General features: G+C 43.7%; 1 protein-coding gene across 1 annotated transcript; it reads left to right on the top strand.

Moving 5' to 3' along the window:
- Positions 1 to 34,608: 34,608 nt before the first annotated feature.
- Positions 34,609 to 122,266, top strand: ube3a (ubiquitin protein ligase E3A). The gene is made up of 11 exons (XM_072477213.1): positions 34,609 to 34,986; positions 60,318 to 60,362; positions 74,748 to 75,061; positions 90,553 to 91,799; positions 102,491 to 102,635; positions 105,005 to 105,210; positions 105,723 to 105,887; positions 108,028 to 108,183; positions 108,292 to 108,365; positions 117,916 to 118,059; positions 120,388 to 122,266. Exons 1-11 carry the CDS (start codon positions 34,934 to 34,936, stop codon positions 120,506 to 120,508), a joined length of 2,670 nt encoding a protein of 889 aa, XP_072333314.1. The 5' UTR covers positions 34,609 to 34,933; the 3' UTR covers positions 120,509 to 122,266.
- Positions 122,267 to 144,179: the final 21,913 nt, after the last annotated feature.

The raw sequence follows: 144,179 nt of genomic DNA, 5'->3' as shown, positions 1-144,179 counted from the left end.
ATTGGTCAGGATCAATGCGAATGATCAAGAAATGGCCCAATTGAGTGGGGCCAAGTTCAAAGCCAGCCCAAAAGCGTGCAAAGCCCTTTCAGGTATAAGAAGAAGGCCCCAGGAGAGAATCGCTCTCTTGGACTTGGCTCTCACAGCGGAGAGACCTGTCCACCAGCTACACCATAAGCAAGTAAGTCCAAGGTCAACGCTCGCTACCAGACGGACGACCTTAGCTGTTCCCCTCTACCACTTCGACCACAGCAGCCTCAGAACCAAACAACCGATAAAGTTCCTCATGGTAGGCTTATGCAGAAAGTAAGGAGGCATGGGATAGTGGGAAATTTGGCCAGTTGGATAACGAACTGGCTAACCGATAGAAGTCAGAGAGTGGTGGTGGATGACAAATATTCAGCCTGGATCCCAGTTACCAGTGGCATACCGCAGGGATCAGTTCTGGGTCCTCTGCTGTTTGTGATTTTCATTAATGACTTGGATGAGGGAGTTGAAGGGTGGGTCAGTAAATTTGCAGACGATACGAAGATTGGTGGAGTTGTGGATAGTAAGGAGGGCTGTTGTCGGCTGCAAAGAGACATAGATAGGATGCAGAGCTGGGCTGAGAAGTGGCAGATGGAGTTTAACCCTGAAAAGTGTGAGGTTGTCCATTTTGGAAGGACAAATATGAATGCGGAATACAGGGTTAACGGTAGAGTTCTTGGCAATGTGGAGGAGCAGAGAGATCTTGGGGTCTATGTTCATACATCTTTGAAAGTTGCCACTCAAGTGGATAGAGCTGTGAAGAAGGCCTATGGTGTGCTCGCGTTCATTAACAGAGGGATTGAACTTAAGAGCCGTGAGGTGATGATGCAGCTGTACAAAACTTTGGTAAGGCCACATTTGAAGTACTGTGTACAGTTCTGGTCGCCTCATTTTAGGAAGGATGTGGAAGCTTTGGAAAAGGTGCAAAGAAGATTTACCAGGATGTTGCCTGGAATGGAGAGTAGGTCTTACGAGGAAAGGTTGAGGGTGCTAGGCCTTTTCTCATTAGAACGGAGAAGGATGAGGGGCGACTTGATAGAGGTTTATAAGATGATCAGGGGAATAGATAGAGTAGACAGTCAGAGACTTTTTCCCCGGGTGGAACAAACCATTACAAGGGGACATAAATTTAAGGTGAAAGGTGGAAGATATAGGAGGGATATCAGAGGTAGGTTCTTTACCCAGAGAGTAGTGGGGGCATTGAATGCACTGCCTGTGGAAGTAGTTGAGTCGGAAACATTAGGGACCTTCAAGCAGCTATTGGATAGGTACATGGATTACAGTAAAATGATAGTGTAGATTTATTTGTTCTCAAGGGCAGCACGGTAGCATTGTGGATAGCACAATTGCTTCACAGTTCCAGGGTCCCAGGTTCGATTCCGGCTTGGGTCACTGTCTGTGCGGAGTCTGCACGTCCTCCCCGTGTCTGCGTGGGTTTCCTCCGGGTGCTCCGGTTTCCTCCCACAGTCCAAAGATGTGCGGGTTAGGTGAATTGGCCAATGATAAATTGCCCTTAATGTCCAAATTGCCCTTGGTGTTGGGTGGAAGTGTTGAGTTTGGGTAGGGTGCTCTTTCCAAGAGCCGGTGCAGACTCAAAGGGCTGAATGGCCTCCTTCTGCACTGTAAATTCAATGATAATCCATGATTAATCTAGGACAAAGGTTCGGCACAACATCGTGGGCCGAAGGGCCTGTTCTGTGCTGTATTTTCTATGTTCTATGTTCTATGTTCCTCTGACTGAGTGGGCGCCCAAAGCTAAGTATAGGCTTTAGCAGTAGTGATAGTTTAGTCTGTAGTATTTTGTGCATGAGTAGATATTGCTGTGTATGTAAATAAATAGTCTTGACTTTGAACTAACTAACTGGTATACCGACTCTTTGATCAGTATTCGGGTTTGAACCTTGTGGCGGTATCGAAAGATACTTGGCGACTCTAAAGCAAACGTCATTAGAATTAAGGAAGGCGGCCATATTGACCGCCATATTTAGAAACAACCAAAGAGAGCAACACTACCTAAATTTGGGACAGCGGGGAATAGGGCGCCGATGCAAACAGCGGGTATGGCCTAAGCTATTTTCCGGTTCACAAAACTCCCGATAGTTTTACGCAACAAAATCTAATGAGTTTACCTTATATCCCTGTTAGTACGCATGCAAATTACTACACACTTTCGAATCTTGGATCAATACGGGTCTTACGCTTGTGGTTTCTTTCACTTTTCCAATTGGGTTTCTAATTCAAATTTTTGTGGGTTCTCTCGGAGTGACAAAATCACTTCCAGGTTGAATCCCGTCAGAGGTCACCAATTACTGTTGCCGATTTTGATGAGTGGAATACTATCCCACTAGCGTCACTAATAACTGTTGCCAATTCTGCACCGGAGACGCCAATAATGTTGCCCTTCTTAATATTGAGTGGTATTGCTTTTCAGAGTTGCCAGGTATCAGATGATACCATCACAAGGTTCAACCGGATATTGATCAAAGACCCAACAACCAGTCAGTTAGTTCAAGTTCAATAATGGTTTATTTACACAAGATTAACTCACACATGCAACATAAAAACACTACAAGCTAAACTACACCCAACACTACAACAACCTGTACTTAACTTTCCGGCACCCGGCTTTGGCAGAGGAACAAGGCCTTTGTTCGGATCTGGAGTGGCTGGGTCTGGAGAAGTAACTTTGGTTCTGCTGGGCTCATCCGTCTGGTAGCGATCGTTGATCTTGAACTTGCTTCTGGTCGAGGTGCTGCAGTTGGCTTCAGGTATAGGCCTGGCCGAAGAGTGCTGGTGTGCCAGGGCCAAAAGAGATCGAGCACATGGCAGTGTTACTCTTTATCCTTTGGGGTTTCGCACTCTTTTGGGCGGTCCTTCGCTTTGGACCCAATAATTCGGCAGGCCTCGATTACTGCCTTCGAGTTGAGCCAATAAAGGGGTGGGTGTCTTGATGGCTGGGCGTGTCCTGAGCGGTCATTGACCTTGGCTGTTTGGGCTTCCTGGGTGAAGGGAGTGGCGCCGATGTGTCTGGAATTGTATCTGATACCTGAGTACCAGTCCTTTGTCCTGGGGAAATGGGCCATTAGAATGCAAATCAGCTAGGGGTTTCGATACTGTCTGGTTCTCTGTCAGCAAATATACATTCAGGCTCTGAGTTTGCCTGAATCCTGTATTGGCCATATTTCCCTTGAGTCTTTGCAAGTATCCATGTTTACTTTGTAAGTGGCCATCCCAGATGGCTACACCGGCGCTATCGGGAAGGTTGGGAACATCTTCCATGCGAAATCCTGAGCCTGCAGTTACCTAAACCGTTCCCCGCTGCGCCAATCGGTGCTTCTCTCCCAATTCTTCCAGCTCGCAAATCGCCCCCAAGAAACAAGTCCTTCATTTCCTTGATCCCCCCTAATTGGTATCCTCCCTGACCCGGCCCCCAGCTTAAAATGTTGCCTGAAGTGCCTCCAGATCTTCAAAGTGGCCACCACCACCAGACTCACCTGGAGTACTTTCCTGGAGCCATCAGGAGCGACGGCGTTGCCAGCACCCGCAACTCCGTCCCCACACAAGAGCTATCCTCCATCTTAACCCATCGGGCCTCCCACTCCTTCCTCCAGCCCCGCACTTTCTCCACATTGCCGCCCAATAGTAGTACAGTAAGTTTGAGAGGCCTAGCCCCCCCGCCTCTCGCCCTCTCTTCAAGACTGCCCTCCTAATACTGGCCACCTTCACCCCCCCCCCCCCCCCCCCCCCCCGTCCAGATAAATGAGGAGATCAATTTTTCCGCCTCCCCTGAAGAAGGATTTTGGTAAAAAGACCAGCAGGCACTGAAATAAGAACAAAAATCGCAGTAACACATTAATTTTAACTGTCTGCACCCGGCCCGCCAACGACAGAAGAAGGTTGTCCCACCTTAACAAGTCGACCTTCACCTTCCCCACCAGGCTAGTAAAATAATATTTCCAGAGCCCACCCCAATCCCGGGCCACCTGCACCCCCAAGTACATAAGGTGGGTTGCCGCCAAACAGGATGGCAGCCTCCCCCACCCCCGCCCCTACTCCCGGCTAGGAGACCATGAAATACTCGCTCTTGCGGCAGTTCAATTTATGCCCCGAGAAAGTCCCAAATCTTTGAAGCAGCTCCATTATACTCCCCTCCAACGTGCTCGATTCCGTGAAGTACAATTACAGATCATTGGCGTATAAGGATATCCTATGCTCTATCCACACCCCCCATTATCCCATTCCACAACCCTGAGCTCCTTAGCGCAATGGCCAAGGGGCTCTATAGCCAGTGCAAACAACAGGAGGCCTAGCGCACCTCTACCTCATACCCCAGTGCAGTGCAAATTACCCCAAATTTATACTGTGAATGCAAACGCTCGCCATTGGCTCCTTGTACACCAGCCACGCCCACGCCATGAGCCTCGGTCCAATTCAAAATCTTTCAAATACCGCCATCAAGTAACCCCACTCTAACCGATCAAATGCCTTCTCTGCATCCAGTGTCACCACCAACCCCATCTCCTTTCCCTCCGCCGGAGATAGGATCACATTCAGCAACCGCCTCAGCGACTAGAGAACAGCTGCCTACCCTTCATGAACCCCGTTTGGTCCTCCCCAATCACCTTCGGGAGTCATCCCTCCAGCCTTACCGCCAGAACCTTTGCCAATATCTTGGCATCTACATTCAGTAGGGATATGGGCCTATACGACCCACACTCCAATGGGTCCTTATCCTTCTTCAGCAGCAGTGTAATCGAAGCCTGCCCCATCGTATGTGGCAAGACACCCCAGCCTATCGCATCCTTGAACATTCCCACCATCAGCGACGCCAACCTATCCTTACATTTTTTATAGAATTCAAATGGGAACCACCACCGTCTTGAGGGTTCCTGCATCCTCCCAATCACCTCCTTCAAATCCTGCTCCCCCACCGGCCCCTCCATTGCTGCTCTATACTCCTCCCACAACCACAGATACTCCAAGCCGTCCAGGAACTCCATCACCCCTCACTCCTCCCCTGGTAGCTCCGACCGATGTAGCTTCTTATAAAACTACTAAGATAATTTATTGATCTGCTCCGGGGTCACCACCAGCTTCCCCATCTTATCCCTAACCTGAAACATCTCCCTCGTCGCTGCCTCCCTCCGGAGCTGGCCGGCCAACATGCATCCTGCCATCTCCCTGTGCTCATAGACCGCCCCTCTCACCTTTCTCAACTGGCACACCGCTTTCCCTGTGGACAACTGGTCGAACCTTGCCTGAAGCTCCTTCCTCTTGACCAAGAGGGCCGGGTCCGTGTCCCCAGCATACCCCCATCCACCTCCAGAATCTACTCTGTTAATTTTTCGAGTTCCTCTCTCTTCCTTGTCCACCTTAGCCTTGTACAAAATCACCTCCCCCCCCCCCCCCCCCCCCACCCTCAGTACTGCCTTCAGACCCTCCCAAACCACCGATCGCGAAACTTCCCCTGTGCAAGTAAACCTCACACATTCCTCCATTACCTTCCTGATCTTATCACAGTGGTTAGCACTGTTGCTTCACGGCTCCAGAGTCCCAGGTTCGATTCCCAGCCTGGGTTACTGTCTGTGCGCAATCTGCACTTTCTCCCCCATTGTCTCTGTGGGTTTCCTCCGGGTGCTCCAGTTTTCTCCCACAGTCCAAAGATGTGCAGGTTAGGTGGATTGTCCATGATAAATTGCCCCTTAGTGTCCAAAAAAGGTTAGATGGGGTTACTGGGTTATGGGGATAGGGTGGAGGTGTGGGCTTAAGTGGGGTGCTCTTTCCAAGGGCCGGTGCAGACTCGATGGGCCGAATGCACTGTAAATTCTATGATTCTATGAAAACAACCCCCCCCCCAACACATACACACAAAATAACCCACTTATTCAGAACACACAAGTAAACATCTCCTGGGCAATACACCCTTATTGATATTTTTTAAATTCATTCATGGGATGTGAACATCGTTGGTTGGGCCAACATTTATTGCCCATCCCTAATTGCCCTTGACCTGAGTGTCTTTCTAGGCCGTTTCAGAATCAACATATAGGCCAGAGGACATGAGTGAACCAGATCAGTTTTTACAACAATCGGCAATGGTCTTTTCAATAATCTTTATTAGTGTCACAAGTAGGCTTACATTAACACTGCAATGAAGTTACTGTGAAAATCCTCCAGTCGCCACACTTTCGGGTACATTGAGAGAGAATTCAGAATGACAATTCACCTAACAGGCACGTCTTTTGAGACTTGTGGGAGGAAACCGGAGCACCCGGAGGAAACCCACACAGGCACTGGGAGAGCGTGCAGACACCACACAGACAGTGACCCAAGCCGGGAATTGAACCTGGGACCCTGGTGCTGTGAAGCAACTGTGCTAACCACTGTGCTACCATGCCACTCTTGTGGACTCTATTAAATTTTTAATTGCATATTTTCATTGAATTCAAATTTCACCATCAGCCATGGTGGGATTTGAATCCAGATCCCCAGAGCATTACCCTGGGTCTCTGGATTACTAGTCCAGTGACGGAATACTGTAAGGATCCTACTGTTTAAACCTGGTTTCCCCCGTTTATTCCCTTTATTTTCTGTTATTTTTGGGTTCCATGACTTTTGTATCTGGACGATGACTGAAACCACCCCCACCCCCCTGGCACGATGTGCTACTTTGTCTGACTGCAGGAAACCTCCCTGGGGAGATGTGCTACTTGGGTTGGTCCAATGATGGCTCATCATGATGGACTTGGCTGGCAACCAACCAGTTACTTATAATTCCCGGGCCTTACCTAAACCTCGATGCTGATTGGTGTTGGCTGTTCCAAAATGTTCTGCTAAAAGAGGCAGCCTCCATTTTGGGTTAGGTTTCGATTTGAACTCAGAGCTGAACAGAACAATTTTAAATGTCTCTCCCAGAAAGGATGGAACTCCCTCTCTCATATTTCGGCTGGGGCTCACTCCAGCAGCCAATGTTTTTCTCTCTATCCAGCTGATGAGTGTTTAAAGCCTGAAGAAAGAGCGGGAGGTAACTTTCAGGATTCTTCTCCAGAGGTTACCAGATCACTCTAAAGCGTCGTGGAAGCTGCTTCTCTGAGACTGTATGTTGATCAGTATGCTGGAGTGGAAAACAAATAAGAAATTGAACAGACCTGAAGTGCATCTTCCATGTGAAGGCCCAGGTTGACACAAGTTAAAGTGACTCCCTAGAGGGGATCCCACAGCCTGAGAGTCTGGCCTGAATGTACCAGCCAGAAGATCCAAACCAACTGGTGGTTTCAACACTCCACGCCCTGGCCCAGCTACAACAATCTCAATATCAGCAACAAGGACACTCATCTCTCTTCCCTCCACTTTAATCCCTATCATTTTTATTCTTTCCCCTTCCCCTGTGTGTGTGCCTGTCTTGTAAGTGATTGGGTAGAGGGTGGGACGGTAAATGCTGGGGAACGTAATAGATTAGCTGGCCAATATTTTGATATTCTATTATTATTGCATATCGTATCACTCTTGCTGTTATAAATAAACCATTTTTTAGTGTTGCATTTACAAATCTGGTGCATGTAAGTCATTGGAGCAGTCAAGGGTCAATATCTAACAAGCTATATACAAATTATTGGTTAATTCACTTGCGTTGAGACGCCAGGGCCTGTGGGGCTGGAGCTAAAGGTGCACGAACCCATAGTATCATAACAATACCACTACGCTATCAATACCACTACTCCACCACCATCTCCAGTAATATTATCCAAGGCCAAACTACTTCCCATTTCGTAACAGTATACAATATGACTTTGCACACTTTCACTCTGTTATGGAAATCCAAGAAAATTCACGAACATGACAGCTTTCTGAAATAAACTTCTGGTTTTGAATGGTTCCTTCAGATTTTGCACTGTCTCTCAACGCAGAGCTTTCCCCAGGATGTCTTCCCCAAACAGCCAATACAACTTTGATATGCCATCAATTAAGACGCAGAACACAGAGTGAATTAACTATGGCTTTAATTGACTTACAACAGAGCTGGCAGTGTGTCCCAGAATGAGGCACTGTGAGAGGTCGGCCAGGCCCTAGGGGGAGGAGCCACGGGCAGAGCCAAAACCGTACAACATGTAATATAGTGGCAATACTGGACAACACGTAATACTGTGGCAGCACAATACAACACAGTGGTCTCACCACAAACTTAAAACAACATTTCTCCTTAAATATCTTGTTCCTTTTCATTTTCGATTTTATCACCTTCAGCATCTATTTTACTCAGTTTTTCCAAAAATATAAAATCCTTCATGTCTTCCTATTGCCTCCTCTTTCGGGTGACAATAACATTCAATAACCTTTCCTTATTTACTTATGAAACCTTTTAAAAGTTCCCCACTCGCCTTTGAAATTTAAATGTTGAAAAACATCTATATCCTAATGCACAATTTTAAACCTAACCTATTTAATTAAAAATTCACTTCACTGTGGCCATTTATTATAAATTTATGCCTTTAGTACCTTCACCAATTGCATCTCACAACTCTCCCAGACAACTTGTCTCTATTGTCATGTGAGAGTACCTTTAAGACATGGATGTTTAAGCAATGTACCTTTAAGAAAACAGTGATGTCAGAGAGTGGGTGGGGCTGAGCTCAGGTCAGCCATTTTACAGTTTAGTTTTGCAGTTTGGAGGAAAAGAACTGTGTGTGTGTCTGTGTTTTGCAGAGAGCTGGATCTCTGCCATAAAAGACCATCTCTGGATCATTTGGGTGATTTAAACTTATAATAGTGAAGCCTTTAACCTGATGTGATTTTGTTTAAAGGTGTTAAGTCTCTTGCAAGTTTGAAGGAACATTTTAAGGAATTATTTACTGTCGCAATATTTTCTGAGTTATCTTTGAAGTAAGGGGTGTTAGGAGATCCAATGTTTATTTAAGATGTTCAATTGAGTTCGTGGAATAAACAGTGTTTTGTGTTTAAAAACCCATGTGTCCATAAATTGTAATCCCACACCTAGGGAAAAAGCCGTGCTAGGAAAAGCAACAAATATAACAATTGGGGGCTCGAGGGGGCTAAAAGTCTATCTATTGGATTGGCTTTTGTGAACTTTTAAATTAAAAAAAAAATTTTTAGGGTACCCAATTCATTTTTTTCAATTAAGGGGCAATTTACTGTGGCCAATCCACCTAGCCTGCACATCTTTGAGTTGTGGGGGTGAAACCCACGCAAACACGGGGAGAATGTGCAAACTCCACACGGACAGTGACCCAGAGCCGGGATCGAACCTGAGACCTTGGCGCCGTGAGGCAGCAGAGCTAACCCACTGCGCCACCGTGCTGCCCCCTTTTGTGAACTTAAAGACAGTGAATGATTGTTGCTTTTCCGGTGTGGTATTTTAGTTTAAGTGGGGAGAGTGTTATGTAAAATAGCTCTTTCAGAGGCTCAGAAGTTTTTGGGGGTGGAGAATGTCACACATAGTACTTTACGGACAGAAACAAAAAGCAGACTGTTAGATTTGGCAAGAACATTGCAGTTAACATTACCTGACAAAATGCAAAAAGATGAGGTAATTATGGTGGTGGTTAAGCATTTAAAGTTGCCTGAGATAGAGTTTGACTCATTGGCAATGGCAAATATTCGGTTGCAAATTAAACAAATGGAACATGAGAAAGAATTAAAGCGGCTGGCATACGAGAATGAGAGAGAGGAAAAAGAAAGAAAAAGAGAGAGAGGAAAAAGAGAAAGAGAGGAAAGAGAAAGAGAGAGAGAGGAAAAAGAAAGAGAAAAAAAGAGAGAGGAAAAAGAAAAGGAAAGAGAAGAAAGGAGAAAATAAAGAATAGCCCTAGAACCAAAAGGAAAAGAAAGGGAGATACAGATCAGGGAAAAAGATAAAGAGAGGGAGTTTGAACTTCAGAAAATGGCCATGAAACATAACAATCAGTTAAAATTGGCAGAAGTAAAGGGAAGCGTATAGTTGGATGATAGTGATGAGGATAGTGAGAAAGAGCGTCATAGTCGAAGGCTTGGTGGGAATCTATTTAAATATGTCCAAGCATTGCCAAGGTTTGATGAGAAGGAAGTGGAAGCCTTTTTCATTTCATTTGAGAAGGTAGCTAAACAAATGAAATGGCCACAGGACATGTGGGTGTTACTGATTCAAACAAAGCTGGTAGGTAGAGCTAGTGAAGTGTTTGCATCACTACCGGAGGAGGTATCTGGAACGTATGAGGAGGTGAAAAAAATCCATCTTGGGTGCATATGAACTAGTGCCTGAAGCCTACAGATAAAGGTTTCGAAATTTAAGGAAAGAATTTGGTCAAACATACATGAAGTTTGAAAGGATCAAACAGTAATTTTGATAGGTGGATAAGGACTTTGAAAATAGACCAAACGTAAGAAGCTCTCAGAGAAATTATACTTTTGGAGGAGTTTAAAAATTCAATTCCTGATGTAGTGAGAACTCATGTGGAAGAGCAGAGGGTTAAAACTGCAAGATTAGCAGCAGAAATGGCAGATGATTATGAATTAGTTCATAAATCAAAGCTTGGTTTCCGACATCAGTTTCAGCCTGTGAGGGATAGAAACTGGGGATATGAGAAATATTCAAGTGGTAAAGGTAAAGGTGATCTGATGGGAGACAATAAAGAGAGTGTACCTCAGATTAAAAAAGAAATCCAGGAGGGTGGAAAAGAAATGAAAAGTTTCAAATGTTTTTACTTTAATATACTAGGCCATGCAAAGTCACAGTGTTGGTGGTGGAAGAAAAGCACTGGGAAGGCTGATGTGGTGAAACAGGATAAGGCAGTGGGGTTTTTAGAGTGGTAAAGGAAAGCCCAAGGGAAGCGAAGGAGGTGCAAACGATTGTACAGCCTGTTCAAGAAGTAATTGTTAATAAGGTGCCAGATGTCTTTAAAGAATTTACTTGTGTGGGTAAAGTTTACTCATGTGTATCAGGAGGAGCTGGTAAAGAAGTCACAATTTTAAGAGATACAGGGGCTAGTCAATCTTTAATGGTAAGAGATGAGGAATTATGTAGTTTGGGAAGAATGTTACCAGAAAAGGTGGTGATATGTGGAATTCAGGGTGAGAGGAGTAGCGTTCCATTATATAAGGTAAGGTTGAAAAGTCCAGTGAAGAGTGGTGAAGTGGTAGTAGGAGTAATAGATAAACTATCTTGTCCAGGAATACAGTTTATCTTGGGTAATGATATAGCTGGATCGCAGGTGGGAGTGATGGCTACTGTGGTTGATAAGCTAATGGAAAATCAGACAACTGAAGGGTTGAAGGATGAATATCCTGGGATTTTTCCAGATTGTGTAGTAACAAAGTCGCAAAGTCACAGGTTAAGACAAGAGGAGAAATCAAGAGTGAAGATGAAGTTGAAGTGCAATTATGAGAAACGATTTTTGATCAGATGGTTGAAAAAGAACAAGAACAGGTGGAGGATGAGGCGGATATTTTTAGTGCAGGAAAATTGGCGAAGTTACAACAGAAAGATGTAGAAATAAAACGGATAAATCAGAAAGCATATACGGAAGAGGAATCTGAGAGTATACCAGAGTGTTATTACCGTAAAAATAATGTCTTGATGAGAAAATGGAGACCTGTACGCATGCAGGCAGATGAAAAGTGGTCAGAAGTTCATCAAGTAGTATTGCCGGTAGGGTATAGAAAGGAGGTGTTGCGAGTTCCATATGAGGTACCAGTGGGAGGTCATTTGGGAATAAGGAAAACTCAAGCTAAAATCTAGAAACATTTTTATTGGCCTGGACTACATAAAGATGTAGTTACATTTTGTCAATTATGTCACACATGTCAAGTGATAGAGAAACCTCAAGCAGTGATAAAACCAGCGCCCTTAGTACCCATTCCAGCATTTGAAGAACCTTTTACAAGGGTCCTAATCGATTGTGTAGGACCGCTTCCTAAAACAAAAAGTGGGAATCAATATCTTTTGACTGTAATGGATGTGTCTACTAGGTTTCCAGAGGCCATTCCAGTGTGTAATATTACAGCTAAAAGGATTGTGGAGGAGTTACTTAAATTCTTTACTAGATATAGACTACACACAGAAATTCAATCGGATCAAGGAACGAATTTTACTTCAAAGTTATTGAAAGAAGTTATGGATAGCTTCGGAATAAAACAATTTAAGTCAACTGCGTACCATCCAGAATCGCAGGGAGCGTTAGAAAGGTGGCATCAGACATTAAAGACAATGTTGAGGACGTATTGTCAAGATTATCCAGAGGATTGGGATAAAGGAATCCCATTCCTGTTTAGGGGCTGTTTAGCACAGGGCTAAATTGCTGGCTTTGAAAGCAGACTAAGGCAGGCCAGCAGCACGGTTCAATTCCCGTATCAGCCTCCCCGAACAGGCGCTGGAATGTGGTGATTAGGGGCTTTTCACAGTAACTTCATTTGAAGCCTACTTGTGACAATAAGCGATTTTCATTTTTTCATTTCATTTCATTCGTATTGTTTGCAATTAGGGATGCACCTAATGAGTCAACCAAATTTAGTCCTTTTGAACTAATTTTTGGTCATGTGGTAAGAGGACCACTTAAATTGATTAAGGAAAAATTGGTGGGTGAGAAATCGGAAATTACACAATTGGATTACGTGTCAAATTTTAGGGAACGATTAAATAGAGCAGATGAATTGGCGAGACAACATTTGAAAGTTGCACAAAATGTGATGAAACAGGTAGCGGACAAGAAATCCAAAGTTCGTCGTTTTGCCAGTGGGGATAAAGTTTTAGTGTTGTTACCAGTGGTAGGGGAGCCTTTAAAAGCTAGGTTTTGTGGACAGTATTAGATTGAAAGGAAATTAAGTGAGGTGATTTATGTGGTAAAAACACCAGATAGAAGGAAGACTCACTGAGTATGTCATGTGAATATGCTTAAAAGGTACTTTGAAAGGGAAGGAGAGAAAAAGGAGGTTTTAATGATTCTAACTAAAAGTGACGAACCAAATCCAGATGACTGTGAATTTGACATACCTCAAATTAAATTGGAAAATGAGGATGTTCTTAAAAATTTGGATGAATTGTTAAGTTACCTTCCAGAGGAAAAACGAACTGACCTGAAAGAGTTATTGATATCACACGGGCAAGTTTGTAGAGATAAATTGGGAGGTACTAAAATGGCTGTACATGATGTAGATGTGGGAAATGCTGTTCCTATCAAACAACATCCATATAGACTTAATCCTCTAAAATTGGCACAGGTTAACAGAGAGATTGAGAGTATGCTGAAGAATGGCATAATTGAAGTGGGTTGCAGCCAATGGAGCTCACCCATAGTGATGGTACCTAGGCCAGATGGTACCCAACGGTTGTGTGTGGACTATAGAAAGGTGAATGCAGTGACAAGAACGGACTCTTATCCTGTCCCACCATTGAAGGATTGCATGGAGAAAGTGGGACAATCTGCTTTTATTTCCAACTTCCAGACATGGAAAGAACATTTAAAACATCATATGGAGTTCTTCGATCGACTTCAGGTGGCGGGTTTGGTGATGAACCTAGCCGAAAGTGAATTTGGAGAAGCCCGAATCACTTTCCTTGCGGAGTTTTCGATACCCTCAAGACGAAGGGAAATAATGCGATTTCTTAGCATGAGTGGATTTGATCAAACAGTTGTGCAAAGGTTTTGTGGCGTGATTACTCCACTGATGGAATTGTTGAAGAAACGTAAAAAATTTCAATGGAATGCGGACTTTCAGCAGGCATTTGACTGCCTGAAAGCTGTGGTAACCAATGTTCCTGTATTGGAGAATAGCAAGGGACTCTGTGGTCAGATTGAACTAAAGTATCTGATTCTAAAGAGAAATGCCGAGGAGTAGAGGAATGGATGGATCGTGCAAAGACTTTGTTCAAAGAGACTGTTAATTGAGAAGGATTTCGGTTGGAGGAAGCAGAACAAAGAAAAATGGACTATATTATTATACCTGTTTGCGTGTGTTGTTTTTTTTTTAAATAAAAAGATATATTTACTGTGTACATTTCTTAGTGGATGGTGCAAAAGTGAAAAATGAAACCATCTTGAAATTGATGGATTATTGTTTTTTCTTGGGGGGAGGTGTCATGTGAGAGTACCTTTAAGACATGGGTGTTTAAGCAATGTACCTTTAAGAAAAGTGATGTCAGAGAGTGGGTGGGGCTGAGCTCAGGTCAGCCATTTTGCAGTTTAGTTTTGCAGTTTGGAGGAAAAGAACTGGGTGTGTGCCTGTGTTTTGCAGTGAGCTGGATCTCTGCTATAAAAGACCATCGCTGGATCATTTGGGTGATTTAAACTTATAATAGTGAAGCCTTTAACCTGATGTGATTTTGTTTAATAGTGTTAAGTCTCTTGGAAGTTTGAAGGAACATTTTAAGGAATTATTTACTGTTGCAATATTTTCTGAGTTATCTTTGAAGTAAGGGGTGTTAAGAAATCCAATGTTTATTTAAGATGTTAAGTTGAGTTCATGGAATAAACAGTGTTTTGTGTTTAAAAACCCACGTGTCCATAATTGTAATCCTACACCTAGGGAAAAAGCCGTGTGCGAGGAAAAGCAACAAATCCATTAAAGGGAGAGTTTGGTTGAACTCCATGATACATTTTGGGGTTCTGAAAATGCCTCGCCAATAACACAATTAACCTTTCGCCAACTGGACTTCCGATGGTGACCATGGAGGAGTAGGTCGCACATTCGATAGCTCCCGCCTGTAACGGACCTTCGGACCTTTTACCCATGACTTTTCTCGGTTTTTATGTGTTAAATCGGCGAACTGTGCTAGAGTAAGGAGGATTCCATCTCTGGTGTATGGAGAATTGGACCAGAAGTGGCCGTGTGAAACGACTCAGTCCTGGTAGTGAGAAGCAAGTGGAGCTGGTACCGCGGGACAGCATGGCGGAGGGCAAGGGCCAAGGAGAGACGGCACAGTGGTCGAAGGAGCAGCTGGTGAAGTTTTTTGAGGATTGCTTTGCCAAGCTGAAAAAGGATACGCTGGACCCGATCAAGGCTTCGATCGATCAAGTAGTCTTGAATCAGGAGACCCAGGGGAAAGCGATACGGGAGATCGAACAAAAGTTATCCAACCAGGAGGACTATATAACCTTGCTGGAGAACAAGGTGGAGGTGTTGGAAGACCGCCAGAAGAGGATGCAGGAGAAGCTGGAGGACCTGGAGAATAGGTCCAGGAGGCAGAATCTCAGAATCGTTGGCCCTCCTGAAGGCAGTGAGGGATCGGATGCGAGGGCATATGTGACGGACATGCTGGAGAAGCTGATGGGTGCTGGGGTGTTCCCTTGGCCCCTGAAGGTGGATAGAGTGCACAGAGCCCTCGCGAGGAAGCCCAGGGTGAATGACTCACCGAGAGCCATGGTGGTACGTTTTCACCGGTTTACGGATAAGGAACACGTCCTGCAGTTGGCCAAGAAAGAACGGAGCAGCAAGTGGGAGAACTGCGAGTTGCGTATTTATCAGGACCTGGGAGCGGAGTTGGCCAAGAGTCGGGCTGGGTTCAATCGGGCAAAGGCGACCCTCTTCAAGAAGGGGGTGAAGTTCAGGATGCTGTACCCAGCGCGGTTGTGGGTTATGCACGAGGAAGGGGACTTTTATTTTGAGACACCGGACGATGTATGGGCATTCATTAAAGTAAAGAAGCTGGAAACTATTTAAAGGACACTTAAGCTGTGGAGAAGTTTTGTAGCGGTGGCTTGTAATACTATACTGATTTTTCATAAGAAAAGAGATTTTATGTCGTTCTGGGTGAAATTATGGGCTGCGGTGGTGGTTGTAGGGTGCTTTGTCTTGCAGGGATTTGATGTGGGGGGAGGGGGTCTTGAAGTTAGAGCTACTCTTTGGGAGACTGGATTTTGCCTTAAGGGAATGTCTCTTCACTGGTTTCTGTTAATTGCATCTATTTTTTTTTTGCTGCTGTTTACTTACTAGGGAATGTGATGCTGTGAAAAGGTTTATTCATGTGGGGGGAGAGGTTCGAACAATAGGGAGACAGACTGTTTGGCGCCAGGTGCGGGGGTTATCGGGGTCAGCATGGTTCAGCAGACTCTCAGAAGCGCAGTGGGGGGTGAGCAAGTGTTAAACTGGTACCTGACCTGTGGGGTGAGGTTTCTGGTGCTGGTGGGTGGGGGGGGGGGGCTGCTTTGCTGACAGGGGAGGAACTGTTGTTGGGGAATAAATGGGAGGTTGGGAATGGCTGTTGCTCATGGGGGTACTAGGGAAACGGGGAGTGCGGGCCCGGGGCTGGCCTAAAAAGAGTGATAGCTAGTCGGCAGCGGGGAGGGAAGTGGAAGCCCCCTGTCCAGGCTGATTACGTGGAACGTGAGAGGACTGAATGGGCCAGTCAAGAGGGCTCCCGTGTTCGTGCATCTAAGGGAACTGAAGGCAGACGTGGCTATGCTACAAGAGACACATCTTAAGGTCATAGATCAGACGAGATTGAGGAAGGGTTGGGTTAGCCAGGTGTTCCACTGAGGGCTGGACTCAAAGACCAGGGCGGTAGCAATTTTGATTAGTAAGCGAGTGGCATTCGAGGCTGGGGGAATCGTGTCAGATAAGGGGGGTAGGTACATAATGGTGAGTGGAAGGTTGGAGGGTTTACGAGTGGTGCTCGTGAACATATATGCTCCGAATTGGGACGACGTGGAGTTTATGAGGCGGGTGTTAGGTAAGATCCCGGACTTAGAGTCACATAACCTGATCATGGGGGGGGGGGGGGGGGACTTTAACACGGACATTGATCCGGAATTGGATCGATCAATATCCAGGTCAGGGAGGAGGCCGGCTGTGGCACAGGAATTGAAAGGCTTTATGGCACAGGTGGGGGGTATAGTCCCATGGAGGTTTATACGGCCGAGGGCGAAGGAGTTTTCTTTTTTTCTCACGTCCATAAGGTTTACTCTCGTATTGACTTCTTTGTTCTGAGCAGGGCACTAATACCGAGGGTGGTGGGGACGTAATACTCGGCAATTGTAGTGTCGGCTCATGCCCCGCATTGGGTGGATTTGCGGGTGGGCGAGGAGAGAGGGTAACGTCCGTTATGGAGACTGGATCTGGGGTTGTTAGCGGATGAAGCAGTCTGCAGGCGGGTGAATATGTCTATCCAGAACTACTTGGAAACAAATGACACGGGAGAGGTATCTGCAGTGACGGTGTGGGAAGCTCTGAAGGCGGTTGTTAGAGGGGAGCTAATTTTGATTTGGTCCCACAGGGAAAAGGGGGAACGGGCGGACAGGGAGAGATTAGTGGAGGAGATACTCCGGGTGGACAGGAGATACGCTGAGGCCCCAGGCGCAGGGCTCCAGAGGGAGCGGCGGAAGTTGCAGGCGGAGTTTGAGTTGTTGACCACAAGGAAAGCAGCGGAACAGTTGAAGAAGGTAAAGGGGACGGTTTATGAGTACGGGGGAAAGGCGAGTAGGATGTTGGCGCAACAGGTGGAGGTGGGGGTATCGATGGACGCGGAGAAGGCTTTTGATCGGGTGGAGAGTGAGTACCTGTGGGAGGCGCTGGGAAGATTTGGATTTGGGGAGGGCTTTGCTGGGTGCAGTTGCTGTACCAGGCGCCTGTAGCGAGCGTGCATACGAACCAGCTGGGGTCGGGGTATTTTAAATTACATCGACGGACGAGGCAAGGGTGCCGCCTCTCGCCATTATTGTTTGCTCTAGCTATAGAGCCACTGGCCATGGCGTTAAGAGATTTGAGGAACTGGCAGGGGCTGGTTCGGGGGGTGGGGGTGGGGGGGTGGGGGGGGGGGGTGGAGCACCGGGTCTCGCTCTATGCGGACGATCCACTGGAGCGGATGGGAGAGGTTATGCGGATCTTGGGGGAATTTGGCAGCTTCTCGGGGTATAAATTGAACATGGGGAAGAGCAAAATGTTCGTGATTCAGGCTGGAGGGCAGGAGGAGAGACTGGGAGAGCTGCCGCTTAGAATGGTAGGGAAGAGCTTTCGTTTTCTGGGAATCCAGGTGGTTCAGAAATGGGAGGCATTGCATAAGCTTAATCTATCCCGGTTGGTGGAGCAAATGGAAGGGGACTTTAAGAGATGGGACATGCTCCCGTTGTCACTGGCGGGAAAGGTACAGACTGTGAAAATGACGGTCCTCCCCAGATTTCTGTTTGTCTTTCAGTGCCTCCCCATCTTCATCCCTAAGGCCTTTTTCAAGCAGGTGAACAAGATCATCTCCAGCTTTGTATGAGCGAACAAAACCCCACGGGTGAAGAAAATGTGGTTTGAGCGTATTCGGGGGGAGGGGGGGTTGGCGCTGCCGAACATCGGCAACTACTACTGGCCGGCTAACATCGCCATGATTTGGAAGTGGGTAATGGGGGAGGGATCGGAATGGGAGCGGTTGGAGGTGGCGTCTTGTAAAGGCACCAGTTTGGGCGCATTGGTAACGGCACCTCTGCCGTTCCTGCCGGCACGGTACTCCAGGGGCGTCATTCTCCGACCCCCCGCCGGGTCGGAGAATGGCCGTAGGCCGCCGTGAATCCCGCCCCCGCCCCCCGCCGAAGTCTCCGGTACCGGAGATTGGGCGGGGGCGGGAATTGGGCCGCGCCGGTTGGCGGGACCCCCCGCTGGATTCTCCGGCCCGGATGGGCCGAAGTCCCGCCCAGAAATTGCCTGTCCCGCTGGCGTAAATCAAACCTGGTATTTACCGGCGGGACCAGGCGGTGTGGGCGGGCTCCGGGGTCCTGGGGGGGGGGTGCGGGGCGATCTGACCCCGGGGGGTGCCCCCACGGTGGCCTGACCCGCGATCGGGGCCCACCGATCCGCGGGCGGGCCTGTGCCGTGGGGGCACTCTTTCCCTTCCGCCTCCGCTACGGCCTCCACCATGGCGGAGGCGGAAGAGACTCTCCCCACTGCGCATGCGCGGGAAACTGTCAGCGGCCGCTGACGCTCCCGCGCATGCGCCGCATTTCCGCGCCAGCTGGCGGGGCAACAAACGCCATTTCCGCCAGCTGGCGGGGCGGAAATCCCTCCGGCGTCGGCCTAGCCCCTCAATGTTGGGGCTAGGCCGCCAAAGATGCGGAGCATTCCGCACCTTTGGGCCGGCGCAATGCCCGTCTGATTGGCGCCGTCTTTGGCGCCAGCCGGCGGACATCCCGCCGTTGGGGGAGAATTCCGCCCCAGAAGTCCGGTGGTAGTCCGGCGGCTCTGAGGATCTGGGGGCAATGGAGGAGGCATAAGAAGGTGGAGGGTGCATCGGTCTGGACCCCGATTTGTAACAACCACAGGTTTGCACCGGGCAGGCTGGATGGTGGGTTCCAGAGCTGGCAGAGGGCAGGAATTAGAAGGATGGGGGATCTATTTATAGACGGGAGCTTTCCCAGCTTGAAGGCGCTGGAGGATAAATTTAAACTACCGCCAGGGAATGGTTTTAGATATTTGCAAGTGCGAGACTTCCTGAGAAAGCAGGTGCCGGCTTTTCCGCTGCTGCCGCCACGGGGGATACAGGATAGGGTAGTGTCCGGTACCTGGGTGGGGGAGGGGAAAGTGTTGGGTATCTACCAGGAGAGCTGTTGAAGGCGGAGGAAACCCCGGTGGAGGAGCTTAAGGGCACGTTGGAGGACGAGCTAGGTGGAGAGTTAGAGGCAGGTCTATAGGCGGATGCCCTAAGCAGGGTCAATTCCTCCTCTTCATGTGCCAGGCTTAGCCTAATACAATTTAAGGTTTTCCACCGGGCACATATGACGGCACGAGGATGAGCAATTTTTCGGGGTAGAAGATAGATGTGCGAGGTGTGCGGGGACCCCAGCAAACCATGTCCACATGTTCTGGACATGCCCGAAGCTCAGAGGGTTTTGGCAGGGGTTTGCGAAGGCAATGTCCATGGTGCTAGGAACTCGGGTGGTGCCGAGTCCAGAGGTATCCTTTTAATGCGGAGGGACTTGAAGCCCCCGAGTGTCGAGACCTGGGTTAGTGCCATAGCTGGGTTTCTCGGTCTTGAGAAAATAAAGTTTGTCTTAAGAGGGTCAATGTTGGGTTTCTCTCTGAGGCGGCAGCCGTTCGTCAACTTTCTTGGGGAAATTAAAATGTCGGCAGAAGCAGTATTCCAAAGGGGGGGTGGGGCGGGCGGATAGGTGTTAGATGGTTGTGGTGTGTGAAGATTGGGTCGGGAAATGTTTATTTTACCATGTCAATGTTACTGTTTTTGTTATTGTTATAAAAAATTTGCAAATACTTGAATAAAAATCTTCTTTTTTTTTTAAAAACCTTTCTCCAACTGAATTCAATTATTTACACACACACTATGCACAAACACGCACACACACACTCTTCTTTACAGAATAACACAATATTCTCCAAACGTATTTTTAAAAATAACATCCATTCTTTCAGATGCACACTTTTCAATAAAAACTGAAAAACATTTAAACCATTTTTTTTCTTCAGAGCATAGGAACACTGCTGGAAAAGTGTAATTGTCTTTCATAGGCCATATAAAATGTCTGGAAGATTCCTCCAGCTATCTTGGGACTTGCTGTCTTGAAGGAGAGTTTGAAATTTGGGTTGTAGCCATTTTCTGTTTCTTGAAAACATTTTTGCTTGCAATTGTGATGAATATTAGAATTTTTTAATATAGTTTGTATTATATATATCTGTTGCATTATATTTCTTTAAATCCTGGGTTAAATATAGCCAGACTTTGTGTCTGCAGAAGGTGCAATTAAGATGTTGGAAGAGTGAGATCATCATAGGGTTTGTTTAGCTCACTTGGCTAGACAACTGATGCGTGATGCAGGGCAAAGACCAGCAGCATGAGTTCAATTCTCATACCGGCTGAGGTTATTCATTATGGCCCACCTTCTCAACTTTGATCCTTGCCTGAGGTGTGATGATCCTCAGGTTAAATCACCCTCAGCTTTCCCTCTCAAATGGGAAAGCAGCCTATGATCATCTAGGGTATGGCGACTTTACCTTACCTATAGGACGAATGTTTACAGAAATAAAGTTCCCTGGGGTTTAGATAATTGAGGGGCTGTGGTTAACCTCAGTAAGATGATCATAACCCAGTTAGTGGGCTAGAGATAATTAATGGGAGGAGCCAGGTCTGTAACATGCAGTTTAGTTTTTACTTGGAGCTTGGAGCTGAGCAGTAGTGTTTGCAAAAGGCTCTCAGGTTAAGCAGTACTCTGAGACAGACAAGAATCTGCAGGCTGTTTCCTGACAAGATCTTGCTCTCACTCTCTCTTCAAGCAGTCTTTCCAAGAAATCTCTAGTCAAGTGTACAGCGGGTAACCCTGTGTTTATTAACTTTACTTATAAGTAGCTTTTAACCTGTGATGGGCTTTGCTTAATTGGGGATAGAGAAAGTATCAGTTAGTAGCTAAAGTGTTTCCTTTCATTGTTAAGAATTGCTTAACTTCTAATTGTAAGAACTATTCTGTGATGTCAATCTGTTTAATCCTGCATTAAGAATAACGTTTATTTTCATACAAAAGATACCCATTGGTCAGTGGAATCGCTACTCCAGAAAAGAATACTTGCCTCCTAGTTTTAAAAGTTAAAAAAATGTTTGGGGTTCTTGTCGGTTATCCAAACAAATATTGGAGTCTGGTCTGGAATCATAACACATTTTATTCATTTATTTGATCAGAATGGATTAAAATTTTCCATTTTCTCCTATCAGCCCATGTAACCTCTATTGATGTTTTCTGCACTTTAAGCAGATCAAGGAAGGCAATACATTATCTTCTGGAAAGACCTCAAGATCATCGTACATTTGTTGGCATTGCCAGGGAGCAGATGTTGTAAGATGTCCAGGCACAATCTCTGAAGCTATCAGACATCGACCAGCAGCTTGAGGGTAGACATGCACTACCTCAATTACAAGCACCAAAGAGTCTCGTTGATGACAACTTCACCTAAGTTTTTTGCCCAATGATGTGGAGCAGTAATACATCCATACCATTGCCCAGCATCATTGGATCATATGCTGTGGTTACACTCCGTTCCTGCATCACCATCACTTGTATTCTCATTCCAAATAGACTGTGACACGTAGGCCTCAGAGGTCTTCGAATATTCTTTGAGATTTTAGCCTTGATGAAAGTCGATCTCTCTGCATGTAAGGCAATCAAATGTGCAGTAAAGGTTGGAACTAATTGTAAAACCTCCCAGAGCAGGAGGACTATCACCCAGCGCAGAAGGAAATTTGGGATTTTCCCCATTCACTCCAAAGTGACTTCTTTGCATGAGCTGCTTCCCAGGGTGTTTGTCAACTTGCAGTCTTTTCGATCAGCAAAGATTTTACGCTGCATTTCAGCGATCACTGCATGATTTCTTTGACAGAATCCATTGCTGAAAGGACTTTCAGCTGTGGTGTTCACGGTCATGATGTTGAAAATTTTACGTATGTCTCTGAACTCGTCATTGGCAGCTTCCCCTCCAAGTATCAGTCAGAACATTAGCTGGTGTCCCAAGTCTGGTCTCTATCTGTTTCTTCATGATTTTGTCTGAAGGTTGACCAGGCTAATTCCAGGCATGCAGGACTGACATATGAAGAAAGACTGGATCGACTGGGCTTGCACCCACTGGAATTTAGAAGGAGAGAGGATTTCATAGAAACATATAAAATCCTGATGGGACTGGACAGGCTAGATGCGGGAAGAATGTTCCCGATGTTGGGGGCATCCAGAACTAAGGACACAGCCTAAGAATAAAGGGTAAGCTATTCAGGACTCACTGAGATGAGGAAGAACTTCTTCTCTCAGAGAGTTGTGAACTTGTGGAATACTCTACCACAGAAAGCTGTTGGGGCCAGATTGTTGGATATATTCGAGAGGGAGCTGGACGTGGTCCTTGCAGCTAAAGGGATCAAGGGGTATGGAGAGAAAGCGGGAGTGGGAAACTGAATTTGCATGAACAGCCATGATCATATTGATGGTGGTGCAGGCTTGACGGGCTGAATGGCCTATTCCTGCACCTATTTTCTAAGTTTCAAAGGAATTGCCCTTTGCTCCTTACTAAGTATTATTGTAGAAGGACTAAATCCAATGGTTGCCATTGAAACGGTATATGATTTGCAGAATGAACTACAAATTTTCCAGGCCTTCACTGACCTGGAAGCCATGACTGGATTTTACATTCTACAGGCAATTAATTGGCTGTAGTCATGATTTCTGCCCCTCCAGACAGTATATTCCTTCACCAGGAAATGCCAGCCAATCAGAGGGTCAACATCTCTTCAGTCTCAGCAGCACCACCATCGTGGTGGCCATTGCTGGGACTGAAGGTGCTTCCAGAACAGCCATCAAAGAGGCCTCGAGTAAATGGATGGGGCTTGCCTAGAGCAATTAAACAGGCCCTGATGAGGGAAAGGGGGTGTGGGAGGCCATGTTGCGATCACGTGGGCAGGGTGTGTCTTCCAGTAAGGGTGACATTTGCTGTAAGGAACACACCTCCGTTGGCCAAAGGATGCCCAATCAGGATGCAGCCTCCCCAACCCAGCTCCCCACCCGACCCCAAGGTTCACTCCCTGGAGGGATATAAAATATTGACCAATATTTCTGTCTTCTGAACAACATTTGCAACTCGTCCGTCCTCTGGCACTACTCCTTAACTAAGCTGAATTGCAAGATTATGGTTAGTGCCCTTGCAATTTCCGCCCTTATTTTCCTCCATATTCGTAGCTGCTTCTCATCTAGTCCCAGTGATTTATCAACTTTATATCCAGCCAGTCTTTCTACTACACCCTCTTTATCAATTTTTAACTCATCCAATGTCTCAACTATGGCCTTATTAACTATGACTTCAGCACATTTTCTTACTTGGTAAAGACAGACCCCATGTACTCATTTAATAACCTCAACTATGTTCTCTGCCTTCATGCGTAGATCCTGTTTTTTGATCCCTGATTGCCCCGCTTTTACTATTTGTATGCCTATAGAAGACTTTTAGGTCCTTTTCATGTTAGTTACCATTATCTTCTCATACACTCTCTTTGCCTCCCTTATTTTTTTTCACTTCCCCTCTGAACGTTTCTCTATTCATCCCAGTTCTCACTTCTATTATCCACCTGACGCCTGTCATACGCAATTTTGATTTTGCTTCATCTTACTCTCTATCTTTTCCATTATCCAGGGAACTCTAGTTTGGCTTGTTCTGCCTTTCCATCTCATGGGACTGTACCTTGACTATGCCTGAGTCATCTACACTTTAAGGTTAGCCCAGTACTATGCTACAGTGTTGTCTGTCAATCTTTCATTCCAATTTACCTGGGACAGGTCTGTTCTCAATAACTTTTCAAATACGCAAACAAAAAACACTGGGATCCATTTCTAAAGGGATGGAACTGATAAGTAGAAAAGTTATATTAAACTTGTATAAAACTTTGGCTGGACATCACTTGGAGTACTATGAGCAATTCATCATATTAAGACTCCATATCATAGAAAACGATATAGAGGTACTGGAGAAGGTGCGTAAAAGATTTACTTGAATGATATAATTTTATACCTATCAGGAAACATTGAACTGACTGGGGATCTTTTGTTAAGAAAATAGAAGAGTCGATAATGATCTTTAAGATTATGAAAGAGTTTGATATAAAACATAAAGATGTTCCCACTTGTGGTGAAAACCAGAACTGAGGGCCATAAATGTATGATTACCATGAATAAATCTAAAAGGGAATTCAGAAGAAACTCCCCTCGTTACAATAGTGACTACACATTGAAAAATACTACATAGACTGGACACCACTTTGAAAAGTCCAGTGATTGCGAAAAACTCTACATAAATGCAAGTCCTTCTCTTATTCATTTCATATTCTTTTTACCCAACGTCTGGTGAGAATGAGCTATAAACACTGACACGGAGCTTCTGTGTTCGCTAATTGCACTGAGGGAAAGGGGAGAGGAGATGAAGCAATATGGATGGTGCTACAATCGGCCTCAGCACCCCTGAACTAACGGAGAAGAAATTTAAAAATCATCCACGGTTTCTGATTACTATTCCACGATGATTTCTGGGAAGGACAGGATTGAACGTGATTCTGGTGTTTACCAAGGTTGAATAACCTGACCACTTTCATGATATGAATTCACAGATGAACAATATAGACTTTGAATTGAGATAACAAGGATTTCCAGCAATGGAAATAAGGAATAAGAAGTGGATGTAGACACTACAAAAGTCATCCCTTCAGGAAAGGGAGGAAGTAAATTGAAGGAAAGATGCAAAATTGCACATCTTGTAAAATCCTGTTCTCGCATTACCTCATGCCAAAAATATTGAGCAGATTTTTAAGAACGCGATTAATTGGTTAGCAAGTCATGGTCATTCTATTCTGGAAAGTAAGCTGATACTGGAGCTAAACTTTACTCAGTCTGACATTTATTCACATATTGAAACATCTTCCGAACACTAGAACAAACAAAGAACATAGAAAAGTACAGCACAGGAACAGGCCCTTCGGCTCTCCAAGCCTGCGCCGACCATGCTGCCCGTCTAAACTAAAACCTTCTACTCTTCCGGGGTCCGTATCCCTTAATTCCCATCCTATTCATGTATTTGTCAAGACAACCTTAAACGTCACTATCGTACCTGCTTCCACCACCCCCTCCGGCAGCGAGTTCCAGACTACCCTCTGTGCAAAACACTTGCCTCATACATCTTCTCTAAACCTTGCCCCTCGCACCTTAAACTTATGCCCCCCAGTAATTGACCTCTCTACCCTGGGAAAAAGCCTCTGACTATCCACTCTGTCTATGCCTCTCATAATTTTGTGGACATCTATCAAGTCGCCCCTGAACCTCCGACGTTCCAGTGAGAACAAGCCAAGTTTATTCAACCTCTCCTCATAGCTAGTGCCCTCCATACAAGGCAACATCCTGGTAAATCTCTTCTGAACCCTCTGATCCCGTGTGACTTCACCTTTTGTACCAGTCTGCCATGAGGGACCTTGCCAAAGGCCTTACTGAAGTCCATATAGACAACATCCACTGCCCTTCCTGCATCAATCACCTTTATGACCTCCTCGAAAAACTCTATCAAGTTAGCGAGACACGACCTCCCCTTCACAACACCGTGCTGCCTCTCGCTAATACGACCACTTGCTTCCAAATGGGAGTAGATCCTGTCTCGAAGAATTCTCTCCAGTAATTTCCCTACCACTGACGTAAGGCTCACCGGCCTGTAGTTCCCTGGATTATCCTTGCTACCTTTCTTAAACAAAGGAACAACATTGGCTATTCTCCAGTCCTCTGGGACATCCCCTGAAGACAGTGAGGATCCAAAGATTTTGGCTTCAGCAATTTCCTCTCTTGCCTCCTTCAGTATTCTGTGGTAGATCCCATCAGGCCCTGGGGACTTATCCACCTTAATATTTTTCAAGACGCCCAACACCTCATCTTTTTGGAGGTTTACCTACACCTGAGGCACTGGAGCGGTTCAAGAAGGCAGCACACCACCACCTTCTCAAGGGCAATGAGGGAAGGACAATGTATGTGGCCTAGCCAGCGGTGACCACAGCCCATAAAGATATATTTTTTTAAAATTACAGGCACATAAAATTTTCAATAAGTCTCTTTTTGTGTGTTCAGGTGAAACCCCAATTAATGTCCTCCACCTGCTTATAATTAAATGCAATTTTCATACAATTAATAGGGTGTGTGTTTGTGAGTGTGTGCATGCATGTGAGTATGTGTGTCTGTGTGAGTATGAGGCCGGGATTTTTGAGACCCATCATGGCCGGACCTGCCACGGTGATTCGTCAGTCCAGCCGAATGTCCATTAACTTTCACCGGGACGTGCAGGTTCGAGACTTTGCCAGAAAGGAGATACAGAGCTTCCCAGTAGAGCCAGCTTCCACATTGCTGGAGGAGGTGCTGACGACAGGGGGACTGGAGAAGGGGGTAGTATCGGCAGTTTACGGGGCTATTTTGGAGGAGGAGAAGGCGCCACTAGAAGGGATCAAGGCAAAGTGGGAGGAAGAGTTGGGAGAGTTATGGAGGAGGGGTTCTGGTGTGAGGTGCTCCAGAGGGTGAACGCCTCCACTTTGTGTGCGAGGTTGGGGCTGATATAGCTGAAGGTGGTGTATAGAGCGTACCTTACAAGGGTGAGAATGAGCCGGCTCTTTAAGAGGGTAGACAATGTATTTGAACATTGTGGGAAGGCCCCTCAAACCACGTTCATATGTTTTGGTCCTGTCCAAAGCTGGAGGATTACTGGAAGGAGGTGTCTAGGGTAATCTCTAAAGTGGTACACGTGAAACTGGACCCGGGCCCTCGGGAGGCCATATTCGGGGTGTTGGATCAGCCGGGGTTGGAAACGGGCGCAGAGGCAGAAATTGTAGCCTTCGCCTCGTTGATCGTCCGAAGGCGGATCCTGTTAGGGTGGAGATCAACCTCTCCACCCTGTGTCCTGGCGTGGCGGGGGGATCTGCTGGAATTCTTGACGCTTGAAAAGGTCAAATTTGAACTGAGTGGAAGGATGGAGGGGGTTCTACAATTCATGGGCGTTATTCATTATGCACTTTAGAGAATTGGATCACATCGAACATTAGGGGAATTGGGGGCTGGGAGGGTTGGGGGAGGGGGACTGTATATGTGTTAATAGTGACTGTTGGTGATTCCTGATTCCTCTTTGTCATTTGTTTATGTTAACATGCGGGCTAATGTTTGGGGGTTTGGTGGGAGGATGGGATCGTTGTTATTGATATGGGGATTGACATTACATTCGTTACTGATTATTGTTTATTGTTGGGTGTAAATTTGGAAGAAAATGTGAAAAAGGAGAATGCATTTTTAAAAAAAACTTTCACCAAGATGTGATAATCCCGGCGGTGGGTGGGGCCAGAAAATCCAATCCTGACTGTGTGAGTGTGTGTATGTCAATGAGCATGTGTGTATGATTGTGTGTAAGTATATGAGTGTGTGTGTGTGACTGTGTATGGGAGTGTGTGTGTGTGTGGTTATGATTGTGTGTGTGTAAGTGTGTGTGAGTGACTGTCTGAGTGTGTATGTGTGTGTGTGATTGTGTGTGTCAGTATATGTGTAAATATGTGAGTGTGTGACTGTGTCTGAGAGTGTCTGTGTGTATGATTGTGTGTAAGTATATGAGAGTGCGTGTGTGACTGTGTCTGGGAGTGTGTGTTTATGATTGTGTGTGTGTAAGTGTTTGTGAGTGACTGTCTGAGAGTGTGTATGATTATGTGTGTGAGTATATGTGTAAATATGTGAGTGTGTGATTGTGTCTGACAGTGTGTATGTGTGTGTGTGATTATGTGTGTGAGTATTTGTGTAAATATGTGAATGTGTGACTGTCGGAGAGTGTGTGTATGATTGTGTGTCTGAGTGACTGTGTGTGTGTGTATGATTGGGTGTGTGAGTATGTCTGTAAGTATGTGAGTGTGTATGTGGCTGTGCCTGAGAGAGTGTGTGTATGATTGTGTGTAAGTATATGAGTGTATGCGTGACTGTGTCTGAGAGTGTGTATATAATTGTGTATGTGAGCATATGAGTGTGTGTGTGATTGTGTTTGAGAGTGTGTGTGTGAGAGTGTGTGAGTGACTGAGTGTGAGTATGTGTGTAAGTATGTGAGTGTGTGTAACTATGCCTGAGAGTGTGTGTGTGTATGTATGATTGAGTGTGTGAGTGACTGAGTGTGTGTGTATGATTGGGTGTGTGAGTATGTGTGTAAGTATGTGTGTGGCTGTGCCTGAGAGTGAGTGTGTATGATTGTGTGTAAGTATATGAATGTATGCGTGACTGTGTCTGAGAGTGTATATATGATTGTGTATGTGAGCACATGAGTGTATGTGTGTGATTGTGTCTGAGAGTGTGTGTACGATTGTGTGTGTGTGTGTGTGTGTGAATGACTGAGTGTGAGTATGTGTCTAAGTATGTGAGTGTGTGTGTGTAACTATGTCTGAGAATGTGTGTGTGTATGTATGATTGCGTGTGTGAGTGACTGAGTGTGTGTGTGTATGATTGGGTGTGTATGTGGGTATGTATGTGAGTGTGACTGTGCCTGAGAGTGTGTGTGTATGTGCATGTGTAAGTATATGAGTGCGTGTGTGTGTGACTGTGCCTGAGAATGTGTATATGATTGTGTATGTGAGTATGTGTAAGGATGTGGGTGTGTGTGATTGCTCATGCAGACTTTGGATGTGCGCAAGATTGTGCCTAGCTGGAATACATGGAATTACCACTCATTCACAGAGATTTGCTCCGTCTTCCCATTCCTATTGCCTCTTAAGGAATATCTCCTGGCCAATGTCCAAAGACAACTTGTGAAGAGTGGTAGTGTACAGTCATTAGCTTGGTTGCTATATCATCAAAGTGAAAGTAGCCTGCCAGCCATCAACATACAGCCAATTTGCATTTATATTGCAAATTTCAAAATAGAAAACACTGCAGGCCGTTACAGAAATGGAAGAGAACAAAACAAAGCAAAAGATGCCAGCCAAGTCAAGGAGTGAAAATTGGGGGAGAGACGAAAAAACGCAGTTGAAGATAAGAATTTTGAGAAGGGCTTATCTGTAAACGTGGAGAGAGAAATGGAGAGGTAGAATGGTTTAGGGAAGGAGGTTGAAGTCTCCACCACTAATGGCGGGGTGGAGAATGGAAAGGTGCATAAAAAGACGGAGCTGGAAAGCCAGAGAAGAAACAAAATTGAAGAAGTTTGATAGGAAAGGTTGGCCAGTGTCATGGGGCATATTAGAATCATCGTGAAGAAGGAGGACATTTGGCCCATCAAGTCTGCATCAGCCCTTGGAAAGAGCCCACACCTCCACCCCATCCCCATAACCCAACCTTTTGGACACTAAGGGGCAATTTATCATGGCCAATCCACCTAACCTGCACATCTTTGGACTGTGGGAGGAAACCGGAGCACCCGGAGGAAACCCACGCAGACACGGGGAGAGAGTGCAAACTCCACACAGTCACCCGAGGCTGGAATTGATCTTGGGACCCTGGAGCTGTGAGGCAGCAGTGCTAACCACTGTGCTACCTTGTCGCCCCTAAATTAAATCTGATGTGTTGTGGGACAAGTAGCCAACGTCTCTCCCCCAACAAGTAGCCAATGTTGATCAGTGAGGATGAGAAATAGGGGTAAACAGGACAAAGAGCATGTTTTGAGGCAAGGTTACAGCTGACATCCAGGGAACAATAAGTTGTCCGAAGTCATTATCTTCAAGAAATAGAAGAGGAAAATGGAAACAAAAAGAACTCCTTCAGGAGTGGAAAAAAGAAGAAAGTATTGCATTTATATAACACTTTCATGACCACTGGATGCCCAAAGGCGCTGATTGAAGCACTTTTGAAATGGAGTCACTGTTGTAATGTCAGAAACATATGGCAGCCCAATTTGTGCACTGTGAAGTCCCAGACACAGCAATGTGAGACTGACCTGATAATCTGTTTATTTTTTTGACATTTTGATTGAGTGACAGATACTGGCCAGGGCACTGTGGACAAATCCTCTGCTCTTCTTCAAAATAATGCCGAAGGATCTTTTATAATAATAATAATCTTAATTAGTGCCACAAGTAGGCTTACATTAACATTTCAATGAAGTTACTGTGAAAATCCCCTAGTCGCCACACTCCGGCGCCTGTTCGGGTACACAGAGGGAGAATTCAGAACGTCCAATTCACCTAACAGCACATCTTTCGGGACTTGTGGGATGAAACCGGAGTAGCCAGAGGAAGCCCACATAGACAGTGACCCAAGCCGGGAATCGAATCTGGGACCCTGGCGCTGTGAAGCAACAGTGCTTACCACTGGGCTACGGGGCCGCTCCAATCCACCCAAGCAAGCAGTTGGGAGCTCAGTTCAATGACTCATCCAAAATGCAGCATTTCTGACAGTGCTGTACTCAAGCCCTGGAGTGAAACTTAAGCCCAGGATCCGATGATCTAGAAATAAGAGTGCTACCAACTGAACAACTGTGGGCTCAGCTGCAGTATATACTCCAACCTGCAGCCACGTGCAGGCTCCTTGAGTGACGTACTTTAATGCAGCCAGTACACATATCACTGCACCCATCAAGGGCTGAATATCTTGAAGAAAGAAGGGGAGAAAAAAAGTGCATAATGTGGATGAGGAGAAAAGAGCTTCTAAAACAGTACAAATAGAGGTCCACCCCCTTTGCTCCGCTTGCTACTAAAGATAACAATGGGGATGCTTAAGCATTCAAGCATTAATGGAAACAAATGAAGGATTAGGAAGGTTGAAGTAAGGAGGAGAAGCAGGGCAGAATTTTTTCCACACAGACTAAATCAGGAGAAAGAAAAATACAGAAACAACTGGTGCAAACTGTTTCAAAAGACAATTAGTATCATTTCTGGACATATTGGGCTGGATCTTCATCTTCGAGGTGGGTAGTAGGACGTGGGATTGGTCACACCACAGGTGAGGATTGAACAGGCAGAAAGGGCATGGGTGACCACCAGACAGTGTAGAGGAAGGCAGGTAGGTCCCCCTGTGACCGTCCCCCTTTCTAACAGATGTACCGTTTTGGACACGGTTGGGGAAGATGACTGTGTTGGGGAAAGCAGTGGCAGCCAATCTCATGGGTGCCTCATGGCACCATGGGTGAGTCTGCTGCACAAAAGGGGAGGAGGAATGCCAGGGATACAGTGGGAGGGAATTCAATTGCAAGGGGAACAGATAGGTGTTTCAGTGGCCACAAAAGAGACTCCAGCATGGTATGTTTCCTCCCTGGTGCCAGGGTCAGGGATGTCACTGAATGGCTGCAGGGCATTCTGAAAGAGGGAGGGCAAACAGACAGATATTGTGGCACACAGTGGTACCAGCAATCTAGGCAGAAAAAGGGATGAGGTCCTGAAAGTAGAATTTAGGGAGCTAGGAAGTAGCTTAAAAAATAGGACCCAAAAGGTTTCAATCTCTTGGTTACATCCAGTGCCATGTGCTAGTGAGTTTAGAAATACGAGGTTAGTCCAGATGAATGCATGGCCAGAGAAATGGTGTAGGAGGGAGGCATTTAGATTTCTGGAACATTGGGACCGTTTTGGGGGATGTTGGGACCTGTACAAGGCAGATGGTTTGCACCTGAACTGAAATGGGACCAGTGACCTTACAGGGAGGTTTGCTAGTGCTGTTGGAGGGGGGGGGGGGGGGGGGGGGGGAGGGGAGGGGGGGGTAAATTACCTTGACAGGGGCCTGGAATCCTGAGAGAGATTCAGCAGGGATATATGCACAGCCAAAATTAGAAGAGACATCAAGTGAGTCAGGAAGGCTTAGAACGTCTAGACCAGTTAAGTCACAAGGGAGTTTGGCAAGATTGGATGGTATTTATTTTAATGCAAGGGGTCTGATGAACGAGGCAGATGAATTGAGGGCACAAATTAAATTGATGTAATTTGATGTAATGAATTGATGTAATTAAATTGATGTATGATGTAATTGCTGCCACTGAGACATGGTGGAGAGGGGGGCAGGAGGGGCAGCTCATTATTCGAGGATACAGAATCCTCAGGCGAGATAGGGAAGCAGGTAAAATTGGAGGGGGTGTCACAATTCTTTAAAAGTAAATTTACAGTACCCAATTCTTTTTTTCCCCAATTATGGGCAGTTTAGCATGGCCAATTCACCTACCCTGCACATCTTTTGGGGTTCTGGGGGTGAGACCCACGCAAACATGCGGGAAATGTGCAAACTCCACATAGACAGTGACCTGGGGACGGAATCAAACCCGGGTCCTCAGCATCGTGAGGCAGCAGTGCTAACCACTGTGCCGCTTGCTGCCCGAGGTGTAGCAATTTTGATCAGGGAATCAACTACAGCAGTAAGGAGAGACACCATCTTAGAAGGCACTTCAATTGAAGCCATATGGGGAGAACTTAAAAACCAAAAAGGGGCAATCACAATGCTGGGAGTGTTCCATAGGCCCCCTAACAGTCCAAGATAAATAGAAAAGCAGAAATGTAGGCAAATTTCAGAGAAGTGTAAAAGTAATAGTGTGGTGATAGTGGGGGATTTCAACATTCCTAATATTAACTGGGGTAGCCATAGTGTGAAATGTTTAGAGGGAGTGGAATTCTTAAATTTGTCCAGGAGAACTTTTTAAACCTGTATTTGGAAGGACCTACAAGAGTGGGTCCTGGATGTAATTTTCGGTTACGTAGCTGGGCATGTGGTTGAAGTATCAGTGGGGGAACATTTTGCAGGCAGTGATCATAACTCCGTCAAATTCAATATTGTTATGGAAAAGGACAAGGATGGGCTTGAGATCATAGTTCCAACCTGGGGGAACTGGGGGAAGGCCGATTTTAATAAAATCAGATATGATTTGGACAGAGTGGACTGGGAGCAAACACTTTTAGGTGAGTGAGATAAAGTGGGACGCATTCAAGAAGGAAAGAGGGAGAGTACAGGGCCAACATGGTTCAATCAAGAAAAAGGATGGGACCAACAAATCCAGTGAACCTTGGATATCGAGGGATATTCAGCAGTGGATAAGGAGAAAAAGGGAGGCTTAGGTCTCAAAAGAGCAGGAGCCCTAGAGGCATATGGAATTTGCAAGAGGGAACTTAAAAAGGAAATTAGAAGAACAAAAGGGAACATGAAAGGACCCTGACAGGTATAATGAAGGAAAATGCTAAATTGTTTTGCAAGTACATTAAGGGTAAAATAATAACTAGGGAAAGAGTAGGGTCCATTAGGGACCACAGTGGTAATTTGTGTGTGGAACCATTGGATGTAAGTATGATGGGGGTATAGAAATTAGGGAGGAGGACTGTAATAAAATTAAAGAAATTAACATAGACAGAGAGAAGGTTCTGAGTGGTCTGGCAGTCTTAAATGTAGACAAATATCCAGGGCCAGATGACGTGTATCCCAGGCTGTTGAGTGAGGCAAGGGAGGGAATAGCAGGGGCGCGGGCAATAATTTGCAATTTTTCTCAGGCCACAGGAGAGGTGCCGGAGGACGGGAGGATAGCAAATGTGGTACCAAGAAGGGAGGAAGGAATAAACCAGGAAACTATAGGCCAGTCAATCTAACCTCAGTGGTGGGGAAACTATTGCAAACAATTCGGAGATACAGAATTAATCTGCATTTGGAGAGGCAGGGATTAATCAAGAACAGTCCGCATGGTTTTGTTAAGAGGAGGTCATGTCTGACCAACTTGACTGAATTTTTCGAAGAGGTGACCAGGTGTGTAGATGAAGGAAATGCATTTGACTAGTTTACTTGGGCTTCAGCAAGGCTGTTGATAATGTCCCACATGGGAGACTGATAGTGAAGGTAAGAGCCCATGAGATCCAAGGAAATTTGGCAAATTGGATCCAAAATTGGCTGAGTGGCAGGAAACAGAGGGTGATGGTCAAGCTGTGTTTTTCTGACTTGAAGTCTGTGCCAGTGGGGTCCTGCATGGGCCCTTGATGTTTGTGGTTTTTATAAATGATTTAGAATTGAATGAAGGAGAGCTTCCAGGGTGCAGCACACATGTGCGGTGCTGGCGGTTGCGCAACAAGGGACCTTTGGCCAGGTTCGGGGACACGGTGACCAGGGTGGGCGCTGTCTCTTTAAGAGCCCTGGGTGGTAAGTGGGAGGGGCCTGCCGGGGGGGGGGGGGGGGGGGGGGGAGGACTGACAGCTGTCATGCGCGGCGCTGTGCAGGCTGGGAAGCACCAGCGGGAGAGTCGCCCTCAAATCAAGATGGCGGAGCGGGGAGGCCCAGAGCATCGGCGGCGGTTGCAGCAGCGACGACAACAACAACAAGAGCGAGGCCCAGGCCAGCTGGAGTGCTAGGGACAAGGGCCGCAGAGGAAAAGAGCGTGTGCTACCTACCCTTCCCCAACTGCTTCGGAGCGACATTAAAATCTCCTCGTTCAGAGAGGGAGGGAGAGAGAGAAAGGCTGCTCGGTGCGGACACACACACACACCCCCCGTCCGGCCTGGAGAGGAGGGAAACCCAGGCTGAAAGGCGACATCCCGCACTTTCGTATGAATTCCGCCGAGGCCAGCTCGGAGTGTGCGCCACCGGAGGCGAACGCAAGGTCGGTGCTACTTAAATCCCAACTCCTTAGGTCGGCCCTGGTCTCCTTCCCCGGTGACCAGGACCCGGGGCCTAGTCTGGCTCTGCTTCTTTGAACCCCCTCCCCTTTTGGTGGCCTATTCGTCTTATTAGCTGACCCTGCTGCTTGCCACTTTTTAAGTGGTCACTCCTTAATTTCATTGATAGATTTTTTTTTTCTAAATGAGTCATTTATTGCTTTGACGTTAACTTTTTTTTATGGTCAGTAAAGTGTGTTTTCCTTTCCACCCTAACTTTTTTTCTAAAATCCTGTGCTGGATCAGAACTCGGGCAGCTGATGCTCAGTTTCCTTGCCGAAGGCTGGCAAGAGGCTCCCAGAAGAAGTCTGATTGCTTCTTGGAGGACTGACGAATGGGGGTTATTTTTTTGCTCCAATGGATTGGGAATTGTTGGAAATGCTCAGCACGCCTGGCTGCATCTGTACACACAGAGTAGAGGTCAGTGATCCTTCATCAGAATTAGTGCAGATTATGGACCTGCTGATTTTCAGCGTTTTCAGTTTATATTTCAGCATTGGCTATACTTTGCTCTCTCATATGTTCTATTCTTGGCATTTTGATGCCTCAATTTGAAATGAGGAAATATTTATCACTCCATACAAAGTGTATTTTTTTTTTTGTTAACAAATACCAATTGTGTGTATAGAAATTGTACATTATTGTAGGTAAATTGGTTGGGGCAAATTTACTGGAAGGTTTGTCATTTTTAAATTTGGAAGTTAAACTAGAAGTCACTATTAGTTCAAGATATTCTCTTGTGCACAGATTTGCTTGCGGTACATGTGAGGTTCAAGGCTTTTTGGATGTTGCTGTCTGGATATTGCATATGGCTAGGCTCAAAGAAGAGGGTTGGTAACATACTATGAACAACCAGATTCGGGCGGCACAGTGGCGCAGCGCTGAGGATCTGGGTTTGATCCTGGGTCGTTGTCCGTGTGGAGTTTGCACATTCTCCCTGTGTCTGCATGGGTCTCACCCACACAACTGAAAGATGTGTAGAGTAGGCTACATTGCCCCTTAATTGGAAAAAAATAATTGGGTACTATAAATTTATTTTAAAAAATGAACGACCAAGTTGTGTATCATTGTCTGATAAAGCTGTGGGGTATAAGTGTATCATACTGAAACCTTGCCTTTCGGTGAGTTTATAAGTGGAGGCAAAAAGTACGAAAGCCAAAGTTTTGCTATACATACAAGTTTTGACCACGCACTGACTATTCCCAATTCTGGGCACCATACTTTGAAGAAGTATGTGAAAACTTGGTATAGGGTACAGAAGCGATGAAGGATTACAGGGAATCTGAGGTTGTTCTCGAGCTACAAAACCTGACTGGATTGGATGGTGATTAAAATTATGAAGGGATTAGATAGAAGCTGTTTTCAATGTCTGAAGGATTGATAATCCGATAAGACATAACTTGATTGCCAAAAGAAACAGTGGCATGAGGAAACACTTTTCACAAGAGTGGTTAGGATTTGGAATGCACTCCCTGACAGTTTGTTGGCTTCGAGGCAACATAGGTAAATGGTTGAAGAAAAATATAGGGAGAAACCATGTGGGGGTGTGCGATAGTTAACTGGACTTTCTTTGAAATAACTGGTGCAGACTCTGGGCTGAATGGCCTCCTGTGTTGTACTATTCAATGATTTCAGCTGAAAAGTTGATGAAAAATTCCTGTTTTGAGCATGTTACATAGAATCACCACTTGTAATATGAACTGAAATTGTTTTCCTTTTTTGAAATCATGATTTAATTAAACAGTGACTGCAATAGTGTAAAATGCAAATGACGTGTTCAGTTCCACCTGTTTAAACCTGGCACTTCACACTGTACAATACCCTCTCCAAGAGCTCTCAATCATGTGAAGAAGTGTGATTGAGCTCTTGTAAAGGCCACAGGTGTCTTAATGCCATCCTATATATCGGATTGCCCCAGATAGCTACAGGATTTACTAAATCAATAATTTTAATAGAAGTTGATTGAGAGCAGTGGTATATTGGTTGGATTTTAATGATCAAACATGAGTATTGATTTGCATCACTGAAATTACCAAGACATGCTTGGTGGTGAGAAATTCTCTGTTTTGCAGGTGTATTCCAACAATGAAATTATTTCCACAAATTGCTTCTGGGGTTTGTCATTCAAATTTGGACCTGGTGCACTTTGTTGAAAAATCTAATCATCGTCGGGATCTCTCCCTGGAGATGGAGTAATTTCTTTATTTGGAAGCAGTAATGGGTGTTATTTATCTAATTTATTACAAGGAGTAAATCTACATCAGAATTAGCCATGATGGTTATTCTGGTTGCTTAGAAAATAACTTTGCTATGAATTATTCTATATTTAGGTCGTAAGTACAGTAGAGTTGCTACATTTAGTTGGACTAGTGCGTTTGCACAGTCAAGACCAGAATACCTCTGATCAGCTCTCCAGATGGTGAAGTTATGTAAGTTTATCTCCTCCTTGGCTTAGCACCCAGTAGACCAGGAATGCCCCAAATTCTCCCACCCCCAGAAAGTGTGCACATAGATACAAAATTGGATTCTAATAATTGTCCCTGTACACTCAAAGTCAATTCTGTGGCTCACACCTCGGCAATTTATATGAAGTACTAGAGATTGCTGAAGAGAAGAAAATGCAAGGGGTAGGGGGAAAAAAGCTCATTGGGATTTGCATTGTCTTGTCAATTTTATTAAACATCATTTCAAATAATATTGCAACATGTATTCAGGTGATGTGCTGGCCATAAACTGAAAACAGCATTCTGCTCATGGCTCTTAATTTGTTAACTACTGTAATACGGTAATTTTTTCTTTCACCCTTTTTGCACTGCAGAACATTTATTGCATTGAATGTTCTGCGGTAAAGTTTCAAAAGTAACCGCAGCTTTTAAAATTATTTATAGGTTAGTATACAGCAAGTATTATTTTTTTTTTTGATTCATTTTGTTAAATTTGAGTTAACTGTCAAGCGTGGATGCATAACATCCGTGAAGAAGGCTACATTGAAATAGATGTAACAATTTTTAGTGAATAAAAGCTCCAAATTTGAGAACCTCACAGTTAAAGCGATTGAATATTTGTTCATTGTTAACGTAGAATGAACTCTAATGTGCAGGTGGGTTCAATCTCACTAGAATCACATTCTAAGAACACTAAATATGCCAGCATTAGGCATGTTCTTAATCACGGATGCTGCTCAAGGAACTGAAACAGTCCACTTAACACCCTTAGTATGGGAACATGCAGTTTCTAAGTTGTCTAGTTTAGAGTACCCAATTCTTTTCCCAATTAAGGGACAATTTAGCGTGGCCAATCCACCTACCCTGCACACCTGCACATCTTTTGGGTTGTGGAGGTGTGAGACCCACGCAGACACTGGGAGAATGTGCAAACTCCTCACGGACAGTAACCCGGGGCTGGGATCGAACTCTGGTCCTCGGCACTGTGAGGCAGCAATGCTAACCACCGTGCTTCCCTATGCAGTTTCTAAGTTGGAGTATGCATCTTGAGGGTAGAATTTTTACCAGTTTGTGCTGGAATCTGGATGTAGAATTGGACGAACTAGCATAAAATATTGTGGAATTTAAAAAATTTGCCATATCTTAAAAACTATCGGTACTTGTGCTTTCTGCCATCCTTTTTGTTTATCCACGATTCAGTATTCTGAAATCAGGCTCTGCACATAAACTTGACCACCTCCCTAGGTCAAAATTGGCCAGATCTGCTGCTTGCACTGGTTGTGGAAGGTTCTTCAAATTACATTTGCGTTCTTAGGTACACAGGCACATTTAAAATACTAAGGTTGGCTCGTGGCCACCAATTAATCTATTACATGATTCCTATAATTTTAAGTCATTTTCAGTGATTGTTGGGTTACTCACAAGCAGAAGTCTGCACTCTCACTAAAATTTTGGTGATACATCCATTTTCTGCCAGATTAATAAAACTGCATCAAGATATCACTTTTAAAAATATCACGGAATACTTTTTAACAGGCCAAAAATAACAACAAAATAGGTTCTGTTATGCTGCCTGATCATGTGAGATTTGATAGATTTAGCATTTGTAAGTATTAGGATACACTTTGTTCGAAATCTGAATGGTAAACATGACCACTGCAGTTTCAAGTGTGTTTTCCAGATAGCATCCAAAGTGGAAACTATATCCCCTAGATTTTAAACTTCTTCCAGGGATGTTACCCAAAGGACTCTGGAATGAAATACCTCAAATGACTCCATACAGATCAACGTTTTGAGCATTGAATGTCTTGTTGGTATTTGCATATTTGTTTACTACTCAATGATTTATCTTCAGAATTATAGACAGGAAATTCCCTGCTTGCATTGTATAATTTTCACCGACCATGACTGTAGTATTGAAATGTCTTGTTTCTGAACCACGTTTGAATTTGATCTGCGCAGACTATGAAAATGATGGCCTTGGCATGAAGGTGAAAATATACACGATTGGAAAATCCAAAAGTAATCAATCTGGTTGGTCCTATTGTCTATCCCACAATATTGCTTTTATGCCTTGTATCAATTTTTCCTCCACATACCATTCAACTCTCCCAGATTTGCCATTCCACTCTCTCCCAGAATATTTGTCAAATGAGTTATTTCTATTGGGCTACTTGCATTGAACAAATGTAACTCATTTTCACTTCGGTAAATCAATTCTGAAAGTATTGTTATAACTCTATTTTCCATTGTCTTATTTGTTTTAAGATTTGAGATGTGTGCGTTACCTCGTAAAGCTAGCATTTGTTGCCTAAAGCTAATTCCTCTTGGAAAGGTGGCGGTGAACTATTCTCATGAGCAGCTAAAGTTCTTGTGTGGGTGCACCCAATGTGCTGTTAGGAAGGGAGATGGTTTCTTTTGATCCAGCTACAGTGAAGGCATGGTGATTATAGTTCCAAATCAGGATGGTGTGTGGCTTGGAGGTGAACTTGCAGATGGTGGTGGTCCCATGTATCTGCTACCCTTTTACTTCTAGGTGGTAGAGATTACGGGTTTGGAAGGTGCTCGTGAAGGAGATTTGGCAAGTTACTGCAGTGCATCCTATGAAATGTGCACACGTGAGGGAGAATGAATATTTATGGGTGGTGGGGTGGGGTGTTGACTAAGTGACCTGTTTTTTGTTGGATGGTATTGAACATTATTTGACAGCAGGAATAATGTTGCACAAAGCAACTTGAGAACTAGAAGTAAGCACATGCAAGGGAACGCTGCAAGGAAAAAACGATCTGAGGCTAACTAACTGTCTTCGAATGTGGACGGTGCATTTCCTCAGCTGTGGCTACAGAGTCTAATTTTGAGAGTTTTTCTCAGGCTAGCTAATGGTCACTAAGAAATGTTTGATGAGCGGAGCAGAAATATCCATGCAATGACGCCCAGGATTTCCTAAATCCCACTCGCATGAAAATTGTACTGTAATCGGTGCCTTTTTTTATGCCATGATGTGGAGATGCCAGTTTTTCTAAATCCAATATTGGCTGAATGAATCATTAAACAACTGAATTCAGCACAATCATACCAGAAGAAAGCGCCAACCCGGCATCTTGGGTTCTATTGGGTGGCACGGTAGCACAGTGGTTAGCACTGTTGCTTCACAGCGCCAGGGTCTCCGGTCCGATTCCCGGCTTGGGTCACTGTCTGTGCGGAGTCTGCACGTTCTCCGTGTCTGCCTGTGGGTTTCCTCCGGTTGCTCTGGTTTTCCCACAAGCCCCGAAAGAGGTGCTGTTAGGTAATTTGGACATTCTGAATCTTCCTCAGTGCAACTGAACAGGCGCCGGAGTGTGGCGACGAGGGGATTTTCACTTCATTGCAGTGTTAATGTAAACCTACTTGTGACAATAATAAAGATTATTATTATATAGTTCTTTATGGAAAATTATGGTTTGAGCATCAAACTATTTGTGATCATTAGGCATAGCAGGTTCTTAATGCTTTTTAAAATAAATTTAGAGTACCTAATTTTTCCAATTAAGGGGCAATTTAGCATAGCCAATTCACCTACCGTGCTCATCTTTTAGGATTGTGGGGGTGAGGCCCACGCAGACACTGGGAGAATGTGCAAACTCCACATGGACATTGACCCGGGGCCAGGAGTGAACCCGGGCCCTCGGTGCCGTGAGGCAGCAGTGCTAACCACAGAGGTTTTTCATGTTATTCAGTTTTTTTAAGTCACGAGTTCTGATGTCCTGAATTGCATTTGATACATAATGTGCTGAGCTTTCCCTGGCGAAGAAAAAAACAATCACAAGAAGTTTGATTTCTGGAATTCCTTGCCCAGTGAAGCAGTAGAGGCTCCTTCATTAAATGTTTTTAAGATAAAGATAGATAGTTTTTTGAAGAATAAAGGAATTAAGGGTTATGGTGTTCGGGCCGGAAAGTGGAGCTGAGTCCACAAAAGATCAGCCATGATCTCATTGAATGGTGGAGCAGGCTCGAGGGGCCAGATGGCCTTCTCCTGCTCCTAGTTCTTATGTTCTTATGGTGTACCTAAAATTTGGGGTGTAAATATAGGAAAGTCAAGGTGTGTAGATTTATATTTGCGGATAGAGCTATGTTAATGATGGACGGAAGGTATTTGCAGATGTTCACCTTAATTGGCACAATTCAAAAACTCGTAAAATAATAGCAAACAAAAATTTTCTCCATGTTTTTCACGGAACATCTGTATCATGCGAGTATTCTGACATAAAGTTTTGAAGTAATTCCTGGCTTGTATCTAGTTATGGGGGGGGGGTTGATTAATTGATTTGTGTGACCCAGCAGCTCTTCAATAAATTGGCCCTTGTAGCTGGGCAAAAGGGAAAAACTATAAATGCCTTGCACGTTCAGATCAAATATCACTTTAATGCCAGTTGCCTAGCTTTTTGAAGCTCTTTGCGCTTGTATGTGGCAGAGTTACTGGATTATACTTTCGTGAATTTCTCATGTTGTTGATTAAATTTTACAGGCAGTTACAAATGCCTCTGACATCACTAGTTTCAGCTCCTGTTATAGCAATGGCTTTACACAGGCTGGGTTACCAGATTAATTATCAGTGTTCAATACTGCACGGGAGCTTCGCCATAGGAGATTTGCGAGTAACTTTCAGAATTAGGGCACCGTTAGCATTCGTGCACCAGCTGAATTCTGACTGTGTTCTAAGTTAAATCTTTTGAATTGTAGCTCTGGAGCTTTGTCTCGCAACAAACTACAAAAATGGGCCCATCGCGTGTTACAGCATAATTTGGTTTATCTTGATGAAGATGGGTGTTGTGGGTGGGTAAGAGAAATACAATGGATGCAAAAGTGGGACGTGCACAAATGAAATAGTCACTAAGCAAACCACTACTAATCAGGTAGTATTAGTGAGCCAGGGAGTTGCCCAGCCGAATTTCCAATCCCTTATTGGGAATATTGAGGTAATCTAAAGGGGCAAAAGAAACGCTTTTTAGGATAAAAATAAACATTAGGGACAACTGACTTTTTATACAAACCTCCTCCTATTAACTACATCATCTGTACTCAAAGCATAAGGCATTCTTTTGTCTCTTCTGTCAAGATGTCCCTTGACTTGTTTAGCCAGGACCAAATACAATACCCCTCAAATTATCTACATCTCAGTGGTCCTTCAAACGCAAACAGTGAAACAGCAACGGTCCTCATGTCATGTCCTGAAACAGTATACTTCTGCTGGTTGAATTTAAATATACTTTAGCCATTAAACAAACTTTCCCAGTGCGATGAATGTAAGAAATTGTCATATTTTGCAGGAATGTTAGCAAAACCTGGGTTAAGATGCATACAGACAGTATGACTGCTATAGCTGTGATTAAGGTGTCATAAAAGTAAGGTAATTATTAACTTGCAGGTGAAGCGTTCTGCTTGAGAACTATTTTCTTGTTTACAGGTAGCCATCTAATGGAATATTATTTGTTTGAAGGACCCCTGGGGTGTGTTTGGCCCTGTCAAAATAAGTCAACGGGCATCTTGTAAGATGAGGCAAAAGAATGCCTTGGCTTTGGGTGCAGATGAAGTAGTTAATGGGAGAAGCCAGGTCTGTCTGAAAAACCAGTTGTCCTAGAACACTCATCTGAACAAGGGTATTTTAGTTTAGTCCTGAAAGGCGTTCTCTCCAAAGATTCTGCAGAGAAAAGCAAGTAAAACCCTGGTTGTTAACTTTATTCATGCGTAATATTTGAAATATATTTCAAATTGGAATATAGTGGGAGGTTTAGGAAACTAGTTACGGTTTTCTCTTTTGCAAAGCTTTTTTTTTGTTGCTCGTGTGGTTAATTCTGTGTTTAAGTTAAAGTTTGTTTTAACATAAGATACCTATGGGTCAGTATTATCATAGTGACACTGTAACATTTCCTCATTGTACAAATTGAAAATAGTTAGGTTCTAGTCGGGATCCTAACACAAGTGTAAATAATATGTGTTTATAAAAGTTGCAGCATTAACTGGTGTGTTCCCTCTACAGATGCATGGCTGACCTGAGCCTTTTCAGCATTTTCTCTTTTGTTTCAGTTGCAGTTGCTGCTTTTGAGCAACTCGTATTGCTGCTGGCACACTTGATAGCTGATGCACAGTTATTAGACAACGAACCTCAGTGCAAGATGCCCCAGCATATATTGCTTCAAGTATGGGCAGTTCTACGATATGAAGTGGAGCACGAGTTCGCATAAATAGCGAGTCATTAAACTTGGGTACTTCGTGCATCTTGCCTTAATTGCAAACTCGGCTCCCTTCATAGGACCAGGGTATCGAGTATAAAAGCCCGAAAATAATGTTACAGTTATATAGAACGTTGGTTAGGCCACATTTGGAATACTGTGTCCAATTCTGGTCACCGCACTACCAGAAGGATGTGGAGGCTTTGGAAAAAGTACAGAAAGGGTTTGTCAGGATGTTGCCTGGTATGGAGGGTATTAGCTATGAGGAGAGATTGAATAAACTGGAATTGTTCTCCCTAGAGAGACGGAGACTGAGGGGCGACCTGATAGAAGTTTTATAAAATCATTAGGGGTATAGATAGGGTGAACAGTTGGAGGCTTTTTTCAGGGCGGAAATGACAATTACAAGGGGGCACAAGTTCAAGGTGAGGAGGAAAGGTTCAGCGGAGATGTGCGGGTGAATTTTTTCTACACGGGGTGGTGGTGACCTGTAATGCACTGCCAAGTGAGGTGGTTAAGACAGATACGTTAGCGACCTTTAAGACTTATCTGGATGGGCGCATGAACAGACGAGGTATAGAAGGATCCAGGCGGTTGGTCTAGATAGGACACTTGTTCGGTGCAGGCTTGGAGGGCCGAAGGGCCTGTTCTTGTGCTGTATTGTTCTTTGTTCTATTAAGGCAAGCCTTCCGCTATCAAACGCTACTTGCTTTGAAACTGGGATGCAAGCTATTTGGACCATGCAACTTATCTACTCTAAGCACACCCAGCCTTTTCAATACAGCTTGCTTATTAATTTTCTCCCCATCCGTTAACTCCACCATCTCCACCTGTACCTATATTTGTCAGTATCCTCTTCCTTGGGAAACACCATTATAGAGTACTCATTATTATCCTAATAAATTGAGAAACCCAAGCTCTTTATACTGTTTCTAATGGAGGTGGCTACAAAGCAAAGCCGCATAGAATCTCCGGCAGCAGTGCACCCATCCCCGATGAACTCAATGCATTCTATGCTCATTTTGAGCAGGAAACCATCAAACCGTTCTCAACTGCCCCAACAGCCTCTGGGACACCCATACCGACGATCACAACTTACAAAATCAGATCGGCCTCCTTGATCTTGCAAGTGAAACCTCGGAAAGCGACAGGTCCTGTCGAGTCTCTGGTCGTACACTAAGATCCTGCGTGGACCAACTGGCGGGTGTGTTCACGGACATCTTCAACCTCTCCCTACTCCATTCTGAGGTTCCCACCTGCTTCAAGAAGACCATCTTCGTGAAAATGGAAATCACCTATTGTCAGAAATAGGCTTCAAATGAAGTTACTGTGAAAAGCCTCTAGTCGCCACATTCCGGCGCCTGTTCGGGGAGGCTGGTACGGGAATATAATACTGGTGCCAAAGAAGAACCAGGCAATGTGCCTCAATGACTACTGTCCAGTGGCCTTGGCATCTATCGTTATGAAGTGCTTCGAGAGATTGGTCATGAGACACACCAACTCCATACTCACAGAATGCTTTGATCCACTGCAATTTACATGCCACCACAGCCGACACCATCTCCCTAACCCTACACTCATCCCTGGAGCATTTCAACAACAAGGACTTCTACGTCAGACTCTTATTCATTGACTGCAGCTCTGCCTTCAATACCATAATCCTAGCCAAGCTCATTTCAAAACCTAGGACTTGGCTCCTTCCTCTGCAACTGGATCCTCGCGTTCTGAACCATAGACCACAATCAATAAGGATAAACAATAATAATCTTTATTATTGTCACAAGTAGGCTTACATTGACACTGCAATGAAGTTACTGTGAAAATCCCCATATCGCCACAGACACCTGTTTGGGTACACAGAAGTAGAATTCAGAATGTTCAATTCACCTAACAACACCTCCACGATGGTCCTCAATACCGGGGCAGCGCAAGGCTGCGTACTTAGCCTCCTACTATACTCCCTATACACGAGTGTGGCAAAATTTGGCTCCAATTCTTATCTACAGGTTTGCTGATGACAGAACCGTAGTGGGTCAGATCTCGAACAACGTTGAGTCAGTACAGGAGGGAGGTAGAGAACCTAGTGGCGTGGTGTAACCACAACAATATCTCAATAAATGTCAGCAAAACGAAGGAGCTGGCCATTGACTTTAAGGAGCGAAGTATCATACACACCCCTGTCTGCATCAATGGTGCCGAGGTGGAGATGGTTGACAGCTTCAAATTTCAGCAGTAGATTTCCCTGTATTGTTTTCTACTGGTTCCGCAGCTGGTCTCCAACCAAGATAGAGGCCATATTCTCAACTTGTGCTCAGGACGCAGCAGACAGCTGCGGAACACCGCCAAACAGATGAGACAACGATACTACGCCACCTATATGCACACCAAGAACAGGAAGTGTGAGACACCCGGCATCACCACCAGCAGCAACCCAGTCTACCACGGTAGAAAACAGTACAGGGAAATCTATTGTCAACTTGTTGGACTACACCCTTCAACCAGACAAACTCGAAGTCCTCAGCAGAGGGCTCAATTTCTGCACCACCACCAAAATGGACCCCATCAATCTCGCGGCAGACACGGAGGAATTCATCAGGCGAATGAGGCTCCGGGAGTTCTTCCACAGACCACAAGAGGCTGACCGAGAGATCTTCAGTGCGGCAACCGAAGAGGAAAGAGTCGAATTGGACCCGTCCGGAAGGCCGCTGCCCTAGACTCGACATGTATGCCCAAGCCCTCGAGTCGCGTCAATGCCAGATTCATCAGTCGCATTCACAAGACAGCCCGAACGTCACCCAAGCACAACGCAACACCATCTGCGCTCTCAAGAACAACCGCAATTTCATCATCAAACCAGCAGACAAAGGGGGGGGGCCACCGTCATACTGAACAGAACATACTACTGCAAAGAGGTGTCCCAACAACTCAACAACCAGGAACACTACAGACAGTTACCCGCAGATCCGACCGAGGAACACGCTCGCCAACTCTACAGACTGATCCAGACCTTCAGAGCACCCTACGTGCTCTCATCCCATGTACTCCCCGCGTTGGAGTTCTCTACTGCCTCCCGAAAATACACAAGACCAACGCACCTGGCCGCCTATCGTATCAGGCAATCGGACCCTGTGTGAGAACCTCTCTGGCTACATCGAGTGCATCTTGAAACCCATACAAGGAACGCCCAGCTTCTGTCGCGACACGACGGACTTCCTACAGAAACTCAACACCCGTGGACCAGTTGAACCAGGAACATTCCTCATCACAATGGACGTCACTCTACACCAGAATCCCAGTTGTCGACGGCATTGCTGCAACAGCCTCAGTGCTCAACACCGACAACTGCCAATCTCCAGACACAATTCTGCAAGTCATCCGCTTCATTCTGGATCACAACGTCTTCACCTTCGACAACAAGTTCTTCATCCAGACGCACGGAACAGCCATTGGGATCTCATTCTCACCTCAATATGCCAACATCTTCATGCACAAGTTTGAACAAGACCTCCTCACCGCACAGGACCTTCAACCGACGTTATACACCAGATACATCCTTGGATTCATGTCGTATTACATTCATCCCCCACCATCTGGCCTGGGCTTGTGAAATCCTACCAACTGTCCTGCCTTGAGACAATTCACACCTCTTTAACCTGGGGTTACCCCTATCCCTGGATCTGTGAGACTTAATTACTTGCAAATGCTCCCATTCAAAGCATTGTCTTGCATCTTTGACTTTGTCGATATATGTTTCTGGAACATACCTCTTCATTCACCTGAGGAAGGAGCAGTGCTCCGAAAGCTAGTGATTGAAACAAACCTGTTGGATTTTAACCTGGTGTTGTAAGACTTCTTACTGTGAAAAATCTATGCCATTGTATTTCAAGCTTATTACTCGGAAGTTTGGTGTGCAGTCTAATCCTGTTAATTGATTCAATTTTAATGATTGCATTCTCATTTTGTTAATTATATTCATTTAATGGGGAAATTTCAAAATACAATGCATTGAGGCACAGGCTGTATCTTCAATGCACTAATCAGCAACGGATGTCATCATTAGAATTTTGTCCATAAATTAATTCACCGGTTTGAATTCTAAAATCAAGGAAAAACCGTTGATGGAATTCTGGAGTTCGTTCACAGAAATATGTTGGATGTATTTAATTTTTGCAGTGGAAGATGTCTTGAACACAGGCCTGCACCTCTTGGGGACTGGGTTCAGATATAATCTAGAAGGGATGAAAGCCTTCTTGGGTTTATAGAGGTCCTGTATGGGCACTCTCAATTCCGTCATAAACGGGCATGGAACAAAATAGAAATGGGTACCTAAAATCCGCACTGCTACAATTGAGCACTCGCAAACTTGGGGAAAGGTACCCAAAATTTCTTTGAACCTGTAAATCTGTCCAATCTAACGGGTCACTTTCGTCTTTCATTTGATTGTCACATTTCACATACAAATTGTACATGGCAAGATATGTCATCCTGGCACCTAAAATGACCCAATAATTCAACAGCAAAAATCCAATCACCCCCAAGCCCACCTTTTTACTTTAAGTCAATGCCTAGGATCAAGCAGGCGAAATGGGCTACCTTGCACAGATGATGCGTGGGATTTTAAGGCGCCCACTCAAAACCGTGTGTAAGGCATGGGGGTATTGGGTCCTCCAGCAAAATAAATGAAATATGAAGCTGCTTTCAAACTAAAAGTCAGAACATTTGTTAACTTGTCAAATAACTGCTGCAGCAAGGGTGTTAGTGGAAAAACTGGTGCAAGATTGGAAGAAGGAACAATCTACCCTGAAGATTGCCAACTCAATGCTCCATCAGAACAGGGACGAGCCACTGGCCTGATCTTGAGAAGCATGTATCGGAATGAGTTTTCATAATTGTCAGAATGCTTACATCATTGACGGGAATGCAATGTGTATATACGCAAATCAAGTAGAGTCCATAAAATTTCAAATCAATAGCAAGATGGTGCAGCCACTTGGACAGAAACAGTCTAGTGTTGCAGCTGAAGTTAAAACCCCACCACTATTCTTAGAATTCCCCCTATACCAAAAAAGGGTCAAGATATTCTAAATGGTGGGAACAGGGATTCTCACTCCCTGACTCCTATGCAGACTTAGGTGGGTGCTATTCGGGTTAAACTAATGTTTCAAGTTATCCCCCGGCATAACCCATATCTTCATAGAAGAATTCTATTTACTTACCACTTAGTAGCTGACACACTGGTCCAGCTTGCTAAGTAAAGTAAAGTAAACTTTCTAAAGAAAATAATAACCACTCTTTCAGGTTATCAATTTGAACTTAACGTTATTTTCAAGTTTAAAAAGGTAAAAACTACTTTTACAGAATGCTAAAAAGGTCTTTTCTTGTTCGGACCAGTTGTAGACTTTCAAGTCTCTCTTGACAATCAGTTTTCTTTAACTTTTGGTCTTCTGTTCGGTTCTCTGGGCTGCTCGGTCTTCAGATGCTGCTTGTCCCATCACCGAGGTAGAAGTGGTTTCTCTGCTCACTTTTCAGAGTTTTTATAGCAATTTCTGCAGTCTGACTTTTACAAATGACACCCTTCTGGTATTTGTGCCTAACAGTTGAAGGTTAGTTTCTTATCGGTTAGAAGAGTAGCGCCTTTGCAACAGCGTGGCTTCATTCCACCAGCTCGCCGTTACTTTGAACTTGCTCGCTTTGCTTGACAGGTAATAAATTTGTCTGTGTCTCTGTCAGTATTCTTTCAGATTTATGTCTTTTAATGATTTTTCAGACTCTACGCGGGTCATCTTTGGGTTAGGCTAATGTCATGTTCAGGTTACCCCCTTCGACTCTATCCTTATCTGGCTCGGCAATTTTCTAAAAGCTTTTAACGTCAAAATGGTGTATGTCATGGTGTAACCTTGTCACCTTCTAGTTTTCTTTATTTGTAAATCAGTTGTCTCATCTTATTACTGGTGTCGGCAAGTTTTCACACTTAACAGTTAATCCTTATCTTAAACTTTAGATTCTGGCTCTTTTTCTTAATTGTTCAATAAAATTGTTTAAAGAATTGTGAAATACTTTCATATAACTTAAGAATTTAAGTTGATCAAATTACTTTTTTTAACTTGTAAATCAGAATGAATTGTTCCTACCTGTTTTCCTCCCCTGTCTGTGAAGTTGTCTGCTTTTCAAACAGGCTGCTGCTGTTAACCCCTTGTGGGACTTCTCCCTTTCATTTAAAGTCTCAGGCATTCTCCGTGTTACTTTCCTATTTCAAATGTCATATTCTTTCCAATTTTCCATTACAAGCAGAAGACCACACTTGTTCAGACTGCCAACTTCCAGCAGTTCGTTAGACCACCAATCAAGTTAATCGGCAACATGACTGACGCACCCTTGAGATAAGACCATAAGACATAGGAGCAGAATTAGGCCACTTGGCCCATCGAGTCTGCTCCGCCATTCAATCATGGCTGATATTTTTCTCATCCCCATTCTCCTGCCTTCTCCCCATAACCCCTGATCCCCTTATTAATCAAGAACCTATCTATCTCTGCCTTAAAGACACTCAGTGAATTGGCCTCCACAGCCTTCTGCGGCAAAGAGTTCCACAGATTCACCACCCTCTGGCTGAAATAATTCCTCCTCGTCTCTGTTTTAAAGGATCGTCCCTTTAATCTGAGATGGTGTCCTCCGGTTCTAGTTTTTCCTACAAGTGGAAACATCCTCTCCACGTCCACTCTATCCAGGCCTCACAGTATCTTGTACGTTTCGATAAGATCCCCTCTCATCCTTTTGAACTCCAATGAGTACAGACCCAGAGTCCTCAAACGTTCCTCATACGACAAGTTCTTCATTCCAGGGATCATTCTTGTGAACCTCCTCTGGACCCTTTCCAAGGCCAGCACATCCTTCCTTGGATATGGGGCCCAAAACTGCTCACAATACTCTAAATGGGGTCTGACCAGAGCCTTATACAGCCTCAGAAGTACATCCCTGCTCTTGTATTCTAGCCCTCTCAACATGAATGCTAGCATTGCATTTGCCTTCCTAACTGCCGACTGAACCTGCACATTAACCTTAAGAGAATCGTGAACAAGGACTCCAAAGTCCTTTTGTGCTTCTGCTTTCCAAAGCATTTCCACATTCAGAAAATAGTCTTTTGCCTAGATTTCTCCTTCCAAAGTATATAACCTCACACTTTTCCACATTGTATTTCATTTGCCACTTCATTGCCCACTCTCCTAGCTTGTCCAAGTCCTTCTGCAGCCCTCTTGCTTCCTCAATACTACCTGTCCCTCTACAGATCTTTGTACCATCTGCAAACTTAGCAACAGTGCCATCAGTACCTTCTTGCAGATCATTAATGTATATTGTAAAAAGTGGTAGTCCCAAGCACAGACCCCTGAGGCACACCACTAGTCACCGGCTGCCATCCTGAAAAGACCCCTTTATCCCCACTCTTTGCCTTCTGCCAGTCAGCCAATCCTCTATCCATGCCAGGATCTTACCCTTAACACCATGGGCTTTTAACTTATTTAACAGTCTCCTATGTGGCATCTTGTCAAAGGCCTTCTGGAAATCTAAATAAATCACGTCCACTGATTCTCCTTTGTCTAACTTGCTTGTTACCTCCTCAAAGAACTCTAACATATTTGTCAGACATGACCTCCCTTTGACAAAGCCGTGCTGACTCAGTCCCATTTTACCATGCACTTCCAAGTGCTTCGCGATCTCATCTTTAATAACAGGCTCTAAAATCTCACCAATGACCGGCTGATGAGATCTGCCATGCGGAATTAGTGAGGTCTTGTGACACTAAAACTCAGTAGAAATTTGAGTTAAACTTCTCGGATACAAACAAGAATCTTTATTGTCTCTATTTGATTACAATTAAGAGAAACTTAAATCGATTCTCAATAAAGTCCGTCTAGCAAAAGGACTTAAAGAGAAGTAACTTATACACAATTTAACTTTCAAATAATACAGAAATGGTTTCTTGCTTACAGCAAAACAGCTTGCATTTACTTCAAGAGTTAGAGTGGAAAAGTGAAAATATGAAAAATAGACATAGCGAATAGTTTAGATCAAAGTATAGAATGATCCTGGATCAAGATGGCCGTATGGACCGTCATGTTTATAGGAAATCTTATCTGTCTTGAGCCATCTATCTACATCTCTATGTCGTCCTAATTGGTTTGGGTTAGAATCAAATGTATTTGATTCGACGGTTAGCTGTCAATTCGTGTTTGAATATTTGTGCAGGTTATGGAATGCGATTCTGTGCTATTATCAAGACTAGTTTCTACTGGTTTTCTGCTGACTTCGCTTTATCCACATTATGCCTTCATGTTGCTATGGTGCCTGCTTCATCCTTGATCCAGATTACTGGTACAGCTCATGTCTCAATGTCAAACTGTCTTTGAAAATATGTTTGTTGGAACAATAGCTTTTTCATCTTTGCTTAGTAAAGATGTTGTTTTAATCTCCAATGAGTTTATGCATGTGTCAGGCTTATTGTGTCCCGGTTGAAGCTGTGTTTTATCATGACCTGAGGTAATGAGTGCTGAAATCCTCAATTTAAAATGTGTATTAAAACTGGGGCTTAATATTTACACTAAATAGCCTTCTTTTAACTATCAGATCTATCAGGAAATAGTCGATTCCTATCACCGGCCTATAATTTCTCGTCTTCTGCCTCCCTCCCATCTTAAACAGTGGTGTTACATTAGCCACCTTCCAGTCCTCTGGGACCCGTCCTGCCTCCAGTGATTCCTGAAAGATCATCGCTAATGCCTCCACAATTTCCTCAGCTATCTCTTTTAGGACCCTGGGGTGTAGTCCATCCGGTCCAAGTGACTTATCCACCTTCAGACCTTTCAGTTTCCCCAGAACCTTCTCCTTAGTAATGGTCACTGCACTCACCTCTGCCCCCTGGTTCTCCTGGAACTCTGGCATCCCACTGGTGTCTTCCACCGTGAAGACTGATGCAAAGTAACTATTCAGTTCATCTGCCATTTCTTTGTTTCCTATTATTACTTCTCCAGCCACATTTTCTAGTGGTCCAATGTCTATTTTTGCCCCTCTCCTTTTTTTAATTGAAAAAAATCTCTTCCTATCTTCCTTTATATTACCAGCTAGCTTGCAGTCGCACTTCATCTTCTCCCCCCTTATTGCTTTTTTAGTTGTCCTCTGCTTGATTTGAAAGGCTTCCCAATTCTCTGGTTTCCCACTAAATTTCACCACTTTGTATGCTTTTTCCTTAGCCTTTATGCCGTCCTTGACATCCCTCGTCATCCATGGATGTCTTGCCCTCCCCTTAGCATGTTTCCTCCTCCTTGGGATGAATTTCTGTTGTGCCTCCCTAATAACCCCCAAAAACTCCAGCCATTGCTGTTCCACTGTCTTCCCTGCTAGGCTCCCTCTCCAATCAACTCTGGCCAGCTCCTTCCTCATGTCTTTGTAGTTACCCTTATTTAATTGTAATACTGTTACATCTGATTTCAGCTTCTCCCTCTCAAACTGCAGGGTAAATTCTATCATATTGTGGTCACTGCTCCCTAAGGGTTCCTTCACCTTAAGTTCCCTAATCAAATCTGCCTCATTACACATCACCAAACCCAGAATTGCCTGTTCCCTAGTAGGCTCTATCACAAGCTGCTCCAAAAAACATTTCTTAGACATTCCACAAATTCCATTTCTTGGGATCCACTACCAACCTGATTTTCCCAGTCCACCTGCATATTGAAGTCCCCCATGATTATTGTAATATTGCCTTTTTTACATGTCTTCTGCCCCACAGCCTGTACATAACTCCCATCAGGGTCTTTTTACCTTTGCGATTCCTCAACTCTACCCACAAATTCTATGCCTTCTAATCCTATATCGCTCCTTGCTATCGATTTAACTTCATTCCGTACTAACAATGCAACCCCGCTCCCTTTGCCCATCTGCCTGTCCTTTCGATAGGACGTATATCCTTGGATATTTAGATCCCAGCCCTGATCCCCTTGCAGCCACATCTCTGTGATGCCCACAACATCATACCGGCCAATTTCAATTTACCTTGTTCCGTATCCTGCGCGCGTTTAGGTACAACACCCTCAATCCTACATTGGCCACCTCCCTTTTCACACTCTCCTCAGTCATTGTACCCTGTACTGTGGACCTTTTTGATTTTTGACTATAGCTTCTCTGCCTTACACTTTCCCCCTTACTGCTTTTTGTTTCTGGCCCTGTTTTACTTCCCTCTGACTTCCTACATTGGATCCCATCCCCCTGCCATATTAGTTTAAACCTTCCCCAACTGCTCTAGCAACCTCTCCCCCCCCCCCCCCCCCCCAGGACATTGGTTCCAGTCCTGCCCAGGTGCAGACCGTCCGGTTTGTACTGGCCCCACCTCCCCAGAACCGGTTCCAATGCCCCAGGAATTTGAATCCCTCCCTCTTGCACCATCTCTCGAGCCACGCATTCATCCTATCTATCCTGACATTCCTACTCTGACTAGCTCGTGGCACTGGTAGCAATCCTGAGATTACTACCTTTTGAGGTCCTACTTTTTAGTTTAACTCCTAACTCCCTGAATTCAGCTTGTAGGACCTCATCCCGAGATTCAGTATGCCCAGCAGCCAAACTGTAGCAATGGTTCAAAAGCAGTTCTTGTGGAAAAGATGGTACATTAGAAAATCAGATTCATGATGGTACTTGCCTAAATGGGTGACTGAACAAAGTTAAAACCTGTGGCAATTTTCAAATATAAATATGCTGAACATCAAGTTCCCTACTGAAGTTTTTGTGCATAGCTGTGACCAACATTGGATGTATGAGGGTGGAGTGCTATTGAATTCTCTACCTCGGGCAATGGCAGCTCAAATCATTGAACATATTCAAAATAGAAATTAATAGATCGCTGAATACTAATGAGATCAAGTGATACGAGGAAAGTGTGAGAAAGTAGCATTGAGGTAGATGATCAGCCCTGATCTAATTGAATAACGGAGCAGACCCGATGGGTCGAATGGCCTATATCGCCTGTATTTTGGATCAAAAGTTTATGGATTAAGTGTTCTGTTGTCCTACATTAAAAAAATGCCACTTTATTAATGTGGGCCGTAAGCCAATCACCTATAACCGATGAAATTAAGAAATGTCTGCAAAGAAATAGCACCCATACTGCAGTTAAAAGAAGGGGTCTACCATCCATAGTTCAACCTTTTGGATGCATGCCTCAGCAAGCCATTTTAAGAATCATGTTCGCGCCGAATGGTGTAAGTGATACTTGAGAGCGAAAAACCCTAAGAAGTGAAAATATGCATGCTCCCCTGCTAAATGTTTTTGTGTGGTCCCATTATCAAATTGTGGGATGCTGAGACCGACCAGGAAATCCAGAATATCCAAGATTTGTTGTTGAGAGGTCATTTTGAAAGTGAAAGGGCCACACCTGATCAACAGTGGGATTATGATGATGATGCCATAACCAAAGTGACTCAATGATTTACGTTATATGTTAAAGGCAATGAATTTGGTTTTAAAATACTTTGTATAAAAATGCCGTTAACCACAATTCATTCAATAAACTGCCACAATATGAATTACCATTTTAAAAAGCATTTCAAAATGGACGTCACTCTCACCCACACTGGCATTTACATGATTCTAGGAGGCTTCCACCTGTCAACTTGTGCAACCTGATCTATGATAAATAGAGATTCAAAGGATTTTTATAGTCCTTTTAATACTGAAGTTGACTGGACCAAACTAATCCTCTGTTGAACCTGATGCAGGAATTACAGGTGGCTGAGTAGGATGGGGTGTTTGAAGTCGGTCATTTCCTGATTTGCACTCTGGGCAAATTTCTGCTGGACTTTTTATATTTAAGTGAGATATCACAATATAATCTTGACAAAGTGCGATTGTACAGATATTCCGTTGAGATATTATGAAATTGTAGTGCAGCTCAGCTGTGCGCTGGACAAAACCTGTGTGGGGCAGAAATTACTGAAAGAAAATCCATGGTTAACTTCTGTTTCGGTGTCTGCTTTGGCTCAGTGAATAGCATGTGCATCTGAGGAGCATGTGCATCTGAGTCAAAACGTTGTGCAGTTTAGCTCCATCCCAGAAACTTGCGCACAATCCGAGCTGACACGTTAGCACAGTGCTGCTCTGTTGGAGGTGCTGTCGCTCTGATGAGACATTAAAACATACAGAAAAGGCCCTATGGCACTATTTGAAATCGAGCAGAGTGTTTTCCAAGTGTCCCAAGCTAACATTTATCTCTCGACCAACACCAGTTCAAAGCAGTTTGTGGCAACCTTGTGCACGATGACTGCTATATTTCTCTACAATACAACAGTGACTACACTTCAAAAGTACTTAACTAGTTCTGAAGCACTTTGGAACATGTTGAAATCGCAAAAGAAGTAGCTTACAGTGTTGCAAAATCCCTACTAATTCTGCAACTAATCAAGATTGAATAGTTGTGTCAGCCTAATGCAGATTTTTAAAAAATTTGTTCATGGAATGTGGATATTGCTGGTGAGATCAGCATTTATTGACTGTTCTTAATTCTCCTTAAACTGTTTTCCTTGATCGTTAGCAATTGCTGCAATCCAACTTCTAAGAAATAAATTCAACATTAATTTAAGATCCATGGATAAACAGCAAAGCTTCTATCAAGAAGAACAAAGGAACAGCATTTGTCTTTTTGTTCCCGCTTCATCTACTAGCATATAAATATGTTATGAATGTAAATATAGTGGATGAAGGGAAACATCCTTAGTTAAAACCGATTTAAGTCCTAAATGTTTTTGTAGTTGCCAGAATGGAAAGACAAAATCAGCATTTTTTTTGCAACTAAAGATTTTAACATGAAAAATATTTGCCATAAGTTAAAGTAGTGAAACTACAAAATGATATCCGCTTACGCAAACTTTTTTTTGAGTTTCGTTTTATCCAAAATGGTTTTGTTTTCCTCAGGGAAATGTGTTTTCCCCCAATTCCTCAAATATGGTCTCACATTTTTATTAGCTTTGAGCCTTACAACCCATCCCTTTCTGTGCACCCCACCACCAAACGTTGTCTTCCTGCGATGTGTTTCTTGTCCCTTTGCCCCGTCCCCCATCATTGATGGCCAAGCAGTCTCACTCCATTATGGAATTCATCCATGCATTCTTCTATACCTTAACTTATGCCTTCACTTCTGTCTTAAGACCCCGTTTCAATCCCACTTCTGACCAGGCTTTTAAGCATTTTCTGTTCTATTTTTCCAATGCCTCAGAAATACCCTGGGATTTTTTTCTTGCATTAAAAGCATTATAAATGCAGGCCTATTGTAAACTACAGATGAACTATTTTGTCATGTTTTACTTTTCCAACTTGTTTCATCTCTCCACTGTTAACTTCTTAGAAAGATGCATAATTTTTTTGCAATTTTTCCGTCTTGCATTTCAACTTTTATTATCTAAACAAACCTGTAATGCTACCACGATGCACACTCCCAGTCAGCAGTAGATGTCTTTTGGCTGTTAACATTGATTGAAGTGGGAAGGAGATCAGAGACTGTGGTAACACTTGGCAAAGGCAGAGAATTGGGACATGATATGCAGTCGATCAGGGACAACATGATATACAGTCGTGACAGACTACAAAGTTAGAACATAACAGGACAGCTGGACTTGGGACAAATTGGAGAGCTAGGATAAAGTGAAATATCGCAAGGTCGGACAGTAGAGGAGTCAAATATGTATTTGAGTTTTGTAAATGTTCTATAAATAGCACTTCCAATACCCATTTCAAATTGTCATTGTTAAAACAGTGTAAAGTTACAAACTTCTAAATGAAAATAATTAGAAATTGAATTCGCTCACTGCACAATGTGATGTGTCACTGGACATCCACAATTAAACTAGTTACCATTTTGACAACTCTTGTACTGCCAGGACCACTGATGAGACATCTGTGATGTGTGCATGTTCAGAAGTTGTCTTATGGTGCCTTCTGGGCAAACTTTATTCTGCAACTTTATTCTGGAGGATTAATTGCTGGTTTACCAGCTACAGAAGATTTGGGTGGTTAAATTTAGTGATGGACAAATTGTACAGGCAGGTGGAGGGAATAAATTGGAATTTTCTGATCCCTTCCATTAGTCGAAGACAACTCGAGGAAAGTTGACAAAGTGAAGCAACAATGACTTCAAAAGCTAGCAATGCATTTTGTGCCAGTACCTTGTGAGCATAAGTCCAGTCAGCACAAATATACTTGGGTAGATGAAACTAAGCTATGATTTCTCTCCATCCCCATTTCGGTATTAAAAGAAAGAAGCCTCTTCTAATTTTGCCTTACTTCAGCTAAAATGCTTTGTATCATGCCCAGCCTACTCTCAGGGCTCAGCCTGGACTCATTACTTTGAGCTACGTAAAAGTCCTGATTTTTCATTTGTCTTTTTTGATTGGAAAAAAATGCTTTGCAACTGTATTCTCCCGGTGACTTGATCAAGAATTTGTGGTATGAAAAGAATTGGTACACAGCATACTTTTTGGTTATAGCATGTTGGCATATCATTGTGCTTGTCACTCCAGAAAAATCCTTCTATATGCTTAAGAGGTCTGGAGGCATTTTTCTTGAAAGCTATAAAATAGGATGCATGATGAGGAATGCAAATTGTGATCTACGTTTGTATCTTTAATCTGATGTCCAGTTTACTTTTCAGTAAATTGCCTCTTCTAAGCCCTCGTATTCATGCTGCACATCTTCAGATTAATTACTTGGAAGTAATGATCACCATTTTTTATTTATCACAAGTTCGCCGTCATACATTTGGAATAGTCGATGACATTTTGCTATTAAATGATTGCCATAAAATTTGGAGTCACTTGCCTATGCAAGGTCTGAATCTTGCAATGGAAACAATATCCTCATCTTGCTGTGGTCAGGATAAAACTGTATTTACTGGGTTTTGTCTCTTGCCAACGTTTAGTCAAACATTCTTGGTGCAATTGCCAGTAAAACCGTTCCGTTCTTTCTGCCAGAATGAAACATAGTTCCATCACCTTCTAAAGAAGGGAAGCATGCTACATGGTTTCCAATAAATCACATACATATGACTTGGCAAAGATCCACTTTCCCAGTCAACAATTCAAAATCTTTACAGTTGGCCAATTTAATTGATGTGATTTAGATTTTTCAGATTATATTTATGCATTTCTGAAATTTAGGATGAGGAGGATGGACCGTTCAGTCCGGCGACAGTGCAATTCTGTAGTTGGGTGTTCCAAAGGTAGTGCTTTCACTAGAATTTAGAATGATCTGGGTTTCACTTCTCATTGCAATCTAGTTGTGCAGGTATACAGAAATACTTACAGCATTAGCAAGTCCTAGGCACTGGATTTATATTTGAGACTGAATTTCTACTGAGTTCATTTTCCTATGAGAGTCTACTCCCATATGAATTCATGATCAGGGAATAAAATATATATTCAAATTTTCAACTTGTCTATTGCATTTATTCATTTTCAAGAGCTCCCCCTCCCCCAGTACTATAGGTTTTGTTCTATTTAACTGTTGAGACTGAATTCCTGATACGTGAACAGTATCAGAAGTAGTCTGCGCTTAATCAGACTGAACTATTGTCTCTGACAACAGCCTAATTTTGGCGCCAGTGAAGTAACAAGTGCAATAGCACTGCCAAATGCTGGAGAAGTCCAGGACCACCTTTGTTATTATTTCCTTAGCTATTTAGCTGAATTCATCAAATTTATGGACTGCAAATTTTTAATCAGTAAGGGACTCCAGTATTTATGGGGATACGGCGAGAAAGTGGAGTTGAAGATCATCAGCTCAGTTATGATCTCATTTAATGGCGGAGCAGAATGGCCTTCTCCTACGTCTTATGGCTCCTTGATGCTATACTTGGTCAAATGCTGCATTGATGCCAAGGGCAGTCAATGTCACCTCACCTCTCAAGTTCAGTTCTTTTGTCGATGTTTGGATCAATACTTCAATTTAATGAGGTCAGGAGCTGAGTGACCCTAGTGGAGCCCCCACTGAACCGCAGTGAGCAGCTTATTGCTGAGTTAAGTGCCGCTTCATAGCACCACTGATGACTCTTTCCTCCCACAGTCCAAAGATGTGTGTGTTGGGTGGATTGGCCATGCTAAATTGCCCTGTCGTGTCCAAAAGGTTAGGCGGGGTTGCTGGGTTATGGAGATAGGCTGGAGGTGCAGGCTTATGTAGGGTGCTCATTCAAGGACTGGTGTAGACTCGATGGGCCGAATGGCCTCCTTCTGCACTGTAAATTCTATGAAATCTATGAAAACCGCCACAAACGAAGTGGAAAGATGATAAACAATGGGCTGTACTTCCAAGCTGGGGCTTTCTTTGAATGATGTAGCCAGAATGAATCAATTTTTGTATCCAAGAAATTTGTTTCAGCAGCATATTTGGGTGTCTACGTTTTAAACGGTTTCCAGTGATCATGGGTATTAAATATTCTGAAGCCTGCCTGAGCATTGATTTAAATTGATGTACTGCCATATCGGTGTTCTTCTTAAAAACTGATCTATTCTGTAACAAAACAGCTCACCTGTGGATGACGGTCGTTCTCAGCATGTACTCGTCTAGTAATTACATTGTTTCTTTTAATTGCAGTGAACAGGGAGAACCTTTAGCAAATAACCACACAGCAAGCCGAATGTGAGTAATTTTCATTTTTATTATTATATTGTAGGCTAAATCCATTATCAAGTTTCCATGCTTTCAGTTAGGAACACAATGACAAACAATCACTTGTCAGTAGATAACTTGAATATTGCTGAAAAGAGCAGCATGATGCCAGAGCTTTTCATCTTGGACTCAGGACAAATACAGGAATACCAAATTTCAAACAGTTACAACAGTTGGAATGCTGAATCGGGCCAAGACTTTGCCATAAAGAAAGCAACACAAAACTAGGTTCCCTGGTAATTCAAAAAGGGTGCGAGGTTTGGTTTCCTTGGTTTGTAGAGCATGGTCCCTGTATGTCGCTTCTAGCAAGTGTAAATGAACCATGTTACGAGCTTGATTGATTATTTTAAATTGGCGCTTAGTGTAGCTGTTAGCACACTTGGGTTTATTATGCTGCCAAATTTGTGGAATCACATTGAATGGTAAATGTTCTGTTTTGGTTTTTGCAAGTGCAGGCTGGTTGAGTATGTTCGGTACTCTACATGTTGCAATCTTCCAAAGGAACACGGTGTTTGATTGATCAGTCAACTGCTGGGGCGTACAACCTAGGTAGTATCTCAGTAGGTTGGTTGGTTCCTTCTGATGCAGCCCTGGGATTAGTCGTGTTATTATTTAACTTGTGTTGCAATAGCTTTTTAAAATGCTCTAAATCATTCACATAGTTTGTCACATTTTTAATGATGCATAACCAGGATAGCCCATGCCAATATGTCTTATTTAGGGGCCAACAAGGCAGCCAAATACTGGAAAGACTTTATTTGATTAACCAGAGAACTGTAATTTTCCCCTTAGGCTTGTGATTAAATGATTATTATTTGCATGTTACGTAATAAAACAGCGCAATTTAAAAAAAAAAAAAAAAAAAAAAATCCTTTCACTGGTATTGCCCAATGCTAAGTGCCCTTGAGAAGGCGATGGTGAGTCGCCTACATGGACCCCTGCAATCCATGATGCTATTAAGGAGGGAGTTACAGGATTTTGATTTAGCCACAGTGAAGGAATGGCGATCCAGTTCCAAGTCCAAGTGGAGCAGTGGTGGTGTTCCCATGCATCAGCTGTCCTTCTCATTCTGGGTGGTAGAGGTCGCAGATTTGGAAGGTGCTAGTGAAAGAGACTTTGGTGAGTTGTTGCAGTACATCTTGTGAATGGTATACACTGCTGCCAACGTGCATCAGTAGTGGAGGGAGTAGATGTTAAAGGTGTTGCATGGGGTGTCAGTAAAGTGGCATGCTTTTTCCTGGATGGTGTGAAGCTTGAGTGTTATTGTAGCTGCACCCATCCAGACAGGTAGAGAGTATTTCATCACACTCTTGACTTGTGACTTGTAGATGTCAGGCTTTGGGGAACCAGGAGGTTAGTTACTCTCTGCAGAATTCCCAGCTCTTATGGCCCCAGCAATAATTTCCATTTCAGTTTCTGGTCAAGTGTATCCCCAGCATGTTGATAATGGGGGATTCAGTAATAGTCATTCCATTGACTATCATGAGGAAATGATTGCATTCTCTCTTATTGGAGATGGTCATTGCCTGACACTTGCTTGGCACAACTCCACCCAAGCCTGAACATTGCCCAGGCCTTGGTGCACATGAACCCGGACTGCTCCAGTATTTGAGGAGTCCTGAATGGTGCTCGACATGGTGCAATCATCATCAAATGTCCCCACTTCTGACCTTCTGGTGTAATAAAGCAGCTGAAGATATTTGGGCATAGGCACTACCCTGAGGAACTGCTGCAGTGAAGCCCTGAGACTGAGATGATTGACCTCCAACAACTACAACCATCTTCCTTTGTGCTAGGTATGTCTCCAACCTGTGGAGCGGTTTCCTCCCAATTCATACAAATTGGATGCAGGAGTAGGCCACTCACCCCTCCGAGCCTGCTCCGCCATTCAATAAGATTATGGCTGATCTGGTTGTAACTTCAACCCCACATTTCCTGCCTACTCCCAATAACCTTCCACCCCTTTGTTAGTCAAGAATCTACCGAGCTCTGTCTTAAAAATATTTAAAGGCTCTGCTTCTACAACCTTTTGAGGAAGAGAATTACAAACACTCACGACCCTTTGAAAGAAAATAATTCTCCTCATCTCTGTCTTAAATGAATGCCCCTTTATTTTTAAACAGTGAGCCCTGGTTCTAGATTCACCCACAGGAGGAAATATCCTGTCCACATCCACCCTGTCAAGATCCCTCAGAAGTTTGTGTGTTTCGATCAAGTCTATTCTTACTCCAGCAGATACAAGCCTAACCTGTCCAACCTTTCCTCATAAGATAACCCGCACATTCCAGGTATTAGTCTAGTAGACGTCCTCTGAATTGTTCCCAACGCATTTGCATTCTTCCTTCAATAAAGATACCAGTACTGTACACAGTACTCCAGGCGTGGTCTACTAATTCCTTATATAGTTGAAAGCAACCTCCCTACTTTCTAATCCATTTCCCTCACAATAAACAATAACATTCTATTGGCTTTCCTAATTACTTGCTGCACATGCATACTAGCCTCTTATGATTCATGTACCAGGGCATCCAGCTCCCTCTGAATCAGAATTCTGCAATCTCTCGCTATTTGGATAGCCTTGGGAAGGCTGGAATTTTCCTGTCACAAAACCACGTTGACTCTGCCTGATTGCCGTATATTTTTCAAGGTGCCCTGCTTTAGTAAATTTAATAATAGCTTCTAACAATTTTCCTATGATAGATTCCCAATTACCCCCAATTTTGCCAGGGCTACTTGATGCCATACTCTCAAATGCTGCCTTGATGTCAAGGGAAATCTCTCTGACCTGTGGGGTTTAGCTGGTTTGCCTAGTTTTGCTCGATTGGACCAAGGCTATAATGAATTCGGGAGCTGAGTGGCCCGGGCAGCATCCAAACCAAGCGTCAATGAGCAGGTTATAGGGAGTAAATTTATGTGGTTGATGATCCCTTCCACCACTTTGCTGACGATCAAGAGTAGACTGATGGCTGAATTAGATTTTCATGGACTGGACATAGCTGGGCAATTTTCCACAATGCGGGTAAATGCCTGTGTTGTAGCTGTACTGGAATAACTTGGCAAGGGACACAGCTAGTTCTGGAGCACAAATCTTCAGTACTATTGTCAAAATGTCAGGGCCCATAGTCTTGGCAGAATCCACTCGTTGCAACAGTTTCTTGATATCACGTGGAATTAATCAAATTAGATGAAGATTGACATCTGACACAATGGACCAAATGGCTTCCTTTATTCCGTAATCACTGATTCTAAAAATAAAGTGCGGCAATGAGGAGGAGGTAAATTTGAAGCATAGAAAGAGAGATGCAGTGGAAAGGGAGGAGGAGTGAGCTGGTGCAAGATTGGGGGGGGTGGAGAAAGAGACGACCAGTTATGGTCGGGGAATAGTAAGAGACTGTGTAAACCAGCCAACCAAACGGAGGGAATAAAGCGTAAATGAGCTGCCAGATTAGAGTTGATGCCTGAGGGGATTGAGGGAGTTTGTAGGGAGCAAGACGGGACATTTGAAAATAGGGGAGGAGGCAATGACAACTGGATGAAAAGGTGGGAAGCGCAAGAGTCTAAGTGAAGTTGTGGGAAGGAAGCCAAGATGTAAAATGGGTGAGAATGAATAGAAAAGGAACGAACAAAGCATAGGAGGAAGATTAGTACACAAATGTGATAAGTGGAGTGCGATACAGCTGGAGGAAAGGATTTTGAGTCAGCAAGTTGGAAGCATAGTAGGAGGAAAAGAATGACTGAGCCAGGGAAAAGGAGAATGAGAGTGAGCAGTACAGTGGGTGGGAGGCAGAGAAGGGGAGAAATGGGGCTCTAATGAGAGAGACTGACCAAAGTAAAGGACAACCTTGTTGGATAAAAGCAAATTTCTGCAGATGCTGGAATCTGAAACCAAAAAGAAAACGCTGGAAAATCTCAGCATCTGTAGGGAGGGAAAAGAGCTAATGTTTCGAGTCCAGATGACCCTTTGTCAAAGCTAAAGACCGAGATAGTGGGAAATATTTAAGCAATGTTCGTGCTGGCCACCGGCTAATTGTTGCATCTCAATCTGTCTCACTGATCCAAAAGCTATATTAGAAACTATTGATGTCTATTTTGACATCATCTATACAACCTTCATTACATGCTGGATAGGTGCTTGAGCCGATTGTGTAACTGATTGCCCAATGTTGCTTGATATTGATGTTCATTAATTCTTGATCAATAAGAATCACTTTTATCAATGTCCTGGTTTGAAAGACAGCTGGTTTTTGGATATAGAGGTGCAATAAAGCATCATAAAAATTCGGCTAATGGAATTTTGTTTATGTAAGTGAGGTTCCCTCGGGAGTAGATAATTAGAGACATTGTGTTTAGCATAGTAAGATGATGTAGTTAATAGGAAGAGCCAGGGGCTGAAGCCGTCAGATGTTGAGATTGCAGTTTTGAAGTTCAGTTAAGATTTATCTGTGGACAGACCAGCACTACTCTCAAAACAGTGAATTAAAGATTTACCTGTCAGCAGGACAGGAGCAGGTTCTCAAAGGTTGGCCGGTACATAGAATCCCGACAGTGCAGAAGGAGATCATTTGGCCCATCAGGTTGGCACTAACCCTTCGAATGAGCACTCGGCCCATTTACATTTCCCCATCCTATCCCCATAACCTAACCTGCACACCGCTGGACATTAAGGGGAATAGTACTCTGAGGCGGGAAAGAACTGCAGGTTGTTTCCTGGCTGGATTTCTCTCTCCAATCGGTCTTTTAAAAGGATCTCTAAGCAAGTATTCCTGGGTCTGCTTACTGTGTTTAGAAATGGATTTTGACCCGTGGTGTGTTTTGCTTGAGGGGAGATAAAAGAAAGCAGTTACGATTTATTGTTTCGTTGTATTAGGCATTGTCCAATGAGTAATTGTAAGTTTTCTTGTATGAGGTTAAAAGTTATTTTAATCCCGTATTAATAATAAAGATTATTTTAATATACCATATCCCTATTTGTGCATGCAATCCCTCCTAGAGCAAGGTATCCTTTCCTCAGTCTTACAAATTAAATTAAATATTAGATTTCTGTCCAGTGCCCAAGCAACTGTTGGGGTCTGGTCCGTGATGGTAATAACTGTCTCTCTAAAGGGCTTTGTCCATGTCTCCACTGGGTTCTTGCTGTTTGTGCTGGTCAAGAAATGCTGCAGCTCACAACTCAAAGCATTTGCATTCAGTTTTTAGCTCTAAATTCCCCCTTTAATATTATTTTAACTCCACATGCAAGGAAAGCATCTAAAAGGATTCCTTGGTGTTTTTCCTGTCTGAATGGATTTCTTGGTTGTTTTAACCGCTAAGGTAATGGCTGCATCTAATTTGCATGGGTGATTTAACTGCATTCATAGCTTGGTTAAGGACAAGATCACTGAAGGTTATCAAACATTTGAAATTGCAGGGTATTTCGGATTACGTTGAGGAAAGCCTAAATGAAGTGAGAATTATCTCTGGAGAATTACTTTTGCTCAGTGACTTGCAAGTTTTCATTTAATAGATTTGTTTAGAACAGCTTGGACTGTAGAACTGTGCGCTGAATTTGCTGGCCCAAATGGAAATGATAATGTTTGAATATTAAGTAATCTTTATTCTAGGATATGAAAATTTGGTGACCCGTCTACTTTGTTCCTTGTTAATTTTAGAAATGGTTGAAAAGTTCATGAGTGCTAACATGAATACATTTTGGCATATGAAGAATTGAAATGCTGTTTATTGAATAGGAATCCAGATGTTTTGGAGAGTTCTGCATGACATCTGTTCCATTAGAATTGTTTAGTTTTGAGAGTTGTAAATGGTACACACCAGCCAAGGGGATAAAAGGGAAAGACGCAAAATGTGAACGATGTGACTGCGTTGGAAATGCTTGATATTTAATTGAAAGTTTTAATGGTAAGCAAAAAGGATGCATAAGTGATTTTGAGGATTTGAAATTGCTTCTTTCGTGGCATGACCAGTTTAATTCTTGTTTTGCAGAAAGCATGTTGTTGTGAAAGAATTATTAAAAGAATTATTAAAATCTCACTGCCCAGTTTAAAAGAAACCAACTCGAAAAGAGACAAAACTATCCAAAGTGCTCATAAAAATTTGGTTATAAATCCCTTACTAGGCTTAATAATTAATTTCAAGTATGAACAAATTCTAGGTTTTGAATTCAGTTGGCCCAGAGTAAAGGTTGTAGGTTGTCCTTTTATTTGTTTCTGAAAGGCTAAATGTGAGTTGGTGTCATGTGAGAGTACCTTTAAGAAATGGGTGTTTACTACTGCAGTGATGTCAGAGTGGGTGGAGCTGGGCTGTCTGTCCGCTTTCTACTTTCATTTTTGAGCAGGTTGCAGGGTGGGTTTTAGTTTAGTTTTCAGTGTTGGAGCTGAAGTCAGACCAAGCAGTTGTTCTCTCTGCAGTCAAAAGACTATCACGTGATAATTTGGTGAATTCAGAATTATAAATGTTTTCAGTAGTGACTTTAACTGATGTGCTTCTGATAAAGGTTTTGTTTTTAAGTCGTATGGATGTTAAAAAGGACAGTTTAAAGGTTTACTTAGTGTTGTAGTCTTTGGGGGTTGTATTTGAAGTAATGGTTGCTAAGATGTTCACTATGTTTTAAAAAGGTTAACTTGAGTTCATAGAATAAACATTGTTTTGCTTTTAAAAAATACTTTTCCATTTCTGCTGTACCAAACCTGTAGAGTGGGCCGTGTGCTCCCCATACCACAACTAGTAGAAGTTGTGGGTCAGGTGAACTCCATGATACACTTTGGGATTCTCTAAACCCTGGCCCATAACAATTTGGGGGCTCGAGAGGGATAAAAGTCTTATCTATTGGATTGGCTTAGTGAACTTAAAGACAGTGAGGGGTGAGCATATTGTGGGTGTTTTTCAGGTGTGGTATTTTAGTTTAAGTGGGGAGTGTGTTGTGGACAATGGCTCTTTTAGAGGCTCAGAAGTTTTTGGGGGTGGAGACGGTCACACGCAGTACCTTACGGACAGAGACTAAAAGCAGACTGTTAGATTTGGCAAAAACATTGCAGTTAACATTATCTGACAAAATGCGAAAAGATGAGGTAATTATGGTGGTGGCTAAGCATTTAAAGTTGCCTGAGATACAGTTTGACTCATTGGAAATAGAATAAATTCAGTTGCAAATTAAACAAATGGAACATGAGAAAGAATTCAAGCAGCTTGAATACGAAAGAGAGAGAGAGAGAGGAAAATGAAAGAGAGAGAGAAATGACGAATGTGATATAAAATAGTTAGTTCAAATATTAGTTACAGTAATGTAGATGTAGGCCAGTTTAATTCTAGTGAGTTCACGAAGGACAAAGCACAAAGGATTTCAGAAAGCATGGCAAGGAAGGGGGGAGGGGTGTCTGGTGGAGGATGGGAAAAAGATGCTGGGTAACAAGAGGCCCAGGGTTAAGGAATGCGAAGTGAGCCAATCAGGATGTATGGCCAGGTCAGGAGGGGTATAGGATGACCTATGGGAATCTTGTATGTGAAACTTGATGCCATTTGAATGTATTTGCAGAGATCTCTTTGTCTCCGACCTCATTCGTTTTCCGAGGGGTCCAGGAGACCGTTTCTGTGTTCTGTGTCTCTATGAAGCGAGTCAGACTTGCAAGTTGGTTAAAAATAAATAATACTATACCTACAAATCCATCTCGAGTTTTATTGAGGCCAGACTGACGGGTAAAGAAATTAATATTGTCATTTGGTGCCGAAAACCCGGGATTTCTTCAGACGGTCACCGACCAACTGCGAAATCAGAATTAGACTGATGTTGGACAAGGAAAGTGGAAACGGGCCCACAATGTGTGCAGCTGGAAAATGATCACACATTGGTTTTCCCCTCTTCTCATGGTCTGATTGATCTGGTCACTCGCAGGTGGTACGGAAAGATCGTCTCGACGAAATCAAAGGTCAGTCTGGGGATTAGAAAATTAAGCTGATGGGACATCGGAAAGATGGTTAAGTTTTACAGGTGTTTTTGATGAACTGATGGGACATCGGAAGGATGGTTCAGTTCCACGAGAGTGCTTTTAAAACTATAGTTGGTTAAAAATAAATAAGACTATACCTACAAATCCATCTCTAATTTTATTGAGGCCAGACTGACGGGTAAAGAAATTAATATTGTCAGAAAGAGAGAGAGAGGAAAAAGAGAGAGAAGAAAGGAAAACAGAAAGAATAGCCCAAGCAGAACAAAAAGAAAGAGAAAGGGAGATACAGATCAGGGTAAAAGATAGAGGGAGAGTTTGAACTTCAGAAAATGGCCATGAAACATGACAGTCAGTTAAAATTGGCAGACGTAAAGGGAAACGTACAGTTGGAGAATAAGTGATGAGGATATTGAGAAAGAGCTTGGTGGGAATCTATTGAAATATGTCCAAGCATTGCTAAGGTTTGGTGGGAAGGAGTTAGAAGCCTTTTTCATTTCATTTAAGAAGGTAGCTGCTGGGTATTACTGATTCAAACAAAGATAGAGCTAGTGAAGTGTTTGCATCACTACCAGAGGAGGTATCTGAGACGTATGAGGAGGTGAAAAAATCCATCTTGGGTGCATATGAACTAGTGCCTGAAGCCTACAGATAAAGGTTTCGAAATTTAAGGAAAGAATTTGGTCAAACATACATGAAGTTTGAAAGGATCAAACAGTTTTGATAGGTGGATAAGGGCTTTGAAAATAGACCAAACGTAAGAAGCTCTCGGAGAAATTATACCTTTGGAGGAGTTTAAAAATTCAATTCCTGATGTAGTGAGAACTCCTGTGGAAGAGCAGAGGGTTAAAACTGCAAGATTAGCAGCAGAAATGGCAGATGATTATGAATTAGTTCATAAATCAAAGCTTGGTTTCCGACATCAGTTTCAGCCTGTGAGGGATAGAAACTGGGGATATGAGAAATATTCAAGTGGTAAAGGTAAAGGTGATCTGATGGGAGGTAATAAGGAGAGTGTACCTCAGACTAAAAAAGAAATCCAGGAGGGTGGAAGAGGCATGAAAAGTTTCAAATGTTTTCACTAATAAACTAGGCCATGTAAAGTCCCAGTGTTGGTGGTTGAAGAAAAGCACTGGGAAGGCTGATGTGGTAAAACAGGATAAGACAGTGTGGTTTGTTCGAGTGGTAAAGGAAAGCCCAAGTGAAGCAACGGAGGTGCAAACTATTGTACAGCCTGATCAAGAGGTAATTGATGAGAAGGTGCCAGATCTCGTTAAAGAATTTACTTTTGTGTGTAAAGTTTACTCGTGTATCAGGAGGAGCAGGTAAAGAAGTCACGATTTTAAGAGGTACGGGAGCTAGTCAATCTTTAATGGTAAGAGATGAGGAATTATGTAGTTTGGGAAGAATGTTGCCAGAAAAGGTGGTAATATGTGGAATTCAGGGTGAGAGGAGTAGCATTCCATTATATAAGGTAAGGTTGGAAAGTCCAGTGAAGAGTGGTGAAGTGGTAGTAGGAGTAATAGAGAAACTATCTTGTCCAGGAATACAGTTTATCTTGGGTAATGATATTGCTGGATCGCATGTGGGAGTGATGACTACTGTGGTTGATAAGCCAGTGGAAAAACAGACAACTGAAGTGTTGAAGGACGAATATCCTGGGATTTTTCCGGATTGTGTAGTAACAAGGTCGCAAAGTCACAGGTTAAGACGAGGAGAAATCAAAGAGTGAAGATGAAGTTGAAGTGCAATTATCAGAAACAATTTTCGATCAGATGGTTGAAAAGGAACAAGAACGGGTGGAGGATGAGGCGGATATTTTTAGTTCCGGAAAATTGGCGGAGTTACAACAAAAAGATGTAGAAATAAAATGGATGTATCAGAAAGCATACACTGAAGAGCAATCTGAGTGTATGCCAGAGTGTTATTACCGTAAAAGTAATGTCTTGATGAGAAAATGGAGACCTTTACATATGCAGGCGGATGAAAAAATGGGCAGAAGTTCATCAAGTAGTATTGCCGGTAGGGTATAGGAAGGAGGTGTTGAGTTGCGCATGAGGTACCAGTGGGAGGTCATTTGGGAATAAGGAAAACTCAAGCTAAAATACAAAAACATTTTTATTGACCTGGACTACATAAAGATGTAGTTAAATTTTGTCAATCATGTCACACATGTCAAGTGATAGGGAAACCTCAAGCAGTGATAAAATCAGCACCCATAATGCCCATTCCAGCATTTGAGGAACATTTTACAAGGGTCCTAATTGATTGTGTAGGACCGCTTCCTAAAACAAAAAGTGGGAATCAATATCTTTTGCCGATAATGGATGTGTCTACTAGGTTTTCAGAGGCCATTCCAGTAGGTAATATTACAGCTAAAAAGATTGTGGAGGAGTTGCTTGAATTCTTTACTAGATATGGACAACCCACAGAAATAGAATTGGACCAAGGATCAAATTTTACCTCCAGGGTATTCAAAGAAATTATGGGTAGCTTAGGAATAAAACAATTTAAACCAACTGCATACCATCCAGAATCGCAGGGAGTGTTAGAAAAGTGGCATCAGACATTAAAGACAATGTTGAGGGCTTATTGTCAAGATTATCCAGAGGATTGGGCTAAAGGAATTCCATTCGTACTGTTTGCAATTGGGGATGCACCTAATGAGTCAACCAAATTTAGTCCTTTTGAACTAATTTTGGTCATGAGGTAAGAGGCCACTTAAATTGATTAAGGAAAAATTGGTGTGAGAAATCAGAAATTACATTATTGGATTACGTGTCACATTTTAGGGAACGATTAAATAGAGCAGGTGAATTAGCTAGACAACATTTAAAAGTTGCAGAAAATATGATGAAACGGATCGCGGACAAATCCAAAGTTCGTCGTTTTGCTAGTGGAGATAAAGTTTTAGTATTGTTAACAGTGGTAGGTGAACCTTTAAAAGCTAGGTTTTGTGGACCTTATCAGATTGAAAGGAAATTAAGTGAGGTGAATTATGTGGTAACATCAGATAGAAGGACGACTCACCAAGTGTGTCATGTGAATATGCTTGAAAGGTACTTTTAAAGGGAAGGAGAGAAAAAGGAGGAGGTTTTAATGATTCTAACTAAAAGTGACGAACCAAACCCAGATTACTGTGAATTTGACATACCTCAAATTAAATTGGAAAACGAGGCTGTTCTTCAAAATTGGGATAAATTGTTGAGTTACCTTCCAGAGGAAAAACGAACTGACCTGAAAGAGTTATAGATATCACATGGGCAAGTTTGTGGAGATAAATTGGGAAGTACTAAAATGGCTATACATGATGTAGATGTGGGAAATGCTGTTCCAATCAAATTACATCCATACAGACTTAACCCTTTAAAATTGGCACAGGTGAACAAAGAGATTGAGAGTATGCTTAAAAATGGCATAATTGAAGTAGGTTGCAGCCAATGGAGCTCACCCATAGTGATGGTACCTAAACCAGACGGTACCCAACGGTTGTGTGTGCACTATAGAAAGGTTAATGCAGTTACAAGAACGGACTCTTATCCTATCCCAAGTTTGCAGGATTGCATTGAGACAGTGGGACAATCAGCTTTTATTTCCAAACTGGATTTACTTAAAGGTTACTGGCAGGTACCTTTATTCAAAAGTGCGAAGGAGATTTAAGCTTTTGTGACTCCAGATGGTATATACCAATTCAAAGTTATGCCATTTGGCATGAAAAACGTCCCAGTCACATTTCAACGGTTAACTAACAGTCGTTTCAGGATTACCCAATTGTGCGGTATACAACGACGATCTGGTAATTTTTAGCCAGATATGGACAGAACATTTGAAACATCTGATGGAGTTATTGATCGACTTCAGGAGGCGGATTTGGTGATAAACCTAGCCAAAAGTGAATTTGGAACGGCCTAAGTCACTTTCCTTGGCCATACAATCGGACAGGGTCGAATGGTCCCACGGGATGTGAAAACAAAAGTTATTGGGGAATTTCCGATACCCTCGACATGATGGAAAATAATGCGATTTCTTGGTATGAGTGGATTTTACTGGAAATTTGTACCCAATTTTAGCAGTGTGGTCGCTCCACTGACTGACTTGCTCACGAAGCGTAACAAATTCCAGTGGACAGCGGAGTCTCAACAGGCATTTGACGGCCTGAAGGTTGTGTTAACCACTGCTATTGTGTTAGCCATCCCAAATTATACGAAACCATTCATAGTGGCGGTTGATGCGAGTGATGTGCGTGTAGGTGCGGTGCTTCTACAAGACGACGACGAAGGGCTAGATCGGCCTTTTGGTTAGTTTTCAAAGAAATTGAATTCTCACCAGAAAAAGTATTCCACGATTGAGAAGGAGACTTTGAGTTTGGTGCTGGCTTTGCAACATTTTCACATTTATGTGAGCAGCAATCCATCTGACACAGTTATATATACTGATCATAATCCGTTGACGTTTTTGGAGCGATTCCGGAATAACAATGCACGGCTGTTTCGCTGGAGTTTACTGTTACAGCCATTTCATTTAAGAATAGTACATGTGGCAGGGCGAGAAATTGTGATAGCCGATGCTTTGTCACGAATGTGATGAACGGAAGCAGTTTCAGTTGGAGGAAGAAGAACAAAAAAAAAAAGGACTATATTATACCTGTTTGCGTGTGTTTTTTGAAACGAAAAAGTATATTTGCTGCGTGCGTTTCTTGAAGAATGGTGAAAAGGTGAAAAATGAAACCATCTTGAAATTGATGGGGTTTTTTTTCTTGGTGTCATGTGAGAGTACCTTTTAAGAAATGGGTGTGTATATAAATATCTGTAGTGAGTACCTTGAAGAAATGGATGTTTACGACAGTGATGTCAGAGAGTGGGTGGAGCTGGGCTGTCTGTCAGCTTTTTAGTTTTGTTTTTGAGCAGGCTGCAGGGTGGGTTTTAGTTTTGTTTTCGGTGTTGGAGCTGAAGCCAGACCAAGCAGCTGTACTGTTGTTCTCTCTGCCATCAAAAGACTATCTCTTGATCATTTGGTGAATTCAGAATTATAAATGGTTTCAGTAGTGACTTTAACCTGATGTGCTTCTGATAAAGGTTTTGTTTTTAAGTCGTATGGATGTTAAAGGAAAGCTTAAAGGTTTACTTAATGTTGTAGTATTTGGGGGTTGTATTTGAAGTAATGGTTGCTAAGATGTTCACTATGTTTTAAAAAGGTTAACTTGAGTTCATAGAATAAACATTGTTTTGCTTTTAAAAAATACTTTTCCATTTCTACTGTACCACACCTGTAGAGTGAGCCGTGAGCTCCCAAAACCACCGTCTAGTAAAAGTTGTGGGTCAGGTGAACTCCATGGTACACTTTGGGGTTCTCTAAACCCTGGCCCATAACAATAAGTACTTGCCAATAATTTTCTTCATACAGTAATTCCTCCTTTGAGCGGTGGAAAAACGTGGATGAAGGACGTTTGCGCTTTCTATGCACATTCGCGTAGTGGATCAGCTTTGTCCCTATAAGTGTAGACCGCCTTCTTCAAAGTTCCTTTTCAAATCAAGCTCTTCAAATTTTGAAGTAAAATGTTGCTTACCTAAAAGAAAAAGGATTTTGAGGTTTGTCATTATGTTCCAATTTAATGATCAGCATTCTGAAATCTGTGTCTCCTGCATTTGTAAATTCTTGTAGGTTTTGTAGATGTATGCTTGTGATATGTGCCATTGTAAACACTTGCAGTATATGGGATTTACATGTGTAGCTCTGAGGATCCGAGTTCACAATAATGCCACACTTAACCTGATTAAGAAATTGTTTTAACTGATCTGACCTTTGGAGATGCTTTAAAGGAATGTTCTGGCACTACCCAATACAAATTTATAATAACCAGTGCATGATTTGGGGAACATCGTCTTTGTATGCCGGTAACCCTTCTATGCCTATAATCCCCAAGAATGAAACCTGACCTTGTCTGTGCAATGTTTCATTTAAAAAATCTCATCCTCACATCGAGAGAGGAAAATGGAAACCAGGACAAATCTAGAGGCATCATCCTATTTGACTTAAATGTTACTTTCCATAAGTCTCTGCTGGTACACATTGTCATTGTGCACATGAATTAGATTCTACTAAAGTATAGTATTGTAAAGTAATTGTAATTCTACTGCAAAGGGGTGCAAAATCAATTTTTGTCCACTCTTGGGAACAGGGGCTTCCATCCTGTTCTTTGTTTCTCTTCAGTTTTTGTATCGTGTTAGAGTCTTTTTACTGTTAGAAAAGTTCTGCAGGTAACAGTGCTGTGGGGAAGAGCAGAATTGAACAACCGTCTCAACAATACATTATTGTGCAAGTCGTTTAAATGAAACATTGCTGAACTCCTGCTACACTGAGCTTGGTATTTGGAGGCTGTACTAATCCCTTTGCCTACTATTTTGAATGTTTGCCACAGGAAGCGAGCAGCTGCAAAGCATCTAATAGAACGCTACTACCACCAGTTAACTGAGGGCTGTGGAAATGAGGCCTGCACGAATGAGTTTTGTGCTTCCTGTCCAAGTTTCCTCCGTATGGATAACAATGCAGCGGCCATAAAAGCCCTTGAACTTTTTAAGATTAATGCAAAACTCTGTGATCCTCACCCTTCCAAGAAAGGAACCAGCACTGCCTATGTGGAAAACAGCACAAAGAGCTCCCATAGCATCATCTGTTGTTCGGAAACAAAAGTGAATAAGCGAGAGATGCAAGCCCAAAGAGAAGATTTTAAAGGTGAGCCTCCTATGTAGTCTATGACTGTTTGCATGATGTATGGTGACCCAATAAAGATCTTCAAAATTCTATATAGTTTCTATAATGTAGACCTAACATGGGTTTCCATTTGTGAGGAACAACAAAACTAGAGATCATCAATATAAGATGGTCACCGGAAAATCAAATAGTGAATTCAATGGCAATGTCTTTAGCCAGAGAATAATGAGAATATGGGACTTATGCACAGGGAGTTATTGGAGCAATTAGTATCGATGTACTATGAGGTGGCTAGATAAACATGAGGGAGATGAGACTAGAGCTTATGCTGATAAAGTTATATTAGGAAGGATGAAAGGAGGCTCGAGTGAAACATAAAATGCCAGCATGGCTTAGTTAGCCAAATCACCATTTTCTGGGCTGTATATTCCACTCCACCTGAATGACCAGGATGTTTAGGAACCTCAAGTTAATAAATTCAAATACCCATTTAGGAGTAAGTGTGGAGAGAAAGTAGTACTTTGGGGAGGGTAAGAATCTGATTTGTTTGCAGTACATTGATTGTAGTTCAGGTCAGAGTTTTAAACTTGAACCACAAATGGCAATGAAACAAATTATGGTAAAGTTTAAGAATCAAAATAACATTAAGACAATTCTTTGAGAATGTCCAAACCAATAAGTATGCAGATTGCAATTAATCTCGTAAAACTCTGAAAGGTTACAGATTTAGATGCTGCCGTAGACTGAGGATGGGAATTTAATCCTGCCACAGCATGAATTGGATAGGAATCCAGGATGGCCAGTTTAAGCCCTGCTATGTACCTTCAATAGAAAGCTCACCTGTATATGTTCAGCTATTTACAGAAAATGAGTGCATTGTGTCACTATTGGCAGTCGTTTCAGATGTAACACCCAAGTGAGTTTGGGAACACAGCTTGAATTGGATCCGATAGAAGTAACCAAAGCAGATATTATATTTTTAATTACGAATCCTCTAACCTGATATGTCATTATCTTGTAAGGGTACTTCCTGTTTATTCCCCTGTCTTTTATTTTGCTGTTCTTCTGATTTTGATCCATGGCTGATTAATGGACATGGATCTTTAAGGCAAGCAGTCTGTGTCTTTAATTAAAGGAGAAGAAACCAGAAGCAGGAGATGTCACCTTGCTAGCTTTTGCTGGTTTGAGCAGGAGACCACAGACCTTTGGGCACCAGTGCGAGAGATGGGCTGGGAATCGGTTAGATTGATTGGCTGGGTGCTGCTCATTCCCTGTACTCTGCCCGGTAACAGATGGTGATTGGATCTTATCCCACTGCAATGCTTTTTGAGACCTGGAGGTTTCAGTTTTGATTCTGGCAGCTCGGTGAAGAGATCCAGCTAACACTCTCCTGGAAGATCGAGCTAACTCTTTCCAGAAAGCCTGCTGTGAAGGCTCGCTGTCTCTCTCCAGAAAATCTGTGTGTGTTGTATTCCTGAAACTACAGAGGCCTGAAGACAAACCACGAACTGAAAGCAAAGTTTGATGAGAAATAAAGAGCCTCTCCAGGAAAGTTGTGAGTGCTGCATTTCTAAACTAGAGAAGACCGTTGCAGGCTGCAAGCCATAGACTTTAATCTGCAAGCCTACTGTGAAGAAATTCACCATCTGAAACACAGACCTTTTCCTTTCACTTACAATTGTTACCCCTTTCCACCCATGTGTGAGTGTGTGTCTGTTTTATTATAGTTATTATAACTAAACAGTACAAAGAACAAAGAAATGTACAGCACAGGAACAGGCCCTTCGGCCCTCCAAGCCCGTGCCGACCATACTGCCCGACTAAACTACAATCTTCTACACTTCCTGGGTCCATATCCTTCTATTCCCATCCTATTCATATATTTGTCAAGATGCCCCTTAAATGTCCCTATCGTCCCTGCCTCCACTACCTCCTCCGGTAGTGAGTTCCAGGCACCCACTACCCTCTGCGTAAAAAACTTGCCTCGTACATCTACTCTAAACTTTGCCCCTCTCACCTTAAACCTATGCCCCCTAGTAATTGACCCCTCTACCCCTCTACCCTGGGGAAAAGCCTCTGACTATCCACTCTGTCTATGCCCCTCATAATTTTGTATACCTCTATCAGGTCGCCCAGTAGTGCAGCACCGTGCTGCTGTCGATAGCATTGCTGCCTCAAGGCGCCGGGGTCCCAGGTTCGATCCCAGCTCTGGATCACTGTCCGTGTGGAGTTTGCACATTCTCCCCGTGTTTGCGTGGGTCTCACCCCCACAGCCCAAAGATGTGCATGGTAGGTGGATTGGCCACGCTAAATTGCCCCTTGGAAAAAATGAATTGGGTACCCTAAAAAATTTTTTTTAAATAACTAAGCCGTAATTGTGTTTACATAGGGTTACAGTGTAAATTAGAAAGGGACACCAGGTTTGTAGTGGTAAAACAGGATGGTTCTGGAAGCTGCAAAGCGTTTCCTTCAGGTGGACGAGTTATCTCTGGTTTATTCAAGAACTTTGCAAACACAACCTAGTCGAATTGGTAGGTGAATTAGAAATTTGAGGTGCCAGCTAAAGCTATGAATGTGGAGATAATTGATCCAATTGCTCAGCATTTAAATTTGAAAGAAATGGCATGGCAACAATCAGTAGAATTACCGAAAATCCAGCTAAAAATGAAACAAACAAAGAACAAGAACAAAGAAAATTACAGCACAGGAACAGGCCCTTCTGCCCTCCCAGCCTGTGCCGATCACACATCTCCCTTAAACTTTCCCACTCTCACCTTGAAATCGTGACCCCTTGTAATTGACACCCCACTCTTGGGGAAAAGCTTGTTGCTATCCACCCTGTCCATACCTTTCATAATTTTGTAGACCTCAATCAGGTCCCCCCTCAACCTCCGTCTTTCCAACGAAAACAATCCTAATCTACTCAACGTTTCTTCATAGCTAGCACCCTCCATACCAGGCAACATCCTGGTGAAACTCCTTTGCACCCTCTCTAAAGCATCCACATCCTTCTGGTAATGTGGCGACCAGAACTGCACGCAGTATTCCAAACGTGGCCTAACCAAAGTCCTATACAATTGTAACATGATCTGCCGACTCTTGTACTCAATACCCCGTCCGATGAAGGCAAGCATGCTGTATGCTGCCTTGACCACTCTATCGACCTGCATTGCCACCTTCAGGGTACAATGGACCTGAACTCCCAGATCTCAGTACATCAATTTTTCCCAGGACTCTTCCATTGACCGTATAGTCCGCTCTTGAATTAGATCTTCCAAAATGCATCACCTCGCATTTGCCTGGATTGAACTCCATCTGCCATTTCTCTGCCCAACTCTCCAATCTATCTATATTTTGCTGCATTCTCTGACAGTCCCCCTCGCTATCTCAACTCCACCAATCTTAGTATCATCTGCAAACTTGCTACTCAGACCACCTATACCGTTGTCCAGATCATTTATGTATATCACAAACAACAGTGGTCCAAGCACTGATCCCTGTGGAACACCACTAGTCACCCGTCTCCATTTTGAGACACTCCCTTCCACCACTACTCTCTGTCTCCTGTTGCCCAGCCAGTTCTTTATCCATCTAGCTAGTACACCATGAACCCTATGCGACTTCACTTTTTCCATCAACCTGCCATGGGAAACTTTATCAAGCGCTTTACTGAAGTCCATGTATATGACATCTACAGCCCTGGGATAGATCACATCCGGACCTGGGGACTTGTCCATCTTAATGCCTTTTAGAATACCCAAAACGTCCCCCTTCCTTATGCCGACTTGACCGAGAGTATTTAAACATCCATCCCTAACCTCAAGATCCGTCATGTCCCTCTCCTTGGTGAATACCGATGCAAAGTACTCATTAAGAATCTCACCCATTTCCTCTGACTCCACGCATAAATTCCCTCTTTTGTCTTTGAGTGGGCCAATCCTTTCTCTTGTTACTCTCTTGCTCCTTATATACGAATAAAAGGTTTTGGGATTTTCCTTAACCCTGTTAGCCAAAGATATTTCATGACCCCTTTTAGCCCCCTTTGTTGCGCGTTTGAGATTTGTCCTACTTTCGCGATATTCCTCCAAAGCTTCATCAGTTTTAAGTCGCCTAGATCGTATGTATGCTTCCTTTTTCATCGCAGCTAGTTTCACAATTCCACCCGTCATCCATGGTTCCCTTATCTTGCCATTTCTATCCCTCGTTTTCACAGGGGCATGTCTGTCCTGTACTCTAATCAACTTTTCCTTAAAAGACTCCCACATTTCAAATGTGGATTTACCCTTAAACAGTTGCTCCCAATCCACATTCCCTAGCACCTGTCGAATTTTGTTATACTTGGCCTTTCCGCAATTTAGCACTCTTCCTTTAGGACCACTCTCGTCTGTGTCCATGAGTATTCTAAAACTTATGGAATTGTGATCGTTATTCCCAAAGTAATCACCGACTGAAACTTGAACCACCTGGCTGGGATCATTCCCCAATACTAGGTCCAGTATGACCCCTTCCCGAGTTGGACCATTTACATACTGCTCTAAGAAAAACTCCTGGATGCTCCTTACAAATTCTGCTCCATCTACGCCTCCAACACCACATGAGTCTCATTCAATGTCTGGGAAGTTAAAATCTCCCATCACGACCACCCTATTGCTCCTACATTTTCTTTAATCTGTCTACATATTTGTACCTCTACTTCACGCTGGCTTTTTAGAGGCCTGTAGTCAAGTCCCAACAATGTTACTGCACCCTTCCTATTTCTTAGCTCTACCCTTTTTTCTGAGTGCTCGAATCCTCCATAGTGCCCTCCTTAATCACAGCTGTGATATCATCTCTGACCAGTAATGCAACTCCTCCAACCCTTTTACCTCCCTCTCTGTCCCTCTTGAAGCATCTGTTCCCTGAGATATTTAGTTGCCAATCTTGCCCTTCCCTCAACCAAGTCTCAGTAATACCAATAACATCATATTCCCAGGTACTAATCCAAGCCCTAAGTTCATCTGCCTTACCTGCTACACTTCTCGCATTAAAACAAATGAACCTCAGACCATCTGTCCCTTTGCGTTCATCATCTCTTCCCTGTCTACTCTTCGCCTGAGTCACAATGAGTTTATTATTTAGTACCTTACTGGCTTTAGTTGCTGCCTCTTTACTGACCTCTAACTTCCTAATCTGGTTCCCATCCCACTGCCACATTAGTTTAAAACCTCCCCAACAGTGTTAACAAAAGAACCCCATAGGACATTGGTTCCAGTCCGGCCCAGTAGTAGACACTCTGATTTGTAATGGTCCCACCGCCCCCAGAACCGGTTCCAATGTCCCAAAAATTTGAACCCCTCCCCTCCTGCACCATCTCTCAAGCCACGTATTCATTCTGACTATTCTTGAATTTCTACTCTGACTGTCTCATGGCGCTGGTAGCAATCCTGAGATTACTACCTTTTGAGGTCCTACTTTTAACTTATCTCCTAACTCCCTCATCCCATTTTTACCTATATCGTTGGTGCCTATGCACCACGACAACTGGCTGTTCACCCTCCCCCTTCAGTATGTCCTGCAGCCGATCTGAGACATCCCTGACCCGTGCACCCGGGAGGCAACATACCATTTGGGAGTCTCGTTTTCGACCACAGAACCGCCTGTCCACTCCCCTTACGATTGATTCCCCTATGACTATAGCCCTACCAATCTTTTTCCCGTCCTTCTGTGCAGTAGTGCCATGAGCCTGGCTACTACTGCCTTCCGCTGGTGAGTCATCTCACCCAACAGTATCCAAAACGGTATACCTGCTTTGGAGGGAGATGACCGCAGGGGTCACCTGCACTGCCTTCCTGCTCTTTCTCTGCCTTTTGGTCACCCATTCCCTTTCTCCCTCACCAATCCTAATCTGTGGTGTGACCAATTTACTGAACGTGCTATCCACAACCTCCTCAGCATCGCGGATGCTCCAAAGTGAGTCCATCTTCAGCTCCAGAGCCGTCATGCAGTCTAGCAGGAACGGCAGCTGGACACACTTCCTGCACATTAAGGAGTCGGGGGCATCAACCGCGTCCCTGAACTCCCACATTGAGCACGAGGAGCATAACACTGGTCTGGGATGTCCTGCCATTTTGACACTTTACCTCAACTGATTACAAATTTAATATCAAATAATGAATAAGTGAAAGGAATAAAGATTTTACTTACCAATCATACCAACACACGAAGAGTTAAATTTCTCCCAGCTACTGCTAATTGGAGCACTGTTCTTACCAGCCAATCAGGTCACTGCTTTGCCGTGATGTCACTCTTCCGATTTACCCCCAACGACCCTGTGGCCGCTGTTTAAGCAGCGAAGCAGCTAGTTTAAATACTCACCGCTCGACTCTGTAGCTCCACCCACTCCAACAGCTGAATTCCCGCCGAAAAGACTCTAATCCGTGAAGCAGCTAGTTTAAATACTCACCGCTCGACACTGTAGCTCCGCTCACTCCCAACAGCTGAATTCCCGCCGAATGCAGCAAAAAGAAATGAAGATGCAGCGAAAGGAATTGGAGCTGAGGGACGAAGAAAGCGACAAAGAAATGGAGATGAAGCATGAGGAAAAAGAAATGGAGATGGAATTGAGGAGGTTGGAATTAGAGAGAGATGAAAAAGAGACCGTATTCCGGATTGAGCCACTAGAAATTAGTGGGGAGCTGGTAAAAAGTGGAGGGAACCTTAATCTTGGAACGGAACACAGCGGCGATATGTTTAAATTTATACAGGCCCTCCCAAAATTTGATGAGAATGAGGTAAAAACTTTGGGCGTTTGAGAAAAAAGCAACACGAATGGAGTGGCCAATAGAAAAGTGGACATGCAGAGTAAATTGATAGGGCGGGCACAGGACGTTTATGCTTCCCTGTCAGCGGGTGTCTAAGAAGGAGGATGAGGTCAAAAAGGCTATCCGGAAGCGCATAGACAAAAGTTTGAGAATTTAAGGAGACAGCCAGGACAGACTTATGCAGAATTTGAAAGGGTTAAGCAGAACAATTTTGATAGGTAGTTGCAACTTCCAATGCTCGTTTCCAACTATTAGACTCTTGAGAGAGGTCATTCTCTTAGAAGAATTTAAGAATTCCCTACCTTCTGTAATAAGTATCCATGTTGAAGACCAGACGGTGAACAATGCAAGGCAGGCAGCAATTGGGTGCTGGTTTAGCACCGTGGGCTAAACAGCTGGCTTGTAATGCAGAACAGGTGCCGGAATGTGGCGACTAGGGGCTTTTCACAGTAACTCCATTGAAGCCTACTTGTGACAATAAGCGATTATTATTATTACAGCTGATAATGAGCTAATCCATAAATCTAAACCTTTGTTCCATCACCCCCATAATTTTGAAAAGGGTAGGAAGTGTGAGAGTGAAAAGAAGGCAGGTTGTCAAGGTAAAGAATGGATAACTGAGCATGCTCCAAGATCATCTCAGACCAGGAAAAAAATGTACTGGAGGTGAGACTCTAGCACAGGTGTTACCATGTAACAAGGTGGGCCATGTTCATTCAGCATGTTGGAAGTTGCAAGGAAAAACCCATGGACTTATGGGAGTTCAGAAGGAGAATACTACAGGGCAAGACTAGCTTTAACTGAATTTAGGAGACCCGAGGTAAACACTGCTGTAGGTGCAGATATGAGGAATAAGGTAGAGAGATGTGCTGGATTTTTGTCTAAGGGGAAGATCACTCCTTTTCCCTCAACTCATGTAGCCAAACCCATTGGAGAAATTTAGATTTCCCCTCCAGAGACCTCAATGAAAGCTGAGGTATTAGCGAACGGGATAGGTGGAGATTATATCCCAATTCCATTGTATAAAGTACAATTAATTACAGTGATTTTGTGTCAGATCCTGTAGTTGTCGGGCTGGTTAAGAAATTCCCAGTGGACAGGGTAGACTTGGGAAATGATTTGACAGGAGTGAAGGTTGTAACTTCATCCATTGACTGTAGGGAGTCCGAGGGAAGTGCTACAGTTAGCACATCCGACACCCGACAGTATGGCATATGGGAAATTGGGAAAACTCATTGGGCATTAAATGACTCGAAGAAAGAAATGTTGAAGACAATCAAATATCAAATGACACTGGTAGTGAATCTGATTGTGCTCGTACTGGTGAAATTATCTCAGTGGTTCCTCATATCAGAGTGATTCCTCACAGATGTGTCAACGATCAAATCTCGTAGAGAACCAGTTTCTGAACCTTTTTCAAAAAATATTTTTATTAAAGATTTTCCATTTGCAGTAAATTTTATTTCAAAGCCAACATCATAAACAGCAGATGTAACACAGAACAACGTAACAAATACAACCAACCATATGCACCTCACCCACAAAAGAAAGAAAAAATAACATTCCTGCCCCTGCCGTAGCAACTGAAGGTGACTGATTCTTTGAAGTACACAATGAATGGCTGTAATCTCAGGTAGAACCCCTCAACCAATGTCCTGACTGCGTACTTGACTTTCTCCAGATATAGAAATTCCATTAGGTCACAGAAGCATACCGAGACCCCAGGCGGAGTAGGAGACCACCATCCCAGCAGAACTCTCCTCCAGGCCATCAACGAGGCAAAGGCGAGGGCGCCTGCTGTCATCCCCATTTTAAGCCCCGGATAGTCCGACATCATGAAAATGACCACCAAAGGACAAGGCTCCGGATCAATATTCAGAATCGCTAATGGTGCTAAAGAAAAAGATCCAAAAGGTTACATGTTTGCTCACCACTCGTACCTGTCCCCTGCCCCCAGAAATAAGCCGCTCATTTTGGCCTTGGTCAGGCGAGCCCTATGCACTATCTTTAGCTGGATCAGGCTGAGCCATGCATATGAAAACTTTGGCTCGCCCTATGAAGGGCCTCATTCCACACTTCCATCATTCACTATGGGTCCCAACTCCACCTCCCACTTCATTTTCACCTCATCCACTGGAACTGATTCCTCCGACAGGGTCCACCGATAGATGTCAAGCATGCTACCATCCTCCGACCCCACTAGACAAAGGTGTTGTTGCTAACTTTAGCCTTAGTTTAATTGCTCTGTTCTATTACCTTTGCTCTTGAGTCGCCAGGTATCTTTCTGATACTGCCACGTGGTTCAAGTCCGAGTAATGATCAATAATCCAATACACCGCTTAGTAAGAATTAAATCAAAGCACATTTATTATATACAGTAATCAATACTCGTGCATAAATTCTACGTCTAAGCTACTTCCTACAACTAACAGGCCAATACTTAACTTGGAAATGGCCCACCAGGTCAGGGAAATGAATGGCCTTTCGTTCGGGTTCTGAGCCTGCGGGATTCTAAGCTGGTACAGATTGATAGCTAGGAGTGCCTATCTTATTGCGAGCGTTGAAGTAAGACTTACGGGATGTTTTGCGATGGCTGGACCGGTCACTGTCAAGGGTTGGTCTGCGTTGCTGAGTGACCCGGTCAGAAGAAGAAGCAGAAGGGTGCAGGAGGATGTAGCGGGGTGCAGAAGGGGGCGATTTGAACTTGGACTCTATTCTTATAGTCCCCAGGGGCTTCCCGCCTTTTGGGGCGGACCCTGTACCTGGTTCCAAGTGATTGGACTTTGTCCCAATCACTTGGTTCGATATTCTCCAATGCTGGAGCGATTCCTTGATCGATGGGCGGTCTTGAGGTGATCGTTCACCTCCCTTTGTGTAGGCTTCTGTTGGCGCCGATGAGTCTGGGTTGGCTTTATGTATCTAAATGTTGCTCATTGTTCCCGGGGATTGCTCATTAGTATGCAGATGACTGGTGTTTTGTTATGCTGATGGTTACTGGTATCGATCTTGTCTGGCCTTCCCAGAGGTGAATACACAGTTTACCTGTAGCTATTTGTTTTAGTCCTGTTGGCTGATTTTCCCATCAGCCTTTGCCGTTCGCCATTTTAAATCAGGGTTAGCCATTCTAAATTGGGAGTTAGCCATTTTAACTGGCTACACAGGATCCTTTCCATCAGAGATGGCGGCGCCACGGGAAAGGTCAGGAAGGCCTTTCACATAAAATTCCAGGTTTGTAGGTACCTGAATGAGTTCAACCCCGAAAGTCCAAACTTGACTGTCAGTTCCTCCAAGCCGGCAAACCGTCCCTCCACAAACAATTCCCCAAATCTCTCGACCCTTTCCTTCCCACACCCCAAACATGACATACAGTCTTGATGGTTCAAATGAATGATTAGCACAGATAGCGGCCAACCTCGATATGGATCCAAGCTTAAAGTGCTGCCTGAATTGTTTCCATATCCCAAGAGTGGACACAACCAGTGGGTTTGAAGTGTACTGTGTGGAGAAAATGGAAATGAGGCCGTCACCAGTGCCCCCTAAAACTAGATCCCTGACACGATCTCGTCTCCATCTGTCCTCATGGAACCCAGATCAATGCACCACCTCAGCACCTTCTCAAACTGTCCGATAATAAAAAAGCAAATTGGGCAATACTAGGTCCCCTGACCCTATCTCTTTGAAGAACTGTCCTGTGGATTCTCGGCGGCCCTGCCCGCCCATGTAAAGAATGATATCGTATTAGCATTGACAACAAAAAAATTTAGGGAGAAAAACAGGAAGACATTGAAAAAGAAACATACTTGGAAGAATATTCATTTTAATAGACTGGACTCTGTCAGCCAAAGACAGGTGAAGGTTGGCCCACTTTAGCAAATCGGACTTGACCGTAATCGCCTGACTCGCGTGGGCCACCCGGACACACACTGAAGCTAGATGTGGCAAGTCGCCCCCCCCCCCGCTGCTTTATCTCCTTTCCACTTAACGAAAGCTCTCAAAGCAATTTCTAAGGGTTTAGTTGCTAAAGCAAATAGAAGAGGGGACATCGGAGACCCATGTCTTGCCTCCTATTTAATAAGAAGTACCCAAGCTCAAGGTGTTGATAAGAACACTAGCCGTAGGGGCTCAATACAGTAACCTATACATGAAATAAACTTTGGCCCTAGACCGAACCTCTTCAGGACTTCAAAAAGGTAGCTTTACTCCATCCTATCAAATGCTTTCTCGGCATCCAAAGACATAATCACCTCCGGCTCAGGCCCAGTGGAAGGGGAGAGAACAATATTCAACAGCCGCTGAATGTTGGCATACAATTGCCGACCCTTAACAAAGCCTGCCTGATCCTCTGCAAGCACCCGAGGGAGACCGGGCTCCAGCATCAACACCAACACCTTGTCGGTATTTTGGTGTCAACATTCATCAGCAAGATAGGATGGTATGACCCACACTCTGTGAAATCCTTATCCTCCTTCAGCAGAAGAGAAATCGAAGCCTGCGGAAGTGTAGCAGGCAAAGACTCCCGGGGTAGGAAATCATTAAACTTGTCCACCAACAATGGGATCAACTGATCCACAAGCGCCTTGTAAAATTCGATAGGAAACCCATCAGGCTTGGGAGCTTTACCTGTCTGCATCCGGCCAAAATCTTATCAAAAGCTACACGGGGCCTAACGGAACCTCTGATTCTTCCCGTCTCACCAGGGACTCTGATCTATAAGAGACCCTTGTAGAAAAACTCAAATGAAGCATTGGCTTTATCGGGGTGGAAACCAAGCTCTACCGAATCCTTAAGCTGAATATTCTCCTGGGAAGCTGCCTCAGATGATGGGCTAAAAGATGGCTGGCCTTCTCCCCATATTTGTAAAAATAAAACCTTGAACGCCGCAGCTGGCTCACTCCCTTGTCCGTGGGCAACAAATTGCAAATTGAACTCTGTCTGCAGCTTCTTCCTGCTCACCAGGAGCTCCGTGGTAGGGTCACACGAATGCCTGCGGTCTACCTGTAGGGGAGAATCCACCAACCTCTGCTGTTCCACCCGTACCTCCCTATCCATATGCGCCTTAGATTATATCTCTCCTCTAATAACTACCTTCAAGGCTTCCCAGAGCATGGCGGGCAAGACAGACTCGTTCTTATTGAACTCAACATATTCCTCAATAGCCTTACATATAGGCCCATAAAACCTCCTCTCCGCCAGTAACTCTACATCCAAACTTCACGGCGGACGCTTGAGCGGTACTGGACTACAAAAGCAAGTCCCTAGATGCGGTGCGTGGTCTGAAATGACGATGGCCAAATACTCCGCCTTCCTCACCCAAGGGAAAAGAGACTGACCCACCAGAAAACACAGTCGATCCTCTGGAACGAAAGTGCCAGCCAAGGACCCAGTAACCATCACTAAACTGCCATAGGGGTCTTCCACAATCTTGTAAGCTGAAAAAGAACCCTTTTGTTAATCAAAATTGCTGTCTCCTGGGCCCAGCCATTGAAGCCCAAATGAAACACCCGGCTCACCGACCCCTTATGCAGTCTGGTCTGATCTTCACCGACAGATATAATAATAATCTTTATTGTCACAAGTAAGCTTACATTAACACTGCACTGAAGTTACTGGGAAAAGCCTCTAGTCGCCACATTCGGGCAGTACGGTAGCACAAGTGATTAGCACTGTGGCTTCACAGCGCCAGGGTCCCAGGTTTGATTCCCTGCTGGGTCACTCTGTGCGGAGTCTGCACGTTCTCCCCGTGTCGGCGTGCGTTTCCTCCCACAGTCCAAAGACGTACAGGTGAGGGGCTATAGCTTTAAATTCAGGGGATATAGATATGAGACAGATGTCAGAGGTAGGTTCTTTACTCAGAGAGTAGTAAGGGCGTGGAATGCCCTGCCTGCAACAGTAGTGGACTTGCCAACACTAAGGGCATTCAAATGGTCATTGGATAGACATATGGACGATAAGGGAATAGTGTAGATGGGCTTTAGAGTGGTTTCACAGGTCGGCGCAACATTGAGGGCCGAAGGGCCTGTACTGCGCTGTAATGTTCTACGTTCTACGTTAGGTGGATTGGCCATGATAAATTGCCCTTGGTGACCAAAAAAGGTTAGATGGGGTTATTGGGTTACGGGGATAGGGTGGAAGTGAGGGCTTAAGTGGGTCGTTACAGACTCGATGGGCCGAATGACCTCCTGCACTGTATGTTCTATTCCGGCGCCTGTTCGTGTACGCAGAGGCAGAATTCAGAATGTCCAAATCACCTAACATCACGTCTTTGGGACTTGTGGGAGGAAACCGGAGCACCCGGAGAAAACCCACCCAGACACTGGGAGAATGTGCTGACACCACACAGACAGTGGCCCAAGCTGGGAATCGAACCTTGGACACTGGCGCTGTGAAGCAACAATGCTAACCACTGCTACCATGCCGCCCCTATTCAGCTACCACTGTTCAATCATGGAGTGATTGAATGTTTGTAGAAGGGGTAACAATCAAGTGAGCTGCTTAATCCTTGATGGTGTTGAGCTTTTCAGAACCATATAATTCCTGCAGTGCAGGAAGAGGCCATTCAGCCTATTGAGTCTTTACTGACCCTCTGGAAGAACGCCCTACCTCGGCCCACTCCCCCGCCCTATCCCCATAACCCCACCTAACCTACACATCTTTGGAAACCAAAAGACAATTTAACATGGCCAATCCACCTAACCCGCAAATCTTTGGGACTGTGGGAGGAAACCGGAGCACCCGTAGGAAACCCCCACAGACATGGGGAGAACGTGCAAACTCTACACAATCGACAGCAGTAACCAATCCAATGCTGGAATTGAACCCACGTCTCTGGCACTGAGGCAACAGTGCTAACCACTGTGCCGCCATGCTGTTTCTTGGGTGTTGTTGGAGCTGCACTCAATTCGGGCAAGTGGAGTGTTCCATCACACTCCTAACTTTTGTCTTGTGGATGGCGGGCAGGCTTTTTGGAGTCAGGAGGTGTTACTCGCCGCAGGATTCCTAGCTTCTGACCTGCTTTTGTAGCAACAGTATTAAAATGGCTAGTCCAGTACAGTTTCTGTCAATGGTTCCCCCCAGGATGTGGATACTGGGGAATTCAGCTGTGGTAATGCCATTGAATGTCAAGGGGTAATGGTTAGGTCCTCTCTTGTTAGTGATGGTCATTGCCTGACTCTTGTATGGCACAAATGTTATTTGTCACTTGTCAGCCCAAGCCTGGATATTGTCTAGGTCTTTCTGCATGTGAAAATGGACTGCTGCAGAATCTGAGGAGTTGTGCATGGCCCTGAACATTGTGCAGTCATCTGCGAACTTCCCCAGTTCTGACATTATGATGGAAGGTAGGTCATTGATGAAGCAGCTGAAGATAGTTGGACCTAGGACACTACCCTGCTGAACTCCTGCAGTGATGTCCTGATACGGAGATGTTTAGTTTCCAACCACCAAAACTATCTTCCTTTGTGGCAGGCATGACTCAGTCCGGTGAAGGGGTTTCCTCCTGACTCCAGTTTAGCTGAGGCTCCTTGATGGCACACTGGGTCAAATGCTGTCTTGTTGTCGAGGGCTGTCCCTCTCACCTTAGAGTTCAGCTCTTTTGTCCTGTCATGGAATTGAATGTGCTATATAAAAACAGGATCTAAACGATTCAGTCCTAAATTGATGAAAAGGTTTGGTTGAGGATGGTTAAACCTACCATTCTTGCAGGCTGCTTATATCCAGCAGTGGACTTCATTTTAATCCATTGTTTTTCTTGACACTAGCATTGTTGGACTTTCGTCAGACATAAAAGTGAGTGAAGCTGTTACTGCTAATGAGAGAATCAATACTGTCTTGAGATTTTCTTTAAGAAATGAAAGCAGCAGCATAAAAATGCTGGAAATGCATAGTTGCTCATCGGCATTTGAAAAGGGTTCATATTTCCGGTATCACTTCTTTGTCAGAATACTGATCACGGTTTCTCAATATGAGACCTTAACCTACCTTGTTTTTTCAGATACTGATGGGCCTGGCATCATCTTCTATCATTTTCTGTTTTGGCTTTTTATGTTTATTTTTCTCTTTTTATTATCTGAACATTTCACTGGTTCTCTTTTTGAGCAAATATTCACTCTAAATTGAGGTGTTTAACTTAATTTTCTCCCAAGCTAATTTATCACTTAATGGACCATGCTAGGCAATTCAACGGATTGACAAATCTGACTAGACATCAGGGGAATATTTTGCAATGTGTATTTGCTGTAATTTTTACGTAGTACATCTTGATTTATGAAAATTATTTCCATTGAGAGGGATTCACTTATTGGAAAACTTTTTTCTCTCCCCTTGGACTCTTAATGTCCAAAGTGTGCAATTAAACTGCTTCTGGGTCACTGTTGCGTGCTGCTGCGTAATTTGTCTGTTGGAAAATGCACAAGAAATGATTCTCTTCTTTTTGTTTTTAATGTTTTTTCTCTCTTTGCGAAATCATCTGATAATTGATCAAGATTAGGAATTCATCATGTATCAAATATATTCCATGTATGCCAAATGTAAGAAATATATACCCTAATTATACCAACCGTGTTGGTTCCTTCTTTCCAACTATCTATAAAGCATGTTACTACAGCATTATAAAATTTGCTGATATAACACTGAAATTAAAGGTAAGGAATTAACCTGTTTCAGGTTACTCTAAGTACTGTAATAACCATCTTTCCCATTGTGTTTCAAATGTAGATGTGAATTACCTGACTGAGGAAAAGGTGTATGAAATCTTGGATCTGTGTGGAGAACGGGAAGACTATTCGCCATTGATACGTGTCATTGGTAGAGTTTTCTCTAGTGCGGATGCATTGGTGCTGAGCTTCCGAAAGGCCAAGCAGCACACTAAAGAAGAGTTAAAATCCCTTCAGGGAAAGGACGAGGACAAAGATGAAGATGAGGAAGAAAAAGCTGCGTCTGCAGGGTCCATGTATGATGCAGAGGCCTCTTCATCAAGAAGCTCCTTTGGGGGCACACAGACTAGAGACAACAATGTTCATAAATTAGGAACTGATGAAATATCTATTGATGTTGATGCAGTCAGACGGGTCTATAATAAATTGCTTTCCAATGAGAAGATAGAAACAGCTTTTCTTAATGCATTGGTGTACTTGTCACCAAACGTGGAATGTGATTTGACTTACCATAATGTATATTCAAGGGATCCTAACTATCTAAACTTATTCATTATAGTCATGGAGAACAGTAACCTTCATAGTCCTGAATATCTGGAAATGGCTCTTCCACTGTTTTGCAAAGCAATGAGCAAGCTACCCCTCCCAGCTCAAGCCAAATTGATTCGGCTGTGGTCAAAATATACTGCGGACCAGATCCGTCGGATGGTGGAAACCTTTCAGCAGCTCATTACGTACAGAGTCATAAGTAATGAATTCAGTAGTCGGAATCTGGTGAATGATGATGATGCTGTTGTTGCTGCTACAAAATGCTTAAAAATAGTGCACTATGCAAACATTATTGCAGGTGATGTGGACACAGGGCACAATGAGGAGGAGGAAGATGAACCAGTTGCTGAATCCAGTGAAATTACTTTGCAGGAACTACTAGGTGAAGAACGGAGGAATAAAAAAGGACCCCGGGTGGATCCCCTCGAAACCGAGCTGGGAGTGAAAACAATTGATTGCCGAAAGCCACTTGTCTCTTTTGAAGACTTTATTAATGAACCACTAAATGATGTACTAGAAATGGATAAAGACTATACTTTTTTCAAAGTAGAGACAGAAAATAAATTCTCCTTTATGACCTGCCCGTTCATTCTGAATGCTGTAACCAAGAACTTGGGACTTTACTATGACAACAGGATACGCATGTACAGTGAGCGCCGAATCACTGTCCTCTACAGCCTAGTACAGGGGCAACAACTGAACCCTTATCTTAGACTTAAAGTCCGTCGTGACCACATCATTGATGATGCACTTGTTCGGGTAAGTTTATTTTTTATGTGCTCTGTGAACCAATTCTGCTGAAATAAGTGATTTTTAAAATTCAACAAAATAATACAATGATGGTCTTTACTTCAATTAATGAGGACAACAAATAACTTTGTTTTCCAATTTAGAACAGCATTTTCTTTCCTGTGTTTTTGTCGGGTGCTTCATGTCAAAGCCCCACTTTTCCAGTAGAGTTGTATTGAAAGATGTACCATGGTTCTGCTCTATGCAAATGGTTAAGGAATTCATAACCTCAATTAAACTTGATTGGATTCTAGCTAAACTTCATAAGTGTTATTACCGTGTGAAATGAGGTGCACTACTAAACTAAATTTGGGTTTGTGGCTGGAAGAACTGTATCAGTTCTGTTTTATTTCTATTTTTGTCAAGGTGGGCAATAATTTTTAATGAATTATGCATTCAACCCTGTATCCAATCATTTGATATTCAAATGCTTGTCAAATTATCATAAAAGACCAGGAAGGTCCAGTTTCAGTTTTGTGTACACATTTATCTGAGAATCCTTTTCAGCTCTACGTCAACATGCAGACCTCTGACTTTTGACAAGATATCCTAGGATACTTAACCCCCTCTGGCGTGCGCGCACTATGACTTAATCCTTCTGGCATGCGTGCTCCCCCCACCACCCCGGTGCATGCTCGAAGATTCGCCCTCTCGGGTGCCGCAATCTATTCGAACAACCAGTGCAAAGGATGGGGGACGTTTTCCTAACACCCATATTGTTTGCTTCCCTCAACTCCTGTGTTGATTTATTTTTAAAGTTCTCTCAAAAATGGGTACAAGCACCACATCAGGTGATGCGGTTAAGTAGGCACCTCGCCACAAGGGAAATTGGGAACGGACAAAAAATGCTGTACTTTGCAGTGATGCCCACGCCCTATCAACAAATAAGGAAAATATCACAAACTGATCCTCGCAAAAATACTGGATTTATCCTGAATGACCAAGGATTACACTCAAGTGGGCTGTTGAATTCCACACAATTCATTTAACATGGTTTTCATTGCCATTGGATTGACGCCTCTTCATGGGACAGTCTGTGTAGCATTTCTAGCATTCTTTTCAAATCAGATTTGAAAATTGAGTTCTTTTTGGAGGGTGGGAAGGCAAGGGAGAAGGAAACAGTGTCAAATTGTGATACTGACCAAGGATTCTTATAATTTTAAAGTATACTATTCACTTCTAACAATCGGCCATAATTTGTTAGTTAAATTTTGTGATGATGCTTTGACTGTAATTAAATGACATTAGAAATATATATTTCTAACACTCGCCTCAAAGATTACAGTTAATGTGCTTTGCAGATTCAGTGCATTTTTTAAAAAGCCTGTTCCCAGCTAACTACCTTTAACTGGCTAGTTTTATTCATTCACAGGATGTAGGTGTCACTGACAAGCCAGTTGCTCTTGAGAAGTTATTGGTGAGCCATCTTGAGCTGCTGCAGTCAGCGAACTGCAGGGTCTATGTAGAACTGTTGTGTTAAAATCCTGGAATCCTCTACCCCAATAACAATGAAGTAATGACAGTTTAGTTCCAAGTCACAATGGTGTGAATTTTGGAGTAAAGCCTGCAAGGTGATTGTGTCCCCTTGCAGCAGCTGCCCTTGTCCTTCTAGGTGGTTGGGTTTGGAAGGTGCTGTGGAAGAAGCCTTGGTTAGTTGCTGCAGTACACTGTGAAGGCTGCATGCCACTTTGCACTGGTGGCGCAAGAATTAGGTGGAGGAGTTGACCCTTCAAATCTGCTCTGCCATTCAATAAGATCATGGTTGATCTGATTATGGCATCAACTCACATAGCCCTTAGCAGAGGAAGTAAACGTTTTAGGTTGTGAAAGTGGTGCCAATCGAGCAAACTACTTCCGCTGATATTGAGCCTTCCTTAGTTTTGAAGCTGCACTTATCCAGGCAAGTGGAGAGAATTGCGCTCATCTATCCAAGCGCGAACGTTGTCCAGATCTTGCATGTAAGTATAGACTGCTTCAGTGAGGAATTGCCAATAAAGTTGCGCTCTCTGGCATCAGTGCCATTTCAGAATTGTGGGTGTTCAGAGGGAAGGTAATTAATGAAATAGCTGAAGTTAGTTTGGGCTGAGAACACTGCTCTGAGAAACTCCTGCAGCGGGTCCTCGGGCTGAGATCATAGCTTCCAGTAGCCATAACCATCTTCTTTGGGTGCAGTATGCCTCCAGCTAGAGGAGAGCCTTCTCCCTGATCCCCATTGACTCAATTTTTGCTAGGGCTCCTTGGTGCCACACTTGATCAAATTATGTCAAGGGTAGCAATCTCACCTCGCCTCTGAAATTCAACTCTTCCTTCCACGCTTGGACCAATGCTCGAATGAGATCTGGAATCAGTGGCCCTGACTGGATACAATCTGAGCATCGGTGAGCAAGATGTTGTTGAGTAAGTACCTCTTGTTAGCACAGTCAGCAACATCTTGATGATCGCGGATCATTGGCAGGATTTGATCTTTCCTGCTTTTTCTGGACAGGGCCTACTTGGGAAATTTGCCACATTGGTGGATCGATGCCAGTGCTGTAGCTGTACTTTATTTTTTATTCATTTACGGGATACGGGCGTCGTTGGTTAGGCCAGCGTTTATTGCCCATCCCTAGTTGCCCTTCAGAAGGTGGTGGTGAGTTGCCTTCTTGAACCGCTGCAGTCCTTGAAGTGTAAGTATACCCACTGTGCTGTTAGAGAGGGAGTTCCAGGATTTTGACCCAGCAACAGTAAAGGCGATATATTTCAAAGTCAGTGAGTGACTTGGAGGGGAACCTCCAGGTGGTGGGGTTTCCAGGTATTTGCTGCGCTTTCCTTCGAGATGGCAGTGGCCGTGGGTTTGGAAGGTGCTGTCCACCATTCGCGGCTGGATGTGGCAGGACTACAGAGCTTAGATCTGATGAGTTCATTGTGCAATTGCTTAGCTCTGTCTGTTACTTGCTGTTTACGCTGTATGGCACACAAGTAGCTTCACCAGGGTGACACCTCATTTTTCTGTATGCCTGATGTTGCTCCTGGCATCCTCTCCTGCATTCTTCATTGAACCAGGGTTGATCTGGTTAAAGCTAAACAAGGACTGTGCGGTGATCACTTGTACTGATACTGTCATGGACAGATGCATCGGCAGCAGGCAGATTGGTGTGGATGAGGTCAAGTATGTTTTTCCCTCTTCCTGGTTCCCTCATCACCTGCTGCAGTCCCAGTCTAGCAGCTATGTCCTTTAGGACCCGGCCAGCTCGGTCTGTGGTGGCACTACCGAGTCACTCTTGGTGGAACAGTTTGGCTTGAAGTACAGCTAATTCAATTCTGCTGTTAACTGCCCACAGTCCATCATAGATGCCCAGTTTTAAATTGCTTGATCTTTTTGAGGTGGGGGGTGCATTATGGACAGATGCATCTGTGATTGTCGAGGACAAAGTCAAATAGATTTTTCCTCTTATTCCGCTTCTCTTGCCAATTGCTGCAAGCCCAGTCTCGTGGATATGTCCTTCAGGGCTTGTCAGTTGTAATGCCAGTGAGCCATTCAGTCCCCTACCCAGAGTAAAGTCTTTGCCCTTCCAAGTGGTGTTTAACATGAAGTACTGACTCATCAGCTGAACAAGAGCATTGTGTGGTATAGGAACCAGACCCCTTATTCGGCGTCCCAAAATCTGGAAGTACCTGAACATTGGCTACATTCGAAGCTGGCTCCCTAGATATCAATTTGAAATTGGCTCGAGTACATTTTGAGCTGCTGCTTTATTTTGGCGACCCAATTCCGGCATACATCAGTGTCTGGTCCCTGTAGCCAGCAGGAGATTTCTTCACCCCTATTTGACCTAATGGTGTGAGAAGTAAATGTTGAGAACTCCCAGAGCCACTCCCCGACTGATGCCACTGTGCTGCCGCCTGTGGCAGGTTGGTCCTGCCAGTGGGACAGGACACACCTAGGGATGGTGACTGAGGAGGCTGTTTCAAATATGGCCAAGTCACCAGATGTGATGTGGATTTTGCAGAATCAACTGGTTTAGGTGTGTCTTTGTCATGTCCGACTCGATCCCGGGGTTATCACCATGCATGTGTAACTTGCATTTGCATGATATTTTGGTAGCGATTGCCAAGCTATTTTCAAATGCCCCTCTTGCCATTCATTGTTTACTTCTGTTTCTGTGCTTTGAATCATTCTCATATTTTTGCCACTCCATGGCTGCCCGACTTTATTCACTGCTTGTGAAGAGCGGATAAAGTAAAATAGGCAAACCAACACTTGAGTGGACAGAAAAAAAGGGAGAAAAGAGCAGACAAGCCAAATGAATTGCAAATGAGCAGAACTCAAAACTGAAGGGCGAAAATACATTTTTAGAATGCATTTCTCAACTTCTCATGCACTCTGACTGCAAGTTACACAATTCTTTGCGTACTCTACCTGCAGCGATAGGGTATAGATTTCTTGTTCTGCTATCTTAATCAAATGGCAGTGTTCATATTTTTTTCCTGTGATCTGATTTGAGCAGCTGCATCACTAATGTAATAAACACCTTACTAGGTTGCTTCTTTGGAGTAAAATATTGATGATCATCTTGGGAATATTTTGATTATCGCCAAGTGGAAGATTAAAAGCAAAAAAAAGTGACCTTTTAGTCAGCATTGCACTAGTTCTGATGGCAGCCTTTTTGACTCTTATCTAAAACACACTGTAAATGAGTTGCTTAACATTTGTGTCGTACAAATGTGAAAGGGGAATTGTGGAAATGATGGAACAGCATAATTTGGTTTACACTAATTAATTAGGTGCAGTAAGCCAGTGTGTGCTACTGGACTGAGAACCAAGCTTGAGTTTAATCTCACCATAATAAGTGAAACTTAAGTAATTGAGAAAGAAATGCTTGAGTTTATATAATGGTGGACATCTCTAAAAGCGCATACAACCCAAGAGGTACCTTTGATGTGTAGTCACTGTTGTGATGCAGGAAACATGACAGCCAACTTGTATCCACATTCCTACAAACATAATCTGGTTTGTGATGTTGTGGGATAAATATTGGCTAAGGCACTAGGGATAGCTCCCCTGTTTATTTTTGAAATCATCTGATCTGTTGAGGTCCACTCGAGAGGGGCAGCAGGGCCTCAATTTAACATCTCAAATGAAAGATGACACTGTCAACAGTGCAACGCTCATTCAGTGCTGCACTGAAGTGTCAACCTTGTATCGTGCTCAAGACATGAGGTGGACTTGAACCCACAACCTTCTGATAGATGCAGGACTCTTACCAACTGAGCTGTGGTCCTGCCATTAGCATGCACTCTGATCCATGTTGCATTGTTGATGCTTGCTGTCCTCAAAACAGCTGAACCCCTGGATTTGTCCACAATGTGTAAACAAGTAGGGTGATGCATGAATCTATTTTTGTGCCTAGGTCTTCAATTCATTTTTTTTGGGCCTCCTGAGCTGGTAAGTTTTATTTTTTAAATATTATTAAGCTTTCATCATTTGATACAAAAAATCCAAACGACAATAAACTAAACAAAGAAAACAATCTCCCCCACCAAGCAGCTAATTCCGTGAAATGCAACATGAACGATTGCCATCTCCAGTAGAATACTTCCAATTTACCCGCTTACGATGTTTTTGACCTCATCAAGGTGCAAAACCTCCATTAATTCCCCTAGCCGAATCGAGGCATCGCCGATCTCCAACTCCACAGGATTCACCTCTGAGCAACCAACGAGGTGAAGACCAGGTCGCCTGCCTCTGCACCGTCCATAGCCACAGCAAGTCCAAAACCCCAAATATAGCCGCCAAAGGGAGGGCTCCAACTCAGTGTTCAGAATTGTTGACAAAAGAGACCCAGAACCCACAAACTTGGGACAGGACCAAAGGATGTGCGTGTGATTAGCAGGCTCCCTTGAACAGTGCTCGTATCTATTCTCAAAGAAAGGACTCATCTGGCTTCAGTGAGGTGCGCCCTAAATGCTCAGGCTCAGCCTTTCGCACAATGATGTGGCGTCCACACTGCGGAGGGCTTCACTCCATACCACCTATACCAATATAAGCCTCCGGCTCCTCCTCCCATTTGGCCTTCACGCCTTCCAATGAGACCTGATGCTCCCCAAAACATTTGTCATATAGGCCAGATGTACTGCCCTCTTCCAACCCCCGAACAGGAATGGATCCTCTCTAGCAAGGATGGCAGCAGCACCACCGGGAATGTCGGGACCGTCTGTCGAACAAAATATAGTACCTGGAGGTACCTAAACCAGTCCGGGCCTGTGAGTCCAAATTTCTCTTATCAATTCCTCCAGGCTGGTAAACTGCCTCTCCATAAATAAATCACTCACTCTCACCAGCCACTTCACCTTCCACACCCAAATGTAGTATCCAACTTTGCAGGTTCGAGCAAGTGGTTCATACAAATGAGGGCCCGCCTTGACACTGACCCCAGCTTGAAATGCATTCAGTGGAAACAACTACCAGATTGGACGAGTACTTTGCCGGAGCAACAGGCAGAGACACCGTCACCAGTGCTCCCAAACTGGATCCTCTACATGACCCAGACTCCATCCCCACACTTGCAGTCCCCAGGTTTCCACCCCACCCCAACATCTCTGCATTGGCAGCCCAGTAATAAAACCTCAAATTGGGTAATGTGAGACCCCCCCCCCAGCTGTGTATCCTTCTGCAGGACACCAGTCCGAATCCGCAGGGTTTTTCCCGCCCAGCTGAAACCTAATATAAGCGGCTCAACATCCTGGAAAAATAACTTGGGCAAGAATACTGGAAGACACTGAAATAAGAACAAGAATCTCGGCAAAATGTTTAACTTGATGGATTGAACCTGGCCCACCTAGGACAATGGAAGGCTGTACCACCTTTGTGGTCAGCCTTAATCCAAATCGCTAGGCTGGTATCATTCAATTTACGGAGCCGTACCCAATCCCAAGCCACCTGGACCCCCAAATACAGAAAGCTAGTCCCAGCCAGACGGCAAGTTGAAAATACCCTTCCCTACATTTAACTTGTATCCAGAGAAGGAGCTAAAGTTCTTCAATATACTCATTATGTCCCCCATAACTCGCCCCGGATCGCTTGCGTATAGCAGAAGGCCATCCGCATACAAGGACCCCCTCATGTTCCGCCCACCCCCCTCACTATCCCTCCATTTGCCTGAGGCCCCCTGGCAATAGCCAGTGGCTCAATCACCAATGCAAACAAGAGGAGACATGGGACACCCCTGCCCCATCACCCTGTGCAGCCAAAAAGACCCCAAACTCATGATGTTGGTGCGGATGCTGGCAGAAGGAGTCTCGTACAACAAACGCACCCATGATACAAATCTAGGCCCCAACCCAAACTTCTCCAACACCGCAAAGAGGTACCTCTGCTCGACCCTATCGAATGGTTTTGCTGCATCCAACGACACTATTATCTCCGCTTCCGGCCCAGCCACGAGGATGAGAACGACATTAAGCAGGTGCCTCACACTGGACGAAAACTTTCGGCCCTTTACAAATCCCATCTGGTCCTCCCCAACTACATCTGGGAAACAGAGTTCCTTCCAACTTCAACTCCAGGATCTTGGCCAAAAGCTCTGCGTCTACATTAAGCAATGAAATCGGACGATGCATTATGTGGGATCCTTGTAATTTTTCAGGAGAAGAGAAATAGATGCCTGCCCAAGTGACTCTGAGAGAACCCCACGCCAGAGAATCATTAAACATCCCCATCGATAATGGGACCAGCTGATCCGCAAGCTTCTTGTAAAGTTCCACCAAGAACCCATCCGGCCCCGGAGCCTTTCGTGTCTGCATAGAATCGTCATAGAATTTACAGTGCAGAAAGATGCCATTCGGCCCATTAAGTGTGCACTGGCTCTTGGAAAGAGCACCCCACTTAAGCCCATGCCTCTACCCTATCCCTGTAACACAGTAAACACACCTAACCTTTTTGGGCACAAAGGGCAATTTATCATGGTCAATCCACTTAACCTGCACATCATTGGACTGGGAGGAAACTACGGAGCACCCGGAGGAAACCCACGCACACACGGGGAGAACGTGCAGACTCCACACAGACAGTGACCCAAGCCGGGAATCGAACCGGGAGCTGTGAAGCGACTGTGCTAACCACTGTGCTACCGTGCATCTTTCCTAACGCTGTTCGAACGTCCTCCAAACCCGCCAGTGTCTCCAGCTCTTCCCACAATTCCTTCCCCACCCTGGGGAACTCCAAACCCTCAAAAAACTCTACCATTCCCAGCTTGTCCTCAGGCGGCTTCAACAAATAAGGCCTCTCGTAGAAGGCAAGAAATGTCCCATTCAACTTGTCTGGGACGGAAACCAACCTATCCTCTGAATCCCTAACCTAAATGATCTCCCTAGCAGCCTCCTGTCGCCTAAGCTGGTGAGCCAACAAACGGCTGGCCTTCTCCCATACCACCCCCTTCAAACGCCTTTGCTGACGCACACCCTGTCCGTAGACAGCAGGCCAAACTGCATTTGCAGCTTTTCCTGCGTGCCGATTGTTCCAGAGTCAGGTCACTCACATACCTATGATCCACTTCCAGGATCTCATTGACTAACTCCTGGCGCTCCTTCTTGGCCTTCCCGTCCATATGTGCCTCCCCCCACTCCACTCCCGTTCACGAGTTACTCTTTATTACTAGTGAGGTGGCTCCTGCTCAAGAAATCCAACAAAAAACAAGCACAGTCCCCCTGGCCCGTCCTCTCCGCCCAAGTGCCCAGACCCAGCACCCTTCCAATACTACTCTCCACCTCTTTAATACCTCAAGTACCTTTTAAGTCACCTTTTTGAACCCCAAACTCATTTGAAAACATGAAAAGAAGACACTTGACACACTATATTAAAACATCTTCAACAAACCTCTCCAGTCTTTCACATAAGTCCCCATTGGCCCTCCTCAGACTGGTCCCAGCCACTCCTCTTTAATGAAAGCCTCTGCCTTCTCCAGCGTTTCAAAGAAATGTCTTTAGAGTCCATCTGACTCTGTCTCACTGGGTGCACCACCCCAAATTGCTCTCCTTTGTATAGCACCGCCTTTGCCTTATTGAAGGCCGCACCGCACGCCTCTTTGCCAGTTTGGCCCCAATGTTTTGGTAGATCTGCACTGTCTCTCCATCCCACGTCAATAATGTAGTTCTTTTTGACCCACTCCAGGAACGCTCCTTTCTCTGGAAGCTATAAAAATGAATAATCCCTGCCCATGATGGCTCATTCAGCATGGCATTTGTTGGAGTGCCCGATGAGCCCTGTCCAACTCCGGTTGGGTGAACACCTCATCCTCGACACCACCAGGCAAGAAAACATCTCCGAGAAGTACCTTGGTTGTCTTCGTGCCCTCCAGTCCCTCCGGCAACCCCACCATTCTGAGGTTCGATCTCCTCGACCTGATGTCCAAGTCTCGACTTTTGCCGTTGATCCTTGTTGCTCGCTGACACGAGCAGTATCTCTGCTTCCAGCGAGGCAAGCTTTCCCTCGCGACAAGGCCTCCTCCACACCCTTCAATGACTCCCCTTGCTCTCTCACAGCCTTCAATGTCTTACCCAGCTGCTCTCTGATCGGGCCCAGTGCCTGCTAAATAGTGGCTTTAAAAGATTCCATCTCTTTGCCTTGCCACTCAAACTGCTTGTCCATCTGCTTCCCAAACCTTTCCAGCTCCTGCACCCTCACCACAGCTGGCGTGTCTGCCGTGATGGACGTGGCCGTCTGCCATCTTCTGTCCTTCAGGCTACCAGCTTGGGTTTTCTTCCATTGGCCTTTTTCAACAAGACTTTCGACATAGTTTCGCCGAGTAGCGGTTACCCAGTTCGGTCAGTTGAGTTTGAACCAAAAAACAAACTGGAAACTGGCAAAAGGGATCACAAAACAAAGACCCAGGCGGGAGCCACTTTCGTGAATCTTGCTCTTACATGACATCACCGGAAGTCTTCAGCTCAGATTAATTGTATAATTTATCTAATGAAATTGTTCCTAAACATATAAATTGTATATTTTCTACATCTGTCACCTTGGATGAGAGATTTTATGATATCTCCTTTCTCATGAGTTGTATGGTTGAGTACTAACTGAAACTTGTGACTGAACTGCAGCAGTAACCCGGTGTATGAACCCATGATGGAATCTGAGTTAAAGATTTTAAGGCACTAACTGATGAATGGGCTTCACAAACCAGGGAGGGATAAATGTGTCTATTATCTCTTTCACCTGGCTGTGAATATATTTCAAGACTTTCCTCTCTCCTGCCAACCCCTTCTCCAGTTTTAAATTGCTTTCTCCACTTTAAAAGGCAAGTGAGTGGCTCTCTATTCAACTCTACTAGAAAGTCAATTATTCCACCAAATACGGTGCCATATGAATACATCCACTGAAGGCATTTTCATTTACACCAGTTCTAAATTTACTAGGCTTGGAATTGTTAACAGAACCTGAATTGCTTTTCTTTTTGCCAATCTGGCTCCAATTTGCACCTATGCGTCAAACGTGAGGCTTGCTTCAGTGATGGACCTGGTGTACCTGATAAATGAGAATACATTTTATAACTGTAAGTGACCAGCTCAAACTCGTGTTTCCACAACGTGCATGAATTATCAAATCTGAAGTATTTTGAAGTGGGTATGGCCTGATGCCAGAGGTTAAATGCTAATCCATCAATTTTAAACTGTTTGTAAAGCTGGAGATGATTGCCATGGAAAATCCTGCAGACCTGAAGAAACAGCTGTATGTAGAATTCGAAGGCGAGCAAGGTGTGGATGAAGGAGGCGTTTCCAAAGAGTTTTTTCAACTTGTTGTGGAAGAAATCTTCAATCCTGACATTGGTATGGATTACAGTTTAGTAGTGCTACTATTTTGGCATGCTGACAACAGCTGCTTAAAAAGTTGCCCATATGGCTCTGGTAGATTAGGATGTGTAACACTGGTCATTTAGATCAAAAAGGCCCCAAATTCAACTCCTGTTGTACTCTCCATCTGATGGTAGTGGAAGCAACACACTTAGCCTCTGTACCCAAAGGAAAATCGTCATGGCCTTTGCTCCTGGTTCTTAGTTAGTGACTGCTGATGGAAGTATTTATTTTTGGACGTCAAGTGAGGAAATGATTGGGCTCGGCTGCAATGGCCTTCATGAACGAATATCACTTCAATACTTGTTAAGCATGGATAAAACGATTTACTTGAAGTGTTAAAAGTACTCATGGAGTTTTAACCTGACACTGTCAATAACTTCAGGAGAGAAAGACCGGCTTGGGGAGAGCAGTGATTCCTTCCACGGGGTTAGATTTTTACATGAATAGCAATCACAGCTTGCTACACATGGAAGCAAGATGCTAAAACATTTGTGTATTTCCCCCCCCCCCACTTCGTGCAAACACTTTATAGCTTGCAAGAATAAGTAATTCCTAGTGGAAAATAAACAATAATAATCTAATGCCAATCATTGAATACGATTGTGGTTTATTGGCAAACCAATTGAATCACTAAATTGCTTTTTAAGTGATTTCCTGTCCATCTGTTTTCCCTCCAGTAACTGAAAAGTAGCTGACTGGATATTTAAAGGAAGCTAAGACAAATGGGGTGAATAGCTGAGGCCTGAGAAATTATATTTCAAGGCTCGTTTTGGGAATAGGTGTGTCTGAGAATAGGGTCAATGTAGTATTGGTTTTCAAAATAAGTTCATCTGAATAATTACAGGCTAATTAGTTTCATGTGTGTGGGCGAGAATTCTAATCTTTAAATTTGAAATCTTTTGAGACAAAGAGCAAATTAAAAGTAGCCTATGTGGATTTAATAACTGGTGGAAGGGAAGCATCTGCATAAGATCTAAGGACAGGAAGAGTAGAAATGAGTAGTAATGCCCCAACAGTTTCTGTTCATTGGGTACAACAGTGATTTGGGCTAAAGGAATGCTCGGAACTTAGGAACTTTGGTACCCAATTCTGAGGACCAAAGGAAGCTGCAAGAGGATCTTGATGAGATATTGAAATAAGCAAAAAATAAAAAGTAACAAACCAAATTCACTGTCGATCAATTCAAATGTCAGTGATAATTGCACAATAAATGGGAGAAAAATAGGTGATGACAGAGAGCAGAGGAATTTGGGAGTTCAGGTTGACATGACCTAAAAGCAATACCTCCTGGTTGATGAATTAATGGAACGCTGGGTTTCATGTTAAAATACAGAAGTCTAAATTTAATGGTGAATCATAAAATAAGGTAGCGTAAGAGGTGGTTATTCACTTTCCCATGCCTGTGTTGCAACTTTTTGAGCTATTAATCCCACTCTCCTATTGTTTCAATAGCCCCATTTTTTTCGAACCTTCAAATAGGGAATTTAATAAATTCCTGAAAGTTACCGTTGTTGATTCCTCTTTCACTCTCCTTTCAGACTATGTACTCCACATTTATAAAAAAAAAAAAAAAAAAAATTTTTTTTTAATGTCCTCATGTCACGTCTGGTTCTTTGCCCATCATCTTTAATCTATGTTGTCTGGATACTGGCCCCTCTGCCACTGGAAACAGCTTTTCCTTACCCTAACAAAACCATTCATGATTGTCGAACACGGCGATCAGAAATCCTCTTAATCATCTCACTTTAGGGAAACAACCCCAGTATCTCCAGTCTTTGGATATTACTGCAGTTGTTCTACCCTGGTACCATTCTAGTAAATGTATTCTTTAAATTGATAAAAATATTCATCCTGTGTTTCAGAATTTGAGCTACGCCCCCCCCCCCCACCAAGACCTTGATCATCTTCCTAGTGTGTGTAATGTAACCGGTGCCTAACCAGCGTGAACCAGAAGGTTTTGCAAGACTTCCTTCCTTTTGTACTCTTTGCTTCTATTAATAAAACTAGGCATCCCAAATACATTTTAACAGCCTACTCAACTTGACCGTCAAAACCTTTCCCTGCATCCTCTTTAAAATTGCACTGCTCAGAATATATTATCTTCTCGTTCTTCCTACAAAATAATTCTATATAGAACTTTAGTAAGACCACAGTTGGTTCTTGGGCTAACCCTGCAGATTGGTTACCCATCTAACTTTTTCACCCTTGTAGTAAGAGGTTTCTCTGCATAGCATATTTTCTACTGGAATTGACCAAAGAATTTATAATCTCTCCATTCCATGGCTCATTGAACTTTTCAAAGTGTAAAAAGGTTTTTTTTTGTGCTCTTTACCTATCTGCAGGGATGTTCACATATGATGAATCTACAAAATTGTTCTGGTTCAACACTTCCTCATTTGAGACTGAGGGACAGTTTACTCTAATTGGCATAGTCCTTGGCCTAGCCATTTACAACAACTGTATACTGGATGTGCATTTTCCTATGGTCGTTTACAGAAAGTTGTTGGGCAAAAAGGGAACCTTCCGTGACTTAGAAGACTCTCACCCGGTAACGTACAAACATTAAATTTAATTTTTTTTAAAACAAGCAACACTATAACCAATACAGGTTATAGATCATTTTTCCTTCTGCAGCATGACTGCATTTCTCTTAGTTTTGGATCTGATTCCCTTAATCTGCAGAGGTGGGAGAAGTAATAAATAAGTGGGAAATGAAGGAAGTGGGGTAAAAGCAAAATGAATAGGGAAGCATGCTGTGCCCTCCTAATTCAAAGTGAATTTTTGCTCAGTTAGATATTTACTAATTTGGATTAAGTAATTTGAATAAAACCATGCAATTTTGCATGACGTTGATTAAAATTAACAGACCATTTAACAACTCCCAAGTTGAAAGTTGAGTGTACTTCACATGCTGGTTAGTGAGATTCAGCATTGAGCTTTACCAAAATCCTATTAACCCAGTCTCTATAAATGACACTGAATGCTTTAAATAATGAGTAGATATTTGAGTAGATATCAACTGTGTGAAAAGCCATATATAATGAATGATTTCTTTCTTAGGTCCTGCATCAGAGTTTAAAAGAACTTAGCGACTATGATGGCAGCGTAGAGGATGATATGATGATTACTTTCCAGATATCACAGACTGACTTGTTTGGAACTCCAATGATGTGTGATTTGAGGGAGAATGGAGATCAGATTCCAGTGACAAATGAAAACAGAAAGGTAATGTCAGGATGAATCCCAAAAGCTTGAAGTTAGAGGAAATAAGGCTGCAGGAAATCAAGGAGGCAGAAAAATTTGGAGTTCAGGTCCTGATGTGACTCCAATATTGGGTAAAATAAAGATGGTTTAATCTTCTTGGGATCTGTCTTGCACTGTTTAGACTTAGGACTGTGTGAAGTATAACCCCAGTGTATTATGAAGCACGGGTTCTTTCTTCCCCATTTATTCCTTCCAAGGCCATTTTTTTTCTTTCTAATATATTACAGCAGGTGTCGGATGGCCTTTCACATAACTCTGATCTGATGTATAATGGCTCCCACCTTGCTGTTCGGCTGGATTTGTAAAAAAGGAAAATAACAATCTGAATAAGCGAGGAAAGGAGATAACCAAGAGGGGATACAGAAGAGACTTGCAGAAAGAATGAGAAAAAGACCCGAGTGGGAATGCTACAGGGATATGGGAAAGTTAGAAGTAATGGCCCATAACTCCCAGGCTCGGGGCGCCTTATTGGGACTATTCTTGTGCTGTACCTTTTTGCAATCACGTCCTCAAATTCAAAAAATTGTATTTGGGAGGCTAGACAAAGTTAACCCACTTACCTTACAAACCTACCTTCTCCATGGCTTCTGAAAGTGGTTGAACCTTTAAACTTAGTTGCTTTATGGCAGTTAGTGACGTAAAAAAAATGGGCCGTGGCTTTCTCACCTCAAACTCTCCAACCCTTGACTTGAAGGTCTTAGGAACTGGCTGCCCTACACAGTTCATCCCCGGTCTGAATCAGAAGGTCGGACGAGAAAGGATCAGCTGGATCTGGAGGTGAGAAGCTCGCTTTGGAGTGGAAATCCAACTCTGGAAATCTGGAATTTTCATGCCCATAGAGAGAATAAAAGTTTTTTAAAAAAAAGATATTGCAAGAAAAGTAGCAAAACAGGAGAACAAAGAACAAGAGAGCGCGAAAGAAGTGAGACCCAGTTGCAGGAGGAGATTTGTTTTTCTCCCCTATATTTGACCAATGTCACGGGCGATCAGTGGGTAATGGTAATTTTGATTGCTGCCTTTCCCTCTGCATCAGTTTTACGTAGCTGCAATTTGCGACATTTCCAATAATCTTTATTAGTGTCACAACTAGGCTTACATTAACACTGCAATGAAGTTACTGTTAAAATCCCCTAGTCGCTACACTCCAGCGCCTGTTCGGATACACTTGAGGGAGAATTCAGAATGCCCAATTCACCTAACAAGCACGTCTTTCGGGACTTGTGGGAGGAAACCGGAGCGCCTGGAGGAAACCAACGCAAATATAGAGAGAACATGCAGACTCTGCACAGACAGTGACCCAAGCCAGGAATCAAACCTCGGTCCCATGCGCTGTGAAGCAAAATAACTACCTATTCTTGGACAACCCTAGCTTTCTGTTTACGAATTAATAAAACCCAGTGAATCACTCTGATTTTATGCTCCAGCATAGTTAACTTTGCCCAGCCTACAGAATACAACGTTTTGAATTTAAGGACATTATTGCAAAAAGGTGCAACGTGAGAACAGTCCAGTAAGTGGACATGGGGTGTGTCATAATATACACCAATATATCATGGTGCAGTCTCACACACACACACTGATGGACATGCAGTGGGACCAATCAGCATACACAACACCGCAGCCAATCGCCAGTGAGAGCACGCGTGCTATAAAGACCGGGGACAGGAGAGTTCCCGCTCATTCTAGTACCAGCCAGCTCGGAGCACAGAGCTCACAGCCTGCAACACAGACATTCACCATGTGCTGAGTGCATCACCTGGTTAGGATGAGGCACGGGTCAACAGTTAAAGCTGGTATTGCATTTACCCACAGTTCAAGTATGTTAATATAGTTAACCTTATAATACAATAGAGTTGCACCACTTACAGTGTTGGTGACCTGTTTGTGATCCAGAACACCCAACACATCAGGGTGCACAAAAATAAGTGCAGGAGATGAGATTAGAGATAACTAGCTCCTGAGTAGATAGAAAAAGTCAGAGGATAAGCCACCATTTACATTCGAACTAGAATTGGATCATGAATTTGTATTGTGGGTATATTGATTGTTTCCTGTTGGTGTTCGATGTAAATCTAATATTCAGTTGTTTTATACCAAACAGGAATTTGTTGACCTTTATACAGATCATATTCTCAACAAATCAGTAGAAAAGCAGTTTAGAGCCTTTAGAAGAGGTTTCCATATGGTTACCAACGAGTCACCACTAAAGTATTTATTCCGACCAGAAGAGATTGAGCTACTAGTCTGTGGAAGTCCGGTAAATCAGTACTAAAATCCTTCTCTCTCAACTTCAACTTTCTGGATTAGAGACAATGAACTTTTGTGTTGCTAAAGTTGATAATAAAGCGAGTTCTCTCGTATTTAGAACCTAGATTTTCAAGCACTTGAAGATACTACAGAATATGATGGTGGATATGCCAAGGACTCCCGTATTGTAAGGTATAGTTTTAAGTTTATTCTAATTTTTATGTTTGTAGTTTTTTTTTAAAGTTAACACGTAGCTATTTTCTTCGTCATTGAACTGTATCTCCATGATTTGGTTCTCCTGGCAGATTTCTTATGTCCGTTTTAGTACCACCGGCTCATTTTGCATTTGCCCTATAGGAAACTACTTTTAATATAGATCTCATGAAATCAAATCAACTTTCATTATATAACTGAAGTTATTCTGAGCCAGTGATTTTCGAACACTTCTACTTCGGGCCATTTTTCAAATATCAAAGTACGCACAGGGCCTGTTAACTTCCAAAAGACTGTTGAGTCAGACTTGCTAAAGAATAACAGCGTTTGAGTGGCACATGCCAATATTAATGTGCAAATTGACCAGTTAACTTTAGCAAGGAAAGGATAACCCAGGAAATCCCAAGTTGTTGGCTGATTCTGGCCATTTCCCCCTTCAGCTTCATTCTCTATGCATTTCATGAAGTTGTTACACTTGTTCATTAAACACGCTGTAATGTTCAGTTTACTCATTATCAACCGAAGTGGTACACCGATCTTCTCAGCCCCAGGAGATGACTGCAGAAAAGGTAGTATCCTAGATCTAACCACCTTTAGCTGCTCTATCAATGAACTTTCCTTCAAGTTGGGATGTTTGCTGCTAATTGTGTAGTATTCGGTACCATTCGTGACTCAGATAATGAAGCTGTCTGTGCCCACATTAAGACCTGGACAGTAGGCTTGGTCTCGTATATGGCAAGTAACATTTGTGCCACAGAAGTGCTGGGCAATGACTATCTAAAACAAGAGATCACACCACCCCAGAAGTTCAACAGCATCCCCCACCATCAACATCGTGGGGATTGCCATTGACTAGAACCTCAATTCAACCAGCCACACAAACACTCAGGTCTACAAGAGCAAGTCAAGTGCTGATAATTCTGTTGTGAATAACTTGCCTCCTAACTCCCCAAAGCCTTCCCACCATCTAAAAGCACAACTCCAAAGTGTGATGGAATGCTCCCCATTTGCCAGATGCCTACAGCTGCAACAATACTTACAAATTCAACGCCATCTAAATCAAAGCAATCCACTTGATCAACACCCCATCCACCACCTTAAAATTCAGTCTCTCCACCACTGACGGAGTGACAGCAATGTGTGCCATCTACAAGATGCACTGCAGCAACTTAACTAACGCTCTTTTGACAATGCTTTTCAAACCTGAGACCTCTACCACCAAGAGGAACAAAGGCTTAAGGCGCATGGAGCTACCCAACTGCAAGTTCCTCCCCACTGTTGCTAACTTGGAACTATAATCGACAGTCCTTCAATGTTGCTGAGTCAGAATCCTGAAACACGCGCTAACCACACAGTGGAGGTACTTGCACCACATAGACTGCAGCATTCAAGAACACAACTCACTATCACTTCTTGAAAAATTAGGGATTGGGAATAAATACTGGCCTTGACAACGACGCCCTCATCCCGTGGAATTTTTTTAAAATAATCCTTTTCAAAATGACAATTGGCAATTGCGAGCAATGTGCAGATGTTGCCCAGAAAATTAATTATTGTTAAGTCTGAACTCTTCAGGTTGTGAATGGTTTTAGGTGATTGTAAAATGTCATATTTCTTCCAGTCGTTTTTTCTCAATCTCCAGTGTTTCTTTATTTCTCTTGCCCTACCTGATTTGATAGTGAATTCACCCTTCACTATCCAATCATTTAATCTCATTGGTTAATAAGGTGTATTGTTAATTTCATTTTCCGTCAAAGTCCCAGATATCGTGTTACCCTTGCTGTGCCATTGTCAGCTTGCACTTCCAGCAACATTAAGGATAATTAATTTCAAAACATCAAAACATTCTGCGAGGTGCCTGCTCCAACAAAATCTGACTCGTGAACTGGTACTCTAGGAAAGATTATACTGTTACAAGAGCCATATTTTCATTCCTATACAGCAACAGAAGTAACTCCGAACAAATGCAGAAAACTCAGGAAGAAATCGGACCTTGTGATGAACTTCATGGCTTGGGTCCAAGTTTCAAAATCTGTGTTCTATATTAATGTTTTCAGCCAGAGTTCATTTTGTTTTGCTATATTCAGGGGGAAAAAACAGCCACCAATTTAATTCCTATTTGGATCTCCTTTTCCCTGCTTGGCCTCAAGCTAAATTGATTGTAATGTGTATTTAAACATCATAAACTGTTGTACAACTGAACAAGCTTTATTATTTGAGTATTTGCTTTGGTAATTGTCGATACAAATTTTAATTCAACAGTGTTTCCCATATGTTGAAATAAATGCTAAATAATTTAGATGGATCATATAATCAAATAAGAAAGCTAAAATGACCAAAGAACGCAATGTATATTGGGAACTGAAAGATAATGATTTTAATCTCATCAGTGTATCTGTCAGTTATGTGCTGGCTGTAGATTTGGTGTGTGCACTTTTAACTTGTGTTTTCATTTTGCATGCTGGGTGCAGCTAATTGCATAATAAGCAAAGGATCAACGATTATGACTTAATTGTGTATTTCATAGAATCATAGAATTTACAGTGCAGAAGGAGGCCATTATTTGGCCCTTGGAAAGAGCACACCTCCACTCCATCCCAGCAACCCCACCTAACCTTTTTTGTTTGGACACTAAGGGCAATTTAGCATGACCAATCCATCTAACCTGCACATCTTTGGACTTTGGGAGGAAACCGGAGCACCCAGAGGAAACCCACGCAGACACGGGGAGAACGTATTTAGCGAGTAATTTGCAGTGTTCTTTTAATTGAGGATCCATATTGAAGGGCCATAGCTCATGGTGCAGAAAGACACCAAGATCTAAAAAGTAAGTTGGGATGCTTGAATTTGAAGAGTGAAAGAAGTAAGCTGATGCTGGGGAATGATGTCTGCAGGTTCTAGGAGATTATTAACCCACAGCAGGTGGGACCACCAAGGTCATCGCCAAGTCACATGCCATCCTATTTGGAACTATATCGCCATTCCTTTGTTTTCACTGGAACTCTCTAACAACACAGTGGCTGTACCTACACCATATGAACTGCAGCAGTTCAGGAAGGTAGCACACCACCACTTGCCTGGGGGCAAGTAGGAAAGGTAGTAAGTGCTGGTGTCCTCAAATCCAAACTATGTATTTAAAGAAACAGATGGAGTTCTTAGTAGCAAGTGGGCAGTCATCCAGGAAATGGAAGAGGTAAACAGTGAAGGGAACCTTTGGGAGTGTAACCCACTCAAACCAATGTTGTGTTAACTGCATTGGTGATACCTTGAAGGAATGGGCCCTGAAACGTAATACTAGATTCAATGGATAGGGACAAACAGGCAGTACTGCTACCATCAGCATGATACCTATGGCATATTGCCTCCCTGGTGTCAGAGTAAAGGACATTTCAGAGCATGTACAGAAAATTCTGTGGGGAAAGAAAACCCGGAATGTTTGGCTGAAATCAAAATTGTTGACGGAGAGATTGCGGTTCTGCAGTCAGAGTTTAAGGAGCTTGGAAAACAGGGGCTTAATCTCTTTTCCTCCTAGTTTGATGAACTCGGAGTAGACGGATATGGCAAATTGTGAGGTTACATACATGATGCATGAGGGGAGAGTTTCAGATTCCAAGGACATTGGTATCCGCTCTATGGTGCATGACACCTGCTCAAGATGGGTGAATTGAGCTGGGACCAATAGCCTTGCAGACGGTTTGTAAATTAAGATCAAAGGTTGTATCCACCCTTTTCAATTGGCCAGGATTATCTCCCCTCTTGTTGCTCAACTGTCTAGATCCTTGAGTAATTGTTTGAACAAGACTGGCAACACATTAATTGGTCTTAATTTTTAACAGGTTTGTTAGGGGGTTGGGCACAAAGATGTAGTGTTAAAAGGTAGAAACAAGATTCACAGAAATGGGAGAGACAGTTAATTAGAGATAAAACAATTTGCTGGAATCATAGAAAATACTAAAAGGTCTAAGTTAGGTTTAGCGTGCATGTCTGCAAGTGCCATTAACAATGTTGGTGAGATGCAAGCGAAAATAGCCACATGGAAATATAATGTAGTAACTTTGAGACCGCACTGAAAGGAGAGGATTGGATGTTTAATATTCAGGAAAGGGGTGGGAGAGAAAGGACTTGCACTTTTGGTTCTTGAAAATATTACAGTGCTAGAAAGAGGGAATCGCCTAGTGGGCCAAAGACTGAATATATTTGGTTGACATAAAGAATCAATGAAGGAGCTATGACACCGCTTGATGCATTTTACAGGCTACCAAATAGCGAGAAAGAGATAGGGGGACAGATTTACAAATAAATTATTGAGAGGTGCAAAAGCCATAATGATAATGGGAAACTTAACTACTGCAATATTGAACAGAGAAGGGGAGGAATTTCTGAACTGTATACTGGAGAATTTTCTGAATCAGTATGTAAACAGTCCAACTAGGGAAGGGGCGGTACTGGACCTGGTATTGGGGAATGAGCCCGGCCAGGTGGTAGATGTTTCAGTAGGGGAGCATTTCGGTAACAGTGACCACAATTCAGTAAGTTTTAAAGTACTGGTGGACAAGGATAAGAGTGGTCCGAGGATGAATGTGCTAAATTGGGGGAAGGCTAATTATAACAATATTAGGCGGGAACTGAAGAACATAGATTGGGGGCGGATGTTTGAGGGCAAATCAACATCTGACATGTGGGAGGCTTTCAAGTGTCAGTTGAAAGGAATACAGGACAGGCATGTTCCTGTGAGGAAGAAAGATAAATACGGCAATTTTCGGGAACCTTGGATGACGAGTGATATTGTAGGCCTCGTCAAAAAGAAAAAGGAGGCATTTGTTAGGGCTAAAAGGCTGGGAACAGACGAAGCCTGTGTGGCATATAAGGAAAGTAGGAAGGAACTTAAGCAAGGAGTCAGGAGGGCTAGAAGGGGTCATGAAAAGTCATTGGCAAATAGGGTTAAGGAAAATCCCAAGGCTTTTTACACGTACATAAAAAGCAAGAGGGTAGCCAGGGAAAGGGTTGGCCCACTGAAGGATAGGCAAGGGAATCTATGTGTGGAGCCAGAGGAAATGGGCGAGGTACTAAATGAATACTTTGCATCAGTATTCACCAAAGAGAAGGAATTGGTAGATGTTGAGTCTGGAGAAGGGGGTGTAGATAGCCTGGGTCACATTGTGATCCAAAAAGACGAGGTGTTGGGTGTCTTAAAAAATATTAAGGTAGATAAGTCCCCAGGGCCGGATGGGATCTACCCCAGAATACTGAAGGAGGCTGGAGAGGAAATTGCTGAGGCCTTGACAGAAATCTTTGGATCCTCGCTGTCTTCAGGAGATGTCCCGGAGGACTGGAGAATAGCCAATGTTGTTCCTCTGTTTAAGAAGAGTAGCAAGGATAATCCCGGGAACTACAGGCCGGTGAGCCTTACTTCAGTGGTAGGGAAATTACTGGAGAGAATTCTTCGAGACAGGATCTACTCCCATTTGGAAGCAAATGGACGTATTAGTGAGAGGCAGCACGGTTTTGTGAAGGGGAGGTCGTGTCTCACTAACTTGATAGAGTTTTTCGAGGAGGTCACTAAGATGATTGATGCAGGTAGGGCAGTAGATGTTATCTATATGGACTTCAGTAAGGCCTTTGACAAGGTCCCTCATGGTAGACTAGTACAAAAGGTGAAGTCACACGGGATCAGGGGTGAACTGGCAAGGTGGATACAGAACTGGCTAGGCCATAGAAGGCAGAGGGTAGCAATGGAGGGATGCTTTTCTCATTGGAGGGCTGTGACCAGTGGTGTTCCACAGGGATCAGTGCTGGGACCTTTGCTCTTTGTAGTATATATAAATGATTTGGAGGAAAATGTAACTGGTCTGATTAGTAAGTTTGCAGACGACACAAAGGTTGGTGGAATTGCGGATAGCGATGAGGACTGTCTGAGGATACAGCAGGATTTAGATTGTCTGGAGACTTGGGCGGAGAGATGGCAGATGGAGTTTAATCCGGACAAATGTGAGGTAATGCATTTTGGAAGGGCTAATGCAGGTAGGGAATATACAGTGAATGGTAGAACCCTCAAGAGTATTGAAAGTCAAAGAGATCTAGGAGTACAGGTCCACAGGTCATTGAAAGGGGCAACACAGGTGGAGAAGATAGTCAAGAAGGCATACGGCATGCTTGCCTTCATTGGCCAGGGCATTGAGTATAAGAATTGGCAAGTCATGTTGCAGCTGTATAGAACCTTAGTTAGGCCACACTTGGAGTATAGTGTTCAATTCTGGTCGCCACACTACCAGAAGGATGTGGAGGCTTTAGAGAGGGTGCAGAAGCGATTTACCAGAATGTTGCCTGGTATGGAGGGCATAAGCTATGAGGAGCGATTGAATAAACTCGGTTTGTTCTCACTGGAACGAAGGAGGTTGAGGGGCGACCTGATAGAGGTATACAAAATTATGAGGGGCATAGACAGAGTGGATAGTCAGAGGCTTTTCCCCAGGGTAGAGGGGTCAATTACTAGGGGGCATAGGTTTAAGGTGAGAGGGGCAAAGTTTAGAGTAGATGTACGAGGCAAGTTTTTTACGCAGAGGGTAGTGGGTGCCTGGAACTCACTACCGGAGGAGGTAGTGGAAGCAGGGACGATAGGGACATTTAAGGGGCATCTTGACAAATATATGAATAGGATGGGAATAGAAGGATACGGACCCAGGAAGTGTAGAAGATTGTAGTTTAGTCGGGCAGTATGGTCGGCACGGGCTTGGAGGGCCAAAGGGCCTGTTCCTGTGCTGTACATTTCTTTGTTCTTTGTTGATTCATGGAGGGGGTATGCAAGAACAGGGAGACCTGAGGGTATTTGCATCCAGATCTTTGAAGTTGACAGAATACGTTAATAAAGTAGTTAAAGCATGTGGGATCCTGGACTCTTTAAATGTAGTCATAGCATACAAAAGCCAGGAAGTTGTCCTAAACCTATATAAACCACTAGTTTGGCCCCAACTGAAGTGTCTTCCAATTCAGCGTACCATTCCTGGCAAGGATGTGAAAGTTATGGATAGGGCACAGATGAAATTTACTAAAATGGTTCTAAAGATGAGGGATTACAGCATTGTGGATAAACTAAAAAAACTGGTTATTCTCTTTAGAGCAGAGAAGGTCAAGAGGAGATTTGATGAAGGTGTTTAAAATCACCAGTTTAGATAGTGTAAAGAAGGAGAAGCTATTTTCAGCAGCTGAAGGGTTGATAACCAGCAGATTTAAGGTAACTGGCAAGAGAACTGGATGCAGCATGATATTCTGCAAATGGTTCGGAGTTCAAATGTTTGGATGGATGGTTACAAATTCAATAGTAGCCTTCAGAAGGAAGTTGGATAAATGCTGGAGAAAAAAATCCAGAGATATGAGGAAAGTGGGGGAGTGATGCTAACTGCATTAGTCTTTGAATGGACTGGGGAAGACACGCATGACCTCCTTCTGTCTGTGAAAATAGAAAACTGACTTCCATGTTGTGATAATTTGAACAGGAAGTCAGTGATGAAGGGTGGTATATTTTATTAGAAAGAAAGGTTTCACTTAACTACTGAACCCAATAAGGCATCCATTTCTCATACAATTCAACAAGAGAATTAATATTGTCTAATGCCTGAACTTTGAGTGTTACTATCCCAGTTGGTATTGTAACTGGGCAAGGAGATTCCAGAATGGAACCCTGGCTCAAAAGACCACAAACTTTTACTTGTTTTTATAAAAGGTGAAGGAACAGAGTCACAGGACTGCTAATTAGTTTTAACAAGAAAAGAATTCTAAAACATGAATAAATTGGATTATGATGATACAATACTCTCATACCCCCTAGTTTAACAATTACAGGTTTTAGAATTAACACCGATTACAAAGTACATCTTAATCTACAGTGGTCTCATTAACACAATCTCTTTTAAGCACACAGGATAATGGGGCAAATATACTCTCCACTCTGAACCCCAAGTGAATATTCATGGATGTCTCCTCAGAATCCCCAGATGAGTGTCATGTGAGAGTTCCAAAGTCCACTCTCAAAAATAAGCTTTAAAATCTTCTCTCATATTGCTTTCCCTTACTGGTTTGCTTTCCAAAATCCAGACCAGGTTTTTCAAATGACACTTGAAGCTTGCGTTCCATTTTTAACAGCAATGCCAGTCCAGGATTTTTCACCAACCCCTTTAGGATTTCTCTGCCTTGACTGCTGTGCAACTTGTTCACAGTTGCTTTAACTCTTGATTCCAGGCTGTATTAAAATGGCATCAGACATTTGATTTACCTTTAAATGCTGCTGTCCCACTTTAAATCTGGTTTCTGCAATTGTTCCTTTAACTAAGAACACTTTATTTACTCTTCCTTGAATTTCTTGAATTCTGTTCTCCAGTTGTCTTGAACATTAACTCCAGTTGTCTTAAACATTCTTCCTCTCCCAATTCCCTGGTTATCTGGAGTGTAACTTGTACTTTGGGAAGCCTGTCTTTTTGCAGCTCCCGTCCTATCCAGTCCTTCTGGCAGAGTTCCCCAAGTTCCTGTCTCCAACTATCCTTAAATTACGTAAACTAAAACTTAAAAGCTTCCCTGCCTTACAAGGCCCCAGTTGCTAAGCAATAACTTATCCTTCTATAGGCTTTTATTTACTCTTCACTCTGCAGCCCTTCTACAAGTATAATAGAATCAAAATTGGAACTTAATCAACTCCCACACACACAAACACCTTTGCCCAGCATGAATCTAACTATAGGTTTTACCCTCCCGCCACAACATTAAATTTAACTCTCACCAGCACAAATATAAACCCCTTAAAACTACAGTTAAAAGCAAGCTATCATAATTGTCATCCTTAACCCTGCCCCCACTTTTTGCAGTTCCAAATGAGATAACCTTTACTTTAAGAGTTTGCGTTAGTACACTAAAATGGTGAACTTTGCGATATCTTCATACTTCATTGTAAAATAAGGCATGTTGTCATTCTGTTGTCGCAAATTTGTACGCATTTGTACACTGCATCAGACTGAAGGGATGGTCCATTGAAACCGAGATGATGGAGGAATTTCTTAAGCCAGAGGGTGGTGAATCTGTGGAACTCATTGCCACAGAAGGCTGTGGAGGCCAAGTCACTGAGTGTCTTTAACTGAGATAGATAAGTTCATGATTAATAAGGGGATCAGGGATTATGGGAATAAGGAAGGAGAATGGGGATGAGAAACATATCAGCCATGATTGAATGGCGGAGCAGACTCAATGGGCCAAATGGCCTAATTCTGCTCCCATGTCTTATGGTCTTATATCCCCTACACACCCCCCAACTAATTGTAATAATGCCTCGCATGAAGATTTTAAATAGAAAGGTTTATAGGTTTACCGGCCACATCGTTTCACAAAAGGTAATTTTCAAGATTCATTATTAAAAGACTTTGAAGAGAAAGTTGCTTGAATTCCTGAATGTTTGAGCACTTTGTATTGAATTGTTTGCTTGCATTTTGCTAAATATAGGGATACTAATTCATAAAGGAAGTAACAATAACAAATATTTTTTCAGGGAGTTTTGGGAAATCGTGCACGCATTTACAGAGGAGCAGAAACGATTCTTCCTGCAGTTTACAACAGGCACAGATCGAGCACCAGTTGGTGGCCTTGGAAAACTCAAGATGATTATTGCAAAGAACGGACCAGATTCTGACAGGTAATCTCCTAGGCAATTAGCCATTGTCCACAAATGACCATAGGCATTTCTCTCCATCAGAGAGAAACAATTAGTTATTTAGCTCAAGGGTCACTACTCCACCTCAAACATGGGGCAAATCAAAGAGACCGGCCTCCATGAATAGCACAGCCAGCCGCTACACAAATTGAACTGTGGTGATGGTGTCATTCGGCTCCACACTCCAACCCCACATTATTTTTTTTAAAATGTTCATGGGATGTGGACTCTGCCAGCATTTATTGCCGATCCCTAATTGCCCTTGAGGGGGCAGTTTAGAGTCAACCACATTGCTGTGGTCTGGAGTCACCAGGTAAGCTTGACAAATTTCCTTCCCTAAAGGACATTAGTGAACCAGATGGGTTTTACGACAATTGACAATGGTTTCACGGTCATCATTAGACTTTTAATTCCAGAGTTTTATTGAATTTAAATTTCACCATCTGCATTGGCGGGATTTGAACCTGGGTCCCCAGAGCATTACTCTGGGTCTCTGGTTTACTAGTCCAGTGACAATACCACTACGCCACCACCTCCCCATTATAAATGTCATCTATCTGCTTTAGCTCCACAATGCATTTGTATTCCAAAAAACATCCTTGCAGAACTTCTGCCTTCGTGGATCACATTTTTGAACAGCAATGGATTAAGCTTTCGTGTTGATAGCTATTGCGGAATTTAGCATCATTCTGACACCTTTGTTCATTTGAGGCAATTGAAAATATTTCTGATGGGGCACTGCAGGTGTCTGCATTTGACTCACCACTGCATACACATTATGTCTTGCTATGTAAAATGTATACAAAGAAGGTTTACTGTAAAGTTGACTGAATGTGTAAATTCAACCCTTGAGGTGGTATTGAACCATGAAGGTGACGAGATTCCTGAGTTGATTCTTAAATTGTAGAATTTTACAGCACAGGAGAAATCTATTCTGCTGCTCACATTTGTGCTGACACTCGAGAACCATTTACTCCATTCCTGTAATAAATCTTTAATTATTTTGCTCTCATTGTGATTTCTTATAGGGCATTCCATGTCCTGATAAACATATACATTAAATACAAATTCCTGTCTCTTTCATCATCCTGCCGTCAATGAACCTATATCCTCTCGTTGCCAAATCCCTGAGCAGTAAACGAGTTTTTTCCTGACTTGCCTTACCAAATCCCTTTATAGTTTTGAACACCTCCATCAGGTTTCTCTCATTTAAATAGAGCGCCAGTTGCTTCAGTCTTCAACTTCGCCGCCTCCTCTCTTTTATCACAGTGAATTGCTTCAGTACTCTGTATAATCTGAAGGGCAGCACGATGTACAGTGGTTAGCACTATTGCTTCACAGCTCCAGGGTCCCAGGTTTGATTTCCCGCTTGGATCGCTGTCTGTGTGGAGTATCCACGTTCTCCCCGTGTGCGTGAGTTTCCTCCGGGTGCTCCGGTTTCCTCCCACAGTCCAAAGGTGCACATTAGGTGGATTGGCCATGATAAATTGCCCTTGGTGTCCAAAAAGGTTAGGTGGGGTCACTGGGTTACAGGATAGGGTGGAGGTATGGGCTTAAGTGGGGTGCTCTTTCCAAGAGCCGGTGCAGACTCAATGGGCCGAATGGCCTCCTTCTGCACTGTAAATTCTATGATTCCATGATCCTTCCTAAACTGAAAGTCAACAGGGATTCTTAATGTGTAATTTTTAATTCAGTAGGTAAAATAAATCTGCCTTTTTTTTTTTGCTTCTGGTTAAAATTCCTGCTTGAAAGAATTGAGTTCCATTACATTGATTCATGACTCAATTACAATCGATGACAGCTATTGGCAAGTAAATCGTTTTTGTTAGCTATTGTTGTTTTTCTCCCTGGACCTAGTGGTGCACAGGCAGACTTTCAACTGTTTTCACATGTAGTTTTCCCCTGGAACAGTTCACCAACCTGTCGCCAGAGGGGCGCCACTCCACATCAATCTTGAGGGGCGCCACTCCACATCAAGCGTGGCTGATCAGGAGTATCTCCAGCTCTTACTGCCGGCCACTGGCCTGTTAGAAGGATTTTGCCGCGTCATAAATGCACCTTCCTTGGCCATCAAGTCCTGGGGTGGGACTTGAACCCGGAGCTTGTGGTTCGGAGGCAGGAACGCAGGGCCCTCTGTGCCACAAGAAGTTCTTGCTGGTGGCTACCTCCAATATTTCTCCAATTTATCTTTGTCTTCAAATTAACTCCAAAATTATAAGTAAACTGTTTACAATGCAGGTTGCAATGAACAAGCTGGCGTGTTCTGTATTTTCCTACTACCAAACCTAATGCATTTTTTTTTTCTTCCAGGTTGCCAACATCTCACACATGTTTTAATGTCCTCCTGCTTCCTGAGTATTGCAGCAAGGAAAAGCTCAGTGAGAGACTACTAAAGGCCATTACCTATGCCAAAGGATTTGGCATGCTGTAAAAGATATGAATGTAAAGCGTGTGATAAAAAAGTAAAATTATGGGTGTCAGTGCCCCTGTTTTTTTTTTTTAAAAGGCCATATGATAGTCAGCTACAATAGTCACCCATGTCTGTGCCTCCCCTCCTGGGGACACTGGGCTGGAACAGCAGATTTCAGCAACTTGTACGAACAAATTCTTTTGGTTAGTGTGACTTTCATATCATTTGCTTGTATGTATAGTAAACTTTTTCTGAATATTTATTTTAAAGTTCAAGAAAAAGTTACTCAATCATATGTTTGTTACATTACTGAATTGAGCCTTTTTCAATTTATAAAAGGAAATCAAATTCTCTTGGATAACGTTCCTCGGATTATCAATGTATTTTTAAAACATGTATCATTATTTCCTTGTATCCACTTTGTTCTGGGTGCCCTCTTTATTTTTTTAATATCCCCCCCCCCCCCCCCCCCCCCCACACACACAGCCCTAGCATTGCTTTGGAGCTTAGGTTTGGAGTGGTTTGGTGCAAGTGCTGCTGTTCTAGTCCCAGAGAGCAAATTTTTACTTAGATCTAATAAAAATGGAAGGGAGAACCTGGAATGTTAACGGCGTTCTTGAGATCTTGCTTTAGTTACAGCACAACAATTCTTGCAAGGTTTTAGAAAAAAAAATAAAAGAAAAACTTAACTGTTGCTAGTTCTCAAGTCTTGAAATATATTTTCTATCTAACCTTTCAACTCTCGCACTGGAACGCTGGCCCACTGGGTTCGACTGATGGCATTTTTTTTTTAATCCACCTCTTGTTTGATGTTTTCACGCAAACCCACACGCAATGGTAAAAAAGTTATCAACTTTATTGCAAGATTGCAAGTGGGACAAGAATGTGAAAGTGCACTTGCAAGAATAGGAATGATCTTTTGACTCTCTCCCAACAAACATTGGGAATTTTCTGAGCTCTTTCCCCCCCCCCCCCCCCCCCCCCCCCTCCCTCACCCACACGTTTTGTTCTTGTCCTTTTATCTGCTGTACCTAAACAATTTGTTCTTCAGGAAAAATATTGCATTTAATCCTATAGGCCTTACATTAGTTCTAATGGAGAAAAGGCTCATTGCATTTGAAATAGAATATGATATTGGAGAGTGTGGGCGCTGATGAAATAAGGTTGACAGCACTATTTAAACAATTTTTACTCATTGAAAAATGAACAAAGGATGTTAACATGAATGATATTAAATAAAACAGACTAAAACCATTTCTTTACTGTTTCCTGGCACAATGGTAATGACTCAAATTAACTAAACTTTAGATTATTTTATTAAAGACCTTTTTCTATGTAAAACATAAAATTAAAAGAAATGTTTTGCAGCGTTGATTGTAAACAAATCGTAGTTTTAAAAATGGATTAAGAATTTGAACAGGAAGTTAATGTTCCAGAGAAGCATTTACAGAAACAAATACTATCCCAATACCACTTTATTTTTTTTTTAAAAAAGGCTCTTTCATACTGAAGGAATCACCATGCCCTGCGTTGAATTTGTTTAACCGCACCGCACCCGCCCCTTACCAAACTTGTGTTTTTTTTCTCTCCACATGTTAGAAATAAATGAATAGATCTCTGGAGTTGTTTTAGATTCTTGAGTCTCTTTGGAGATGCTGATGAGAGGTGGAATTTTTTCACTCGGCTCTGGCTTTATTTGAAATATAGGTTTCAGTGATGTTCAGTCATATGGTACCTTACTGCATTAGTAAAATCTTAAAATGGCTTTATGTACCACCACTTTGCTGTCGATGTGTTCCTTATTGAGATATTTAATGGATTACAGCCCTCCACATTGGCCACATGCTAGACTGTAACTACTGCATTTTTAATTTTCTGTTCCTAACTTCTAGAAAGGTTGATATATTGCACTTCTTGCTTTTGCACATAATCATTAGTGTCACAAGTAAGCTTACATTAACACTGCAAATAATCAAACATTCCATGAAGCAGTCCACTAAACAGTTGCATGGGCGCTATGGACACCAGAATTGATTAGAAAACTTAAAATCGGCTCAATCTGTACATTTTATGCAAGTTACGATTTTAAAATATTTATACGGTATGTAAACATAATTTAAGGAATCTTCAAGCAAGGCATGTAAAATGAACTGCAAGCAGGGCGTCTGTGAACCAAATCTCTGGTACCCCGCTACTTGTTAGAAACCAAATGTATCAGGAAATTGCAACAAACTGAGTAGGTCATCTAGTCCATTGTGTCTGATCAACCATCTTGTTAGTCATAGCAGCTCAAATCATTTTAATTCCAGTTCTATGCCCTTTTTCAGTATCTTTTGCCTTCACTTGCCATGTAAGTGCTTCCCTTTCAAACACCACAATTGGTTACACATCTCTGATTGTCTGTACTCCATTCTGTATTTTGCAAACTTTTTCTAGAACAATTTTCTGGATTCACCTTTAACCAGCTTAATTCCAGTTTTAAGATAAATCAGTGTTCACTTTCTAGTTCCACGCAGTTTGTGTTCCCAGTCATAAGTGGCCAACCTATTCCCTCCAAGTTCCACTGATATACCAGGCTGGCAGATCAGTTACTAAAATATTGAAGATTTGTTAATTGGATTGCTGAATATGCCATGTGTCATGTTCTTGGAATATCAAAAGCAAACGTTGGTACACTGCAAACAGCTGAAAATAAAATGAAGCTACTAAAACAAAGTTAACGAGCTCAAATAGAACACGGAGCAATGTTAAAATTAGTGAAAGCTGAAAATAAAAGGGAGCTACTAAAATAAATTTAACCTGAGCTCAAATTTCAGTTTCTGAGATTTACAGTATGTTTAAATTTTCTCGATACCTTTTAATAAACTAATAAAATCCTAATAAATTTGCTGATGGAAATATGCATAGAGGTTTTGCATAAATGCTTTAAATATGTAAAGATTTTTAAAACTCATTCATGGGATGTGAGCGTCACTGGCAAGGCTGGCCTTTGTTGCCCATTCTTATTTGCCCCTGACGTAGTGATGGGGTGGAGCCTTGATTCGCTGCAGTCCATGTGGCGTAGGTACACCTATAGTGCTGCTAGTAAGGGACTTCCAGGATTTTCACCCAGTCTCAGCGAAGGAATGGTGATAAAGTTGCAAGTCAGGGTGTGGCTGGAAGGGGAACTTGCATGAAAGTAGTGGTATTCCCATGCACCTGCTGCCCTTGTACTTCGAGGCTGTGGGTTTGGAAGGTGCTATCAAAGGAGGCTTGGCAAGTTGCTGCAATGTCCCTGTGGATGGCACCCAATGCTGCCACTATGTGCAAATATTGTTAGGAGTGAATATTTAAAGGTTGCTAATCAAATAGACTGCTTTGTCCTCGAGGGTATCAAGCTTCTTGAATGTTAGAATTGCACTCAATCTGGCATGTGAAGAGTATTCCATCATGCTCCTGACTTGTAGATGCTGGACTGGCCTTGGAGTGACAGAAGTGGCTAAGCGGCTCAGAATTTTGTACTCTTTACTGTACCAGATACTGGACGCAGCATTAAAATATAACCGGAGTAGTCATTAAGAAAAGAAATACCTGGCATTAAAATATAACTTTATGGCCACATAATTCAAACTAATGAGAGATAGTTTCATACCAATAAAATCCTAGGCTTTTTATCAGACCAGTTACATTTTTCTCCAAATCATTTATATATATATACTGCAAACAGCAAAGGTCCCAGCACTGATCCCTGCGAAACACCGCTAGTCACAGCCCTCTAATTAGAAAAGCACCCTTCTATTGCTACTCTCTGCCTTCTATGACATAGCCAGTTCTGTATCCACCTTGCCAGCTCACCCCTGATCCCGTGTGACTTCACCTTTTGTTCCAGTCTACCATGAGGGACCTTGTCAAAGGCATAACTGACGTCCATATAGACAACATCCACTGCCCTATGTGCATCAATCATATTTGTGACCCCTTCGAAAAAGTCTATCAAGTTAGTGAGACACGACCTCCCGTTCACAAAACCATGATGCCTCTCACTAATATGTCCATTTGCTTCCAAATGGGAGTAGATCCTGCTTGAAGAATTCTCTCCAGTAATTTCCCTACCACTGACGTAAGGCTCACCGGCCTGTAGTTCCCTGGATTATCCTGGCAACCCTTCTTAAACAAAGGAACAACATTGGCTATTCTCCAGTCCTCCGGGACATCACCTGAAGACAGTGAGGATCCAAAGATTTCTGTCAAGGCCTCAGCAATTTTCTCTCTAGCCTCCTTCAGTATTCTGGGGCAGATCCCATCAGGCCCTGGGGACTTATCTACCTTAATATTTTTCAAGACGCCCAACACCTCGTCTTTTTGGATCTCAATGTGACCCAGGCTATCTACACACCCTTCTCCAGACTCAACATCCACCAATTCCTTCTCTTTGGTGAATACTGATGCAAGGTATTCATTTAGTACCTCGCCCATTTCCTCTGGCTCCACACATAGATTCCCTTGCCTATCCTTCAGTGGGCCAACCCTTTCCCTGGATACCCTCTTGCTTTTTATGTACGTGTAAAAAGCCTTGGGATTTTCCTTAACCCTATTTGCCAATGACTTTTTGTGACCCCTTCTAGCCCTCCTAACTCCTTGCTTAAGTTCCTTCCTACTTTCCTTACATTCCACACAGGCTTTGTCTGTTTCCAACCTTCTAGCCCTGACAAATGCCTCCTTTTTCTTTTTGACAAGGCCTATAATATCTCTCGTTATCCAAGGTCCCTGAAATTTGCCGTATTTATCCTTCCGCACAGGAACATGCCTTTCCTGAATTCCTTTCAACTGACATTTGAAAGCCTCCCACATGTCAGATGTTGATTTACCCAATCTAGGTTCTTCAGTTCCTGCCTAATATTGTTATAATTAACCTTCCCCCAATTTAGCACATTCACCCTAGGACCATTCTTATCCTTGTCCACCAGTATTTTAAAACTTACTGTGCTCACTGTTCCCGAAATGCTCCCGTACTGAAACTTCTACCACCTGGAAGGGCTCATTCCCCAATACCAGGTCCAGTACAGCCCCTTCCCTAGTTGGACTGTCTACATATTGTTTTAAGAAGCCCTCCTGGATGCTCCTTACAAACACTGCCCTGTCTAAGCCCCCAGCACTAAGAGTCCCAGTCAATATTGGGGAAGTTGAAGTCTCCCATCACAACTACCCTGTTTTTACTTGTTTCCAAAATCTGGCTACCTATCTGCTCCTATCTCCCGCTGGCTGATGGGAGGCCTGTAGTAAACCCCCAACATTGTGACTGCACCCTTCTTATTCCTGATCTCTACCCATATAGCCTCGCTGCCCTCAGGTGTCCTCCCGTAGTACAGCTGTGATATTCTCCCTAACCAGTAGCGCAACTCCGCCACCCCTTTTACATCTCCCTCTATCCCGCCTGAAACATCGAAATCGTGGAACGTTTAGCTGCCAATCCTGCCCTTCCCTCAACCAGGTCTCTAATGGCAACACATCATAGTTCCAAGTACTAATCCAAGCTCTAAGTTCATCTGCTTTACCCGTAATACTTCTTGCATTAAAACATATGAACTTCAGGCCACCAGACCCGCTGTGTTCAGCAACATCTCCCTGTCTGCTCTTCGTCATGGCCATACTGGCCCTATTCCCTAGTTCTCCTCAATGCTTTCACCTTCTGACCTATTGCTCCGGTACCCACCCCCCTGCCATACTAGTTTAAACCCTCCCGTGTGACACTAGCAAACCTCGTGGCCAGGATATTTAAGCCTCCAGTTTAGATGCAACCCGTCCTTCTTGTATAGGTCACACCTGCCCAGGAAGAGCTCCCAGTGGCCCAGATAACGGAAACCCTCCCTCCTACACCAGCTGTTTAGCCACGTGTTTAGCTGCTCTATCTTCCTATTTCTAGCCTCACTGGCACGTGGCACAGGGAGTAATCCCAAGATAACAACCCTAGAGGTCCTGGGCGCGATTCTCCGCTCCCGCGCCGGTTGGGAGAATCGCCTTGGTCGCCAAACGTTCCTGCCACGCCGGTGCGAGGCCGGTCCGAAGCCCTCCCACGATTCACGGAAGCGGCCAGATCGGCACAATCGCGTTTTGCACGGCACAGTACAGTGAATCGCCCGAGGCAGCCAAAATGGCGATTCACCGGTACCCCCGCGATTCTCCGGCCCGGATGGGCCGAGCGGCCTGCCCAAAACGGCGGGTTCCCACCGCCGCCGTCCACACGGTCGCTGCCGGCGGGAACAGCGCGGGAACACTGGGGGGCGAGGGGGAATCCTGCACCGAGGGGGAGGCCTCAAATGGGGTCTGGCCCGCGATCGGTGCCCACCGATCGTCGGGCCGGCCTCTCTGACGGAGGACCTCCCGCAGCCCCGCAAGATTCGTCAGACATCTTCTTGCGGGGCGGACTCGGAGAGGACGGCAACCACGCATGCGCGGGTGACACCAGTTATGTGGCGCCGGCCACGTCTTGTATGCGTCCTGGCGCCCGTAAATGACGCGGCGCCGCTCCTAGCCCATTATCGGGCCCTGAATCGGTCGGGATAGGGGCCGTTTCGCGCCGTCGTGAACCTCAACGGCGCGAACACTCTGCCTCCATTTCGGAGAATCCCGCCCCCTGTCCTTTTTTAACTTTCTGCCTAGCTCCCTGAACTCCTGCTGCAGGACCTCGTGCCCCTCCCTGCCTATGTCGTTAGTACCAATATGTACAACGACCTCTGCCTGTTTGCCCTCCCCCTTCAAGATGCCCGCTACCCGTTCGGAGACATCCTGGACCCTGGCATCCTGGAGTCTCTTTCACGTCCACAGAAGCGCCTATCTGTGCCCCTGACTATAGAGTCCCCTATGACAATTGCTCTTCTGCGCTTTGACCCTCCCTGCTGAACATCAGAGCCAGCTGTGGTGCCACTGCTCTGGCTGCTGCTGTTTTCCCCTGATAGGCTATCCCCCCCCGACAGTATCCAAAGGAGTATACCTGTTCGAGAGGGGGACAACCACAGGGGATTCCTGCACTGACTGCCTGCCCTTTCTGGTGGTCACCCATTTCTCTGCCTACACCTTGGTGATGACCACATTTATATAACTGCTATCTATGATGCTTTCCGCCACCTGCATGCTCCTAAGTGCATCCAACTGCTGCTCCAACCAAACCATGCGGTCTGTGAGGAGCTCCAGTTGGATGCACTTTCTGCAGATGAAGCCATCCGGAACGCTGGAAGCCTCCCAGACCTGCCACATCTCACAATCAGAGCACTGCACCCCTCTAATTGACATTGCGCAAATTAATTAATAAATTAAATTTAAATTTTTTTTAAAAAAGTTACTGTTAACTATATGTTTCCTACCACTAGATTTCTACTATAAATGTGAAAGCTAAATACAGTACTCTCTGATCTCTGGCTTAGATACCCCTCTGAATTATAATTAAGTAATTATGTTTAGTTAGTTTAACAATGCTTAATTTTTTTAATTTAGTGTAGATTCCCAACCAGCCAATCAGGTCACAGCTTTACTGTGATGTCACTTCAGTAACCACCCCCACACGATTTGAAAAGGTAATAAAAATAAATAAAAATCACTTACATTCCCATGTTCTCAGATGCTCTCTGGTTCTCCCCCTGCAGATTAAAAGTTACAGGCCAGAAGAAAGAGAGAACAAAACAATAGGGAAAAAGCACCTTCTCCCACTCTGCACCGAATTACCTCTCTGCACCAAATTACCAAGTTCCAATTCCGACTCTGTATTTGTCTCACTCAGGCTGTGTCTCCTTGACCTGCGCAGTATGTGACAAGATTGTATGTTAATTTAAAATGCCTCATTCAGTGATTTTTCTTTACATTATCGTAAGTAACTTGTGTTAATCCAGTTAAAGGAACATGGGTACTGCCATTCGGCCCATCGATCTGCTCTACCATTCCGTAAGATTATGGCTGATCTAGTTTTGGTCTCAACTGCATTTTCTGGTCTGCTTCCCATGACACTTGTCTCAAACTCTGCCGTCAATATCTGACACGTTTGGTCTTTATCTTTGGTCAGTGGCTGTTATGCACAGTTCTCCTTTGCGTTTTTGCTCTCAAAGATTCATAGTTTATTAATTCCTTTAACTAGCTGGTTTCAGCGCCGCCAGATGTATTGGGTCCAAGTTTTTCTTCAAGGGGTGGACCCTTCATTATGCATTTCTGAAATAATTCCTTTGCTGTACTGTCCTCAGGCTGTGGAAGGTGTTTCAAATGTGCGGGCACCTTTCCTGACTTGGTTGCCTTGGACCTTGGAACTTTTCCAAGCATGGCTGCCTTTTAGGATAATAATCCTGGGAGCAGCCCCTGTGGAAAGTAGAGCTGCTTTAGCATTACGTGGAATAGTGGGATTTTCCTGTTTATCGGTCAGCCTACTCCATCTTGCCTAAGGAGAGAGAGGGTTTTCTCTTTCAGGTACAGTATGGGGCAGCTCTTAACTCCACGTCTGTTTTCTTTCCTAATAGAATGCAATAATGTGCTTCCCAGCATGAGCATGCATGAAGAGGGGAAAGACAACATTGGCGTACCTCAATTCAGTTAAGGGGTCAGATGCATCTGGTGTCATGAATTTCTACACGGCCATAACTTCAGAAATGTGGAGCACAGTTCCTTGAATTGCAAAGGACCATTACTTTAGTCAGCCAATTTAAATTTTAGAAGTCACATTTTGAGTATAAAGTATAGCATATATATTATCTGGATTAAGCCTCTAACCATTTGGAAGATATTTTATTAGTATGGGAGCACTTTGGGGAATTGATGGAATTTAACAGGTTCAAGAAATGCATTTAATCAAATTGATTCAGGCACCGCACTTTAGATGTGGGCCAGGTTACTAGTCAATTATGAGCATTTCAAACCTGAGCTAGAATGATAATTTGGGTGTTCTATCATCACTGGTGACTTTGCTGGTCTTGAAATAATATAGTGGTAAGCAGGGCCAAGAGCTAGAAAGTGGAATTACACTAGATCTTTTTTCCAACCGGAACGCTGCCAAATGGCCTGCTGTGCTGTTAAGTTTCTATATTTCAATGTTATTGAACTTAAATTGTTATTGTGTTTATCATCTCTAATTCTGTACCAATTTATCAACTAATGTTTGCAGATAAGCTGATAAAAGAACCCTCAAAAACAGCTATTAATTTATTTTATAAAGTTGTATATTGATTAGGAAAGTGCAAATGTAGAGATGATCAATATCTGGTTTGCCTGTCACTGTGATGGAGATCAGCTATGAAAAGGCTTCTTGGATGTGAATTGTGAAGATGTAAGCATAAAAATATATTATAGAGGTTTGACCTCTATAATGTTGCAGGACTTTGAGGTGATTTATTAAGTGGTGTAAATTCCATGATGTGGCAGGTAATATACAGAAGAAACAGATGAGCTGGGCAAGTTGCCTTTTCTCATTCCATTCTATTGGTTGATTTTCGGGTCTCTACTAAAACCTCGAGGTGAATGGTGCTGGTGCAGTGATATAGTTAACAGGTGAATACCAACTTGGATTTCAAATACGCCCTGGGCATACAAGCAATGTAAACTGAGCTCGCAAAGCCCAGTTTAACAGGCAATCTGCCTTTTTCAAAAAGTAGTTTCCTTTCCAAAGTAATGGAACATATACCAAGAGTCCTGGAACGCCAATAGCCCTTCGTCATGTCCGACTTGGTGACTCTCTTACAAGATTCGTGATGCTTGAGATGTCTTGTGAGATTCATTAGGCTCATTTAAATATGCCTGCGTCAGATTCTCCTGGTGCCCGGGGCTTAACAATCTCCCCAGAGAGGCCTGGACCAGGCCCCACTAAGTACTAGTCCATACACCTAGACCAGGCCACTCGGAACCTGGGGTGTTTCCCAGGCCATTGGAGACACCTGGGAGGTTGAGGACAGGGCAAGGTGCGCACCTGGCTCTCCCTCTGGCACCTTGGCACTATCGAGCTGCTTGGGTACCACAGCCAAGGGTCTGGGCCTGAGGGATGGTGGGGGGGGGGATGCTATGGCCATGAAAGAGTATGAAGGTTGGGGAGTGAATGGGGCCTCATAAAGGTGTGGGGGTTATGGGTGGAACCCATAGTGGGGTGTTCAAGGATGTGCCAGTTAGGTGGGGTTACGGAGACAGGGCGGGCGAGTGAGCCTAATTAGGGTGCTCTTTCAGAGGGTCTGCAGATTCGATGGGCCGAATGCCTTCTGCACTGTTGGAATTTAAATACCTTTTAACCTAACTTGGACATCCCTGGATACTAAGGGGCAATTTAGCATGGCCAATCCATCTAACCTGCACATCTTTGCACTGTGAGGAAACTGGAGCACCCGGAAGAAACCCCCACATACATGCGGAGAATGTGCAAACCCCACACAGCCACCCAAGGCTGGAATTGAAGCTGTAAGGCAGTCGTGCCACCATGTCATTCAGTATGTCCAAGGAGTGGTTTCTGCCATGTAAACTTTACTGAATTGTATTTTCTATTATGGGGAAAGACTGGAGGAGTGGGACTAATTGATCAGCTGGTACATAATGAGTTGAATGGATTCTGGTACTGTAAGAGTCTATATTTCTAGTGGTCTCCTTCAATGACCCCAAAACGTTCATAAAGATATGGCTGAGTCCGTGGTTTTAAAACATGTAATTTTTCAGAGATGCCCTGACTGAAAATGAAAACAGCCTTCTGGTTTCTAGGGAAACAAGCCTGAAAAAGAACTTGGAAAACAAACTTTGAGGAAATTGAAACTGTTTTTAACCAGATAACCAGACATGAGCCAAGCCATTCGAACTCGGATGATAATTCCATTGGTGCAGTACAGGCAGGCCGAATAAGACCCAGGAGCTGGGAATAGGCAAATATATAGCGCCTGCAGTTGTTCCTATTATGTGACACGGATCTAAGCTATAAAAACGATTGTGAGCAGAGTTGGGGAGGGTCTGTAGTGGTGTGCTATTTTGGTGAAGACCGTGCCCCTGGAAATCAGATTGGTTGTGTGCTGTAGCTGGTGGTTCAGGCTAAATCCTGAGAGATGAGCTGGAATTCTATCTGAGAAAGGCAGAGTTATGAAGAACTTTAGAGCTGTGAATCAGAGTCGGCTACCTGAGAAATCTATCCACCTTTGTATCAACCATTAAATGTAATTTGTAGCAAGTAACAGCAATTTGCCTATTAATTCCTGTTGATTTTGGGTTTAATCGTGGGAAAGATTTGTTTCATGGTTTACATGAAATCTTGACCATTGATTTTCTCATTCAGTAAATTAATTTTTTTAATTGGTCTCCATGGAAATCATAACACAGGACAGTCCAAAGATGTATAAAATATCTTTTCAGTACAGAGTAGCTGCTCACTAGAGTCATATAAAAGACTCCATTGCGATAAGATGATTTAAAATGTTACTTATTTGTGGCTTCTGATAGTACTGGGAGGATTGGCCACTCCTGGTTCTCTGGGTTCTGAATAGCTTTGTTCCAGAATTAATAGTTTCAGCCTCCTACAACTCATGCAGGTAGTACTCCTGATAGTGAGGCTGCCTAAAAAAAGTTCCAAAGTGGTTTTAAATCGGGAATGGAACTGTACTGACTTATAGGGAGATATGGTTCTTGGAGCTTCTGTCTCATCAACTTTGACCCTTCATAAAGTATTCCTATCTCATGAGAGCTAGGAAAGCTGTGCAGGCATACATCAAGAAGCATTTTATTCATTTTTTCACATTTGTTGCAGGTTAAGTGGATTGGCCTGCTAAATTTACCCTTGGCGTCCAAAGATGTGCAGGTATGGGGTTATGGGAGAGTGAGTCTAGTTAGGGTGCTCTTTCAGAGGGTCGGTGCAGACTTGATGGACCCAATGGCCTCCCGTACTGTAGGGGTTCCCTCAAAGCTTACATTTGGGAGTACATTTTTGAAAAACAATTGACCTGCTGGTGGGTGACAGGAGTTTTAAGAAATGGCTCCTATTACATCATCCAAGAAGACTCGCAATGAACTGGAAGTTTGTCTTTGTGCTGCAATTGCTTTAAGCTTGGAATGTGGCATACCAATAAAACTACACGTGGGGTAAATTGACGATGATCTGAACTGAAGAACTGCCTATGTAAAAGCTTAAAATGGTAAGGATTGGAAATAATATATTGAGTAATGTAGTAAACACAAGATATAACCTCTGAGTAGAACAAGACCAACATTTAAATTGATCAAAGTGTGATAAATATTTAGGATAACCATTTGATAAACAAGGATGGGGGAAAGGATAAGAACAAAAGCAGCTCATCAGGCATACCTGCCCAAGTTACAATCAAATACATTGTGTTTAGATTTAGGCTTAGCAGAAGTATTAGGCAAAATCACTGATGGCTGTGGATACAAGCACTCGAGACCAAATTCTCACACTCGCTATCCTGTCTCGCACATGACGAGGTAATGGGCAGCCATAATTAAGCTATTGTGGTAGCTTTGGACTTGGAAATGAGGAAATGTAACTTCTGTAAAAGGTTTGTGAAACCTGTAATTGTATTAAGAATATTTGAAAACTTTTAAGAGTTTAGATCAATTGTAATTTTCTTGGATAATAAATGCTAATAATTGTGATATGGTGACCCTTGACCTGGAAACAGTACCAACTGGAAGGAGGTTAATCACTTGCTGTATGGCCAGGCACGGGAGAGCCACAAGCAGAGGAGCTGGAGGGTGAAGGCACAGATGCAGAGACACAAATGGCATAAGTAGCAAGACAAATGAGCTACTGCTGTAAAGAATAAAGCCAAGCTGCAACAGAGGCGAGGACAGAAATTGGACATGTACAAAGAGCTGTGTGCATAATACCATTGAAAGGGAGCTGTGTCCATAATACCATTGAAAGGGACAGAAAGCTGAAAGCAAGTTTAGAGTATTTTGTATTGGACAATTCAACAGCTATACCTTCAGTTTTTCCAGAACTGACCAGACTGCTTAAGGAGTTGGATAAAGAAGTATCTATGCCGTCAAGACTGTCATGGACCTAGCTGAGGAAGTTCTACAGGAGTGTGCATGTTCAGGTGATGGCCATCTCTAGGAACCTTGGTTGGAACACCTACTGGTGAACATGTCTGAAGGGTTGAATTAATTGAGTGAAAAAGTAAGAGTTCCTGGGCTGGATTCTCCGCAGCCTGACCCAGCGGCCACCACGGGCAAAGAATCCAGTTTTGCGCCATAATCGGGCCCGGCGCCGGTTCGGCAATTCTGCGGGCACCAAAAATCTGCATCACCATGGAGTATGCCGGGGGGGCCATTGCCAGAGGCCCGCTCAGCAACCTTCCGCTCCCGACCGGCCGAGTTCCCGACGGCTTGGAACTAATCTGCTATTGCCGGTTGGGATGCTCGTGTGGCGGTTGCGGACTAGGGCAGGCGGTTTGGAGACTGGGGGGGGGCCTTATAGACGGTCGGGGCATTAATGTTGGGGTTTGAAGATCGGGCGTGCGGCCGATTGGGGGGTTTATTTTTTTTGTCTGGCTCCGAGGTCCGAGTCCGCCATGGAGCCCGCCGCCATGCACATGCGGGGCCTCTGACCCGGAAGTGCAGGGGTCCGTATCTGCAGCAAAAGCTGCGAGATTCACTCCGGGTCCCTGCTAGCCCCCTGCAGGGCAGGGAATTCATTTCCCCTTTTTTGCAGGAATCTCAGGAGTAAAACGCCACCGTTTTGATGCCGGCATGCGGACATAGTCTCAATAATGGAGAACCCAGCCCACTATGTTCCAGAGGCCGAGTTAGAGAACTTTGCGACAATGCATGGGTCTGAAGGGAGTTTTGTGAATGGTTATGAAAGATGTATCATCTTTTATTTAGTATTATTTTTTCTGTTGATGCTTAATTTGCATTGTTAAAATAAAAGTTACAAAAAGTGAAAACTTGATCATTTTATTTGGGGAGGGTAATTTCATTATTTAGTTTATCGTCTTTCCCACAGGATTGTAATGCTGATGCAACGTGAATCTTTTTCTCATGAAAAATTGATGACTCCCCTTGGCAAGGTAAGTAAGGTCATTTTGAGAAAAGAATGCTTAAACTGACACTTTTGCTCTGATTCTTTTTTTCCCTGTTTGCGAGGTATCTGATAGTCATTGACCCATGGACATGTGCACAAGACTCCAAACTAAGCGATTGAGAAATGGGCAGGTAGAGTTTCAGCTGTATGTATTCTGCCCTTGTGACACACCAGACTTAATTTAAATCTAGAGAGCTGGTTAATGAGAGGGTCCTCAAACGTGTGAAGGGATTTAATCACCAGAAGAAACATGACTACAAACACGATCACTGGTAAGATTCTAACTACCCTCTCCAACAGGAACCATGCATGACTTCTCCCATTCGCTATCGTACAGCTTTTACGTAGAAACAAGAAGCAGAAATTGGACATTTGGCCTTTGCACCTTCTCTGCCATTCAATAAGATCATGGCCAATCTGGTTGTGGTCCCAACTCTATTGTCTGCCCCCAATTATCCTTGACCCCATTTTCCATCAAAAATATGGTCATCTTTGCCTTATTTTGAATGCAAAGTCCAAGTTTACCTTGTTCTCAGACACAACCCCACAATGCCAAAGACCAGCCTTGTGTTTTTTTATTGAACTGCTTCCACGGCTCTCTTCCAACTGAGTAGTCCCATTCACCCTTCCCAGTAGCCCTAATTATTCTCCGCTAATAATTACACATTTCCATTTTTAAAGTTACCATTGAACCATGGGCAGCACGGTAGCATAGTGGTTAGCACAATTGCTAACCACTATGCTACCAATGTCCCAGGTTCGATTCCCGACTTGGGTCACTGTCTGTGCGGTGTCTGCACGTTCTCCCCGTGTGTGCGTGGGTTTCCTCCAGCTGCTCCGGTTTCCTTCCACAGTCCAAAGATGTGCAGGTTAGGTGCATTGGCCATGATAAATTGCCCTTAGTGTCCAAAATTGCCCTTAGTGTTGGTTGGGGTTACTGGGTTATGGGGATAGGGTGGGGGTTGGGCTTGGGTAGGGTGCTCCTTCCAAGAGCCGGTGCAGACTCGATGGGCCAAATGGCCTCCTTCTGCACTGTAAATTCTATGATTCATCTTTCACCACACGCTCAGGCAATGCATAGCACTTGCTGAGTACAAAGATTTTTCCTCATGGCTTTTGGTTCTTTGCCATTCACCTTCACTTGGTGTCTTCTGCGTCTTGACCCTTCTGCCTGTTTTGCCCTGTTCTATTCAGTCCAGACCCAAAGGGGATCAGAGGTTATGGGGAGAAGGCAGGAAACATATATCGGCCATGATTGAATGGCGGAGCAGACTCGAAGGCCCCAATGGTTTAATTCAGCTCCTATGTCTTATGGACCCCTCCTGGTTTTGAATGCCTCAATCAAATCTCTGGGAACAATCCTAGCTACTCCAATATCTGCACCCCCTCCGATTCCTTCACATCCTTCCTAAAGTGGTGCCCAGAATCAGATACAATACCTCAGTTGAGGTCATTCAAACCGGTGTGTTGTACAGGTTCATTTATGAAATTGCAATGGGATGCATTTATATCTACATGGCGGACACAGTGAACATCATTCAATCAGATCAATGAAAGCAAATGCTGAGGATGCTGGAAATCTGAAATAAAAGCAGGAAGTGGCAGTGTCTGTGTGGACAAAGAATTAACATTTCAAATTCAATAAGATTCTTCTGAATGGAAGGAAGGTTAAATGCCGTTGAGAGGGGAAGAAAGGGGGGGGGGGGGGGAGGAATCCTGGAATAGGATAAAGGGTGGGAGAGGTTAAATTACACAGATTGTGGAGCAAAAGGCACAATGGTTGCAGTTTTTAAAAAAAGACAGCAATTGTCCAGAATGAGTTTAAATGGTAGAATAAAACAGCACAAAAATCTAGTGACCATAAATTGACAGATGGCAAAAAGAACAAAATGAGGACTGAGTTTATCGTCTGAAATTGTTGAACTCAATGTTAGCTGGGAAATGCCTAATCAAAAGATGTGGTGCTCTCATTTGGTTACCGAATAAACCTTTGTTATTCCAATCAACAGTTCCAATTTAATGTTCCAAAATATATTTTAAAACAACCATAATGAAAGCTTTATTTCATATACATCAATTTTACAATGACAATTGACGGTACATTAAACTTTGGTCACTTGCTGTACTTTGGTGATGGCAAATCCTAAATGCATTGGACTGAAATACCCTTTTGGATATCCGCTTCTGGTTCTTGTTATCTGCAATTACGCCTGTAGGAGGAGTTCTTATCATTCTCCTATGATTGATGCAATAATTTGACTGAACTCTAACCAAAGAATACCTTTTGTTTAGTTACATGAGAAACATTTGCAGGATTGAAATCACATCAAAATCTTTGTCTTCAGTAACATTTTCTCACAAGTGCAAGTAGTTACATCCCAAAATTAATTTGAGGACACCCTGTCAATTCTGTGGCTCATTGGTTTTTGCAGGTGAGTCAGAAATTTGTACGCTCACCCACTGCCTGAAGAGATTTAAGCATGTAGTTTAGGTGACACTTCAATGCAGCACCAAAGAAGTTTTACATTGTAAGAGGTGCCAACTTTTTGATGTGACATTAAACTGGTCTTATCAACCTTCCTAGTTGGGCATAAAAGAGGTGTTGTGCAGTAGTATTGTCACTGGACTAGTAATCCAGAGACCCAGAGCAAGATCTGGGATCCAGGTTCAAATCCCACATGGCAGATGGTGAAATTTGAATTAAAAGCCTAACGATGACCATGAAATGATTGTCGTAAAAACCTATCCGGTTTGCTAATGTCCTATAGGGAAGGACTCCAGACCAACAGCACAGCAGACTCTCAAATGCCCAACATTTATTTACAACTGAATTGATAAAAATGACCTTCAAAGAAGAACTGAAGATGTGGTTGTATGAGCCTTTTTTGCTTTGTGATTTTATTGACCTTTCACAGATTCTCTAAAGTGCAGAATGTGGCCATTCAGCCCATCAAGTGTGCACCAACCCTTCGAATGAGCACTCTACCCATTTACACTCCCATGTCTACCCCGACCTAACCTGCACATCAGGGGCAATTTTGTGTGTCCGATCCACGTAACCCGCACATCTTTGGATTGGGGGAGCAAACCAGAGCCCCCATTGGAAACCCACGCAGACATGGGGAGAATGTGCGGACTCTGCACAGACAGTGACCCCATGCCGGAATTGATCCCGGGACTTTAGACAATCTGTTTCATTGTGGATTCAGCTCGACCTATTTACTCTGCAAGCTCCAAATGGTTGCCCATCTTCCAAATTAAATAGAGCTTCACAGTGTGAAATAGCACTGTGGATGTACCCGGACCAAATGGACTGCAGTGGTTCAAGAAGGCGGCTCACACCACCATCTTCTCAAGGGAAACTTAGGGATCGACAATAAATGCTGACCGAGAAAGCGGCGCTCATGTTCTAAGAATGAATTAAAGAAATCTGCCCACTTTCAACTTTGACCAATCAATTTCATTGTTCTATTTTCTCTGATCCCAACTATTCAGAAGCAGTCATGTTCAACATTGTTTTTGATCAATCTTATCCATCCATTTTGACAGAATCGACATTTCAAAATGCAATTAGATATTTAGACAGCTCTGTAAACTAATTGGCACAATATGAACTGCTTTAGCAACATGTATTCTATGCATAACTGCTTATGCAACATGTATTCTATACATAACTGCTTATGCAACGTGTATTCTATACATAACTGCTTATGCAACATGTATTCTATACATAACTGCTTATGCAACATGTATTCTATACATAACTGCTTATGCAACATGTATTCTATACATAACTGCTTATGCAACATGTATTCTATACATAACTGCTTATGCAACATGTATTCTATACATAACTGCTTATGCAACATGTATTCTATACATAACTGCTTATGCAACATGTATTCTATACATAACTGCTTGTGCAACATGTATTCTATACATAACTGCTTATACAACATGTATTCTACACATAACTGCTTTAGCAACATATATTCTATACATAACTGCTTTAGCAACATATATTCTATACATATTAACTACTTCAGCTACATATAATCTATATATAGATTATATGGGAGGGGGTGGGTTGGAGAAATGTCATGTTCATTTTTATTCAAACATCCTGTCATCTACCGTAATCATTTTAAAGGCCAAGTCCAATTATCCTTTGTTTTAATCTGTTAATGAAAATATGGTCTGTTTTAAGAATGCTCTTCCTAACAGAAGAACCATAAATTCTAAAATAATAATTCTCTCAATTTTCCAATGCATCAACGTTTCGATCGAATAAATCCAGTGGACGTTTGAATTTGATTCGAATTCGGGTGTGTTTGATCCTTTTAATAGTCAGTGCTGCCTTGCAAGGGATCATGACCACCGTTTTATAAAGTTGGCAGGAGATTAAAGATAACCGGATGGTCAGGAACAGGTGTATTTCTATGTTCCTCACTTGCCATCCAATGGTACCTTGGGAGGAATCTAGTCCGGCGCGGCGCTCTACCATTCTACCACAGCTACATTCACCGCCTGGTGCCCCTAAAGAGGGAGCATACGGTGTCCAGCCGCACTGTCGCGGTGCTCCATGCCTGGTGGACACCACAGGGACAGGGGCGCCTCAGCAAACTTCTTAATCACGTTTTGATTCAATGTTTTTAAGTTTCAATTGTGATTTTAAAATTTAATTAAGACAATACCCCTTTATTCACACTTTAACTTGTCCCTCAGTTCATTTGATTTAGTTTAATTGGTTACCTGTTTTGTCACAAAATAGGAGCAGGTACCCAGTAACAATGACAATGCACCCTGTTCAATGAGGATTGCTGTTGTGTTTATGGCCATTACTTAACTTGAGACATTCCCAGGCATTTTTTGTTTTAATTTCCAAAAGCAGCCACCAATCAGGAGTTTCCCCTTTCATTTCTGTGGGCTGAATTGGATCCCTGAGTGGAAAGGATAGTTTTGTCGGCACTGCATCATTAAACCCAGAGAGTAAAACAAATGTGAAATACATTCGAGTGAAAAAATATAACATGGCCAGGAAACTTTAAATATTAAACTAATAAGCCATATCTGAATTCACACTTTAAAAAACAAAATCACAACGAGTTGCAACGAGTGGTTTCAGCTTTCGAACCTGGTGTGTTTCTAAATGGAAGGTTATAGTTGTGTGGGGGGTGGCTATATCAGAAAGACATTTGCAGCGTACTCCGGGACGCTGGTATACTGAGTGTGGCGGCTCATTTGAATTGAACGAAGAAAGAAGTATAAAAAAAGTTGTAAGCGAGCTGCTCCAAGTATCTTTGGTTGCCACATTAATGCTTAAATATATTCGCGCACGTGTTAGCATTGAGGAGGGGCACCACAGTGCCCGAAAGGCGCTATATAAATGTAAGTTGTCTTTACCAGGAGGTATCTGGGTAGGTCCCAAGATCAAACTGAGAACGCACAGTTTAAATGCCACCTTCTGTAATTAACCCCTTGGGGAGGGGGTGACAGTTTCTCCCAGGCTAGAGCTGGATTGTTCTTGTGGGAATTCATTTCAAAGCCAACCGGGAAATGCCTAAAATGCAAGGTCCAGTTTTTTGAAGGTGAGGCTGCGGTAGTTGAGTTCCTTGCCGACGAAAGTCCAGCCGGCGGCTGTGTGCTGGTCCGGCTCTGCCCCGGGCTGGCCTCTGCTGCTGGGCGGGCTGAGCATGGCCAGCAGCCGGTGCCAGTAGTAGTCTGCCAGGCTGGGGCTGCGGGGCTGGCCGCTCTGCAGCCGGGCACTGAAGCTCCTGGTGCGCTCGGCCAGCCCGCTCTGGCTGCAGAGGCAGGCGTGCATCTCCAGCAGCGAGGGCTTCGCCTGCCGCTCGCCCAGGTTGAGGAAGACGTGGAGCGGCGATTGCTGCTGGGTGGCACCAACGATGCTGCTGCCGCGGGCCGCCCGCTCCCCGGCGCCCAGCCGCCCTGCCCTGCCTCTCCCCTCCCTCTGCCCGGCCGTGGTCTGGGCTCGGCCCCGGGGGCCCTCCGACTGCAGCCTGGGGGGGACGCTCCAGGCGCTGGTGGTGTGGGGTCTCCCCCCGGGGAAGGGGGCCCGGGACCCCCCACTCCCCCGTGTGCTGCCGCCGCCGGCAGCCTCGGCTCTCCTGTGTCTCTGCCTGGCCGGGCCAGCCAACTGTAAGATGCCCCGCACAGCCGCCTGGCTGCCGTCCGTCAGGGTGGTGTTGAAGCTGGAGAAGGAGTTGACCTTGAGCCGCTCGGCCAGCTCCCGCCTGCCCATCAGCCGGGCGTGGGCCAGCTCGGAGAGCCGGAGCTTGGCGCGGAAGCGGTTGTAGAGCAGCCTCTGGTCCAGGGTGTAAGAGGCTGCCACCTGCCTCTTCAGCGAATCCAGCAGGCCCAGTCTCTGCTGCAGCAACATCTCCTCCTTCCAGTTCATGGACAGGGTCAGCTTGGTCAACTCCACTTCCCTTGGCCTCTTCCCCTGGGACATTCTCTCTCCAATGCCTCCTCTTGACAAACTCCCCGCAAACCGCTCGCCTTTCCCTCTGCCTCCCGCTCTGGTAACATGGAGAAATGTCAAAGGTGTTTCCCAAGCGGGAGTCCAGCAAGAAGCCACATCCTGACTGGAAAGTGGTAATCCGACCCCCCTTCTTAACAAGTGAACAACAAGAGTGAGAGACCAATCCGGGATGGTGCTTTGAGGCGTTGTCAGGGCGTGAGGCTCTCAGGCTGTGCTGCTTGGCGGGAATATCAACACTTGTACATCCTTCAATGCACAGAAGCCGGGCCACCCTTCCTGCCAACACTCTGGGTGACAGCTTGGAAAGAATCCCATCAAATCTGTGCCAGTTAACTCGTCAGCATCCGAGTCACATTTTGGGGGGGGAGGGGGGGGGGGGGTTGACTGCCACACTTTCAAAGATCTCAAAAGTGTCACCAAGAAATATTGGCACTCAGACAGCTCTGTGAAATATGACTCCCCCTGTTCTTTAATGCTACATTTAAACAGCACTGGGCTAGAAGCTGGGTCAGGCTGATTACATTGGATGCATTTGTAAGGAAATTAGACACTGAGGGGGCACATGAGGACTCAGAGAATAAGGGGGCATGGTGATGGGATATAGTGAGGGGGGTGGGCGGTAGGAATGACCCTTCTTCAGCCTCGCCCTGGGGTGAAGGAAATGAGCTTTGCCTCTGCTGTACATTCTATATTTAAGAAAACAATTCAGATAAGTTTTCTTTTTCTTTCACCATTTACCAAACCTATTGAAGAAATTGTGAGGTACTCTTTTTCTTAAAATCCCTCACGCTGTCGCGTTAATTTAGAATTAACAGTTTATCCAAACTAAGAAAAAAAATCTGCATTATTTTTGTAAGTCAATTATTTTCCAGTTGTGGATATCACTCAATATAAAATAAATAAATAACCTTTATTGTCACAAGTAGGCTTACATTAACACTGCAATGAAGTTACTGTGAAAAGCCCCTAGTTGCCACATTCCAGCGCCTGTTCGGGTACACAGAGAGAGAATTCTCAGCTGGTGCGGGAATTGAACCCGCGCTGCTGGCCTTGTTCTGCATCACAAACCAGCTGTCTAGCCCACTGTCTAAACCAGCCCCATGTACACACAGGATGTGTACACATTCATGGAAAAGGACAGTTTAGATGACACTATAGAATACTTATTTCTAAATGCATTTCACAAATGGTACTTGTTCTACTTGAAATCTGAATTGACTATTTCTTCAGATGGCTGTTCACAATGTGTGAACTATAGGTGTCAGTTTTCAGACATTTTATGTGCCGAAATCCCATCCCCCCCCCCCCACACACAAGATGGTGCAGACCAACTTTGCTCCGGCTCCACATTTCCCAGCGAAGATTTGAGAGCCACCAAGGTGTGGCCTGCGATCTGAGAAAACTCATTTTAAAATAATTTGGAAAACCCTCCAATAAAGAGCTGGTTCGAGTGACTGCTAAGACACTGGAAGCCCCATCCTGTCAGGAAGAAATGCTGCCAGGCTCTGCTGCTCCATCTCAAGGAGGGTTCAATTTCTTTGCAGCTCTTTCACTTTGTAACCATCACTCCTGAATCCTCCTTGAACCTTTTCATGCCCTTGGGTATAGGGGATTGCGTTGCTAATGGAGTTTGACTCCGTTCATCCTTCTAATTGAATTGATCATATATTACAGCTCCTTGTAGTAGGCCCTGGTTTACTTCACTCATGAAGTCACCTGGCCTACCTCACTAAACTGGTATCACATTAACTTACGTCACTGAACCGGACTCCTCTGTCTTACTACAACTACTGGAATAGAAAGAATAGCATAGCTAGAAATACACAGGTTAGCCAGCGTCAGGAATGAAAAAGAGATATGTACCCTACATTAGGAAATTCAGCTCTTTTATTGCTGATTTCTCATCATTTGTAGCCCTTTTTCTTTGTAAAGCTTTGTTGTTTGTCCTTCTGTCCATCATATAATGGTACTAGCTACACCAGGCCCACTTGCAGGTGGAGATCCCAACTCATTGGGAGGAGCAAGAAAATGGACAACGGTACCAATGTGTGGGGTTGAAAAGTAGTGAACTTACACATACAATAAAGCATCACAGTGAGTCAAGGAACTCAACCCTACCCCATTGCTGCAACAGCAGAATCCATAAAACTGGTGACCTGGTCAACATCAGATTGTGGGATTCAAATGGGGAGATGGTGGTGTTGTGGTATTGTCACTGGACTAGTAATCCAGATACCCAGGGTTATGCCCTGGGGTCCCATCTCGAATCCGACCATGGCAGATGGTGAAATTTGAATTCAATAAAAATCTGGAATTAAAAGTCTAACGATGACCATTGTCGATTGTTGTAAAAAAACAGCTGGTTCACTAATGTCCATCAGGGAAGGAAATCTGCCGTCCTTTCTCAGTCTGGCCTACATGTGACTCCAGACCCACACAGCAATGGGTTAACTGCCCCCCACTGAAATGGCCCAGCAAACCACTCAGGTCACGGGCAATTAGGGATGGGTAACAAATGCTGCCCCAACCAGCAATGCCCACATCCCAAGAACGAATGAAAAAAAATGTAAATTCTGGAAATACTCATTCTGCAGCGTCTGAGGAGCGAGAAACCAGGGGCGCGATTCTCCACTCCCACGCCGAAGTGGCCGCGCCGTCGTGAACGCCGTCGAGGTTCACGACGGCGCGGAATGGCCCCGGTCCTGACCAATCCAGGCCCTGACAATGGGCCAGGATCGGGGCCGCGTCATCTACACACGCCAGGCCTTGTCGCCCGCGTAAAAGCGACGCCACATAGATGACGCGGCCGGCGCCGCATAATGGGCATAATCCGCGCATGCGCGGGTTGTTCAGCGCCAACCCGCGCATGCGTGGTTGTCGTCCTCTCTAAATCCACCCCGCAAGAAGATGGGGGACGGATCTTGCGGGGCCGCGGAAGGAAGGAGGTCCTCCTTCAGAGAGGACGACCCGACGATCGGTGGGCACTGATCGCGGGCCACCCCACATTCCAGGTGAAGCCCGGTGCAGGATCCCCCCTCGCCCCCCCACAGGCCGCCCCCCCAGCGTTCACGCACCGCCCACAACTGCAGCGACCAGGTGTGGACGGCGCCGGGGGGAACCCGCCGTTTTGGCCTGGCTGCTCGGTCCATCCAGGCCTCAGAATAGCGGGGGTGCCGGAG

Source organism: Scyliorhinus torazame, chromosome 15 (assembly GCF_047496885.1).
Source record: "Scyliorhinus torazame isolate Kashiwa2021f chromosome 15, sScyTor2.1, whole genome shotgun sequence".
NCBI classification, from domain to species: Eukaryota; Metazoa; Chordata; class Chondrichthyes; order Carcharhiniformes; family Scyliorhinidae; genus Scyliorhinus; species Scyliorhinus torazame.
The sequence above is the reverse complement of the archived record's forward strand: the minus strand, read 5'-3'. Positions and strand labels throughout refer to the sequence as shown.

What these genes read in the sequence shown, in the direction of transcription:
- ube3a (XM_072477213.1), top strand. Translation starts at nt 34,934, where the DNA reads ATGAATTCCGCCGAGGCCAGCTCGGAGTGTGCGCCACCGGAGGCGAAC. An exon ending in AAGGACTCCCGTATTGTAAG is followed by an intron (nt 108,366 to 117,915) that starts GTATAGTTTTAA and finishes ATATTTTTTCAG; the next exon opens with GGAGTTTTGGGAAATCGTGC. An exon ending in AACGGACCAGATTCTGACAG is followed by an intron (nt 118,060 to 120,387) that starts GTAATCTCCTAG and finishes TTTTTCTTCCAG; the next exon opens with GTTGCCAACATCTCACACAT.